This window comes from Phodopus roborovskii, unplaced genomic scaffold (assembly GCF_943737965.1).
Source record: "Phodopus roborovskii unplaced genomic scaffold, PHOROB, whole genome shotgun sequence".
Lineage (NCBI taxonomy): Eukaryota > Metazoa > Chordata > Mammalia > Rodentia > Cricetidae > Phodopus > Phodopus roborovskii.
Window position 1 is genome coordinate 1,650,460 of NW_026126446.1, and position 142,276 is coordinate 1,792,735.

At 49.4% G+C, this 142,276-nt stretch overlaps 1 protein-coding gene across 23 annotated transcripts; it reads left to right on the top strand.

Moving 5' to 3' along the window:
• The first annotated feature begins 2,341 nt into the window (after positions 1 to 2,341).
• Rgs3 (regulator of G protein signaling 3) lies at positions 2,342 to 119,383 on the top strand. 23 transcript variants are annotated; one of them, XM_051187947.1, is made up of 25 exons: positions 2,342 to 2,437; positions 21,799 to 21,849; positions 24,492 to 24,550; positions 25,505 to 25,599; positions 26,578 to 26,646; positions 34,139 to 34,199; positions 35,429 to 35,519; positions 36,013 to 36,068; positions 42,483 to 42,564; positions 43,802 to 43,907; positions 44,451 to 44,802; positions 45,156 to 45,195; positions 49,669 to 49,865; positions 51,940 to 52,023; positions 57,807 to 57,918; positions 63,576 to 63,619; positions 69,297 to 69,419; positions 104,693 to 104,869; positions 104,924 to 105,139; positions 105,194 to 106,039; positions 113,269 to 113,330; positions 116,334 to 116,435; positions 116,686 to 116,747; positions 117,364 to 117,530; positions 118,433 to 119,383. In XM_051187947.1, exons 1-25 carry the CDS (start codon positions 2,359 to 2,361, stop codon positions 118,616 to 118,618), a joined length of 3,519 nt encoding a protein of 1,172 aa, XP_051043904.1. In that variant the 5' UTR covers positions 2,342 to 2,358; the 3' UTR covers positions 118,619 to 119,383. The 23 variants fall into 23 exon arrangements, with proteins under 23 accessions (XP_051043904.1, XP_051043889.1, XP_051043885.1 ...); XM_051187932.1 differs by lacking the exons at positions 2,342 to 2,437; positions 21,799 to 21,849; positions 24,492 to 24,550; positions 25,505 to 25,599; positions 26,578 to 26,646 and having other exon boundaries at positions 34,018 to 34,199; positions 104,924 to 105,005; positions 105,114 to 105,139; XM_051187928.1 differs by lacking the exons at positions 2,342 to 2,437; positions 21,799 to 21,849; positions 24,492 to 24,550; positions 25,505 to 25,599; positions 26,578 to 26,646 and having other exon boundaries at positions 34,018 to 34,199; positions 104,924 to 104,977; positions 105,032 to 105,139.
• Positions 119,384 to 142,276: the final 22,893 nt, after the last annotated feature.

Below are 142,276 nucleotides of genomic sequence, written 5' to 3' on the forward strand. Positions count from 1 at the left end.
GTGCTGCTCACTGTCAGAGTGGATCTCCCTACCTCAGTGAACCCGGTCAAGAAAACCACTCATAGGATAATCCAATCTAGACAGTCCATCGTGGGGACTCCTTTCCCAGCTGATCCCAGTCTGGTCAAATTTACAGCTAAAATTAACCATCATGGCATTCTAAGCATCCTATCCTATTATTTTTTTCAAAAATATTTTGGCTATTGGGCAAGAAGACTTGTTACTCTGTGTTAGTATGTGTGAAATGTTCCCAAATCAGTCTTTCTAGCCCCTCCTTTTTAAACTCAGGTACATCTGATTCTTATGAAGCCAGGCTATAATCGATCTATTCCTATGGATATGGTATGTGTAGGTGGTATATTGAAGTGTGTTTTGCATATGCTTGTATGGTATTTATGTGTGTTCTTGTGTCTGTGCATGAGGAGCATGTGTAATGTCTCTGTGTATATATGTATGCATGTGTGTTCACTTACATGGAGTTGGAATATTTGTATGACATGATGTTACATGATGTAACATATATAGCTCTCACTGGGACTGCACACTCCTTGCAGGGGTCGTATCTAACTTCTGTTTTCCTCTCACTCTTGCAGGTCTGCAGCACTTTGGAACTCAGTTCCCTGTTTGTGCCCTTCTTTTTAAGCTAGAGCTGTCCATTTTCTCTGGCTGCATGGAGTGGCCACAGCAGGATGCTTTCTTGTCCAGAAAAGATGCCTGCACCCAGACCTACCCACCTAGGAGGAGGATCCGGCGTGCCCAGGTCCAGGGTGCAGGTAAGTCTGTCTGCCAGTGGGTTAGGACTAGGAGGATGGACTGTTCCTGCTAAGGGTGGTATTCACGGCTCAGGGGAATGGGGTAGAGGTAAAGAACAGGACAGGGCTTCAGAAAATACCAGGGGTCAAATAATGCACTGGGCTTTATGGCGTGTGGCTCATTTGCACTTGACCATGTATTTGCTGATCTCAGGTAGGCTTCTCTAGTTTCTGCTCAGTTCTCCTCACCCAACTCAACCCCCATGGCCGGCTGAACTTATGATATCCAATTTCTTGTTGTCATAAATGCAGGTCTATTGTCCACACCTGCTCTTGGCTATATAGCATGTGCGGAGGCTATGGAGGAACAAAGGGTAACGGTCTTCGGAGGCAGACAGGCTTGAGTTTAAATTTCAGTTCTGTCTGTTTCTAGCTCTGCAAGTCTTGGGCAAGCTGCCTTCCCTTTCTGCCTGAGGCTCATATTTCTCTTTGACAAATTGGAGCGAATACTTTTTAGGTTAACTGTGAAGTCTAAATGACATGTGCGTGAATTGCTCAGCTCGGTCCCTTGCATGTCCCTGGTCTTGTCTTGAGTGGCTCACAGAGCCACAAATATCCACTGGCAATGAAGTCGGGACCAGAAACAAACTCTTAACACTTCCCATTTTTAGGATTACATGAGACCAACAGCTTTCTTCCCACGGTGGCAGCAGAGATTTGCAGAGCAGATGTCTTGGTGTGAAACTGATCCCTCGAGGTGTCTCATGAATGTTTGCAGACAAATCCATGCAAGGGTTGACCTTCCTTCTATCTGGCTTCCTGTGCCAGGTTGGGAAGATTGAAAGGCCCTACCCTGCACTGTGTCTGCAGATGGCGAGGCTTGTTCTTCTGTCTGATGTCGCTAGGCTGCAGATGGGAAGCCCCGAGGCTGGATGGAGCAAGCTGCTCCTCTTTAGACCTTTGCCAAGTTGCTCTCATGCAAAAGGAGGCTCAAGAGAGTGATCCAGGCTGCAGCCTGGTGTGGGCAGCCTGAATATGTGCAGTTTTATGTTCCCTGATCCCATGCCCTCATGGCCCACTCCGGAGGGCAGGCACTCCTTCCTTTGCTCTAGGTTGGTCTGGCGATTACAGGTCTGAGCTTCAAAGCAGGTTACAAACCTAACTAATTACAGCCTGGGGGAGCTGGGTGAGCAGGCCAAGCTTGCCCAAGTGGGCCAGCCGGGCGGGCGGCAGGGCCATAGTTGGGTTGGCACCTGCAGCTTGGGGTGCGGGTGCTGGGGCTAGGGTTCCTGAGGGATCACCCGGGAAGGAGCCACCTCTGGTGGCTAGTGGCAGTCCTCCGTTCTCCAGGAGCCCACGCCTCCCCCGAGCTGGCCCGCGTCAGCTAGGTCAGGTGGAAAGCTCCCCATTCAAACCAGCGCGGGCCAATCAGGGGCTGGCGCGCCCGGCCGTTCCAACGCGCGGTGCAGCCGGCCCGGGATCCCGCCCGCCGCCGGGGAGACGCCCGCGCGAGGGGGGACGGCTGAGACTGCTGCCTGGGTTACCTGCAGCCACACAGCTATCGCCTGGGGACAGGCCCTCCTGCCCTGGCCGCAGCGGGATCGCCATGGAGCGCTCCCTGCACCGCGTCTCCCTCGGGAGCCGGCGCGCCCACCCGAACTTGTCCTTCTATCTCACCACCTTTGGTAAGTGCCTCTGGGCTGGTCTGCCAATGGACTGGTTTCTTGGCAATCCAAGCCAGAAAGGCAAGAGCCCACCATGACAGGGAGGCTAGGAGCAGGTGCTCTTTTCGTTCGGACACCTTCTCTGACCCCTTCCTCTAGGCTCAGCAGGTCAGTGGACACCACCTGCTGCAGGCCGCCGCCGCCAGCTGCAGTTGGTTCTGCCTCACTTGGCTGGAATAATCATGCCCCAGTTCATCTTTCAGAGGCCTGCCTTGTAACCAGGGATCTCCCCTTTAGCCAGCTCTCAGGTTAAATCAGGGTCTAGTTACTGTGTCAGCTCAGCTCAATCACCTGCTTCCTTTGGATCAGGGACTAGATGGGAAGAGTTCAGTTCAGGTGGCCTTGCTATCTTGTGGGTCCACTTTGGAGCTGTAATCTAACTTCTCCCCATTGGATATCTAACTCACAGTCAATGGAGACAGGAACCAACTCTTCTCCAAGACAGACCTTAGGAGCACATTAGTGCTGAGGTGAACAGAAAGGGACAGTAGGCCCTAGAAATCCCAAAGTTGCAGACTTTCTGTTCCTCCAAATCCCAGCTGGACAGCAGCTGTGCAAACCTGGGCTTCCAAGGAAACACAGTATGGATTACACCCCTTTCCTAGAGTGCAGACCCGCAGAGCTCTTCATTTCCTCCATGCCAGGAAGGGCTTGTTCCTCCTCTGCAAAGTCAGAACAACTGAGAGGAGGGTCTTTCCCTAGTCAGCGGTGGGCTTGATACCTGAGTGCAAGCCTTCCCACCGATGCTCATTTAACCTGCATATAATGTCTTTATGAAGCGGGAGTGGTTACTGCAAAAGAAGCAGACTTTCCCCAGATTTCAAAGGCAGAACACACAACGAATTGGGCCTTCAAGAGGGTTCTTGGCTTCCCTGCTCTCCAGCTTTTCCAGTACAACACATTTGGCTCTTCCAGTTTGCTCCCCTCTCAACCCACTCCAGGGACGCAGAGGGGGAGAATGGAAAATCTGCAGGTTGAACTCCTAGAGATGGGGCTGCAGTCTGCTTGCTTGAACTTCACTGGTCCTGGTGCTGGAGGAGTTTACTAGCCATGCCTTTGTTGTGCACTTACTTGGTGCATGACATATCCCCAGTGTGTCACCTGAATGGTTTCATTTAAAGTTCCCAAACCCTACAAGCCAATCCTACTGATCCCAGTGGGACATATAGCTCTCTGAAACCAGGGAGAGTTCCAGCTCAGAGGGCCAGGGAGCCATAGCCCTTTTCAGGTCCCCATTCAAAAGTTAATATAACCACTTTAGTTTGCATTCTCTAGGTATCCCCACCGGCTCCTTCCTATTTTTACCAAAATTGACATCGTTCTGTGTGTACAGTTTTGAAACACAGTCCCTGTTGCAGCTGGTGTGCTGTGACTACTCTGCATTCACTCTGTGTTCTTTTGTTCAGCTAATCTCTCCTCCAGACTGGGGCAGGAAGGGTCCAGTCCTAGCAGGGTGTGGATCCTCCAACTTGGCCATGGCTTCCGGGTTAGGAATAATGGCTATCAAATGAATAGACTGCCTGGACCTGTGACTGTCACCTGAGTGAGTGTGCAGGAGGCCGGCAGGAACTGGGAAGAAAGGGGATATGCCTACTTGTTTGACGCAGTTTCTTTTTGGGTCCTTTGGACACTTATTTGAATGCTTGGGAAATGTTTCCAGTAATAGTTCTGTTTCCTGGGTGCCATTTGCCATGGTGACCTTATTGTTGGGCTGCTAATTGTGTGGGCACTGAATGATCTTTGCTTATGGGTTCATGGTGATTCTTGTTAGTGGTTACCAAACAAGACCAAGAACAGTTCTGGACTTAATGTTGTGGTGGTTCCAACAGTAGGCAAATGTTCTACCCTACTGGGATATGTCCCACCCCAACACACAGATTCCCAGGATCCTCTCCCCAATAGTAGGCCTTAATAATAATGAGTAACCTTTAAAAAAACCTCCTAGGGGTATTTTGAACATAATCCAGACTTGAAAGCCATGGATTCCAGGTCAGTTTTGGTAGCCAATGTGGTAGCAAAATATTTTTGCTTAGTTTCTTGGCCTATCCCCCAACATACCTGGTAGCTGCTGGCCTTCAGCAGTGGGCATTACCTCGGAGGAACTGCTGCAAACATTTAGAGGAGGTAAAAGCATCTTTGGAAACACAAAGGGAAAAAAATATTTCAGTCAGAATTCCCTACAGGAAGAAGAGTCTCTCTCCCCCCTTCCCCCACACAGAGTGGGTATCATGAGTACTACCCCTGTTTCCCAAGAAGGGGCAGGTTAAGTAACACTCACTGACTGCTTCATTGCTTCTGAGAATTTAGCGGACTTCAAGCGAAGGTGTATACAAGCTGAGGACTGGACCCAGCTAGTCCTTCTTTATTATAATTTGGTGTTGTGTGAAGAAGTCATTGTGGGTGTTCATGGTTGTATCTTCCAGGATCGTTTTGATCTTATTTTGATTAGGGTATTTGTTAATTCTTTGGTAAGAGTTCTGCTGAGACATAACTCATAAGCACACGGTTCACTCGTTGGATGTATGCAACTTCACGGTTCTGAGTATATTTGTAGAGTTATGCAACTATTACTGTAATTAATTTTGAATGTTTCTAATAGAGAATGTGCCCTTTAGCTTATTATCTCCAGTCCCCCATCCCTTCCTCATCCCCAACCCCAAGCAATCACTACTATATTTTCTGCCTTGATACATGTCATGTTGGGGGGATTTTATATAAAATGGATGCTGTGTTTTTCTATGACTGACTCCTTTCACTTGTGTTTTCAAGGTATGTTCATGTTGTAGCACATAGCAGTACTCCATTTAAAAGTATTTTTACATGTATTTATTGTGTGTGTGCACATTGCCATAGCACAAGTGTGGAGGTCTGAGGACAACTTGTAGAAGTTGGTTCCCTTCTTCCATCATGTGTGTCTTAGGCATGACACTATGTGTACCTATAACCCCAGCACCGGGCGATGGGGGTGTGACATGGAGGCAAGAAGATCACCAGGCCTCGCTGGTTGCCAGCTTAGCCACAAAAGATCCTCAACAAAACTGACATTGTCTGCACATCTTTAGTCCCAGCACTCTGGAGGCAGAGTCAGGCAGGTCTCTGACAGTTTGAGGACGGCCAGTCTGGTCTACAGGGTGAGTTCCAAGACAACCAGGACTATACAGAAAGACTCTATCTTAAACACAGCACAACAACACAAAGCAGAACCACAACAAAAATTGGAAGCTCCAGTTCAGTGAGAGACACTCTCTCTCAAGGGAACAAGAGAGGGAGCAATAAAGGAGAGCAGCTTACATCCTCCATTGTCCTTTGCATGTACGCGTACAGGGCACATACAATAAACAAACACTTAAAAATGTTTTGTAAAGCAGGGTTAGTTGTTTTTTTTTTTGTTTTCTATTTTGTTATTTTTGTTTTTCTTGCTATTGTTGCCAAGTACTCTGTGGTTTTATTTTTGGACCTTCTGATTTGTTTTGTTGGCACCATCCACATACCACGCTGACTTGATTACTGTTGCTTTGTAGTAAGTTTTGAAACCTCAAAGCATAAATTCTTTAATTTTCTTCTTCTTCAGTGTTGTTGTGGTTGTTCTGGGTTCATGGGATTTCTGTATGAATTTTAGGCACAGTTATTTTATATAAAAAAAAATCCAATTCATAAAACTGGTGGAAATTTACAGAAAGCCTTCTTGAAAGGATACTACATTTTTATCTTGCCCAATAAGCCACATCATCACTGTCCCTGGGGTTTCTAGCATCCTGGAACTGGCAAGCGGTCAGGAGAGAGCACAGGGTACCTTTCCTCCAGGGTATCTGGGCTGAGAGATGATGGGCAGACAGGAGATGTGTTCTGAAGGCTGAAGGTAGCTATGGGCATGGATGATAGCACCCATAACTCTTTAGAAATGTCATTCGCACTGAACCTGAAAGGTGACAGCTACGAGAACAGTCTCAAGGTAGGCTGGCTCAGCAGAGGGAAACATGCTTCTGAAGGCAGAGAGGACTGAGGGATGGCACACATTTGCTGCCCATTCTCTTTTGCCATGTTTGTTATGGTCGTGGTATTGACCAGGGCTCTGCCTTCCCGTGGTCTGCCTCTCTTTGAAGCCACAGAGAAACTGAATCTGGTTTTGTTCTGAGAATGATGCTCAGGACAGATGCCCACCAGCTGCTCCCTGTGTTGTGCAGAGCAAGGTCAGGGCTCTGAACTGGAGGCCATTGATGCGTCCCTGCCAACTGCCATCAGCCCTTGTTTCTAGTCCTGTTGCCCCGAGCCTGGCAGACTCATTACACTTGGCTCAGGAAACCCATCCATTTCTCCAGAGCTCATAATTTGCTGGGCAGAGTCCTCAGCGACCATTTGTTTTCCTGTCATTTGCAGCCCATCTGCTTGGGAGTACTGAGAAATTCCTCAGTGTTGCTGTCCATTTCTAGCTCCTTGTTCTGTTTCAGTTCTTCCATATATTATTTTCCAGCCTTTTAAAATATGATGTTTGACACTCATGCAGAAAAGCATCCCTGTGTTTATATTAAGTACCTGTATGGACACACACACATGCACAAACACTCACACACACATACATACTCACACACACTCTTACACACACTCACAATACACTTATACACACACATACACACATACACTCACATACACACTCACACACCACACTCACAATACATTTATATATACACTCACATACCACACTCACAATACATTTATATACACACTCACACACATACACTCATACACACATACACACTCAGATACACACTCACACACACTCACACATACACTCACATACACATACACTCACACACAAACACACACTCACACACATACACTCATACACACTCAGATACACACTCACACACACTCATACACACTCACACATACACTCACATACACATACACTCACACACAAACACACACTCACACACATACATACGCATACACACACATACACACTCACCACACATACACACTCACACACATTCTCACACACATACACCTACTCTCTCTCTCTCTCTCTCTCTCTCTCTCTCTCTCTCACACACACACACACACACACATACACACTCAGGCAAGCATATGGCTTTCATGGGGTGCCAGAGATCCAAACCAAACTTTGGTCCTCACACATAACCAGCACTGCTACTGTTTTGAGACTTATCCCAGGTCCTGTTTTTATTAAGACAAGCTGTTGCTGCATTATATATCTCAGGCAGACCTCAAATTTACAAATCTGTCTCTGCCTTCCGGATGCTGGGATTACAGGCAGGTGCCACTGAGCCCAGCTTTGGCAATGTTTTCATTGTTTATTTTGTGTTCTGGTCAGAGACCATCCTCTGAGTCTTTCAGTTCTTTTTAATTCACTGAGATTTGCTTGCTGGCCAGTAGACCATCCTATATTATAAGAGCCTGGGTGTTCTTGAAGAGAATCTTGCAGTTGGTGGGTGCAGTATTCTCCTACTATGTCGCCTCAGGTCAGACTTGCTCATCGTGTTGTTCCAGTATTCTGCATCTTTGTTATTTTCTGTTTATTCTGTCAGTTATCAAGAGAAGGATTCCTACTATAGTTATAAACTTGTCAGTCTGTCATCATTATTGTCAGCCTTTGCTTTATGCATTTTGAAGTTATGTTAAGAACATACAGGTTTATAATTATTCCTTTTCTGGGGAGTGGAAACTTTTATTTATGAAGCCTTTGGTTGTTATAAGTCTTCTCTTAATTTCTAGTAGAGCTTCAGTCCACGTTTCTTGGCATTGACATAGCTCCTCAGGCCCATCCTTTGCTTGGCCCATCCATTCTTTGACTTCCTGTCCTGTGTCTTCATTCTTTAGGTGTCAGTCTGCTGTGAAATGCAGGCATGGAGGTGTTATCTTTTCTCAGCATTCAGAGGTTACAAAAATGTCTCTTCTTTTGCCTCTTAGGTGCTAGACTCACTGGCAGCCCAGGACTGCCTTTCTTTTAATAGACAGTGTCTTGCTATGCTGCCCATGTTGAGTCTCAACTTGCTACACAGCCAAGGTTGAACTTGAACTCACAACAGGGCCATGTCCTGTGCCTGGCTCTTGGCATTCATTTGATTCAATGTCAGGGACTGAGACTACTTGAAATTGAGCTGCCATTCTTTGAGGATTTGTGCCTGGTTGCAGTTTATCCTGTTTTAAAGGCGCAGCCCTTTGGAATGCCAATGGAAAAAGTAGGGATTCAAAGGAGCCTCATGTTTTATCCAGTGACTTCTGGTCTCCAACCCTGTTTCTTGAGCTCTAAAAGCCAGGCAGAAACCCTGTTCACCTCTTCATTACCAGAAATCGGAGACAACTGTAGAAAATTAGCCTTAATGCCAGGCTTCCACAGATCTGTGTTTGCCACTCCACGCTGTGTACTATGGCGTCCGGGCATGTACATGGAGGTCAGAGGGTAACTAACTTGTGGGAGTCAGCTCTCTCCTACCATGTGGGACTCACATGTCAGACTCAGGCCCTCAGCCTCTGCAGCAAATGCCATACCCACGAGCTACCTTTCTAGCTTCAGAGAGTAAAAAAAAAAAAAAAAAGTGTTTATTTGTTTTATGTATGTGTGTGTGCTTGCATGTGTTTATGTGTACCATGTGCATGCATGTGCTTGTGGAGGCCAGACGACCATGTGGGAACCCTTGGAACTAGAGTTACAGAAAGTTGTGAGCTGTTCCTCCAGTCCTCTCCCCCAAGATGTTTTCTGTCTTTTTTCTTTTCCCTCTCTCCCTTGTCATTTCGGTGGTAGTGTCATTGCATACTGGGTACTTTACACATGAATTGGAAGTGTGTTATGGTGGTAATTCCCACTGTAGACTGGTGGAGTTGGAGTATCACTCCAGGTCTTACAGACCCCCAAACCCACGCTTTGTTCACAGTTACACGCTCCTTATCTAGTGTTTTCTGCCCTAAGTGTGTACCCCTGAAAATGTTATTCGGACACTTAAAAAATAATGCCAGTGTAAAACTGCATGAAAATAAATGATGAATTCCCTTGTGTGTCATAAAGCTGTCAGTATGTATATAAGAGATATCCGTTGTTGTAGAATAACTATGGACAAAAAGGTTGTAGTGTGAGACAGATATGGATATGAGTGGTTCACAAACTGTTGTAAATAGACATTTTGAGACTAAAATTATATGCCTTTTATGTATGATTAAGAAGTAATTGTAGTAAAATGAAAGGAAAAAAATCACAAAAGGCAGAATGACATGACTTTTCTACACACAATAACAGTGTGTAGAAATGAGTATGGTAGAAAACCGTTTGCTGTGAGGACGAAATATTGAGCAAATGTGTGGGTTGTCCTGGCTTAGAGTGGACAGTTCTGCATTCTAGTTCAAGCAGGAATAGTTACAATTGATCACTTTGTTTTGCATGTGTACAGTGTGTGTGTGTGCATGTGTGTGTACATATGTGTGTACATGTATGTAGGCCCAAATGTGGCACTGGTTGTCTTCCTCAGTTGCTCTCCACTTTATTGAAGCAAGGTCTTTGGCTGAACCGAGGAATGCTCACAGAGCTTGGCTAGTCTAGCTAGCTAGCTTGCCAGAGATCTTCTGTCTCTGCCTCTCAAATTCTGGGATTATAGGCAGCAACCAAGCCTGCCTGGTTTTTTTTATGTAGGCTCTGGGGATCTGAACTCTGATTTTCATGCTTGGACAACTGGAGCTTTGCCCACAGGGCTGTCTCCTCAGCCCCTCTCTCAGTACTTTTTATTAAGAAAATCAGACCTTAAAATACAAAAAGTCTTCCGTTCTTAGTTATAATAGTATTTAGTATTTTTAACACTTATTTTTTTTTTCTTCTTCAATTCTTACCAAAAAAATTCACTCAGAATTGAGATCAGACTCAATTGCCCTAATTGTGGAGGCAATTCATTCCAGCGTTTGTTAGCTAAACTGAACAACTTGTATGTCGCTGTTGGTATGAGTCGGGAGCTTGGAAGCAGCTGAGAGGAATGGTTTTTCTCAGGGTTTCTCAAAGGGCGGGAAGCCAAGATGTTAGTCTGGGACTCTGTTATCTGAAGGTATTAAGCAGCTGGAGGTCCCTCCCGGAGAGGGTTTATTCACGTGACTCCTGGCAGGAGGCCTCCATTCCCTGCTACCCATTGTTAGGAGACTTCTGTCTTTCATCACTTTGTCCTCTTCACAGGGCTGTTGGGCTTTGCACAGGCCCCTGGCAGCTGGCTTCTTCCTGAGCGAGCCACGCAAATGTGAAAGTGAGAAAGACCCTAGAAAGGACAAAGAACCAATTCAAAATGGACACGGGAGTTTTCGGTGGTTTAAACATTTAAATTTTTTTGTTTATTATTATTATTATTGTGTGTGCATGTATGAACTCTCTCTCTCTCTGTGTATGTGTGTGTGTGTGAGAGAGAGGGAGAAAGAGAATCTGTATGACACAGTGCATATATAGAAGTCAGAGGACATTTTCAGGAGCTGGCTCTCTCCTTTCTTTCACTGTGGGTTCTGGGACCGAACTCAGACTGTCAGTGGGCCTGGCAAGCACTCGAATTGACTGAGTCATGTTTATGGCCATCTGATAGGCATATTTACTATTTATTTACTTACTCATTTGTATGTTTTTCTAAAGTGAGACTTTTGAAGACAATTTTATTTTGTTGACCCTCCCCCCTTCTCCTCCCCATCTCCCTGCTGTCCTGCTCCTTTCCCACGTGCCCTTCCACTCCTAGTCACAGATATTCTATTACCTGCCCACCCTTCATCTTTCTTCCTTCCTCATGGTTCTTGGTCTAGTTTCATGACCTATATCCACACACATGCTCACATATATATTCACATACATGCGTGCCCTCACGTGTTCACGCACACAAGCATGAGTGCGCATGCGCGTGCGCACACGCACGCACGCACGCACGCACACACACACAGAAAGCCAGGATCTGCATAAGAGAAGGAGCGAGTTCCTCTGAATCTTAGTTACAGTACTCTGTAGAATGATTTTTCCGAGCCATCCATTTTCTTGCAATTTTCATAAATTCGTTTTTCTTTCTGTCGAGTACAATTGTATTGTGTACACATACCATGTTTTCATTATCTATTCCTTTCTTGGTGGACATCTAGGCTGATTTCATTTCCTTGCTATTGTGAATCGAGCAACAAAAACAGATATGCAAGTGTCTCTGTGGTAGGAAGTAGAGTCCTCTGGGTGTATGCCAGAAGTGGTATTCTGGGGATCTGGTAAGTCTGTTTTTAATATCAGAAACCTCCATGCTGGTCTCCACAATGGAGGTAGTGCTTTATACTCCCACCAGCAGCGAATAAACCTTCCTCTTTCTTCACATCTCTGCCAGCATTTGCTGTTCCCTTTGTTTTCTTTTCTCTTTTTTATTGATTAATTTTCTTATTGGCCAATTTCATACATGCATTAGTGGATTCTGATTACTCTCTCTTTCGCTCTCCTCCCGGCTATTGTATTTGTTTTGTTTTTCAAGACAGGATTTCTCTGTGGAACAGTCCTGGCAGTCCTGGAACTTAGATCAGGCTGGCCTTGAACTCACAGAGAGCTGCTGCCTGCCTCTGCCTCCCAAGTGCTGGGATTAAAGGTGTGTGTGCCACTGCCATCCAGCTTTTTTTTTTTTTTTTTTTTTTTTTTTTGTTTTGTTTTGTTTTTTTTTTGTTTTTTTTTTTTTTTTTTTTTTTAATCTCCCTTCCACCTATCAATCCCACTCTACCAACCCTGGTCTTCTCCTAGGTTCATAACGTTTGGGTTTGTGACTCATCTAGTTTAACCAGGGCCATCTGTATGACTACTGGATTGGAACTGTCCATTGGAACCTGGTGGGGTCCCCAATGGGCACAACTGAAGGCAATGGCTTCCCCCTCTCCCTGAATCTGTCAGTAACAAATAGCTCTTCAGCGAAGGGTAGGGTCCCCTAAGCCTCACTTCCATTCATGCCTGACGGTATGAATCTGTGTAGATCTGGTGCAGGCATCTACAGATACTGCGAGTTCAGGATTGTAATGATCATGTATGCCCCAGAGGATGGCATCTTCCAACCCTCTTCCCTGTATTCTGGCTCTTATTTTCCTTCTGTCCTTCCCTCTGCAGTGTTCTGTGAGCCTTAGAAATGGTCTTGTTCAAGGCTGGCCTTTTGTTTTCTGGAAAACTATTGTGTCTGGGGTGAGGCAGAATCTCAAAGTAGTTTTAATTTGTATTTCTCTGATGGCTAAGGATGCTGTACAGTTTGAAAAATGTATATGGGCCATTTGTGTTTCTTTTTGAGAGCCCATTAATTGATTGGCAGGGATTTTTTTTTGATATATTTTTAATTCTTTGTATATTCTAGATATTTATTTTTACAAACAAAGGATTTGAATAGGCATTTCCCCCCAAAGCTGATATACTAACAGTGAGTAGCATGAGAAAAAATGTTCAGTGATATTGGCTATTAGAGAAGTGCCAACCAGAGCTGGATCTGGTGGTACATTCCAGCTACTGAGGTGGCAAATTTGGGAGGGTTGCAAGCTCAAGGCCCATCTGAGCTACATAATGAAATCAAACCTAGCAATTTAATGAGACCTTGTTCCCAAATAAAAAGTAAAAGAACTTGGGATGTAGCTTAGTGATAAGCATTTGCCTAGCATGTATGAGTTTCCAGGTTTGATCTCTACTACCAAAAAAATAAATAAATAAAATAAATTTCCAAACCCTAAAGCCAAACAAGTCAAAATAAATAAACAAAAAGCAACAGGACAAAACAAAACAAGGAACAAACAAATGAACACCCCCCCCACAATGAGAGAAGTGATTAAAGAGAGAAATAATAAATGTTGAGACAATGAAGGAAAATTTGAACATTTGTACATGGTTAGTAGGAATATAAACATCTTGGCCACTTAGGAAAAGTTAAAGATGGAGTTAACTTTTGACCTAGCAATTTCGCTCTGAGGTGTATATCTAAGAGGAATGAAAAACATGCTTACAAATATATGTGTAAGCTTGTATGTTGGGCACAAAACAACTAGTATATAAATGCTCACAGAAACGATACAGTAACGTCAAAACAGAAATAACCCAAATACTTGTCATAAAATGAAAGGGTAAAGAAAATGTGGTATATCTATGCAGTGGAATATTATTGGGCCATAAATGGAATAAAGTATTGATACGTATTACAGCATATATAAATCTTGGAAACATTATGGTAAGTGAAAAGAAACCAATCACAAGAGCACATATGTTGTAAGATTCCATTTATATGAACTGTCAGAATAGGCAAATCCATTGAAATAGAAAGAGAATAGTTGTTTGACAGGGCCTTGGGGAAGAGGGTTACTGAGAGTGATTGGTATTGAGTTTGGAATTTCCAGGAGAAGGAAAAATGTTCTAAGTAGATAGTAGTACTTTGCTACACAATCCCATGAAATGTGCTAAAGAATGATGCATTACACATAGAGCTTGGCCACACAATTCCATGAAATAAATTAAAAAACCAACTTAGCTGGGGGTGGGGATGGAGGGGAAAGAAACAAGAAAAAGGAACCATTAATGTCTGGTAGATCCTATTCTTACACTAGTTACCCACTGTCATTCTACCACATTCAGTTACAAGTCACCAAGTCCGCTCCACAGCGGAAAAGATAAACTAGTCTCTACTTGTATATGTGTATGGGCATGTGCATGTGAGAGCAGGTGCCTGTAGAAGCCAGAAGGAGGTGGGGATCCCCTGGGACAGGAGTCACATGTGACTGTGAGCTGTCTCTGGAACACATCCTCTGTAAGAGCAGTATGTACTCTTAACCACCCAGCCATCTCTCCAAATCTAGTCTCCACTTTTAGACAGGAGGGAGCATCAAAGACCTTGTAGACAAACATTAAACCCATCACAGCAGATGCCCTGGGTCTGATTGCCCACATGTCAACCATACTGCTTGTGTAGCCTGTATGTTCAACTTTTAGCCTTTACTTAACTTGCCTCTTAGGGAGGATTCAAAATAGCAACTGTTCCATGGTGTTTCCATGAGGAATAAAAGCAGTGAGAAGCATCCAGTGATGGTCTGAGAACCCTGTGAAGATCCAGACAGTGTTGCCTGCCTTCTCCCCTGCAGCTCTGAGCACTGGGGTGTCATGTTGTGGCTTGTGGGATGTTGGATCTGAGCTCTGCATGACGGATGGCTTTGCTAACAGTGTGGTTCCACCAAGGTTGGATGCTGATGGTGGTAGATCAGAGATTGTAATGCACTGGCTTTCCAAGAAGAACTGAGAATCCCGTCTTAACAACCCATAGGAACTGAACTCATCTGGAGGCCTGAAAGCTAGTTTATGAGTTTGTGCTGAGTAGACTGGAAGACTCCTCTGGTGAGAGCAGTGTTTCCTGAAAGAAAAGCAGCTTGGGACATCACATCAGCGCCAGATTTCACAGGAAGCAGAGAGTCACACAAAGCAATGGCTCAATCACAATTTTTAACTCCACTCAGTAACCCTGCTGCTTGTGGTCTTCAGCGCTCCTGCTGGGGAACAGCCCTCCTCAGAAAGGAATTGGATGAAGCTGAAGGGAACTCAAGATTCCTCTTCTTCAATCCAGCAGACTCTAGAATTCTCTAGGGTTAAGGACTAGGAGCTGTGTGGCTCCCAGGCCCTGACATCTGCTTGCGGTTTATTAGAAAGCAGAGCTGGTTAACATGCTTCTTTTTTTTTCTGATTCTGGACCAGGGCTCCTGTGTAGATAAGGTGGCTGACATAGGCAAGGAACTAGGAGCTGGCAGGGCTCCTTCTAACCATCCTCATGCATAAAGAGTCCTCACAACTGGAGGGCAAATCTGTAAATGTCAGTAGTTGGTTAGGTTCCATGTACACCCTGCCCCTGATGTGCACTGAAATCATCCTCCCTGTGGCCTTTAACATGTAATAGTTCTCTCTCTCTCTCTCTCTCTCTCTCTCTCTCTCTCTCTCTCTCTCTCTCTCTCTCTCTGTATATATGTATGTATATGATGTGGGATGTCCTTTGTCTCCAAAAATGAGTTATGGAGAGAAAGAAGGCAGAATCAGAGAGATGCCATATAGCTGATGAAGGAGTTAGATGCCAGAACATTACCAGTAAGCCACGGCCACATGGCAATACACAGATTGGTTTAAAAAAAAAAAAGGGTTAATTTAGTTGTGAGGGCTAGTCAGTAATATGCCTGAGCCATTGGTCAAACAATTATAATTAACATTAAGCCTTAGAGGGGGTACTTGGGAACTGGCAGGAGGGATGATTATTTAATAAGTGGCTGTGGGGACCAGCAGGCAAGAGAGAAACAGGTCCAGCAGGACCAGACAAACAGGGAAAAACTCCCAACTACATGTGGTGCCCTGCCTTGGTCACCAGATGATGTGAGAGCCCACAAGAGTATAATAACCACAATGAAAAGACACAACTCACAGATACAGAGCAAAGCAGATGCTGCTGCTGATCCTGCTGCCTTCATCCAGCCATTCTGCCCAGGGGTCAAAAGAAACAACCCCACCATCTCTCCACTGCTTGGTCTCCAACCACACCAAGTCCAAGTGAGAGCAAGAGAGAATGTGCGTGTGTGTGAGAGAGAGAGACTTCCCCTAGCTTATTAGTTGTCATATAGCAGAAAAGACCACACCCTAGAGCTGGTACCCCAAGGCTATAGGCAGAATGAGTTCCCACAACATGTAGGTGTGTGTACTCATATATGAGAGTGCATGTATGTGGGGAGACTAGTTCACATCAGGTATCGTCCTCTATTGCTTTCCACATGATTACTATTATTGCTGTTGTTATAGCTGCTGATGTTATTTTGACCTTGTGTCTCCCATTAAACCTGAAGCTCAATGATTTGTCTAGGTTAGCCAGCAAGCACTAGGGATTTACCCGTCTGTCTCTCTCCAGTACTGTGGTTACAGATGCATGCAGCCATGCCCACCTGTTGTGCACCCTCTAAACCCCCCCTCCCCACTTCAGGAGCTGAGGACTGAACCCAGGGCCTATTGCCTCCTGGGAAAGAGTTAACCCCCCCCACCCCAATCCCTGCTTTTTATGTGAGTGTTTGGGATCTAGACTCAGATCCTCAAGCTTGTGTGACAAAGACTTTTACCAACTGACCCACCTCTCCAGCTCTGTATGACAGTTCTTAGGTGAGCAGTGGTTTGAGGGTAAATTGTTTTAGGATGATTTGTAACACGAAAAAGAAAAGAACCAGAGACTGACTGATATGGGAGTTCAAGCATCAAGATGAAGTTCAGAAAAGCAAGTAGTACCTCAGACTGAAAGGCGATCCAGGCTCCACTAAGCCTTAGACTGTTGCCACACCTCAGTGTGGCTGAAGACTCCTGAGACTTCACTGTTTTCTAGTCCTCAGTGTGGCTGGAGAATGAATACTCGATACTGAGACCTTCTCCTGTCTTATATACCTCCCTAATGCTGGGATTAAAGGCATGTGATCCCAGGTGCTGGGATCATCTTTGTGTGAGTTGTTTCTTTTTTAGGACTGGATCCATCTTGTGTAGATCTGGGTGGCCTTGGACTCACAGAAGTCTGTCTACTTCTTAATTCTGAGTCCTAGGATTAAACGTGTATCATTACCTCCTAGCTTCTAGCTTCTGGGATTAAAGGTGTGTGCCTGGCTTCTATGACTTGTGGCTGGCTGCTCTCTGAATCTTTAACAATCATAAATTTCTGAAGCTTTAACAATCATAAATAATATGTCACTACAAAGATTGTTGCTTTATATGAACCTTGTAGATGCATTCTTGACATATCCCAGACTGGCATGGGCCCTCTTGAGGATATGTATCTGCTGACCCTGGAGTCCAGCAAGAGGTTGCAGCCCACATCTTGCTGTTTTCTAAGCCAGTCTCCCTGAACTGTATCCTGAGAGAGTTTGTCTTCCTGTGGTTTTCTGGTGAGCAATGCCTGCAGGGCAGACTTTCTTTGGCTGCTTCCTTTTGGATGTACAGTGAGCCTGTGCCCCTCAGTCCTGTGCCTAGCAGAATTGGGGTTTGTTGCCCTCTCCAAACTTTTTAAGCTTACTCCTTCAGTAGCACCCCTGGCCAATGGGGACTTTGGCTCTGGGCCCTGGGTAACCGGTATACCCTTACGGATTCTTTGAGCACCCATTGCCAGGATCCTTTGAACATAGAAAAGATGCCCAGCTACAGTCCTGTGGAAACAGCCCTTTCCAACCCCCAACTCCTGTGTGTACACACAACCTGAGGTGATGACGATAGGTCCTCAGCGTCAGTACTCCAAAGCACTTGGCACTCTCTCAGGCCACACTCCTGATTGTGGAGGAAGGAAGCAGGACTATTGGAAAGGACAAAATGAAGGTGGGGAGCATGTGCATGTGTTGCTTGTGTTTTTGTTTTTGCTTTGTTGTTTTCAGAGCAGCTGAAGACTCAGGATTCAACCTGTCATCCCTTTCCCCAGTGGCTCATTTCTTTAGATTGGATATTTCTGCCATCTCCTTGGCACTTTTTTTTGTCCCCTTTATTTTAAATTAATTTTTATGTATTATTATTGTTGGTGTGTGTGATGTGTGCATGTGAGTGTGGGTGTGTGGGGGTCATGGCATGGATATGGCAGTCAGAGGACTACGTGTAGCAGTTGGTTCTTTCTTTCTACTGTAGGCTCTGGGTACCAGACTCAGGCTGTCAGGCTTGTGCAGCCAGCTCTTCTGCCTGCTGACCCATTTAGTTAGCATTCTCTTGGCTTTTTTTTTTTTTTTTTGAGACAGGGTCTCTATAGGTACCTGTATGTGTCTTGGAACTCACTTTGTGGACCAGATTAGCTTCAAACTCAGAGACCCACCTACCTCTGCCTCCCAAGTGCTGGGATTAAAAAAACGTACCACCATGCCTGTTCCCTGTCTCTTGGCTTCTTGAATAAAGCTGTGGTACCTTGTCCTGTGATGGAGGAGGAGGTGCCGGCTGGGGGCTGGGGGTTCTAACAGACTGCTGCACAGGAACTGTGTTGGGCCACAGTTTTGTTCTCCAGCCCTGGTTCTGGGGATCCTTTGGGTTCAAGTCACTGTCTACACCAGGTATAGTAGCCACCAGGCAACATGACTTCAGGGTCCTTGAGTGCTGGACATTTGATAGAGGAGGGGAAAACAGAGGAGGCAGTATAAGCCCATTCTTGACCTAATCCTCATTGGTGAGCCTGGGCCCTTAGGCTCTCTTTGAGTAGACACCCTTGGCAGATCTTATGGACTCATCAGAACTCTGAGCCAATCTTTGACCTAAATAGTGATTCTCAACATGTGGGTCACAACCCCCCCCCACAGAAAATCTCTATCTCCAAAAATTTTTATGATTCATAACAGTAGCAGAATTACAGTTATGAAGTAGCAATGAAAATAATTTTATAGTTGGGTCCACCGCAATGCGAGTATTAAAGGGTCATGGTATGAGGAAGGTTGACCTAGGACCATTCTGTATTTCAACTCCAGCTTTGGCCTGGCCCTACTTACCTCTGCTGTATACAGAAATCTGTGCATTTAGATCTGCCCTCTGTCTCTCACATTCACCAATGGGACCAATGGCTGTTTGTGTATGGGGATATGTCTCCATTTCTGGGAAGGGTTATTGTTAGGGATTATATGGTGTAGCAGTTCCAAGGGCTTTGCAAATAGAGCATGTTTGGACCAGAGCTGACTTTGCACTGGCAGTGGTTTCAGAAACAAATAACATTTCATGCTAAACCTAGATGCCACTGGGTTGGTGAGCTCTGACCCATGACTGCTGGCCACATCTGTTTCAAACCTTCCTCTCCCACCCCACTCTGGAGCAGGCACTGGATCTGCAGCAGATTTCTAGGCACTAGGGAGCCCGAGAGTAGCAATTTCAGGGACCTTGAGATAATCGTCCTGTGGGCTCCCATGCATCCTTTCATCCCAGGAACTCATCACTGTCCAGTATCATCTGAGCATAGCTTGAAGTGCATTTTAACCCTATCATTAGTCCTGTCTCCCAGCCACGGGCACTGTGGTTCTGGGAGAGAAGTGGGCAGTTGGTCCTGGAACTAGAATGGCCCTCCTGGGCCTGTAGCCTGGTCAGGAGAGCAGGAAGAATACTGACGGGTAGAAGGCTGCAGTCTGAATAGCTTGTGGATTGTACCAGTGTGAGGACTGAGGGGTTCCAGGTTACTGTGGTTCGGGGCCTCTTGCAGAATTTCGAGACACAGGACTCCCTTCTTTTTGTTATCCACAGTCTGCTCACTTGTCTTCTAGTCAGTAATGAAGCCCAGGCCTCAGGCGCCAGCCTATACAGAGGACACACACAAACACACAGCTGGGACAGTGACAGGATGTCTCGCTGTGCCTGCCGAAGGAGAAGGACTTTGGGCATCGGGTCTAGAGGAGACAGTCCAGAGCTGGCAGGACCAAATCAGGTCAATGAAAGTTACCAACAGCCCATTTAGATGGAGCATCAAATAGTTATTCAAAAGAGAAAGTGCTCTTCTTATAGGAAGTGACCTTCCCTCACTGGAAGTGACAGGGCTAGGCAGGTGAGTACAAGGGCCTGACCCTGCCCTCAGCCTATGTCCCTGGGTGGATGGGCTCTTGTGACTGTCTGAGACTCTAGAGAGACTGCTAGACTCAGAAGTTTCGCTATGTCTGGGAAGTGATGGGTATGGCTGTCTGTGAGGATGACTTGAGGGGTTTTTGTTTGTTTTCTTGGTTGGTTTATAATCTCCCTGCCTCTGTGTGTGTGTGTGTGTGTGTGTTTATGTATACAAGTGTGGGAATAAATGTGTCAAGACACATGTATAGAGGTCTGAAGACAACCTTGGATGCTGGTCCTTGATTGCACTTTGTTTAAAACATGGTCTCTTGTTGTGCTGGCTAGTTTTCTGTCAACTTGACACATCTGAGAGGAGGGAACCTCAATTGAGAAAATGCCTACATCAGATTGGGTTGTAGGCAAGCTTTAGGGCATTTTTTTTAAATTAATGATTGATGGGGAAGGGGCAGGCCGTTGTGGGTGGGTGTTATGAGCAGTTTTCCCACATTAGCCCCAAATAACACACAGAGACACTGTATTAAATATAAAGCTGTTGGCCTGTTACTAGCTCTGTCTAAATATTAATTCATTTCTATGCATACACCAGCCTAGCTGACCCTAGGGCTTCTGGAGATTCTGTTTCCACCTCCTATCTCCTGTAGGAACATGGTGATTACTATTCACTACTGTGCCAGGCTATGGGTTCTGGAGGTCTGAACTCAAGTTCTCACACTTGCACGTAAGTGCTTAATCCAGTGAGCCATTTCTCCATCTTAACCTAAAGTCTCATTTTATTTTTATTTTATTTAAAATAAAAAGAGAGAAACCAGAAACAAGCAGTCACCAACTCAGGTCTCCATTCTTTGCCTGCAATTTTAGTTATAAAAATGTTGCTGTTCATGGAAGCATTTATATTGTTAAAATAACGAGAGTTGGAAAACAACGTAAATTGGAATTCTTAACTACTTCCATCTAATTCCCATTCCCCTTCCTCCAGGAAAGTCTGGTTTTAATTTGGTGTCCTTTTAACACATGCATGCACACACAACAGGTGTTTTGCTCTCCAATTTGTCCCCTTTAAAAACTGGAGCAATGGTTGAGAGCACTTGCTATTCTTCCAGAGGACCTAGGTTCGGTTCTCAGCACCTACATGGTGTCTCGCAACCATCCCTAACTCCAGTTCTAGGAGATCAGATGCCCTTTTTTGACCTCTGAGGCTCCAGACATGCACAAGAAGCACAGATATATATGCAGGCAAAACACTCACATATATAAAGTAATCTGAAAAACAAAAACAAAACCCTTGTCAATAATATCCCAATGCTAGGCCACATAGAACCAGTCCATGCCATCCCCCGGTACAGTTGTAGATGATTTTATAGGCATATTTCCTTTTGTTCAGTAGCCTTGTGTGCATATATGGGTAGCTTGTCTGTTAGGCAGGCACCTGACTAAGAGGATGCACATATAAATTCCAGTGTATATCACCAGCAAAGGCAACCGGCCCTTCTTTTGGCAGAGGATAACAGTGTCTTGTGCCCTACCCCTTTGGCAGTATGTACACTGTCCACTGTCAGCCCTGGCTGCTTCCCTGTGCAGGGGTGAGCTCCCCATCATCAGTATGGCATCCATCAGGCTGAAGCCCCTGCAGAAGGAACTCCTGGTAGGGAGAGGAGGCAGAACCAGCTGGCTCTGGAGGCCCCTTCCAATCAGAGATTATGCATGCCTTTGGATGGCCTCATGTGGGTGCAAGAACTCCTTTTACCACCGTTGCTCAGTGTCCCTGACAAGAAGCTGAGGTAAAGGTGCTTCTTTTATTGTTTCCTAGGTCAGCTGAAGCTGTCCATTGATGCCCAGGATCGGGTTCTGCTGCTACACAGTAAGTATGGCTGTGTGTAGGCTCACCAAGGGAGGAGAGTGATGGTCCCTTCCTGCCTGTAGCTGGACAGGACATGGTGTCACTATGGTGTCTTTCCTTTTCCTATAGCATTCTGCCATTTGTCCACTGGCAAAGTGGGTGCTCACTTGGGACACTTTCTGTAGACCCAGTGTCTGTCCTCACTCTGAAGTCTGGAGTTTGTATTCTCAGCAGGCTGCAGATGTCTGTAGACACCTCAAAGTTACACTTGGGCCAGGCCCAGCAGGGCCTGTGGAAAAGCCTTCCTAGCTTCCCTGCTGTCTTTTTTTTTTTTTTTTTAATCCTCATTATTTTGTTTATTCACACAATGATGGGCAGCACAATGTTATGGTTAAGGTCATAGCCTTTGGAGCCAAGCCACTAGAATCTGAGTCCTGGCTCTGATGCTTTGCTTACTAAGTAAAGCTGAGCAAACTCAGTTTTCCCCTCATACAGTGCTGGAAATAACAACCATCCCACTCATGGGTTGTTTCAAGGATTAAATGAGTTATACTGGTAAAGCACCCAGCACACAGCAGAGGTGTCCTGTAAGATAAAATGGAAAGCCATAAACTGCAAAGTTAGTGTTTGAGCACAGCCCCTGTGCTAGGGGCTGTGGACCCCAAAGAGAAGTACCTCCCCGTGTCTACGTGGTGCTGTGGGTTGCCAGGGAGGACTTGACTTGCCCATTTAATCCTTTTGTCCTTCCTTCCACTCAGCATGTGAGTGTTTCTAAGCTTCTGATGTGGCCCTTGATGTCTGAACTCTTCAGCTTAGCTTGGAAGGCCCCATCTGTCTCTCAAGGCTTCCTGGCTCTTGTGCAAGACACTCTCTATCCTCATTCTATCTACAGGGTGCCCCACTCCCCAGGAGTGCACATAGCTTGTCAGTGCTCTCTGTCTTGGCACAGGAACGACGGTTCCTGTGTCTATAATAACCTTCCTCTTTTGTTGAACTCCCTCCTCAAACGAACCTTTCCTCCCTCTGGTTTTGCCAGAACTGTGCCTACCCAGGACACCAGTGAGCCTCAGGAAGGAAGGTTGTATCTGCTCCACCCCCAGCAGTGACCCCTTGTCCTTACCCAACTCCAGGAGCCCTTGGTTGCTCCCTGTTTTGGGTCCTCATCATAGCCTGGCCACACTGTGCCACTGTGAGTTTGGTCTGTCCTCCATGATAGGAGTGCAGTGAGGGTGTGGTCAGCGCTACCTTACTGCCATCAGGAAGACCCAGGAGGTCACCAGGCCTGGATCCTGCCCAGGAAAGCCACACCCTAGAGGGGAGGAATATACTCTTGGGGAACAGTAGCTAGGATACAGAACAGAGAACAGCAGGCGCCTGAGGTCCATTGCTCCTGGCCTTAAGGGGCCCAATGTGAAGTTCCCAAGGACTAAAAGAGGGGTGTTCCGGGCCTGCCAGGGTCTCTCTCCAGCTGTGCAAACAGTTTTTGCAAAATGCATCTTGGCCCCTGCCACACCATTTGTCCTGTGTAGTTTGCTTTGGCTTCCCCCCAGCCTCAGCTCTTCATCCCTTCCAGCCTGGCTTCCCAGGCCTCATGCCCCAGACTACTGAGGCTCTGTGTGAGCCAAACACAGGGCCAGACCAAACCAAGGACAAAAGAAAACAAGAGATGTGGGTTCAGTTAGACCTATTACCTGATTGCTGAGGACATCAGGCAAAAGAGCCATTCTTACATTTATAGCGAGCATTCCTATCTATCATCTATCTATCTATCTATCTATCTATCTATCTATCATCAATCAATTTATCTATCATCATCATCATTATTTTCTGTTCTGTTGATAGTGCTGGAGATCCATACTAGATAAACACTCTAGGTAAATACTAACTGAGCCACACCCCAGCCCTTATTCATTTTTTTTTTTTAAGTTAGCAAACATTTTGTACAACAGTTTCTTATTGGCCAGACAGTCTATTAAGCATTTTAAAAACATTTTAAAAGGACAAGTATCATATGAGTGAATACCACCAATAATTCTTGGAGAAATGGAGCTCTCAGTCTGAGAAAGCTGGTAACTTCCTCCAGTACACATGGTTAGTGAATGGTGTGGCTGGCTTCATGCATGGCCTGTCTACCTCTGGATTCAGGCTTGTGACCATTCTGTGACACTGTCCATACTTAGCGCTGTGCCCCTTGGGCAGCTTGGGCTCCCATCCTTGGTGACTGTCTTGAAAGATAGAGAGAGCAGTGGGCTATGAGTCAAGAGACATAGGTTCTAATCTAACTGCCATTCCATTGCTCTGTGATTCTAGTGATTCTTATATCTTTGTGTCCTCCTGGTGGCCAAATTTCCCCCACTCAGTGATGGCTTGGACTGAATACATTTTAAGTTCCCCTCTGGCTATAAGACTTGGGGAATGGAATGCACTCCATGCTGTAGCATGGTGCGGGTGCTTCCAGAGCATAAGGGTGGGAGAGTGGCAATACACTAGGCAGAGATGGACTAACAACCTTTAGTTAGCATGTCAACCAAGAGACCAGGGTTAGGGGTCAGAGTCCTACTGCCCACAGATATGTCTTGTATTTCCATACCCTTCCATTAGTGGGTATATGCTTATGCTGTGTATTCCCACTTACTCACCCTAACCTTTCAATTCTCTCTTAGTTATAGAAGGCAAAGGCCTGATGAGCAAAGAGCCTGACAGCTGTGATCCCTATGTGAAGGTATCTGATGGGACTAGAGGCTGGTGTGGGGTCCTGCGGAGCCATGTCCCTGACAGAAGTCTCAAGGTCCAAGTACACATGTGGGTTTGGGGCCTGAGGTAGTGGCTAGAACCTCATCCACTGGGTCCCTGGTCCTTTATGAGGCCCGGTACTGGCCTAGATCCTTGCTTTTTGACTGACTTGTTCCTCAGGGCTTTGGGCAAGAAATCTTAGTGATCCACATGGTGGGTATTGTGACGATGCTGGTGACTGACACACAAGCTTTCTTGCAGCCAGCAGCATCTTCATCCCTTTCCCTACCAAACTGAAGCAGAATCGCCAGGCCTGAGCAGGAGAGTGGAAGGGGTATCTCTGAAGGCTGGAAGATGTTAGACCCTTGCAGTGAATGGAGAGAAACATAAATGGAAAAGATACAGGAAGCCAAAGGCCAGGGACATCCCAGAGTACTGCAGCCAAGATGCTAGGTGCAGGCCTTATGTTCTCTTCCCCTTACTTCCTGAAGTCCTTCCTGCCAAGAGCTGGAGACAGACTTGACAGGAACAGGCTGGATGCCTGAGGCAGAGGAAGGAGGCCCCCTTAGTGAAAGCATGGCCTTGGGGCTTCCCGGGGAGGGAACAGAATGCCCAGGGGCTCCTGGAGACTTAGAAGGGAGGAGGCCTTGGCTTTGGGGAAACCTTCCTAGTTGAAGCAAGAGTAGAGAAGATAGAGTTATACCCTATCTCCAGAGGACCTATTGCTGCCTTCTTGGTACCACCACCATGACTCCCTGTCCTGGTGTCCATTGCACTGGCCCCAGGCTCCTTGCCTGTGATGGGGACTTTGCTCCATCCTCTTCCCAGGCTCTTTGAAGAACCCTGGGAAGCTTTTAGTTTGGAGCCATGCAGAGCTAGCTGCAGGGCTTAGGTGATGATGTGGCTCTGTGATCACCTAATGTTTTCACTTTCTCCACTCAAGATTTCTTTGATCCCAGAAGACGACCAGCAGTGCTGTCAGAAGACACAGACCATTCCGAACTGCAGAGACCCAGCTTTCCATGAGCATTTCTTCTTGTAAGAGTCGGGAGCAGCCCAGCCCACTAGGGGAGAGGCAGGGAGGCTTTGTCTGGGAAGGTCTCAGTTTGCCTGATCTAGACACAGATCTAAGCAGAAAAACAGCGGCTTCTGAAGGATGCCTTTGTTTTTTCATCCCCTGTGTCCTTGCATCCCTGGCCTGGGCCCAGCAGAAAGGCATGCAGCAATAACATCACTTGGCTGGTTCTCCTGACTATGGTCGCCAGGGCTGGCAGCATGCCCACCCCCACCCCCAAGAATAGCCAGTTCCCCACTGTGCCTCTGGCCAAGTTTTCACCTTCAACAGGAGGAATTTTCCGAGCTGAGGGGCGGTATTACCTGCTCATCTCCCCTTTTTTATTTAAACTCATTAACCTCCCTGAGCCCCAGCTTCCTCATTCCTAGAATGGAGTTAATAATAGTTCCCGCCCAGGGAGCTGGGGACTTTTAAGTGTAACACAAGGCAGTGCCCATCAGAGTGGGAGCTGCTCTTGCTATTACTAGTATTTCCCCCCCATCTCTGGGCACTCTGGGGCCAATGGCAAGGTCATGGACATTTAGTCTTTTCCTGGTAGAATTATAATATTTAATATTTTGGTTTTCCCCACACTTCATGACATAAATTTTGCATGTTATACAAATTTGGACAATAGGGGATGAACAAAAAAAAAAAAAAAAATAGAAAATACACAGAGCCCTCCTAGCTACACAGATATGCCCTGTCAGATCCCTTCGTTCATGTGGGCGTGTGTCTGTGTATGTGTTTACAACACAGGATTGTTTCATACTGGTGTGTCCCAGCCTCCTTTTTGTTCCTAACAATGTAATATACACGCGAAATGACTCATCTCCCACACTGTGGCACTGTATTTAGCCATTGTAGATTCCTTCTCAACTGTTGTAATCACGGCCAGCTCTGTGAGCCTGGCCTAGAGCTGGGCCCTTCTAACTCTCTGATGGTTCTGCTTTGCTTCCTAGTCCTGTTCCGGAGGAAGGTGATCAGAAGCGTCTTCTGGTGACAGTGTGGAACAGGGCCAGTGAGACCAGGTGAGCTGGACTGAGAACCTTCTCTGGGTTAGGATTCCAGCATGCAGTAGGGGACAAGTGCCTTTGGGATAAATAACAGACCCTGAATACACGGAGCTCCCTGAAGCCCTATCACATGGAAGTGATGATTTAGGGGAGGTCGAGACAGTGTGGTCGGCGAACATTTGCTGAGCTCTTGGTATCAACAAGGCTGGGTTTAAGCTCCCAGGGTTGCCAACTAGCATACACAGAGACTCTGGCACTGTCTGGGGATAAATTACAGTGACAGCATACACACATAACCCAGTTCCATAGGACACTGCACTGTTTTCACAGGGTCTACTTTGCTCTGAGTCACTGCTGGAGCCAGTACATACACATGCAATGAGTACTAACCTCATAGAATATAAAGGAGATTAAGTGCATGAAGGTGACTGGGAGGGCTTCATGAGAAAAGTAGAATTTTTAACCTGGGCAGAGAGTAAGAGTAAGACATGGAGAGAAGGGAGGGGCGTTCTGGAACAAGCAAGGCATAAGTGATGAGCAGGAATTACTGAGGAAACAGGGGTAGTTATGGTGGCCTCAGGCGATCATGAGGAGGCCTGGATTAGGTGTGCAGCGTGTTGTGGAGGGCATCCAAACAGACTGATCTTACAGGTGGTGGGAGACAAAGGAGGCAGCTGGGGTTGTGAAAATGAGAGGCAGATGTTATGGTGTGGGGTGGGAGGTGCCGTAGGCAAGCATGAGGATTGGCTGCTAAGGAAAGCCCATGCAAGCATTTACCTTCTAAGGCTGACAGGGCAGGAGCAGAGTGGGGCTCACTTCACAAAGGGCAATATATGAAGCTGGGAGACCTGATAGCCAGTAACACTTGTCTAGCCAGGATAGGATAGGACTGAATGGACCGAAAAGGGGCCCCATGTGAATGAAAATCAGCTCGGTTCTCCAGCCTAGACCTAGAAAATGTTTTGGGGGTTGAATGCTTTTTTTTTGTATGTGTACCATGAACCTAGAGATTGAACCTAGAGCCTTGTACACACTAGATAAATATTCTGCCATTGATCCACACCCCTAACTCCTGAATTCTTCTTAGCTATTGTGCTCTTCTGTGGTTCCATTTAACCTGAAGAGTTTTTGTTTTGATGGAGCCTACTTTTCATCATAGAGTGATGCTCAACAAGCGCTGGGCACTCGTGCGGCTCTCTGGAGCGGCAGTGAGAGAGACTTGAGGGTGTAGGTGGGGGAGGGGGCATCTCACCCATAACAGTTGCCTCACTGGAGTGTTGAGATGAGTCCAGGCCAAGAATGCATTATCTCATTTGTGTACTTTGTGCTGAGTTCCCAGGAGAGGTGACCAAGCCTCAGGGAGATTAGGTCTTGCCCAGGGTCACCCAAATAGTGAATAGTAGAGCTGGGAAGATAGACAGTTGGATCTAAGTTCTGTCCTTGTTGTCGTATTGCCCCTTGGCCCAAAAGGACAGAGTGGAGAGGGTGGGTTTGTGAAGTGAGGTGGTGTCTGAGGACTCACTGGTGCTTTGAGAGGACCAGGTGCAAAGTAGGCCTTCAATAGAGCTCAGGTGGAGTTGGTGGAGGCCCAGCCAGGTGGATCCATAGGTCCTCTAGAGAAGGGTGTTCCTCTTTAGTGCCAGTTGTCCTCAGTCCTGGTTGTACATCAGAGAACACAGGTTCCCAGGCACCACTTCCAATGGCTAAACCCACATCTCCATCAGCAGAACCTGGAGGTCTACACTTAAACAAGGCCCCATGGTGAACTGTTGAAGACAGTTTGGTGTCTGGAATGCTGTTTGGCTTCTGGGACACACCTGAAGGATACTCACTGAAAAGAGATTGACAGACACATGCCATAGATCTAAGATTCAGGAATGTGTTTGGAAGGTGAAAGAGAGAATTGACCGGAACATCATTTGAACGTGGTACTTAGCTATGAGAACAGGAGGGAGGGCCAGATATACCTTTTGGATGGTTGGTGGTGCCACTGGCAGTTCGTGAAGGGGAAGGTGAGATCCTGGTGGCTAGAGCCCCAGTGAGAGAGTGGTGTCTGCATGGTATGGATGCCATGGACCTCCCAGGATGCACCGAGTGGCAGACCCTGGCTTTGAAGGGTCAGTAAATTGCATCAGAAGCACTAAAGGAGCCCGGAGGAGTATCAGAGAAGCAGAGGGACACTCTGCAAGCTGCTGGTGGAGGTGAGGGCTGGAGCTGAGCCTTCCCTGGGAAGCAGGCAGGCAGAGCTGCCAGAGGAGCCGGCAATGCGGGTCACATTTTTGGAAGAGAAAATGAAGCTGGGGAAAGTGAGTCAGCCCCCAGCGAGGCTGCCTGATCAGGGCACTGTCTCCACTAGTTGCCTATTTTGGGAAAGTGAGATTCTTTATTAAATAAAACACAGCCAGCCTCGTGGTCAGAGTCCCAGCCCTAAGCTCAAGAGAGCTGGGGCAGGCTCAGGCAGGCCTGCCCGTGGAGCAGATGCTCCACGGAGGCCAAGGCCATCAGCACCATGCTGGCTGTTTTCAGCCTCCCTGTGTTCTCAGCCTGCTCTTCTTTATCGACCAGAGGAGGCCTCTAAACTGGAGCAGACAAACAGCAACTGCAGGAAACACAGGCTCTTACAAATGCTCCCAAATCAAATTGTTTTTCTCTGAAGGACAGACATACTATTTATCTCTGTGAAAGACCACCACGGAAGGTGGGAGGCAAGTTTACTGAATCATTCTCCTTAAAGCATTTCCCATACATCATCTCATTTAACACATGTTTGGAGGGGTAAGAATTATGACTGCCTTTCTCTTCAAAGGCTTATGAAGGTGTAAGACCTCGAGATTATATAACAGCTGGTATTTAACAAGCATTTATTCTATGTGAACTTTAAGCCCATGGCATGCCTTATCTAATTTAATCCCCACTCAGCTCTTTTATGGGTGAGGAAACAGGCACAGAAAGCTTATGTAACTTGTCCAAAGGGGGAAAAAAATCAGCTGCAGATCCAGGCAGTCAGAAAGCAAGTTTGTGCTTGTAGTCATATCCCAGTGTACTGGCCTGCCTCCCGCGGGTGACAAATGACTTCAAAGCCATTCTCCTTCCCTGTCAGTGGCTTGTTCCACCAACCTCAAGATGTTTCAACACATGTAGTGTGTCTTTGTATAAACCACCCAGTCAGATGTGTAGTAGGCACATTCTGAAATCTGTAGGCAACAAGAAGGAAAGATTCTCCCAGTGGTGGCTGTAGATTCCTACTAGAGACAGGATATACCAAGAAGTCCTGCTGGGGCTGGGGTGATGGCTCTGTGAGTGAGAGCACTTGCTGTGTAATCATGAGAACCTGAGTTGGAATCCCCAGCACAGATCTAAGAAGCCAAGCATGGCAGCACACAAGCCTATAATCCCAACACAGTGGTGGTCAGAGACCCAAAGATGATTGGGGTTTCCTAGTTGCCTGTCTAGCTCTAACTTCACTGAGAGACCTTGTCCTGGTGGGTTACAGCAGAGATGGGCAGAGCAGGGCCCCTGACATGGTCCTCTGGTGTGTGTGTGTGTGTGTGTGTGTGTGTGTGTGTGTGTACATACACCGCCGATCACAGATGCTCGGCATCTTGGCATCGAGGAAAAGGAGCTGTTGATTTCAGTGTATGCCAGCATTTTGGTAGGAGCTGAGGAGAACCAGTGAGTGTGTGAAGGAGAGCCAGTCTCACTAGCTGTGATGCTGTGGGCCAGACTTCCCCCAGCTCTGTGCCTCAGTTTCTTTGTCTGTAAAATGCAGTCATCTATAAAGTTTTTTTCTCCCCAATTTCAAAGTTCTGTGAGTATTAAAAATAATAGCTACTTTCATAAAATATCTTGGTAAGCTAAAAACAAATGATATGCAAGGCTAGAAGGCAGATTTCAGCTTCCAGAAACACAGAGCCCCAATTCATCTTCCTTTTCTCTGCCCCACCCACCTGCCTCTCCTCCAGTGGATGGTTTTCTAGCAAACCTCACACATTTTCATGTCTTATCAGTATACTGTGTGTGTTTGTGTGTGTGTGTACATATATGGCAATTTCTAAAGAAACAGACCCATAGGCATAATCACACTCAGATAATAGTAATCCATCTATTTCCTCGGGCACTTTGAACACAGAGCTAAACTGTTTGGAAGTCCCATTGGATGATAAGCAGAAAGGCATAACGAAGCATCTGATATCATTTAAAGTGCTTTCTGAACCTGTAGCCAGAGAATAACCTTGGAGAAAAATGTAATTGTTCCTCTGAAAGACATTTGAAAGACAGTGTGAAAGACTGTTGTAGAAGACTATTAATAGATTTTTTAAAAAAAAATTATATATGTCTAATTAAATAATGGACTCTTCTATGATAACAGTAGCTGCATATATCAAAGGTCTGCTTTGCCGTATGGCAGGCACCACCCTTAGTACTCTAGGGACAGCCTCTCCTCTAGCCCTTTTACAAACAGGATCTTTGTGCCAAGTATAGTGATCTAATATCAGATAGCTTATGACCAGTGATGGGTACTTAGCCCAAAGAAAAAAGTGAATAGAAAAACATGTACTCAATTTAAGGCATCGCACTTGAAATAAAGATTAAATTATATAACCATATGATACAAAATAGTTCAAGGTTCTCAAATGAGCAGATTGATGTGGCTTCCCCAAAATGTAATGCTTCGTCTTGCAGTAAGCTGAGCACTGTCCTGCCATGTGCTCCATAAAGTCACCTCTGAACCTCTGCACTTTTTGGTCCCCTCTCTCAATGCTTTTCCTCTCACTCTTTCTGGCTCTGCTCATTAGAGCTCCTGCAAGCCTCCCAACCCCAACTGCCTCTTGTGCCTTCACAATTTGTTGCCCGCACCGTTCATCTGTCAATCTCACTCCATCTTGTGCCAGGTCCTGTATTGCTCTCTTGAACTGCTATTTAAATTCCTGCCTATTTGTCTTATTTCCTTAATACTGGGGCTCCTTGCCCAGTGCCTGCCAACCACGGGCATGATGGATTCCCCCATTTGTCAAGCCTTCGCTGAGTGCAGAAGCCTGGAGCTGAAAGCCTTGGCAGTCAGCAGTGACCAAGGCGTGGTTCTAGAGCCTCTTCACAGAGGAAAACTGCCAGCCTCTCCTACATGGAATCAAGTTGGTAAGCCAGCTCGTACCTTGCCGTATGCCTAGGCTGCTTATATAAGCAGTTCTTCCTCCAAAGGGTTTTCAAAAAGCAGCCTTCAGAAGTAGCTAATTGAAGAACACTCAGAGAGAGGTTCCTGCTTGTGGACATTAATTGTGACAATTTACTCTGCCTGAATGATCATGAAATCACTGGAGGCCCCTTAGCAGGAAGCAAAGCTCAAGGGAGGCTATTAACCATTTAGCATTCTCTAAGCGCCAGGGAATAAAAATTCCACTCACAGCAGAGTAGGGAGAGGCAGTGTTTATTACAACTAAACCCCCAGCCTGGAGATGTGGAAGACTGCAGTGGTGGCCTGTGTGAGTGTAAACTGTGCATCACCTCACTACCAGCCAAGGGGCTCCCACATGTGCTGATGAGAAAAACAAGCTTGCCAGGGGCGCGCTGGCAGAGCCTCCAAAGGCTGTCCTCATGCTGCAGCTATCTGGGTGATCGCTGCTTGTGGGAGTCTAGCCTTCCTGTGCCACTCTGACCCCTTTCCAGGAGGGAAGGATATTTGTTCAGAACAGTGGGGTAGGAAGGTGAAGGGCTTTTTCATAGGGTGACCGTATTACCTTCCTTGAGTAGTTTATTAATGATAGGAGAGGACAGTGAGGAGGAGAAGCCCATGAACCACAGCTGGAGACGATGCCAACCACTGCCATGAAGAGGAATAGTTGGATGAACTCTGAGGCCCCCGTCTTGTGGCTGTGGTTTATAGCATATAGCCAGGCGGGCTGCCAGTGTTGAGGACCAGTCTGCAGTACTCTGTGTCCTGTCCCTCACTTGACTTGGCCGCCTGAGCGAGGCTAGTTTTGTTGTGCTTATAACTATCAGATGGCAAGCTGCCACCCTTTCCAGAGAATCCAAACAATATGTATTTGTGGAGGCTTCTCGACCTCTGCTTGACCATGGGTGGGCGCCTTGCAGAATCCCTGGAGAGCTTTCCTTGAACCTGCCTTGAACCAACTGGGTTTAGATCTAGGCATGAGTTCTATCTATAACTCAAATTTCAGGCAGGTTTTTGGGCAGCCCTTTGATGCTCTGTTGTTCAGAGTTACCTCCCGGGCCTGGCCCCTATAGACCAGCTTTCTGGGAGGAACAGCTACAGGGAGTTTACTATGTCCATCTTTGCTTTAACACTGTCCCCTCCAGGACAGGCCAAATCCTCCATCTACGTGGGCCCTACAGATAGTAAAAAACTGCCAGTGTTATGCTCCAATCTAAATATGTGTGATGTTTCTAGATAGTAATTAAGCCCATCTACAAAGAAATCTTGAGTTGGGAGCTGTAGAAAGAGAAGACCAAACAAAACAAAAACTCACCTAAATATGTGTGATGTTTCTAGATAGTAATTAAGCCCATCTACAAAGAAATCTTGAGTTGGGAGCTGTAGAAAGAGAAGACCAAAGAAAACCAAAACAAAACCAAAACTCACAAAAGGCTCAAGTATCAGGGTTAAGTGAAAAGCTGTAAAATAATAGATGTACTTAAAAATACATTTATACACTGCACCCCCCACCCCATTGCAAAAGCAGCAACTATTCCTGTGAAGAATTGAAAATCGCTAACAATTCCACCTACCAGACACAGCCATTGTTTTTGTCTTGTAGTTCTGTTTCCCATGAAACTGCAGCTTTCTACAGGTTCTTTCCTGTGACAGTAGCAAGCTTTGGTGTTTCATTAGCATCAATCGATGCTATCATTATTAAAAGCTGTTAATATGTTCCTGATGGTTGGACATGTCTCTAGGCACTTTGAATTCCTGTTACCCGAGAAGTCCAGCTTGAACTTTACCCCTAATCCCAGGTCTGACAATGTGTGAGGCCTGACCTTGGTTCATGCTTGCCTGTCCACTGACAGTTGAGTCAGTGGTATTATTGTGGGTCATTGTGGCTTTTGTGTGTTGGGTATGTCTGGAACTTGGTCTCCAGCCATCTGAGAAATGCTAAGGTCCTGCTCGGATGTGAGGCAAAGCTATGTGAGCTGAAGTCCCAAAGCTTTCTTTCCTCCTACTGCCTGTCCCCAGCTGAGGTGGTGGCTAAGATCAAGCCACAGCACCTACTCAGCGCCAGGACAGCTAAAACACTCATGGTAGTCCTGAGCTCCTGCAGCATCAGAGAGTGCAGCATTTGCCCAGGCCTAGGATGCCCAGGGGAGGGGATCAACCAAGCTTGGTGTCTTCCTCTGGAAACTGAGTAGAACTCTCTGCTCACCTCACTAAGTGGGAAGGACAAAGGGACAGAAGCAGGTGGAAGTGCCCTTGGAATCCACATGTAGACTGTGGAACATTTGACAGAAGACTTCCTTGAACAGACAGCAGGGGACTTACTCTCTGCTCTTCTAGGCAGCGTGCACTCATCGGCTGCATGAGCTTCGGGGTGAGGTCCCTCTTGACTCCAGACAAGGTGAGTTCACAGGAAGCACCTGGAGCAATAGCCCACCTAGGTTGGCTGGTATAGTCACACTGGCCCTGGAAATGCCTGGGTTGAGCTGCTCTCTGATGTTGGTAGCCTCATTTATAGACTTTTACTATCACTGGGCTAGGTAAGGGTTTGGGTCCCCTTCCAGAGTGCAGTTTGGCAGCCCCTAGGCTCCCTGGGAAGTGCCGAATCTGGTAGATTCCAGAATGCCAGGAAATATTTTGGCAAGTCCCATGGGATATGGCTACTTCTAATCTGCTGTGGGTGAGGGGAACAGGCACCCCTGGTTCCCCTCTACAAGGGTGGTCTTTATCTGTCTTCTGGGTACAGGAGAGGGCAGCACTGGAATTGATGATGTCCCTCTCAGGCTGGGTGAGGACATGGGCTCAAAGGAGCCTTCCTTTGGGTCACTGTGACTCACCTGCCCTTAGTAGGCACTGCAGCCCCAAACCGGAAGTTCTGAAATAGGGATGTGTGCGTGTCTCACACATCTTGAGAATGTCCTTGTGGTCTGTTTTGTGTCCCTGCCACTAAGCTTTGTGTCCTGGAATGAAGTCACAAGATGGCTGTGTGGAGGTCCTTTTGACCTCCTGGCTTCAGCCTTGGCTTCCGTCTTTTCCGAGGACCGAGAGAAGGTGCTTCTCATGGAGACTTGCACAGAGGTCTGGAGTATCTACTTTTGCAGCCTCTCTGCTGCTCTTCACTCTTTCATTTTTGTTCTGAAAGCAAATATTTAACACACACCTACTGTTTACCAGGCTCAAAATTAAGTATGTCAAAGAGCCTGGCTGGAGGCAGGAGGCAGGAGGCAGGAGGCAAGAGGCAGGAGGCAGGAGGCAGGAGGCAGGAGGCAGGAGGCAGGAGGCAGGAGGCAGGAGGCAGGAGGCAGGAGGCAGGAGGCAGGAGGCAGGAGGCAGGAGGCAGGAGGCAGGAGGCAGGAGGCAGGAGGCAGGAGGCAGGAGGCAGGAGGCAAGTCCATAGTTCTCCAGCTCTAAGAGGATAAGGGAGGACCATTTCTGTCCAGAGCATCAGGGAAGGCTTCTTGGTATAGGTGGTAGCCTTGGGGCAGGGAGGCTGGACCATCTGCTTCTGAGGAATGATGTCTAGCTGCAGTTTTTGTTGTTTGTTTGTTTTGTTTTTGAGGGGATAGTGGTACCCTGGTCTGTTCCCTCTGCCTCTTTGGTCTAATCATATCAACCCTTCCCTCATGACAGGAGATCAGTGGCTGGTATTATCTGCTAGGGGAGGACCTGGGCAGGACGAAGCACCTCAAGGTGGCTAGGCGGCGGCTCCGGCCCCTGACAGGTGTGTATATGCCCCTTGAAGTTCCTGACCCTTACTGAGTGAGGCATGGGTCTTTGCCTCCCTGGACTTCTTTCCAGTGCTTATAGGACCCCTGCCCAGGACATCATTAGCATATGAGGGACTTTTCTCAGAGTTTATGCCACCTGGCTTCACACAGATCGATCCCCTTCCTCACTCACAGAAACGTCATTACTTCTCAAGTGTCCCCTTCCCAGGCACTATGTCTCATCCTTGCTGACCTTGGGGATCCCACCTCCGCAGATGCGGTTTTAGGGCCTGCCATGAGCTTGAGGCCCAGGGCTTGGATTTCATGCCCCCTCAGTCTTGTTCTTTTCCTTAAAGCCCTGGCTCCTGGGCCTCTGTTTGCTCTGAGCCTTGGCATCCTTCTATCCTGGAAGCCAGGAACGGCCCTGACACTCTGAGCCCTGGCTTGTTTGTGCATGGGCCCTCATGCCAGTAGGAACTTTCTGACTCAGCTTTTATCACCTTCCAGACATGCTGTTGAGAATGCCAGGAGATGGGGACCCTGAGAGTGGGGTGAAACTCCAGGTAGGTGGGGACATTCCTGGTTGTGGGGCTGGTGGAACCTGAGCATGGCTCCAGGCATTTTGTCAGCCTCTTGACCCAAGAAGTGACTGTGAAAGAGGGCAGCATGTGGTGTTTGGAACTTAGCCAGTCATGCATTGTGAAGGAGGATTCTTGACTTTCCTAAGGTGTGTCTTTGGAAAGGCGTGCCATTGTCCTGTATGTAGATACTCACGACCTTTACAAGGGTGGGAGAGAGCCAGCAAACACAGATGACTGGATCTTTCAGAATTTTTGACCTCTGGAAACAGAATCCTCCCTTCCCCCCCCCCCAGGTCCCCAGAACTACTGTTTCTCCTAGAACCATGGTGGTGTCATCTTCACAGGTTAGGACTGCTGGGGCTGGGGAGTAGCCATAACTCTGAATCTGAAAGTTATGGGCTTCAGGCTTCCTACTAGCTTTGAATCTGGAGAACATTATATAGGGATTTGGAAGAATTGTCCAAAAGTTACTCAATCCCTTTGGAGAACCTGTCATGTTGACTTATGGTTTTCTTTAACTAGAAGAAGGAAAATAAAACTCCCAGGGATCAATTATTCCCTTGGGTGCTATTGTGATCTAACTCTCACCACCTCTGTGAGGGGTGGGGGGGTTGTCACCACCCCACCTTACAGATAAGGAGATACGCAGATCAATGGGTGTCATGTCACTGTGGCCATACAGACAGCAAGAGGTCGATAGCCCCTCTCAACAGGGTGTGTACTGTGCCGAACTGTCTCTAGAGTGTGAAGACATCATTGAGTAGATGCTGATGTTGGCATGCTTCTTGAACTCTTGCCTATAGATGCATTGCCATCCAGGAATCCTCGCCGTTGACTGCACTCATCCATTCCCTCATACACTGTGGGGTGGTTACCCCTCTATGGATCCCAGCCTGGTGCTGGGTTCTGGGACAGAGCCTTGGTTCAGCTCTTGTGGGACATACTGTTCAGAACACCACTGCCCAGCATAGTAGCAGCTTTCTGCCTGTGGCTTCGAGAACTTGGCTGTAGCAAGCTGGCCTGAGAAACCCAACCACAACTTCTATTTCACTTCAGGACATTTGCCATGTACAAAGGTCTAGCTCCCATTATAGAGCTAGGGTAACTTGTCAGATGTGCTTTCTATGGCTTTACTAGGATTTAAAAGCTTCCTCTAGCTTTAGGGATCATTTCCAAAGATCTCCTCACTCTCTGAGGGGGTAGTGACAATGGAGCCACTTCTGGGAATTACTTCGACATCGACACTGTTGGTCTCTAGGTAGCTTGTGAAAGACCAACTTTGTGCTAGACTCTGCATTTTGTCTCCTATCACTAAGGATACTGATCTCAAGTGCATTGGATTTGGGGGCTTATGTACCCTGAAGATGTCCATAATGCTTAGCAGAGACAATGATCAGCAGAGGTTTGGGAAAACAGGAGGTCACTTATTCAAATCCTTCATTTGAAAAATTTAGAGATGTTGGTTACCTGCCAACGATCACTTGACAACCAAATCAAGTAACCGCCTCTGTTCTAACATGAGTGAGCAGGTGGACTTATGCAGGGGCTCCTAGGAGGGCAGAGGGGGCTGGCTTCGTTCTTCACCACTCACAAGACCTGATCCTGGGACTACAAAGTACTTGACTGCAGAAACTGGGTTCTAACCTGGCATTCAACTGTAACCTCTCTTGGCCTCTATTTCTTTGTTAAGATGTGGAGGCTGGTGCCCCCATGGCTGGGAACCCACTTGCACATCTGTGTGTCATTAGTCCCTCTACACAGCCCACTTTTGTGAAAGAAGAAGCTGACTTTGCAGTAGCTCCTGAGTGCCCATCACTTTCTGCGTGTTTTGTGTTCCCTGACTTGGGTATAGTGCTTAGGGCATCCCAGATTGTCCCCACTGGGTTCGTCCACTGGATTTGCTCTCGGGGACCCTGAGATTTTCAGGGAGGTGTGCTGTTATAGAACATCTCGTGTTTTCTGCTTGAGTTTCCTTCCCTCCAGCAGGCAGTGAGGGGTGTTTGTGAGAACACTGGACTCACAGAGTGGCCCAGGGCAGAGAATGCAGCCAGAACAAAGGCGCCCTCTCCCAGCCAGGCCCAAGGAATACTAACTAGTTGACAGGAATTTTAATATAAAACTCTCCCTCTTCCTTGTCATTCCGAGATTTCAGGAAGCCTTCGGGCTTATCTGCAGAGGCACACAGCACAGACAGGGCTTGGGGAGGTGAGAGGTGACTTCCTGCCATTCTTCTGTGGGACGGGCTTCCCAGAGCGGTCATGCCAGGCTGACGGGCGGGCGCAGTGAGAGCTCCCGCTGCTGGGGGGAGAGCTGGGTTTTCATGGGTAGGCAGCTGAGGCAGGACCCGCAGCCATGAACCGCTTCAATGGGCTCTGCAAGGTGTGCTCAGAACGCCGCTACCGGCAGGTGGGTGCCTGACTCCCCTGGGGTCCCGTGTGGTTTGTGAAGTCAGGGATGGGGGCTCATCCACATAGACTCTCTCTCTCCAAGCCCTTTTGTGCCTCCTCCTGTCCCCAACATTTTGATGTGGGGGGGAAAATCGAGGCAGGGGCTGGACCCATGGCTCTGACCGCTACCTAACGCCGGGTGTTACAGTCAGCTGAGGCCAGTTCTGTGGTCCTAACCATTGGCTGGCATCCTTAATGAGATGATTTAGCTGATTTTTTGCTTCTATCACCTGGGGAGGAGGTGATTTTTTTTTTATTTTTATTTATTTATTTTAAAAAGGCATCTCAGCTCTGAGATGGTTTTGGGGCTATGGTGTTTTGTGACTCCGGAGAGCTACAGTATTGCTGACTTTCCTGTTTCTGGTGGGCAGTCACACCCATTTTGTCTCTTGTGTGTGTTGGTGTGTTGGTGCTTCTGCGTGAGATAGGCTATTCTGTGTGTGTATATGTTTTCCTCTCTGCTGCCTTGAAATGACTCCACATTCTTGTGGCTTTAGAGTCCAACTTCACTGAGTCTGCCTCTTAGCTTCTGGGCTGGGAGGTGGGCAGAGTCAGAAGTGATGGTAACCGTCACCCCTGAGACTCTTCTAGAACTAGGTTTTTCTTTCTTTCTTCCTTCCTTCTTTTCTCTTTCTTTCTTTTTGTGACAGGGTTTTTCTGTGTATCCCTGACTGTCCTTGAACTCAGAGATCTGCCTGCCTCTGCCTCCTAAATGTTAGGATTAAAGGCACGAGCCACCACCACCCAGCTAGGACTTTCTCTCTTATAAAATAAGAATGGGTTGGGTATAAAAGTAAAAGAAACCCAGATTTGGGTAGTGTCCAAGCTGAAGGGAGCACACAAGCACAGAGAAGGCCCTCATTACAATCTAGGTCCTAACTCCTTAGTGTATAGGTCACAAGGAGATGCCCACAGGGTCCTCTGCACCTGCCTCTGTCACTCAGGTATCCAGATGTTCCTCCCAGCCTTACCCGGCTCTCAGGTCCTGCCCTGCTGTCCCAACCTATGTTCCCTTCTTGGCTGCAGTTAGGTGGTGGGGCAGGGTGAACACCAGAGGGAAGCTAGTGAAATCCCAGGTGCCCTTGGGCCAAGGAGCCAGGAGACTGGGATGTGCTGGTGGTCAGAGTGGGACCTGGTGCACACATGGACTGGACCCACAGCTCGGGACTCAGAGTAAGATGTCCCCTGCATTAGAAGCTAGGGGCAGAATTGAACTCACTAAACTTTGTATGGGACCAGAGCTCTAGTCCAGCTCAGTCCCCTTTAGCTGCCTCTCTTGAGCAGTTCACAGTCCCTCGTCCCTAACATAGGAGTAGTGAAACAGAGACAAGCCTATGGGAGTGTAGGACAACTCCTATGAAGTGCTTGGCTTGTGTTTGCAGCTCACCTCTAGGGAGTGGCCAGTCAACGCTGGCAGCTAGGGACAGGAGTCCAGGTGTGACAGAACTTCAGCAACTAGACAGGTGCTGACATGGCTGAGACACAGGAGCTGCTGAGGTCCCAGAGTCAGGAGGGCACAGTCTCCCTCCTTGAGCCCAAGGTCAGAGAGGCGGGGTGGGGGAGCATTCCCAGCCTTTGGACCTTGGTTACCTTCTCTGTAAAATGGGCTTGCTGACGCTGTAAACTTGGGCTGTAGTGATGGACAGACTGTTTGGATACCACTCTCTTCATTCCTAGAGGTCATGATGGCCAGAGCGAGCGAGGTTCTGCTTCCATTACAGTCCGCTCCTCCCACAAAGCCAGGCGTCGCTCTCCTTTCCTTATATTTCCTCTCCTGCCACTCCTTTGCTTGCCAACAGGGTGGGATTGTTCTCTGGAGTGGCACTCAGAGAGGTAAAGAGGCTCCTGTCCCTGCTTGGACCAGAGCTCCAGAATTTAGAAACACATTCATCTTCAGAAGCTCACCCTCCGGAAAGGAGAGATCATCCTCAGTACCCTGTGGTGTAGGCTTGGGGCAGGGCTGGGAGGGTGCCTGTGTGGCGTGGAGGGTTGGGTGCAAGTCCCCTGTTAGCCCCACACAGTGGTTCCTGCTGTCTTCTCTGGGCCTGCCGTGGCCGGGCCACGAGAGATCTGTCATTCTTCCTCAGTCCACATTCACTCCTGGCTTTGTTTAGCTTTCTTTCTTCCCACTTTTTTCCTTCTCTTCCTGTCTTAGCTGTGTGTTTTCCCAGAATTCTTATGGGAACGGGGTATTTTCCTGCCCTCTCTCCCTCCCCCTTGTCTGTCAGATTTCCTGTTTTACAAACTTGCTTTGAATCCAGGCCCAGGACTGGTGGGAAGCAGAGCGTCGGGGACCTTTGGTCACCCTGGGCTCCTGCCTGCTCCCCTTCACTGTGCCCGGCCTTGGGGTATCATCAGGCGCCCAGCCCTAAGAGACAGCAGGCTCTGTCAAAGGCTGGTGGCACCCTTGACCCAGCCCAGGCTCACTGAACTGTTTTCTTCCTCTTCCTGGCCAGGACACCTCCTCTTGTACCTTGTTGGGAGCCACCCTGTTCTTGCCCTTTCCTGGGGTGTCCTGGGACTCCCTCTGAGATCGTCTTCTGATCTAATCATCTGAATGAGCCAGTGGGCCATGCTGCACACAGGATCGTTCTTTTTGATTTTTGAAGATTTTGTTTTAAAAGTTTTTTTTTTTTTTAATTATGTTTATATGTGTGGATAGGTGTGTGTACATGAAGGTGAGAGTTGTTGGGTCTCCCCTGGAGCTGGTGTTACAGGTGGCTATGAGACTCCTGACATGGATGCTGGGAATAGAACTCATGTGCTAGTATAGCTAAGCCGGCTGTTCTCAACCAGTGGGGTCGAGACCGGTTTAGAAGGTTGAACGACCCTTTCACAGGGTCGCATATCAGACATCCTGCATATCAGATATTCACATTACGATTCATAACAGTAGCAAAATTACAGTTATAAAGTAGCAATGAAGGTAATTTTATGATGGGGGGGGTCACCATAACAAGAGGAACTGTATTAAGGGGTTGTAGCATTCAGAAGGGTGAGAGCCACTACACTAAGCCATTTCCAAAGCCACAGATGTAAACATTCTTTAGGTGGGATGCTTGTCAGCGCCCTAACAGACAAAGCTTTTGCCGAACTCCTGCCGTGCACAAGCATGGTGTCTGGGGTCACACAGGTCTGATTGCTATACAGTTCTATTTTGGCCTCTGTTGCTTGTCATGGCCTACTTTACTTTGGAGAGATTTGTGTGGCCTTGTCCTCTCTCATAGCCAGAGACCAAGTGCCACCCTCCCCGGGTGTACCTCAGCAGTGCATGACATACAGCAGGAGTTGGATTAGAGAGTTGGTCTGCAAAAAAGCATCCAGATGGAAGGGTCCTTGGATGGAACTTCCGTGACCCTCCCATGCACGTAGCCCTGTGCAGGCAGAATGAAGCGTGTGGCTAGTGCTGGTTTATCCAGGAGGCCTTGGCTCTGCCTGTGCCCACCTCCTCTCTTGGGAACTCTCCTCCTGGCTGCTGGGAGGCTCTGCTCAAGCCTGCCTGTGCCCGTGAACCCCAGCACTCTTCCCCTGACACTGGGCCATAGGCTGAGAGAGTATGTCCTGTTTTCCCTCCCTGGTGTTCTGGGAGGACCGCTACCTGCTTGGCTTTAATTGTGGGCCCCTAGCACAAGACAAACTCTGGGCTAAGATTCCCAAGACCTCCATGGGAAAGGAAGCTGAGAGGGAGGCAGGCAGCCGCTGAGGTGTTGGGACCACAAGGGGCAAGGTTTATCCTGTTCCCAGATCCTGTCCATTCTGCCCTCCCCTTGAGCTCTCAGCAGCTTGTTCGGCCCACAAGTCGGTTAAGATGCTGGGTCTCAGATAGGGACAGAGAGTGGCTGCTTGCTCCTCAGGTCTGGTTCCTGTGGAGAGGAAGGTGGTTCTGGGTGGGGCTTAGAGGTTTCCCAGGTTCAAAACTCTGGAGTAATTGGGCAGGGCTGTGTCCTAGATCACTATCCGGAGGGGCAAAGACGGCTTTGGTTTCACCATCTGCTGTGACTCTCCGGTCCGAGTCCAGGCCGTGGATTCTGGTAAGTGAATGGCAAAGGATGCCAGCCCTACCCTCCCATCAGGCAGCTGGTCTTTGCAGATGGTCTGGAGCTGGAAGGGGCCTCACACTGGACCAGGGGCTGGGTTTTCGAAAGGAAAAGAATAATATTTTTAAATGACCCACAGATGAATCTGAAGTTTATGAAAACAGACCCATGATTTATTTTGTTTGTTTTATCAAAATGAAGATAGGTGTTATATTTTGATTCCTGGTGGTTTCTGAAGAGGAACTAAACTTGAATTGTGATGACTAATGAAAGCCATTTATGAATGTTCGTCCTATCTGCCCACTTAACACTTAGAAGTAGACATTCCTAGCTGGGTGTGGTAGCTCATACCTGTAGCCCCTGCACACAGGAGAATTCCAGAATGAGATAATGGAAGTTCAAAGCTAGCCTAGCCTATATCACGGTACTCTGCCCCTTATCAAAACAAAACAAAGCAAAATACTTTCAAGCAAAACAAACAAAAAGCAATAAGAAAATAAGCAGAGGCCAGAAGGTAATTTAGTTGGTACTCACCTTGCAAGAGTGAGAACTCTGCAACACACACACACACACACACACACACACACAGAGCCAGGCACACACACAGAGCCAGGCACACACACAGAGCCAGGCACACACACAGAGCCAGGCACACACACACACACACACACACAGAGCCAGGCACAGTGGCTAATGTTTGTAATTATACTACTGGCAAGGCAGAGAAAGGAAGATGGTTGGAACTTAGTGGAGTAGCTTAGTTAATGGGTCCCAGGCCAATGAGAGTCTCTGTCTTAAAAGAGAGAGACAGCGAGACAGAGAGAGTGCCTGAGGAAAGTCACTTCTTGTATAGAGGTTGTCTGTCCTCTGGCTTCTATATGCATGTGCACATATGTTTCTCCCTCCATCTCCCCCACCCTCTCCCACATTCACACAGACACACAGACAGACAGACACACACACATACACACACACACCCCTTCACCATCACCACCACCAAAAAAGATATCACTTCCTTACTGTTCTAGGAGACCCTTAGAGAGGGATAGCGGTGGCGTGGGGGTGGGGGTGTAGCTAGGGTGAGGGAGAAGGTGGCAAAGGATACCGCCCTGGACAGCCACCTCGTTCTCAGACAGAGCAACAGAGAGAAAGGGGGCAATCCTTGCCCTCGGTCACTAGGGAAGCGAAGGACTCAGGCTTTTTTTTTTTTTTTTTTTTTTTGTCCTTGCAGGGGGCCCAGCAGAGAGGGCAGGCCTGCAGCAGCTGGATACCGTGCTACAACTGAATGAGAGGCCTGTGGAGCACTGGAAATGTGTGGAGCTGGCACACGAGATCCGGTGACGGGGGCTGTGGGCGGCGGATGGCATGTTTCCCCCCACCCAGCCCTGGGCACACTGCCTTGCCCTGTTCAGCTCTTTCTGCTCTCTGTCCAGCTGTGAGTGGTTTACATCGCTCCTCAGGGATGCGTTTCTTGGCCTGGAAACGCAGGCAGGTTCGGGCTCAGATGAATGCTGATCCCACAGCAAACAGCAGGAAAGACTCTAAACAGACCCGGTGATTCCTGCCATGGTTGGGGGGGGAAGGGGGGCTGGTTCCACGTCAGCTAATTATGCTACTGAATGGCCGAACCCTTTGTTTAAGGGTGTGTAGACAGCGTAAATGTTTCAACTGCACGATTTAAAGTTTATTCTGTAAAATATTTGAGCCACTTGACTCTGTGGGGCAACACCCTCACGGTCCCTTTTCCTCTGCTTCCGCAGCAACTCCATGGCATTTGCTTGCTCTCACTTAGCTTTCTTCACTTGCTCTCTGCCCTGCGGGCTTCCTACCCTCACTGGCTCTGGTTTCCCCAAGTCTGAACTCCTCTCTGAAATTTCTAGGAGCTGTCCTAGTGAGATCATCCTGCTCGTGTGGCGTGTGGTCCCCCAGATCAAGCCAGGGCCAGACGGTGGAGTTTTGCGACGGGCGTCCTGCAAGTCCACACATGACCTCTTGTCACCCCCTAACAAAAGAGAGAAGAACTGTACCCATGGGCCTCCGTCCCGTCCTGAGCAGCGCCACAGCTGCCACCTGGTGTGTGACAGCTCTGATGGGCTGCTGCTTGGTGGCTGGGAACGCTACACCGAGGTGGGCAAGCGCAGCGGCCAGCACACCCTGCCTGCACTGTCTCGGGCCACCACCCCCACCGACCCCAACTACATCATCCTGGCCCCGCTGAATCCTGGAAGCCAGGTATGGATCGCTGGATGTGAAAGGGCACTGGGTCCCCCGTGGTAAGCTAAGCATGTCTCCAAAACAGAAAGTTGGGTTGTGAAGACACCTCTGTATGGTAATCTCACCATCCCTGTGGTCCATGGAATGTACTTTAGAACAAGCTGCCAAGAAGGGAGCTGTGGTCTCTCAGAGGGCCGCAGTTTCATGGTGCACGAAGCCTTTTTAACTCTATTCCACCTTAAGGGAACACTGAGTTTCCCCCGTGCCCTATGACACTCCCTCCACTTGCCATTCCCCAGGCCTGTATGCAGCCACCTGCTGGACTGCTCTGCCCATTCTTGTGACTGAAGCTCTTGCTTTTTCCCTTGCAGTTGCTCCGGCCTGTGTATCAGGAGGATGCCATCCCTGAAGGTGAGGTGTCCACTGTGCTAAGCCCTCTCAGTCTGGGGAGACAGCTGAGATCAGCTGAGGTTGGGGGCTCAACTTCCTGCTCTGAGTTCAGAGGCCTTTCTGATGGAATTGGGGTGACCCAGCATATTGATACAGAACCCTTATCCTCCTGGTACCTCCTTCCCCTCACTGAGTGAGTATGTATCTCCTTAAAGTCAGAACTGAGGTGGCAGAGGGGGAATCTAGTGCCTAGTATCATTTGGCTGTTATCCAGTGTTGCTAAGCAACCGTACCTGTTAGGGGCTGTAGATACCATGCTTGAACCTGAATGGAGAGCAGTCCTGGAATGTCGAGCTGTGAGGCCTGAGGTCGCAATCTGCACAGTGAGACTTGAGTCTCCTCACTTCACCTAGAAAGTAGGGTCAGTGATTTCTGCCCAGGGGCCCTTCTGGAGGATTCTGCAGAGAAATGTTGTGTAGTTGCCTGCATGCTGAAACATGGTGGAGGAAAGCCATCGCTGAGCCCTGTAGATGTCCCTGCTATTTAATCCATTCTTCTCCATTGGTGTACATATTCTGGTCAAAAATGGAATCTGGCATAAAGCCGGAGCCCATGAGGGCTGCCCTTAGGCCCTTGTGCACCTGCCACAGAGCCCTAAGCCAAAGTCTGGAAGGTTGAGGCCAGCCTTGCCACGTGGCCTGTGAGCCCACCTTGAGTGTTATTGAACCTTTCTTCAGTGCCTACAGGATACCCTGGACCATTTTCCTTGAGAGTGGCCTTTCCCATCTTCTCTCAGATTTCTTTCTGTGCTGTTTCCCTCCATTAGTGATAAGAAGATGATTCTTAAAGTGAGTACTTGGGCCTTTGAGGGAGAGGGGGCTCCCATCAGGCTCAGGACTGCTGATGAAAGGCACCCCCTTCTTCTCCCTGCTGGGGCCTGTGGGCAGTTGGGCCTTGCCTGCCGGAAAAGAAGCTGTGCTCCTCCTGGGGAGGATCCCGATAGTGATTCAACAGTAAGTGTCTAAAAGCTTTTAGTGGGCACATTAGGGCAGAGGAAATATGTCACTGCTAAATGGCGACTTTATTAGGGGCAGGGCTGGGCTTGGTCTATTTCTGTGGTCCCTGCATCAGACCCAGGGCCCATCAGGCAACAGAAACTTGATGGAACTTTGGCAGAGTGGCTAAGGAGAATGACTCCAGTTGTCTGTAGAGTTTTGAAGGCAAGTCACTGAGGAAGGGACCTGGAGAGATGTGTCACCTGTGTGGGTGTTTGCACGTGGGCTGAGAGCTCTTTGACCCTTTCCCACAAAGCTCCAGAGATGCCCATGTGGTCAGTCCTAAACTGTCTGTGTTTTTACTCTTCTCTAAAAATACAATGCCAAGAAGGGTACAGTCACCTAATCCTCAGGGGAAGGAACAAGCAAGGAAGAGAGGGGATGGTGCCACTAATAACAGTGGCAGTGTTTTGAATTCCTTCTGTCAAGATTGTGTTGTGTGTGTGGGGGGGGCATGTTTGGATGTGTGTGGGTGTGCATGTATGTGGAGACCAGAGATCAAACCCAGGAGCTGTCAACCTTATTTTATCGAGACAGGCTCTGTCACAAGGACCCGGGACTGCTGATTGAGCTGAGCTGGCCAGCCAGTGAGCCCTAGAGATCCTCAGTGCTGGGATTACACACACATGCCCCCTTGCCTAGCCTTTTACCTGGGCAGTGGGAATTAGACTCAGGTCTACCTGGTTAGTGCAGTAAGTACTTTACCAATTGAGCCATCTCCCCAGCTCTGTATCAAGATCTTGACTTTATTTCATTTCTAGTTCAGCACAGTGACCCTTTTAGTATCAAAAGATAATCTTTTCCCATTCTCGTGCCTTAATTCTTTATAGCCCCCAATCCTGAGTTCAGAGGTTAGGACTGTCACCAGGGTGCTGGCCTTTGATTCCTCTCGCCTGCCATGAGGTGGCCTTTCAGGAGGGAGAGCTCAGCCATCCTGCTTCGAATAGCAGGGACAGAGACAACTTAGCCATCTTGCATTGAACAGGGCCTGAGGCCTTTCTGGAGCCTAGAGCACCTATCTGGCTGTAGTCGGCATATGTCCCAGAAAAACTGTCCTATGAAGGCAGAATGACCTCAGATTCGCCACTTCCAGAGCCAGAGGACTGCCAGGGCTCGCCTCTGAAGTTGGGAGCAAAGCCGTGTAATTACTGTGTTTGGTCAATGAAGCAGGTGCTAGAGGAAAAGGAGATGATACCGGGTGTAGGCCAGACAAGAGGTGGCAAGTGGAAGTTTACCTTCGTGGAGCTCAGCAACCGGGCTGCAGTCTGGATTGTTCTAAAAAACAAAAAAGGATAACTTGGGAAATCAGTTCTGGAGAGCCACATCCTTTGCCCAGTATCTCCAGAGGGGAGTGGCAGTGTAGCTTTAGGGAGTAGCTGCCACCTAGATAGGGCTGGTCCTGCCTGGTGTCGGTTACCAACTGAATGGCCTTGGGCAGCTCTCCCACGCACCCCAGGCCTCATTTTTTCTTATCTGGAAAATGGGACTGAGCTGTCCCCTCCTCTCTGGAAGCAGAGAGATGTGTCAGGTGGCTAATTTGTGATTCTTGATGTCTAAGGTGAAGATTCTTTGACAGCCAGCACTGGGCCTAGAAAGAAAACGAAGCTCTTGTAAGTCTCTACTTAGAGCCCAGCACCTGGATTTCTCCACTGTGGACTGTGTCCTTCCTCCCTTCGTTATGGCCTGGTTGGCTTCAGACCCTACTTGTCTGATCCAGGCTGTGCCATGTCAGCTCAGCCTGTCTACTTCCAGACTGTTCTGTGACTTCTCTCATGGCATGCTTCCAGGCCTGGTGGCCTTCTCTGTCGTGCTACCACTGATGGCTGGCATAGTGTCGGAGATCATCCACGCTTCACTAGCATACCAGCCTGGCCCTCCGAGCCCCATTTCTCATGGGGTCTTTTAGCGAGTTTCTACCTGACTGCCCAGACCAGGAGAGGCAGGAAGGTATATGTTCTCTGCTTCAAAGCAGAGAGAACTGTCTCAGATTGGGAAGGAGCTTGCTATGTGTTGCACAGATGCACAGGGTTCCATGCTGCACAATCAGCTTCTGGCTTAGGAAGTCATCGCTCATGTTCAGGGGTGTCTCGTCCAACTCAAGTCTAGCGCGGGTCTCGGGAGACAGGTTGGATTTTTCCAGTGGAAGGCCAGGCTGCTGCACAAACAACCTCTCAAGTCCCAGCGCCAGGTCAGAGGAGAAGCTGGGGTAATTCCTTGCCTCTGTGCCTCCTGTCCCCATCTGGTTACCTGTTCTTTGTACTGTCTAAGCCACCCCAGAATAGGCAGGAAGTGGTTTGAGTTGTAGTGGTTTGAGTGCTGCCACCAGACTGTGATCGCTGGTCACTTGCGGGGGGTGGGAAGGGTTGACATGTTTTTCTCACCTCTCTGTGAGAAGGGGCCTTGCAGGTGGGGGAAGGAAGCAAGTGTGAAACCCTCTGGGCTGTTTCCTCTGTGCTGCGGCCTTGCGTTGGTGGGGAGCTTCCCTGAGATGTTGCTGGGTCACCCAGGTTGCAGAAAGCTAGGGGAAGCCTGGGCTCTGAAACCCAGGCTGAGCACCTCAGTCAGGGAGAACCTGGTGGGTTTCCCCTGGCAGCAGGAACCCTAAGAAGGAGCCTAGGTGTGTATGTGGGAGCCCCATCACTGGGGCTTGTTCCCACTGCCTGCCTCCAGAGCACACACACGTGCCACTTCTTATTCTAGACAAATTGATGGTGGTGGCCAGGTGGGCTCCTGCTACCTTGGCTGACAGAAGGTGTGGACCCTGACATACAAGGGCAAAGCACCCTGTCTGCCACTATTGCTGGGAGCAGAACTTTGTCCACAGGGCCTGGGAGGTGATGAGCAGGAGATCCGGGTTGGGATGGTAATGGGAGGAAGATCTGGTGCCCTGCCACTTGTGAAGCCACCTCTGCTCCCATTCATGTTCCATGTGGGACTGCAGGCTCAGTGGGATCAGACCTGAGGTTTTGGATAGGAGCAATTTCTTGATATCCACTGCACTGTGGTTTTGTTGTTGTTGTTGTTGTTGTTTTGAGATGGGATCACACAGCCTTCTCATGCATCTTGTCATACGGCCTAGGCTGTTCAGCTTTTGAGTTCCTTTGCTTCGGGTTCCTAGATTCTGGGGTTCTTGGCATGTGCCAGCATGCCCGGACAATTTCTTGGTTTTCAAAAGTGCCAAGCTGATAAATGGATAGGTTTGTTTTGGTGCCTGGGTCACTGGGGGTGGGGTGGGGGTAAATCCACTTGTCACAGTTGTAGGCTGGTGACACCTTCCTAGCTGTGGAGTACTCTCTCTCTCTCTCTCTCTCTCTCTCTCTCTCTCTCTGGGTTCCTTAAGGCTGAGACCAGCTGGAGTGGGGTTCACTGACTGGGTCTTGTTCCTTATGGGGAGGGTCCTTTAATGGATGACTCATTGTCCCCTACCTCTGTTCCACAGAACCAGGGACTACCACTAAAGGGAAATCGTACACGGGCCTGGGCAAGAAGTCCCGGCTGATGAAGACAGTGCAGACCATGAAGGGCCACAGCAACTACCAGGATTGCTCAGCCCTGAGACCACACGTCCCACACTCAAGCTACGGCACCTATGTAACCCTGGCCCCCAAAGTCCTGGTGTTCCCTGTTTTTGTGCAGGTGAGCCTGTGGCATGCCCCAGGGTCTCCTCAGGAGGAAGTGAGCACAGGCAGGGATCATCCAGGATCCAGGGCTCCCTTTGGGACAGAAAAGTGGCTTCATATTGTGGAGATTGTCAGGGAAGCAGAAGTTTCCAGAGGCTGTGCAGAAAAACACAGAGCCATGAGAGGATCCTCTCCTTTCCTTCCCAGCTTCCTTACCCTCTGGGGCTGGGAAAGGCGTGGCACAAAGTCCAGCACTGCTGTCAGCCGCCTCATCCACAGGAGTTAATGTTTGAGGGAGAGCTTGCGTGGCTAGCCGCTTTGCGCAGGCGCACACGCCGGCCGGCCAGCAATCACCATGCAGGAGTCACACACCTCTTCCCTTTCTTCTCCCACTTCTTCATTTCCTTCCTTCCTTCTTTCCCTCCTCCTGTCAATGACTTAATCAGCATTCCGTTATGGCATTTTCGAACATAATTTGTTTTTCTTTATCCTTCCCGATCCTCTTCCCCCACACCCCTGCCCCCGGTACTTTTCTGCTGTCGTCATCACCTCTTTCTCACCTTCATGTCGAGTAAGTTCTGTTTCCCCCTTTCCTCATCAACTCTTCCCCCTGCTTGTGGTTCCTGTTCTGGTTAGATGACCCATCCCTCCACCCACATGGGTACATATAATAAAAGCATTTAAAGGTAGATTCTGTATATGAGAAAGCACATACTATATTTGTCTTTCTCAGTTGGGACACCTTACTTAATGTCTTTCCTCGATCTGTCCATTTTTTCCCCCTGCAAACACTGTAATTACATTTTTTTTGTTTGTTTTTTTGTTTTTTGAGAGAGGGTCTCTGACTATTCTGGATCTCACTATGTAGATCAGGCTGACATTAAATTCTTAAAGATCCACTTGTCTCTCCTGACTTCTGGGATTGAAGAAATGTGCCACCATGCCCAGCTTAAATTAGTTTTTAAAATTATAGAAACTGAAAAATTTTTAATTGTGAAGTATTCAAGTTGGGTAGAGGTGGTACACACCTTTAATCCTAGCACTAGGAGGCAGAGGTGGGTGGATCTCTGAGTTGGAGGCCGGCCTGGGTCTACAGAGTGAGTTCTAGGACAGCCAGGACTACACAGAGAAACCGCGTTTCAATAAAATAAAACAAAACAAAATAAAAATAATCAAGATAAAACACATAAGTAAAACAAAGAATTCGAGGATGAATACCTACCAAGGTAAAGGACAGCCAGCAGCTGTCCACACAGAAGTTGCTTTACCTCTTCCTTATTTAGTGCCCCCCTCCCCACTGGAGACCACCGCCACCCCTGCCCCACCAGCCTGGCTTGATGACCAGACTTGCTCTGCTCTCCATCAGTTTTCCTGTCTACTTATGGATACCTAAGAGGTGTCATCATTCAGCCTCCGTTTGAAGCTCCATCCCTGCCAGAGTGCATAGTTGATGTTTGTTTCATTACCTTTCTATAGCCCTTTGATGAGCTCAGGGACTTGGGGGCCATGTGATAAATATGTACATTCCCGAGGACAGGTGCTTTTGGGAGGTCAGCCAGAGTTTGGGTGTGCTCTCTGAGCTGGACTGGACAGGGTGGCAGGATGAGGAGTTTGAGTAGGAACTGGTTGCTGGGGAGACCAGTGAAGTGAGTCAGTTTGCTCAGCCTGGGACCTGAGCAGGGCAGGGACCCACTTGACCTTGAAGAGATGTGAGTGACCAAATCTCTTGGCATAGGACTCTCAGGCTGCCTCCTGGGCCTGTCAGCAGAGACCTTTCAGTGAGGCTCACACAGGACAGAGGAGGGCTGGGAGGGCCTAGGAGCCTGTTGTGGGGGCGGGTACCAGGGGGAGGGCTGCAAAGACTCAGGCTGTGGCTGAACTTCCTGTAGAGAGAGCAGCTCTTTTGGTCAGGCCGGGCTGCGCAGGGCTGGAGCAGAGCCTTTCTGTTTCCACTGTGGGTGTGAGGGGTGCGCAGGGTCAGGGGTAGGAGGGGGGCGGGCAGTCTTGTCTTCTCCCTGTGTAAGAGAGTTCTCTGATCTGGCTTTGGCAAGGGGACCTTTGCACTCCCACTCAGCGTGATTGGTTTTCAGCCCCTAGATCTCTGTAACCCTGCCCGGACACTCCTGCTGTCAGAAGAGCTGCTGCTGTATGAGGGGAGGAACAAGGCTTCCCAGGTAAGGCGTGCCCGGCCCAGCAGGCTTTCCTGCCGGATTTCCTTGCCTGTTCATTAGGCCCCTCACTTTCTCTCTGCAACTTCAGGATGGAGACCTGAAACTCATTCCAAAAGCCTTACCAAGTGCGAACCCAGCTTTTGCTTGCCCACTAGTTACAATAGCAATCTCATTGCCGGTCAAAACATACCTCTAGTCCCTAAAGACATCTCATTGTTTATCCTGAGCCCCTCTAAGGAGGAGAAGATGGCAGCTTACTCCAGCTGAGACAGTACCCGAGACATTTAAAGTTACTGGCCAAAGCACATTGTTAGAGGGATGTTGGAGTCTTTCTGTATGAACCCATCCCCAGACCCTCTTCTGAGATCTCAGTCTATTGGTACCTCTAATAGCCCACCACTTCCCTACCCCCACCCTCCCACCTCCCTACCCCCAACCCTGGCTCTAGCTCTGTCAGCAGGGGTCAGGGAGGGAGGGCTTGTGTCATTCTTCCTGGCTGGGAGAACCTATCTCTGGCTGGGAGAACCTCCTTCACCCACACAATTGGCCGGGTCCCAGCTCAGTCCTGGGATGGAAACAGTTTAAGAGACATTGGAGCCCTGGGATCTGGCTGTGCTACTAGTAGGTCCTGGGGTGAGGGCAGAGTACTTGCTGCAGCTCAGGCCCTGGTGCAGAGCTGGTTCTGCTAGGGTGCATGGCTGTTTGGATCTGTGGAAACATCAGGAAGCTAATGGCAGGAAGTCTAGATCTAGCTCTGTTCCTGGCTTCTGGTGACTGCTGCCTTCTGTATCAGTCTTTCCATCTGAGTAATGGGTTTGTGCATGTCTGAGGCAGAGGGCAAGCTCCGAGGTTGGCCTCTTGCAGCCTCCTTGTCCTGGGCACTCTGTGTGACTAGAGCTACAGAGGAAGTTGGCTTGGCTTTTGTTTTGTTGTAAGCAAGCAAATCAGAACACCTATGTTCCTAATGAGTACTGTCTCTTTTATGGGAGACTGCTTGTTTCTCCGGTGCTGATGATTCTGATGAAGATGGGGCCCTTCACAGGCTTGTTGTGCATGACCCCAGGGCATAAGGTGCTGGAGCAGTCAGTCATCAAAGATTAGCCTGGGACAGTAGCTCCGTGTTTGTTGTCTTAGGCCAAAGAAGGTCAGTGGATGCCAACTCTTCAGAGTATGGGAAGCAGAATGCAAGCTTTACTAAAAAAGGTTACAGACAGTGAAAATTTGAGGGAAACTAAGCAAACCTTCTGAGAGCTTGTGTGTGTGCATGCACGCGTGCACGTGTCCCAGGGAGGAGAAATCCATTGGTTTTCCTTCATTTAGCTTTTATGAAGCAATGGCAGAAACTTGAAGAAAGCTGATGTAGTCTCTGTTGAGGTTGGTTCGTTCTCTGGGCTGTCATGGGACAAGCCGATGGAGAGACCACACACTCTATGCCTGTCCTCTGGATCCGACCAAGGAGATGGGCCGTTCATGGCTCATATACTGGTGCCCAGTTATGCCCAGTTATGGGTGGTTGAAGGCTTGCTCTGTTCATCTCTGACTTTAGCTTTGGTCTTCTCTGGGTTCCTGGTCACTTGACTTGGCCAGCTACCCTCCAACTTTGTGGGTATCTCAAGGGCTGTTAGCTATGCTAAACTTCTCTCGTTTACAGGGTCAGCTTGACCATGGCAGAGGGTGTTAACCCTATCCCACCCACCAAGTCTTTTTTGGTTACCTCCTTGTCTATGGGGTCTCCTAGGAGGAAGTTTCTTGCTAGAAGCCATCCAGGCTTACAATTTGGTCTGTCACAATCAGCTGCATTAGAATCAAGGATGGATGAAAGAACAATGGTCTCTTATATAATTCTCTCAGGGACTCCCAGAGCCAGCCAGCGGCCTGCTATGACTGGCCCAGAGCCCTGTCTCTCCTCTTATCTGGCCAGCTTGGTTATCTCATACCCAACTACAAGCCCTGACTTCTGATTTAACTCTTAACTTTCCTTGCAACCCCAGTCTCTGTGCTCACTGCAGCATATGCGGACACCCTTGCAGCCTTCACCACAACCCTTTCCCCTTACTGCCTGCACAGAGCTTAGCTCCTGCACCACTGGGGTTGCTGACACCACTTCTGGACCTGTCTTTGGAGAGCTTTGTTAGGGGTTTCAGCCAGTCTACCTCCCACCTGCTCTGGTGGGAGAGAAATTTCAATGGGAGATGGATCCAGGTGGCAAGAGTGAGCAGTCCCTTGGGACTGAGTTTCCTGCATACATGTGTGTGGCAGGTAAGGTGTGCATGGTCAGAACTAGAGAGTTGTGACTGTATATCTAGTGTATCCAGAAGAAGCCAGGTAGGGATAGCAGCCACCTGGAATATACTTGCATGTCTAGTATACTGTTTCCTGTCTTGCTCACTATTAAATCCACAAACATTAGGCACTTAGTGTATATTCTCATTGCTCATGTACGCTAGATGCCTGATCCCATGTTACACACTTGATCCCAATTAGCCCTGCAGCATCCTCACCCTGGGAGAGGAGAAGCACAATAAGGAAACTGAGGCTTCCGTGATGTTAACCAGGATCCAAGAGTTTCAAGACTGGCAGGGAATGGAACCAGGATTTGTACTTGGTTCTCTGTCTGGGTAACACTTTTCATGGTGCTTTTGGTATATTTGTTAAAGACAAAGGAAGGAAAGTAAACTATAGAAACATTTCTCTCTCTCTCTCTCTCTCTCTCTCTCTCTCTCTCTCTCACACACACACACACACACACACACACACACACACACACACACACACCTTGCATCCTTGCCTGCTGCATCTTTGGAAGCTGAGAACTAAGATCGAAGGAGGTAGTTTGAGGAAAAGAAAATTAAGTACATCCCTTCTCCTTGAAGTATGATAGCAGCGACATAGAAGGGCTTTGGTATCATCTCATGTGCCTCTAACTGAAAATGGAAAGTAGCAATCATGGGGCCTTGGGAAGCTTCTGAGAGCTTTAGCCCCCTTGAGCCCCAGGGAGTCACAGATTCTAGTTACTTTTGTGTCACTCTCCAGGGAATAACTTTTCCCAAAGCGGTTTCTGGATGAGCATGGCAGCCACTCCACAACAGCAGAGTCATTAACCGGATAGTGCTAAGCAGTTGAGCAGTTGGGCATTTTGCATTCCCTGAATGTGTCCTCTACCCCCTAGCATCTCTTCTCTGAGTAGATTGATATCAGGGAGCAGCTCTAGTCCCACAGCACAAACTGCTCTCTCCCCTCCCATCCAGAAGTCATAAACTTGCTGATTGCACATCCAGATCAAACCGGTATTTTGTGGTGGCCTTCTTGTTTGTTTGTTGTTTTTGTGTTTTCAAGACAAGCTTTCTCTGTGTAGCTCTGGCTGTCTCAGAACTTGCTTTGTAGACCAGGCTGGCCTCGAACTCAATCTGCCTGTCTCTGCCTCCCTAGTACTGGAATTAAAGGCGTGTCAAGTTTATGGCAGCTTCTTATACTCACATTCTGACCACACTTCTGGTCATTGAGGATTCAACCAGGCCTTCTCTAGGTTCCAGGAATAGTATGAGGCCTGAGATGCCACACCCTCACTCTCACTCTCACACTGACTCATCAGGTTTACCATTAACTAAAGCACCAAGGTGTTGTCTATCGACCCAGCCTCATGGCCCAGTTCCCAGGAGAAGGCTTTGGTTAGGGTCACTAGGAAGAAGTTACCCTCCAAGTTATAAGGATTCTGCGACTAAGTCTTGAAACTCTGGGAAATGTGTGTGTCCTAGAAGCGTGTGAGAGGAAGACTCAAGGTCTTAGAACCAGTGGTTGAAGGCAGCAGGTAACTGGACTGTGGAGATGGGGTCACTATGGGATGCTGGGGAGCAGGGTTCACATGCTTTGCTCTGGCATGCTTGCCATCAGCCTTGCCTTCAGCCCTGTGCCAGCCCTGACCTTTGTCTGACCGACCTTTGGGGGAAATTTTCTCTCATGCCTTAATCACTTCCTGTCTAGACCATATTCTCAGCTCTGGGAACCAGGCTGGGATAGAGGCCTGGGGTTTTTCACACCTTGTTGAGGCTCCTCCCACAGACTTCCTCTTCCAATCTTTCTGCCAGCTTCCCTATGGGTCTGGAGGTAACAGCCAGACTTCCCTGATTGGGGGACACGTTTTCGTGGGGACATGAGGGTTTGCCTAGAGCAGCAGCCCCTTGACTTTGTAGACCCCTCCTCAGACAATCTATTACTGTTCTTGATACTCTGTCACTTTCTCCTCTGCTGCAAGTACAAAACCACTTCCCTGTCTAATGTGAGCATTGGGAACAGGCAGACTTGAGGAATGGCCCAGGCTGTGTGGCTATGGAGAAGTCACTTAGTTTGTCTGAGCTGTAAAGGGCAATGGTATTGTTTAAGGAGGATTTTGTAAGGCAAGCGTAAGTATCCAGCGACTGGGATACTGTATGGAGATTGGGTTGGACAGGGTTCACTGTTAAGATTCCTTCTAGCCAAGAATTCTAGAGCTTTTGCGTTTGGGACCTCTTGGAAGGGGACATAACCCTGAGATAGCCTACTTAAGGACATCCCTGAATTGTCTCTGTGGGCCATCATATATATATGTGTGTGTGTATATATATATGTGTGTGTGTGTGTGTGTGTGTGTGTGTGTATGTGTGTGTGTGTATGTGTGTGTGTATATGCATACATGCATGCACACACACATATACATATGTGTGTGTATGTGTGCTTATAAAGAGAGAGACAAGCTCTTACCACATAGCCCAGGGTAGCTTAGAGCTTAGAGCCTAAGCTGGGATAGCCTCTAACTCTCAATTCTCTTGCTCAGCCACCAGACCATCAGGATTGTACATGTATATAACCATGGCCGGCTTTTATTTTTTTCAACTGCAGAGGCGCCTCTGAGAACATCCTTACATGTTCATGTTTATATATTCTTGTACTTCTGTAGGGGAGCCTCAGAGGTGGGACTGTGGGAATCATCTTTAACAGCTTGCTAGCTCAATATCAGCATGCGGGCTTTTTAAGTTTGGTTAACAAATCACACACTGTGTCCTCCAGGGTGTGCCAAGCCCTTCAGGCTGGTTCTCCTTGCTTTAGAAAAGATGGCATGTCAGGTTTGGCCTCTCAAAGAGGAGTCTCCATAGTTAATAATTCTTTATTATTATTGTAATTATAGAATCTGAAATAGGACTGTATGACTTTAAGGAAAGGCTGCTGTAGGGCAGACAAAGGAAAGAACAGGGTAAACCTTAGTGGGCATAGAGAACCAAGTGGGTTTTTTTTTTTTTGCATAAAAATATGCTGAGCACATCTGTCAGTTTACCTATAATGTCTAAAAATAGCCTTTCCTTTGTTTTTGGAGCATAGAGGAGATTAGCGATTATGTACAAGCCTGTACCAGAACATAAATAACCGCTGTTTGCTTGAACCAATTTCTCATTGGTATACTTCAAAAATATCTGTGAGAAATTTGGTAATGTTACTCCATGATGCTTCCCTTCACAACATAGAGGGCTTGTAAAAACAAAACAACAACAACAAAAAAGCTTGAAGGAGTCAGGTGTGGGGTGAGGTATGGGGACACCCCCAGTCCTGAATAAGGCTCTTCTAGAAAACTAAGGGACAAACTGGCTGCCCCCACTGCAAGGCAGGCCTCTGTCATTGGCAGGGTCACACTTGGAGTTCCTTCTGGTTCTGCCTGTCATGGCATGGGCGTGTTTCCTGGACCTCCAGGGGACCTTGTGGCTCCCTGCATCCTGGGGGACAGCAAAGCAGACTGTGTTTGTTCTTCCCCTGAACAGGTGACACTGTTTGCCTACTCAGACCTGCTGCTCTTCACTAAGGAGGACGAGCCAGGCCGCTGTGATGTCCTGAGAAATCCCCTCTACCTCCAGAGTGTGAAGTTACAGGAGGGTAAGAAGGGCCTGGATACCCCAGGGGCAGTGTGATGGCCAGCTAAGGACTTTCTAGAAACTTGTCTGCCAGTTTCAGTGGGACGCTTGAGAATGTGCTGTCATGTCTGCCTGGGGATGGCAAATTTCCAGATGTCACACCCTAAGCTGGCTAGCTTTCCACTATACCTTCATCTCCGCAGGAAGTTTCTATCCTAGGGATCCAAGGAGAAGGGCAGGGAAAGCTTTGGACTCTAAGACCTGTGTCAAGCCTTGGGGAAGTTACTAAAGTCCTCTGAGCTCATTTCCTCTCTGTAAAGCAGGATGATAATAGCACTTCAGAAGCTTGCCGGGGTTAAGTTAGGTCATTTATGTAAAGGGCCTTGCTCCAAGCAGGTTCCCAATAGAGGCTTCTTGACAATGATCTGTGGACACTCCTTTTTAAGCCAGTGTGTGGGCCTGGTCAGAGTCTTAGGAAACTGGAGCATACCTGAACATCAGCACCAAGCTGGGAATTTCTAACCCAAAACTTTCCATGGCTCCCTGGCCCATGGGGGACCAGGGAACGGAAAGCCAGCTGCGGGTATCTGTCCAGCCACAGGGTTTGGCGCCTGAGGTCTCAGCCCAAAGGGGCTCGGTTTCCTCTCCCAGATTATGCAAACAACAACAGACCTGTGTGAGCTCAGGGCAGCAGGGGCACGGGGAGGAAAATATTAGCCTCGAAAGAATTCTGTTTTGGCGGGTTTTGCTCCAGAACTTCCTGACTGCTTGCAAAGCCATCCTGTGTGCTTGGTGCCCTGGCCTCCTTGAGAACTGGCCTCCCCCTGGGAAGTCCTTCACAGTCTTCCCTCTCTAGCTCTGTCCTGCTCAAGGATGAGGGTGGCTACTGATAGGAGAACAAGAGAGGCCACTAAGGGGAGAGCAAGACACCACCCTCAGGGCCAGCCGATGAGGCAATGGGAAGAGCAGACCTCTCAGCATCTTGGGCACTGGCTCTGGTATTCCAGATGGTTCCTCTTTGCCCTCCAGTGACTCTGCACTTGGCTTCTTGCTACTCTCCCACCTTCACACACACACACACACACACAAGCATGCACGCATACACGCACGCACTCACGCACGCACACAGACATGCACTTGTGCGAGCGCTGCTTCCCATAGCCAGCCTGGCTTCCTGCCCTGTCCCCAGCTCAGCTGAGCTGGGACCTGCTTAAACTGAATGGGTACCCAGCAGAGCAGTTCTCAGTACCATGCACTAGACACACCAGGGCCTGAAGCCTGATTGCTGCACACACTGAAGGTCCAGGCCCACAAGCCCAAATCTCTTATTGGCTCGCCCTCCAGGGAGTGGGGGTGTTCTACTTATAACCTCTATCTGAATGCCCCCAGTTCCCATGAGTCACCAGTGGCTTCCTGCCAGCTCCAAGGTGAGAGGACTAGAAGCACCTGCAGATGGAACCCAGGGGGCTTCTGGGAAAAGTTGCCCAGTACTCATATCACCTTGCACCCTGTTGGGGGGAGGGGGTAGAGGCTGGGGGCTGGCTGGGTTTCCCCTCCTGAAGCCCCAGGTCCTGGGCTTGAAGTTTGAGGGGTTTAGACACACTCTCCTACTCCAGGCAGTGATGTTCATGGTGAGTGGGCTGAGACCCTGTCTGCCCGTAGATGGTGGGACAGCTATATGAAAGCTAAGGGTCAACGATGTCAGAGCTAAGGGTGGGTGACCCAGGCAGCCCATCTCAGGCAAAGTGATCATGGACATGAGAGCGTATGGGGTTGGAAAGGGAGATGTGTTCCTGTACTGGATTTCCTGGGTAGACCACAAGTCTGAGAGGGTTTGAGAATGACCTCTGGGGAGCCTGGAGCTGCTGGGATGGAAGGAAAAAGGCTAATTGCCAGGAACACTCAAGGTACATGTCCAGGCACCAAACGGAGCCTTTGTACACACCCTCTCCTGCTTTCCATGGACTACCAAAGTCCAGTGCCCCCTTCTGCAGCTGCCAGAGTCACAGCTGTGGGGCCCAAAGTTCGGAGGCTGGTGCCATTTCCTGGCCCCTCTCACATGCCCCAAAGAGGCTCACTGCTACAACAAGCCAGGCTTTTAGGAGGTCATTTGGGGGTTAGCAGTGTCTGGTGGCAGAATGATCTCTAACTAGACTCCCAGGTTTCTTCCCACCTTCAAGTCAGTATGTCTGCAGATTTTAATTTCGGTGGTCAAAAACTTGTTAAAGAAGGGAGCATCCAGCCTGGCACTCAGTGCTGCTCCCTGGCAGGACAGAATCCAGCCTATGCCTGGGACCAAGGACTCCCTTGTGACTTGTTTGCTAGGGTCTGCTTCAGCTTCTTAACCATATTCCTAGGACTTAGTAAGGAGCATAGCATACATGGGTGACCAATGGATGGCTAAGAGGACACCAGAGTGCTGTCTTAGTCTGGCAGCTGGGGTGTCTCCTCCCGCAGAGCCCCAGACTCAAGGTCACTCCTGCTGTGACTGCCTCCTTCTGTTAGCTTCTCCCAGGGTTCATCAGGATTGAATGGCAATGTGATGGGAACAGGCGGAGAGCTGGTGCTAACAATTGGAACATCTCCAGTCAGCCAGGGCCCATTGTGGTCTCTTCCTGCCACTGCTGCCCGCTGGTTTTGCTACTCTTTGTGTTTCTGCCTCTCTGGCAGGCAGCATCACGCCCACTGTGTGTCTTTCTGGCCTTGCCTGTTCTTAGACATGACCTGGAAATGTCTATCTGACTCATGGCCTCTTCAGGCACACCGGGGAGCCGGGATCTCAGCTTGGAAACTCAGCTGCCTCAGCCCCAGCTGCTGGAATGCTTGCTTGACATTTTCTAAGATGTCCTCCATGTCCACCTCGGTTCTGGCCACTTCAGTGAGAGCTGTGAGGGAGACCTTAGCCAGCTGGAATCACAGATGTATGATATAGGATTAGGAATCCAGGCTTTGTGGGTATCTCCTTGTCTTGGATTCAGGTTTCAGCTCTGCCAATTAATGTCTACGAAGTCTGCTGTCCCTCCCTGACCCTGCCTTTGTGTGTGGAGAACGTAGACAAGAGCTCCCTTGGCCAGCCTCCACTAGTGGAGAAGGTTTGGTGTCTTTCAAACCAGTACAAGATGTTCTCTGGGTAAACGCTCCATAGGCAGACATGGGCTGGGAGGCCTTCTCTGGCTTCCATCTAGCCCATGATTAGGGAACCTCCTGCATGGTCTATGCATTACATACATGGTGGCAAGTAAGGCCCACTGTGGAATTAAAGGCTCCTTGATGAATTCCAAAATGGAAGAGACAGGAAGAGTGGTTCAAAGAAAAGCCCCATGTCTGCTGTGTGGGTGTCCTCTTCCAGCATGGCGGAGGCGCTCTCTGCAGACACCTCCTCCCAGGCACCCTCAGCTCCCTCTGCTTGTTGTGCTTTTATGAGGCTCTGAATCATGCTAAGCTCTGCTCCCCTGCCATCCTACTGTCACACTGCTGCCAGCACAAGGCTGTGATGTGGAACAGACGCCAGGGAGAGTTTGCAGCAATGCAGTGATGCTGGAGGGGGCGGGGCTGGTGTCAAAGCACGGAGTTGCCATGCATCAATGGTTCCTTACATAGGGACTGTCTGACAGTGTGTTTGTCCAGCCTCAGCTCCCATGTCCCCAAGTCTTTCATCTCTTAGCCTTCCTCTGTACTTCTAGAGCCTCCTCTCCCCTTATTACCTGCTCCCCAAGCCCAGGTTTCTATTACTTTCTTACTTGGATTATAGTGACTCTCCTTTAGACTAGGGTCTGCTAGGAAAGGTTTCAGTATGTTTTCTTAAGCAAAAGAAGCTCCTCCCCTTGTCTCCAGCTCACCAATACAAGGAATTCTTAGAGGCACTGGGATCTATTTTCTTAAACACTACAGATTTCTGAGGCAGGGTTCTCTCCCTCTTCAACCTGTCTCCAGGTGGGTAGAAATAGAAAGATTTAGTTCAAGTTCAGAGTGGACCTCCATTTACTTATGGGCTATTTTGTCCTGGCTCTTCATGGCAGCTCCTGCCCCTTGGGGTGTGTCCACTCTCTTGCTTGAGGAGGTCTGGTTTCCCCTGGTTAGGTCTCTACTTCCTGCATTTTTAGAGCTTGGCTTGATATACAATCTGATTTTACTTTGTAGGCTTCTCTTCATGACAGACTCTGTTTGGTTTGATGGGTCCTTTGCCTTAAGCGTGCTTTGAAGGGGTCCTACTGGAGCTTTTGGCATTTGAGAGGCATGCTGTGCTGTGGTTGAGTGTGAACCATGGAACTGGGCTACAGTTCCCACTGCTTGGCTGAGTAACATTATCCCCTAGGTCCTCTGTTCTCACATGAGCCAAGGACGCTAGGGGCCCTGCCTCCTGGTTGTCAGGAGTGAATACAGGAGTAAGTACTCTCTCACAGCTACTCTTAGCCCCTGAGTTGATTGGTAAAAGCATTTGGGGCAGCAGTTGGCTCAAATCATGATGGTACTCCAGGGTCCCTGAGACTTTAAAAAGTGCTTGCTATTACATGTGTTGGGTGGTTGCTTTCTTCAAAAATTGACACCCTGCTTGGTTAGGCTACCAGCTGGAAGTGCAGGGAATTCCCAACCCTCCAAGGCCTGTGTCCAGATGAGTACTTCATGGAGAGTGTGGCCAAGTCCTGAGGAGAGGCTGAAGTGAGCAGGCAGGTGTCCTGGTGGGGTGTTCGTGCTTTTCTGTGCTCACAGGCACATCTCCATCTCCATGCCCATGGCCACACTGTCCCCACTCCCAGCTGTCCCCACCTTCCAGAGTTCCCTTCCTTTCCACCCGGAGTTCTCCCACAGTTAGACTTCCCAAGAAGGGAAGGGAACAACCCACATCCCTCCCTGTTCTTGACAGTTTTGTAACTGGTTGAGTTTGCATTCTTACACCAGCAGCAACACCCTTAGAGAGTGTGGCCATGTCGAAAAGCTGTCTCCCAGTATGCATAGAGATGGGACAAAAGACTGTCCCTCCTTGACCCATGCTTCCCTTTGTGAGGAACAAGGTCAATTCAAGAGTGAAATGACTCCCTAATGAATTTCAAAATAGCAAAGGCAACAGAGTGTTTAAGGCAGAGGTTCTCAACCTGTGGGTCTCGACCCCCTTGGGTGTTGAGTAGCCCTTTTGAGGGAATAACATATCAGATATCCTACATATTAGATACTTACATTATTATTCCTAACAGTAGCAAAATTAGTTATGAAGTAGCAATAAAAATTTATGGTTGGGGGGGTCACCACAACAGGAAGAACTGTATTAAAGGGTTGCAGCATTAGGAAGGTTAAGAACCACCGGTCAAAGAGAAACCTCAGAAATGTGCTGCCTCTATGGCAGAACTCTGGGAATTCTGGGAAGAAGGAGTCCTTCTGGGATACAGATAGCTCCCTATACCTGGCCATTAGAGGTCAGTGGGTTTCCTTCTGGGAATGGGTTCCAGCATTCCCATGTCAGGCTGACCTGTAGGCAAAGCCTTCCAACTGTGTATCACTTGGATGAGTGAGTTAGTGAGCTTTACTCTGGAGACTGCTCTGGTCCCCACACCGCCCTCTCCTTCCTCCTGTTCGGGAAGGCACCACACACAGCCTCCTGGGCGAGATAGTTGGCTGTGCCCAGTGAGGCTTTGACTGTGTAGTCAATTCTAATGTGAATCTTCCTTTGTGTTCTCTTCAAAGGTTCTTCAGAAGACTTGAAATTCTGTGTGCTGTACCTGGCAGAGGTGAGTCCCTCTCTCCAATTTGGAGGAGAGTAGAGTGTGACCCGAGGAAAGAGATGAGATGAGACTTGAGGTTGGCCTCCGTATGATCTTGCAATGACTCAAGACAAAGTCAGGAACAGTTTCTTGCTCTATAGAACACAACCGGCCTGGTTACCTCTCTGTGAAAGGGCAACTAAACAGATGGTAGACGGGATAGTCCTGAGACACCCTGCTTGGGACCTCGGGTGTCCCTGCACCTGTAGGTGTCCTGAGGGCGTGGCCCGACAGCTGTACATTACCCTGTTTATTTATTTACTCCATCTTCTCCTGGAGATGGCCCAGCTCCCACGCTTGCCTCTTTCACCCTCTTTTTCCAGGAAGTGCCACTCACCACCCCTCCTACAAAGGCTTGTCAGTGTTTCAAAGGCCTTGAGGTAATTGTACCTTCACCTGGGCCAGACAGCACACGCTGAAGCAAGCACCACGTGTCTGTGTTTGGCTCAGAGTGATGCCCACGAGAGGGACTGACACGCTTGATCTCTGAGTAGAAGGTCATGTAGGCTCAGACAACTGTACCTTTTCAGGAGCAAAACCAAGCGAACAGTTTTTTGTTTTGTTTTTATTTACATGTATTTATTTATTTTTGCTTCATGTGGTTTGGTAGATAAAGCAGAGCTTTAATCAGAGAGGTCCTTGGTGATGAAAAATCTGAGGGCCACGAAGTCATCCAAATTCTCTTTGGTTTTCAGCATAATTTTCTGTTCCCAGCCTTGTTCTGCTGACACGTGGCATCTGTCCAAGCAAGGCCCTCTGCTGCCTTGTATCTTGCCAACTGTCCTGGGAACCTGTCTATGTGTTTGGGTAACAACCATACGAGAGGAATACACCTTTCTGAGAAGGAAAAATGCCATTTGGGATTGAAAAGCATTCCTAGCTAAGATAATAGGTGTACATCTTTGAACAGACCCCAGGAACAAGAAAGTTTACTGAAAATTTCACTTGAGGGTTGCTAAGAGTTGCCAAGAGGCAGTAGACAGTGTCGTAGTAGAAACCAGGGCTCAGTAGCCTGAAAATAGAGCTGTGGGCAGCGGAGGTTCTGCACAGCCCAGCCCACGCACAAAGGTGGCTGGCAAAATTCCTACAGCACTTGAGGGTGTTCGGTTCCCCAGAGCCAAGTGAGTGGAGTATAGACAGCAGATATACTGTGACAGGGCTGTGCCCACTGGCCCCTCCAGCTTCCCGTATGTTTCACCAGCTTCTAAAAGGAGGTTCCAGGTTTCTCTAACAGCAAGAGAGCTTCCTGCCAGACTGGTGTTTTGCTTTCCTAGAGAAAAGCCTTTCTGCTCGTTGCATCTGAGATCTCTTTTCTAGTTCTCTAAAGATTGGCTATTGATCTGAGTCCTTGAGTTTCCGGAAGGCACCAGGTGACCCTGAGGGACCAGGAGAGTGCAGCTCTTGGGCAGCTGGGTGCTAGGAGCCTCTCACCTTAATGGGCCTGCTACTAATGGAGGGCTAGCCTGTGGTGCAGAGAGGACCACACTGCTTGCTTGCTTGCTCAAAGCCCTGAACATCCCTGACACAGGGGATATTGGGCCCCATGGAGAGCCCAAACAAATCTTAGTTAGAATTTCTACCGAATAGTCTGTTCTCCATTGTCTGATATCCAAGTGGTACCCAAAGAAGAACCCTGGTGAGGATTTGAGGTTTTGAGAGGGGTTTTCTCCCTCTGTATTCAGAAAGACACACTGTCCTAGGAGACAACAGCTTTGTCCTGGGTTACCCTAAGCAGTCTTTTTGTTTTTGTCTTTCTTTTTTTCTTTTTCTTTTTTTGTTTTGGTTTTGGTTTTGATCTTTTTTGTGAGACAGGCTTTCTCTGTGCAGTCCTGGCTGTCCTGGAACCCCATCTGTAGACCAGGGTGGCCTCGAACTTAGAGATCTGCCTGCCTCTGTCTCCGGAGTGCTGGGATTAAAATTGTGTGCCACCACTCCTGGTCTGCTCTAAACAATCTTAAACCCAAGGACAGGTGTCCCTCAGTCTGAGAATCTGTGGGATGCAGCCCACAGCTGGCTTCACAGCAATGTGAAGAAGATAGTTTGGGAATGAGGAGGATCTAGGTTTGCATCTTGGCCCTGCCATTTCTTGAGTGGTCGTCTGGGGCAGGTTACATACTCCTGACATAGGCAGTGAGGTCGTCTTTGCAGGCTTGTAATGTTAAAAGGAGATTCAATAAGACCATGCGTCTAAAGCACTCAGCCCAGAGCCCGGCACTCAGCATGCTTGGCAAGTGGCGGCTAAGTAGTAATTAGATCAGAGAGGGAGGAGAGGCTTTTCATGTTCATTTATCCTCCATTAGAGGTTTCACAGATGATTTAAAAGGACAGCTAGGTGGACTGTCTCACTTCCCAAGTAACACACCTACACGGTTATACAGGCCCGGCAAGATCACAGGTTCTGGATTCCGTCGGGATCTCCTTAAGATTTGGCCTCTCAGAGCCTTAGTCTTCTCATCCCAGCAGTGTCTTTCTTGCCTACCTGCCTCCTTGGTTATCATTATCAGGAGAGAGTGAGATGGAACATGCTTGTCATGGCTTCAGTTGCTGCTGAAGCTGTTTGGAGTTTTACAGAGATTAAAATCAGTTCTGAGCAAGGAGGTTAGGAAAGATGTCGGTTTTAAAGAGGCCAAGAGGAACTGAGAGTCTGGTTGGATTTGAGGTCACAGTTATGTACAGGGGTCCCCTACCTAGTGCTGTGGGATCAGGTTCATGCAATTGAAAAGCCTGTGTTTGGTCATGTACTGCGCTGTCAGAAGGCAGTGCCTCTGAGGGGACGGCATGGGTTCCTTTAGGGTGGCTTACAGCCTTGATCCTGGCATCTGATATTGAAGCCACTGAGTAGGTCAGAATCGAAACCAACTAATTGGGTCATTTGGAGCTCACACGGAATTATGACAGATGGTTCACATGTGGGCCCAGCCAGGCAAGCAATGAGGACTCGCAGTTTGGACAGATTTGAGCAGGTAGGGATTTAGCCTCTCTTCAGGGAGCTGGCTCTCTGGCTTGGCTGAGCCAGTCTTCGAAACTCAGGCTCCTTCCAAAACCATTTGCCCATCTCAGACAGCCCCTCCTGGGGTTAGATCCTGGGTGCTGAGGAGGCCTTCTAAGTTCTCCAGTATTGTAGCAGGGTTAGTTTCAAGCTGTCAGATGCAGTCCTGTCCTTTGCTGCTAAGACTGACAGTAAGATCACTGTCCCTAATCCGGGATGCCACTCTTGGAAGCTCTGGGCTCAGTTGTTGGCTGCAGTGACTTACTGAATCCTAGGTAATCGTTACAGCTGGCCTGGTGGCTGTCCCAGGGCCTTCCTAAGAAGTGTTTTCAAGGATGTCAGTAAAATAGAATGACCACAACAGTTCCCTCACAGTTGTTGGAAGGGATGTCAAAGCATGGCGGGGGAAGCACTTGGTGCTGTGGAAATCAATTCAGGATTAGGAGCCGGGACTCTGGCTGCTTCCAAGAGGCTTTCCTCATGCCTTTATAGGGAGAGAGTAGTAAGCTGCTGTGCAAAAAGCTGCTAGTGACCACGACAGCTAGAGAGCCCCCTGGCCTACATATAGTTCCTTCTGATGGCATGACACTCCTGCTGCCTCCAGACTGTGAGACTTGAGCAGTCCTGCCAGCAAGGGGGGGGGGGATAGAAGCCTCACCAGGAGGTGACATCTTCCAGAGCTTGGAGATGAAATCGCTGCAGGTGGCTCTCCCTAGCTCGGTGTTTCTCTCTGATTCATTGGATTTGAGGCTCAGAGAACCCTTGGCCATTCAGAACATTGGTTTTCCCCTTTCATAAAGGGGAGTAACAATCCACACCCCAGCTAGGCATGGTATTACATGTCTGTAACCCGGAGGTAGCAGAAGGATCACGTGTTCCTGGGCAGCCTGGACTGTGCAGTGAGTTCCAGGACAGCTCGAGCTAAAGGACCATGAGATCCTATCTCAAAAATCAAGGGCTGAGAGTAGAGTGCTTGCCTAGCATGTGCACGAGCTTGGGTTTGATTCCAACACCACAAAAATAAAATAAGAACAAAGGATCCACACCTTCTCTGCTTCGTTAAATTGCCCAGATCAAAATGAAATCACTGATGACAACAGACTACAGTGTAAAGTTGGTAAATTAGATGGTGGGAAGTCAGAAGCCCATAGGATGACGTAAGAGCAGGGCTGGGAGGCTCAGGCTGGGCCATGTTTGTAGAGTGGTGGCCTTTCCAAGCTGGAAAGGACCTTCTCTGTCCCTCCCACCAGGAGAACATACAAGACGGAAGCAGGAGGCCTACTGCTCACTGGGCTTCCCCCTGGGGAATCTGAGCCTTGTTTGGCCTGCAGCAAGTAGGAGTGGTCCGGGAAGTGGAGGGACCTGACTTTAAGTGGAAATGCATGGGCTTGCCATCCTCTCAGCTCCCTCTCCCTCTTGCCCATGAGAGGATGGATGGCAAGCACTCCAGGGACATAGGATGGGAGGTGTCCCTGCCCTGAAGGTTGGATGCTGAGAAATGGCCATACTGCTATGTGCTGAGGTCTGCCAAAGTCCTTATTGCATCTTAGCTCTGGGGTGGAGGCCATGCCAGCGTTTTACAGAAAGCTTCTGACTCTAGAGGTTGGCAGCTGGGAAGTAGCCAAGCTGGCTTTCAAACCAGGCCTGAAAAATGGAGAGGCTGGGCCCATGCATGGTCCTTCTCTCCCAGCTCACGCTCTTGCCTCCTTGGTTGAGTATTATCACCAGTGGGGTGAAGAACTTGTTATCTTCTGGTCCCAGTGCCCAGTGGGTGATGAGGGGCGGGGACAACAGGTCTCTGAAGATCCTGTGGTCTCGGACCTACCCCACCCTGCCCCCTGACTCAGGTGCTGATGTGACTGTCTGGTACTGTGTCAAAGCTTCCCTGGGTCTGTTGACACCATGGAAGTACTTCCAGGCAGCCAGAGCTTGCCAGGGTCAATGCTTACCTGGCATTGTGCTAGGCCCAGATGAAGGTGGCCTTCTAGGTGTTTGTCGTCAGCAAGATTCAAATGGCAGTCAGATTAACATTGCACAGCTGCTGATGTGAGACCCAGCTCAGGTGTTGGATAGTGTTAGAGGGCTCATCCTACACTTTCCGAAGGGACTCCCGTTCTGTTGCTGTGTCCATCCAACCCAACTGACCTTGGCCTGTGATCTGAAGACGGTGCCATGAGAGGAGGATGTTCCGTGGTGGTGTGGTGTGTGTGTGTGTGTGTGTGTGTGTGTGTGTGTGTGTGTGTGTCACAGGGAGGGGGGGGTCCTGTATCCATGGAGCACCCGCTCAAGGGCTTGGTCCTTTGGCTTCCCCACGTGATCCCCAGCTGCTGCCTTGTGCTGCCTGCTTCCAGGGTGACCTCACCCTCTGGCCTGTAGCTCTCCACAGGCTTCCACTGTATAGAGAGCCACTGCCTCCCCCACCCACCTACTCAAACTGTGGCCTCGTGGCTCCCAAATGGCTGCTTCCCTGGTCCTCTGACCACCTACCTCAGTGTCGCCAGGGATTGGCGTGCATTTGTTGTTCTTAGCTGATGCTCTCATCCCTGATGTAGCCTCGCCCTCTGGAGCCCAGGGGATGGGCTTGGGCCCTGGAGCCCCTTGAGTCAGGGAGCAGCCCTGACCACCCATTTCTCTCTCTGTTCTCCCTGACGTCAGAAGGCAGAGTGCTTGTTCACTTTGGAGGCTCACTCACAGGAGCAGAAGAAGAGAGTGTGCTGGTGCCTGTCAGAGAACATCGCCAAGCAGCAACAGCTGGCCTCATCGCCCCTGGAGAGGAAGGTAAGGACTCCGCCAGTGGCCGCAGCCCTGGCTTCCACCTTTCCCCTCTGCCTTTAAGCTTTGGACCTGAGCTGGAAGTCATCCCTAGCTTAGCCCCTGAACTGGGGCAGTGGGCTTGGCAAAGGTCTGTGTTCGAATGTCTCTCCACAGGTTTTTCTGTGGGTCTGTTTAATGGGTTTGATATTGCTTGCAGAAGGAATAACAGCCAAGCTGAGCATGGGCCATCAGTTTTCAGCTCCACTCTCCGGTTTGCTGATGGCAAGGTTTAACTGCCCTTCTTGCTGCTGGATAGGCTGCGCCCAGGGGCAGCACACTGCTGTTAACACTAGCCCAAGGCAGACATAATTGAGGGCATGTTTGTGGTAGTAGAACACCTTGGTTTGATGCTTGCCAGAGCCAGGTGGCACTGACTTTGGATTGCTGAGGCCTGGGACTTGCCAGCTGGAAGGAACATCAGGGACATTAAAGATGGCCAGTGAAGGCTGAGCTGGACCAGTACAGCTTTGTGCTTGGGGAGTAGAGGAGATGGGAGCCGGATAACAGTGTTCTCCTTTGACACTCAAATGTCTGCCACAAGGTCCAGTTGTTTGCCCACTGTGAGTCATACAGGTGCCTTTTTTTAATTATAAGTACTGGCCGTTTGGAATTTGGGGTGGTGGCTGCAAAAGCTGCTGAGGTGGTAGCTCTGTCAGCTCTGGGAGAGAGGAAATGAGAGGGGCCAGAAGCTTGCCAGCCGGTGGGCCTTGTTGCTATTTGATATGTTCGGGCTACCAAGCCGGGGCTGTCAGAGGGGCAGTAAGTGATTGGAAGCGGTGCTGGCAGTCCCTCCTTCCTTTCAGTGGTGGACAGTGCTCTCTAGCACACAGGCAAGGGCGGTGGGGATCGGAGAACTGCACCATGCTGGACTCTGAAAGGTGTTTGAAGGGGAGAGACTGAGTCAAACACTGCTCCTGATGGCCAGTGTAACTGTGGGTGAGCCCCTCTGTTGCCCCATGCTTTGATGGCTCCATCAGAGGGGCCAGGGGTCCCTCCTTTAAGGATTGCTGTGGGCATTAAATGGGAGAGCGTATGCAGTTCATGGCATAGCGCCAAGTATGTAGTAGGTATTCATTCAACAAACACTAAGTGGAGCACACTGTTCCCCCAACCCTATTGCAGGTGGCACTGGCTGGTCCCCACCATCACAGTCCTCCATCACTGTGACTATACACAGACTGCATGGATCTGCACTGGCTGCAGTCACAGTTCAGGCCACTTTTTCCTTCAGCGTTTCAGCACCCCAGTCACCCAAGCCCAACGCGCAGGCTGCTCTTTCCTTTTCCATAGGCTTTCTTCCTCTCACCTGGGGGAAGAATGCTCTGTGCTTGGGCCCCAGAATTTGCTGGCTCTGGAGAGCCACAGCCTCTCAGTACCTTGGAAACTCTCCAATGTAGGCTCACCTGGGAATGCAGGAATACCTGAAGGCATGCTGTCTCAGAGAGCCTCTGGGCCCTGCATGGCAATGGGCTTGGTTGGCTGACCCTGAAAGGGTCCCAGTCCCTGACTCACCCCTAATATGTGGGCGTCCTGGAGAGGCAACAGACAACAGACTGGACATCTTATTGCACCAGCTCTGTAAGTTAGTGTGTTGTTAGAGAGAGGCTGTAGGGGTGCAAAAGAGGAGGGTGTGGTAGCTGGAACAGCTTTGGAGGTATGTTGTGTAGCTGAGACCTAGGCCCCGCCAAGACTTAAGCATCTCCATTCTCCTGGGGAGGTAGTTACTGCACCACTTGGCTTTTGTGAGGCATCCCCCTGGGGCGGCGCGGGGAGGGGGAGCAGTGTTTTGCTACTTGACCCTACCCAGCCACACCTCCACCATACCTACTTGAGGAATTTTAACAATGAATTTCATGAGTCACTTACAGAGTGCTTCTTGAAAGAAGTTCTGGTAAATCTGATCCTCTCTGGCCCTCTCAGTCCAGGCATGCTTCAGCAATTGGCATGACTGGGCCTACCTCTCTTCCACCTGTACTTAGCCTCAGGGTGACTGTAAACATCCTTCCCAAAGGCTGGCCTTCCCCAGGCTGGCCTTGGAGGATACACTCCTCCAGGGGAGGAGCAAGAAAGCTGAGCAGTCTGAGGAAGCTGGCTCTTGCCTCTAGGCATGCAGGTTCTGTTGGACCAGTGCTGGGGCTCCAGCCTTTCCCCTTCTGTTCTCGATGTGAACACTCTGCCTCCTGTGGAACTGAGGACACTGTGCCTAGGCAACCTGTCCCCTTCCAAGGCCTCTACAGGGAAAGAAGGGCTCATAGAGCAACTGTCAGACTCGCCCCTACCCCTTCCTACCCCAGCGCCTGCTCCTCTCCATCCTGTTGCTCACCCTTTAGAATGGTCACAGGCAGTGATAGATGCAGTTTGTCCTGAGAAGGACTGGTGGTGCTTACTGTGGGGACACAGGGGGAAGGAGAAAGTGAGTGTAAAGAGCAGCGGGCAAATGTGTGGCATTACCTGCAGCACAACCCTATGGCAACCACTCCCTGCAGTCGGAAGTCACCTGCTTGGTCCCTTCTGCTTTGTGATCCCCAGAGGCCAGGGACTGGGGCTAGCTACCTCTCTTAGGAAAACACAGGCTGGAGAGTTCTTTCTCTTTCACAGCTTCCTGCGACATATGTGGGAAGGGGAGGAGAAGTTCTCTGGTGTGGCAATGTGTGTGTGTGTGTGGGGGGGGGTCCTAGCACTGTGTGTGTGTGTGTGTGTGTGTGTGTGTAGGTCAGAGGTCTATATCAGGTGTCTTCTCCAGTTGCTTTTCACCTTAGTTTTAGAGATAGCATCTCTCACTGGAACTGGAGCTCACTGTGCTAGGCTGGCTGGGCAGAAGCTCCAGTGATCTGCCTGTTTCAGCCACATCTCCACTGGGACTCCAGGAGTACACTGCCATGCCTGGCGTTTTATGTGGTTGCTGGGTCCCCAAACTCAGAGCCATATGCTTGTGCAGCAAGCACATTGCCCTTGAAGCCTGAAACCATCTTCTCCAGCCTCCACCTCCACCCTTCGGAGACAGGGTTGCCTGTAGCCTAGACTGGCCTCAAACTCCATATGTAGCGGAGGATGACCTTGAACTTTGGGTCTCTCCTGCTTCAACCTCCCAAATTGATTACGCACGTGTACCACTATAGCCAATTTGTAAAGTTCTGGGAATTGCACCCAGGGCTTTTCGCATGACAAGGACATACTCTTATCAACTGATTTCCATCCTCAGCCTTTAATATGTTCTTTCTTTTCTTGGGAATAAATTTTCTGCCTCCTGTCCTGCCCCAGCTTCTCTCTCCTGCTCAGCACCCATGCTACATCTTTAGAACTCTACCCCTCTTGCTTCATTACATGTCCCTGGAGGGCACCCTCCTTTCTTCTGCCTTTGATAACATGCACCAGGCTCCCTCTACTCTACTCCTAGCCCTACTGCGATGCTTCTGATTAGATCTACTCAGAGCTGGTCCATGCTGTGGCCAGTGAGGCTTAAAACTCTCAGGGTCTGGCTGATCTGTACAATTTTGATCAAATATACGTGATGAATGTGTCTTCTGTATCCAGCATTGCTTTAGATTCTTTGGCGGCACAGAGATGAATGTCCCCTCATCTGGGTCCTTATGGACTTCTAATTGGAAAGGGATGATGTGGGCACTGGAGTGGTGGTCCAAGCATGGGAGGCCATGCCTGTAGATCTAAGAGTTGTCCACGGGGGTCCTGACTGTTCATTCATGGTCAACAGTGAACCTCCCACTGGTCACCCATGTAGGTGCTTCTGGACTGGGCTCTAGACCCTTCTGAACAGAGTAGGCTTATTTCAGTCTTCAGGGCCTGAGGATGAGAAGGGTACGTGGATCAACCCTATTCTCAGGTGCATGCTGGGCTCTTTGGAGGAATTTATCATATACTCCCCTTAGCAGTCACAGGCTATGGATGGAGACACAGGCATGGCAACAAATAGTTGAAAATGATTGCATAGACATGTGAGTTTGGGAGAACCACTTATTCTCCCTGAGAAGATTTCTCATCAGCAAAGTGGATGGGGTAGCCAGGGCCATTGTGAGGGTCAATCTGGAGCTGTGTAGGGTTTTGTGGCATGCAGGAGGTCCCCAGTGAACCACCCACTGTGATGCTCATCATTGTCTGTCAGTGTGACTACATTGGACAATTTATTGTTAGTCTTGTTCACAGAGGTTGACACTGGTCCTCTAGCTCATGTGACAACTGTTTTTTTTTTTTTTTTTGACAGTCCCTCATAGCTACCTGCCAGATTCTAGAGCCCTGACAGGAAAACTGAGGCCTCCTGGGCTTTCTCTAGCTGTATGACTTCCTGCCACCTAGCCATCTCCTCTGGGATGGCTGGAGATGGGTCTTGGAGGTGCCAGGGACTGTCTGAGAGCCTTAGAAAGAAGCACAGTCAGGTTGTGGAGTCAGGCAGTCCTGAGCAGAGTGGACAGCGAGCTAATTCCAGTTCTGTCTGGTTCCACAGAAACTTCACCCTTACGGCTCTCTCCAGCAGGAGATGGGGCCAGTCACCTCCATCAATGCCACCCAGGATAGAAGCTTTACCTCATCAGGACAGACTCTGATTGGCTGAGAAAGCCCAAGGGCCGGACTATGCTTCTGGCAACTTAACCCTTTTGGGGCTTCCCCTACCACACAGTAACCTCATCTCAACTGGACCCGAAACGGAAGAGCAAGATGGTGGGCCTAGGGTCATCTGGAGGGAGTGGTTCCAAGGGTGTGTGTGGACTGGCAACAGGAGGAACAGTGGTGTGAGAGACCCTGTGAGCTTGTGCAGAGTGGTACCCAGAAGTCCTGGATGGAGAAGACTCTGAAGCAAGCACCCTTCAAGCAGAAGGAGGCTGAATGGCACGTGGGCACCTTCCTGGGCACAGCAGGAAAGAGGGAGAGGTCACTCTAATGGAGGACAATGCCTGTGACCCATTCCTGCCAGAAGATATGTCACCTTCCCACTCCTGTTTCATCTGGACACATTCACTTCTTCTCAGTGGATACTGGGGGACATCTCCTTTGTGCTAGTGTCTGTGCTAGGGGATACTGTGCTCCCATCAAGATTACAGCCCTCCCAGTTCCGATAGGGAGAGAACATTAAATAAATCAACACCAATCCATGATCACACACTGGGAGAGTCTGTACAGAACAGAACCATCACAGATGTCTTCAGAGAGAGCACTGTGTCTAGTTATCTGTGAGGGGTGATGGGGAAAGACATGCGTGTAAGCCATGTAAGCCGCGGCCTATGGGATGGAAAGCAGCCAGCCAGCCAAAGACTTCGGAGAGAGCATTCCAGGCAGTGGAAACAGCACAAGAAGGGATGAGAAGGGGGTGGGGGCATGATGTGTTGAGGACTAAAGGGAGGCTAGTGTGGCTGCAGATTTGTGAGGAGGAAAATGGAGCCAGGCCACACTACTTGGGACATATATGTTTGTTGATTCCTACATACAGAAGGCATCTATAGAAGGGAGGGTGTCACAGACCCCTCAAGTATGTGTCTACAAAATCAGATTACAGCTGAGAGGGGCTCAGTGGGTGTGGGGCTGGTTAGGGCTCTCTTTCAGGCCTTCAGGTTAGGGATGATGGTGACTTGTTCTAGAGGGTACTGGGATGGTAGGTATTGGAATGCTAGGCTCTGGGATAAGGAGGAGTAACTTGTTCAACCCCACCGGCTCTCAATCTCCACTGGGTCTTTCTGTCTCAGTGATGTGAGGTTTGAGGCCTCTTTCAGTCCAGAGCTAGGGTCAGTGCTGAGCTGAGCTTTTGGGAATGTCCTTGCCACTGTAATAGTAAAGCTTCATTTTTTTTTTCCCAAGATGGGAAAGTTCATAGTTGCCCTGCCCTCAGGCTCCATAGAGATCATCTATATTAGTACTAACTCTCATGTTGAGGGGGTTTACAAGAAAGCCAGGGCCTTACACTCAGAGAGCTTCCTTTTTCTTCTCTTCCCTTATTTCTTTTCTTTTATTTCTTTTGCTTTCTGTGGGACTTCTAAGGGCCAGGGTCAAGGAACCAGGGCTAGATGTAGCTCAGCAACCTCCACAGAGACAAAGTAAAAGGTAGTCTGTCCAGGGCCAGTGATGGGAGCTGGGCCTGCTCCCTGTCCACCTACCTGGGGATCTGGGCTGGTCAGCTCACACAGCCTTCCCTAACCGCAGAGATCCAGCATGCTAGAATACCAAGGCTGTAGATTAGAGGGACATAGGCTACAAGCTAGAGAGTATTTGCACATCTAGGTACTGGGGGCTCAGAGACAGAAAGCTGCAGCGATGGCCAAGGCCAGAGAAGCCTCAACCTTTAGTCGTGTAGATTCTTGGGAAAGATTCCTGTGCTCTTATGAGTTTGCTAAACTGCCAGGGCCACCTGAACCCATAAATGGTAGCCCCTTATTTTCTGTTTCTCTTCCTTCTAACATAGGAAAAATGAGAGCATGCTACTGGGAAATAGGGTGAATCTGTAGGTGTCAGGCTAATACCCAGCCCAGTGTGGAATGATGCTGCTTGGCTTGGTACAGGGATATGTAGCACCACACTGCCAGCCAATGTTTGGCTCACAGTGTCTGTGCAGACAGCAAATGACACTTTGATTTCATTTGATTATCTTACATAATGACCTTAAGGGGACCATGAGGCACAGGAGAATCGTCAGTCTGGGAAATCAGCAATCTTGTCTCTCCTGGGTCTAGGGACCTACCTCTATCCATCAGCTAGAAGACAAGAGCTCTTGGCTCAGAAAAACGGAGGATCGGAACATAACACCCATCCCCAGAGAAGGGCTGTTCTCCCCGATAAGCCCCTGAGTAGGGCAGATTCTCCCATCAAGCTCCCAGGCCTACTTGCTGATGGAGAAGAGAACAGTCACTCACTCAGTGACTATGGTGAGCCATAGCACCATGACTGTCTTGCCTCGTGAATCAATGCGACAATTAATTTGGTGTCACAGGCCCTGAGAAGATGAAATATGACCTGATGGCCACCGCTCTTCAGTCCATCCCAGCTGTTCAAGAGAACGAACAAGCTCTCAACACTGCCTCTGAGAGTCATAATCACGGGAAACATGGCTGGGCTCCTCCCTGCCACATAAATCACACTAAGAAGCACACAATGACCTCTTTCCTGATGGGCCAATTGTCTTGGGTGGTGTCTTTGGTCCCAGAGCTGGGAGGATGGGAGCACAACCGCTTTATTGTTGTAAGGCCATCTGTGAGATTTGAATACAAAGTGCCTCTTTTAGTCTCCTACGTGTTCTTGGATCCCATTTCTGTGTCTTGGGCTCTGAGCCTTTTGAAGCTCATCTCTCATATGAGATGTCATGCCTCAGTCTTTGTGGCCCTTTAGAAGCTGTAACCAATGGACCTTTTGGGGAGGATGATGCTTATTTATACATGTATTGTTATTGTTGTTGCTATAACATTAATTTCCCCTCTGACGTTTGCCATCAAAGCCCTTACTAACCGTAATAAATTCCGAGGTGCCGAAAAGGGTCTCCAAAGTAGAGGCACTGGCAGTTTTGCCATGTGATTGCATACCTACAGTGAGAACCCCACAGTGAGCATGCAGTTTGGACATGGCAGTGGGATCCCTAGCTTTGTCTCTCCTAAACAGACTCATTTTGAGAAGTTAAATGACCTGTATCAGGCAGCTGGTAAGAGACCTAGTCATTTGTCCTTTGAGGAGGCAAAGGTGTTTTGAGGGACAGAATAAGAAAGGTAACTCATGAGCTTCCAGAAGAGGCAGGAGACAGTTATGGGTGTATCAGACATCTTGGCCCATTCCTCTGAGGAAGAGTGCTTTCGGAACCCATTAAATGAGACACATTATTTGCCACCCAATAGAGCATTGCTTTCCCTAAATGATGGCCCAGGCTAAAAAAACAAATCTATTTCCACAGGATTTTGCAAAGGGAGAACTAATCTCCTTAAACGGGAGGCTCCAAAGTGCTGAGTGCCCCCTTTCCCTTCAAAGTCTGGCTTTCAACAGGATCATTGGTCACCATCTTGGGACTTTGCAGTAAAGGAATGATGCCAGAGGCCGGGAGGAGTAGCTTAGGCTCCAGTCTGCTAGTGTGAGCATCAGTGAAGAAGACAGGAGACTTTAACCCAGGCCCAGTGGAGGGCAGGAGAGGGCCTGCCTCTGCCAGAATCTGTGCCTGGGTTTTGCTAATCCTCTGGTTTAAAATGTCAGCCCTAAGTAGCTAGGAATCAAAGGGATCAAATTTCAGCCTCCCGGCTCCCCTTCCCACCCCCTCTCCCCACAGAGCATTCTTTCCTCCAGCTCCACTGTTTTCCAGGCTGCCTCTAGCCCTCCCGCCCTCCCTCCCGCTGCTGGGCTGGCTGTGGGCAGACTGCCTTCTCCACTGCCATGCTCTCCACGTGGCCATCTTTCTTTCCTTCTTCAGCTCTTAAGGAACAGAGAAGACCCTGCCTCTATGCCCTATCTTACCTTTCTTTTTCTTTCAGTCTAGTCTCTGAAGAGGGTCACTTGCCATGCCCTAGCCCCTAGCTGTTCCTAAATCTTTGGTTCAAGTGAGGAATGCACAGCAGTGCTTAGATGCTGAGCACTCACTGTGAGTGGCAGCCAGTGCCTGGCCTAACCTTCCTTGTCTCTTTTGATCCTCGATAGAGTCTGCTGTGGTATGCTACCCTCTTGAGAACCAACTCCCCGCTCTACTCAGTTTATAGATGAAGATGCTGGGTCTTAGAAAAGTTAAACCTGCTTGATATCACACAGCTAATATGGGCAGCCCTGCTCAGAGGATCTGCTATATTATTTTCTTCTACTGTTTTCTTGCAACCACAGACCCTTCCAATTGGGAAGCACTGGCGGGGCTGGGCAGTCACAGTCTTGCCTAAAGGCTATCCCAGGATCTTGAGTGTAAAGCCTGGACCATAGCTTGACTCTCCAGGTTCTCCTGGCTACATGGGTGGGAATGTCCTTTCCTCCCCAAAGACCTTGTGCCTTTCTGTGGGCAGGGTGTTCCTTGACACTGTTGTCTACCTTCAATGTCCCTGATGGATGGCTGCAGTCCCCGGGGAGACCATCATGGCTTAGCATCTCTTTTAAGACACTTTCTGAGGAATGCCTCAGAGGGTGCTACCCCTACCCAAGCTGTATTTGCCAGAGGAGTGTGTTCATCCTTAGCATGGCGCCATAGTTCTACCTCACTTGCAAGCCTACGAGCTCCTTGGGAGCGATGGAGGCCCTAGTCTAGTTCATCTTCTGTTCTGTTGTTGGCTGACCCATAGGAGATGCTCAGTAGATGGTGTTGAACTGAATTCAGCTGTTCAGTGGGACCCTCCTTCTATTCTAGAATGAAGATGAGGAAACAAGATCAAAAAGGGGAAGTGACCTCTGTGTGCAGGGTCATGAGCAAACCAGTGTTAGAGCCCTGGGGCCAGAGCTGAGGCTCTCTGGCTCAGCTTTTGTATTCTTGCTTCACAGCATTGCAGATACCAGCAGGCCCACACCCCACTTTATCTATGATGCAATCTGACCAGGTTTGCATTAGGGCAGAGGGTTAAAACCCTATCCCTGTGCTCACACAGGGATCCCTGGAGGAAAGAAAGCTCCATCAGAACTGCTTCTTGGTTCTCTAAGTCCAAGGGCTCTCCCCTCTCAACAACCCCTTTGCCTTTGGGAAAACCAAAGTAGGATTCAGAAGCCCTGGACCTGAATACTGACTTATCTAGTACTTACTGTGTGACCTTGGACAAATCACATCTCTGATCAGCTGTTTCCTTACAAAACAAAAACAAACAAACAAACAAACAAACAAAGAAGAAAAACAACCAAAAAAAAAAAATATGAGGAAGCTGAATACAGGTGGTCTTCAAGGCCCACCAGAATGCAGACTAACCATATTGATTGCCATAGAGTAGTTATGCCCTTCAAAAAAGCAGGAACCAGTTCAGGTTCCTTATCATAGTCACTGTTGGCTGGCATACAGACCCATACCCAGACACATGACACTGAGATTACAGAGTGAAGGATGGGCAGTAGTGAGCACCTCAGGACTCTGGGAACAAACAGGTTAAAGGAAGAAGGAAGGCAGTTAGTGTCTTAGGCTTCACCTTGAACTAGGAGAGCATGGGTGTGGTTATGTGTGAGCAATGGGCATGGTCAATAATCTTCACTCCCTCCTGGGTGCTGTTCAGGTCATACAAGAAGAGGTTCTAATTGCAGACACCTATGTGAGAAACACTTTCCTACTTCCTCTCCATCCCAATGTTCCTCTCCCAGGCTGCCCTGGATAGCAGTTCCATTTGTCTCCCAACCAGTTTCCTCTGTGGCTCTCTGCCCTTCACTGTGCTCAGCATTCTCTGGACTCATGCTTGACTTCATGTGTGTTTGTGTGCACGTTTCCTTCAGCCAACCCTCCTGCCGCTGAGCCTCAGGATCACTTTCCAGAAAAGCTGTTGGTGATAAACCTGCTCTCTCTCAGTTTCCAGCGTCTTCTACAGACCTTTTCAGAAGCATCTTTCCATTGCAGTTAATATCAGTCATTCACTGCTCAGACAAGGCAATTCAAAACACATTTTTTAACAGAGGACTTTTAAAACCATTATTGCAAGAAAACTCTATTCTAGTGGTCTGCCTGGCTGTAACATTAGGGGTTGTATAGGCTAGCCTAAGATATTGGGAAAATGCATCCTGAGACTCATATTCAACTCTTAGAAGTCTTTGGGAACATAATCCAACATATATATCTTAAAGTGCAGAACATAGTATGTATGCTGAGTAACTGAAATGTTGTTCAAACTGTAGAATGTGGAATTGAAAGTCTCCCTTATCCCCCAGGGAGATCGACAGCTTAACAAGCAGATTTGTAGAGAACAAGACCAGGATAGAGACTAGAACTTGGCCAAGGGTACATAGTTGGTGACTTGAAGGTCTGCCAGAGGGGATACAGATGGTCTTAGAAAGCAGTGTTTTTCTCACTGAGCTGTGATTAGGAAGCCCCCAACCTGGGAAACGGTGGGAACTGTGTAGCCAGCCCCCTCGGTGATGGGCTGACAGCATGGGGCATTATCTGGTCAGCAGGCATGTCTACTGGGCACATTTTGGCTGGAAGGGAATGAATGGGCTGCAGTGTTTTACCTGGAGCTGGGCTGTGTGGAGTGCAGTGGGGGATGGCAGAGACACTCTGCTTCCTGTGGCCTGTTCTAAAAATAGCAGTGGGAACATTGCTGAGGGGAAGAGGAGGGGGCTCCTTGGGAGCTGGGTGGGGATGCCTCGCCCCTTCCTCTTCCTGTCAGGCCTTCTGTGAGGAAGTCCTACAGGTTCAGGTTCACAGAATTCAGATCTGGGAAGGTCCTGGAGGCCTAGAACTGAAAAAGGACTGTTCTGCAGTCACCAAGTCTGGGGACAAGGTTCCAGAAGGTGGGCTCTTTTCCTTCCTGCTCTTTCAGAGGGCCACCTCAGGTCTCATAAGGCCTCTCTTGTGGCCTTGGGTGCTCAGGGCCTGGGAACTCCTGGGACCGGATGTGGTCTGCCTTCCTGAGAGCTGCCTGCCAGGCGAGGAGCCCCCTGGCTGGTCCACCCTGTTCCCTGACCTCAGCCAGCTGGCCTTTAGCACCATACCTTCCCTTTACTGGTGTCCTTTCCTTGCTGTCCCCTCCTGTCACTTCCTGCACTGTCTTGAGGCAGCCAGCCTGGAGGAAAGAGGACCTCATGGCCTTCACACCTTCTCTGCCCTTCCTAGGGACAGGCAAGGGCAGCTGAGGGACCTGCAGAACTGCAGAAATGAGGCAAGATCCCATGCAGCCTGCATCTACTCTATCCTGCGGTGATGGGAGGGGATACGCAGGATATCTCTTACAATGCCTGACAAGAAGTAGGTTCCCAGTAAGAAAAGCAAACATGGAGAAAATTAGTAGCGATCCATGATGGTCTCTCCATGACCCTCTACCACAGCAGAACAGAAAGGTGAAGCCTGCAATATTTGAATCATCTTTAAGAGTTAGGTGCTTGGGTCATTTTGAGTCTGTACTACCTACAAAACCCTGAGATAAAAATCCTTAGGAATGAATCTTGGAATCCCCTAGGATCCATTTCATGTCTTACTTAGTGTATTGTTTGACTCTCAATAAATATGTATTGACAAATATATTTTTTTTTTGGAATTAATTTGGGGCAGTACGATTTCTGGATCAACAGCTGTGTGTCTATAAAGTGGGTTCTCACTCCAATAGCTGGATCACTTTTCAGCATGGCTGTGCCGATTTCTAATGCCATCTTAATTGAACTGATCATCTTGTTTGACCTCAGTTTAGTTTCGGTCTCTCTCTCTCTTTCCCAGTGCTAAGGATAAAACTCAGGGCCCCGTGTATACTAGGCACACTCCAGTGTAAGATTTCCCATTTTTAATACCGGAAGTCCTACTTCCCAGGAAACAGACATCTTAACAAGAGAACTACTATGTCCCTATACCTCCAGTGGCACTATATATTGTTACATTAAACCATCGTTTGTAGATTTATTTATTTTATTTTATGTGTGTGTGTTGCTTGTGTATATGAATATGCACCTACGTGCATGCCCCTGCTTGCAGAGGGCAGATGAGGGTGTCAGGTCTTCTGGAACTAGAGTTACAGATGGTTGTGAGCTGCCATGTGGATACTAGGAAACAAAATCAAGTACTCTGTAATAGCAACAAGTGCTCTTAACTTCTGAGCCATCTCTTCAGACCCTATTAATCCATTAAAACATAAAAATAAAAGGGCTCCCTCTGATGACTGGAGTCCCTGGGCATGTATTTACATGCCCTTCAGTCACTTAATCGCCTTGTTGGGCAGTAGTCTCTTCAAGTCTTTTGTCCATTTTTTTTTCCATTGAGCTGTTTATAGTTGAATTGTCCGTTCACTAAGAGATCTTTATATAATAGGGATATTTGCACAGTAACCTTTCCTTTGAAGTTCTACACCTTGACTTTAGTTGGCTAATATTTTTGCCTCAACTTTCATTCTCATACTTCTTTCTGTACCAGGCACCACACCGGTCCTGTAAGGATATGTCTTCCCCTTGTACAACCCACCCTAAGGCTGTCAGCCAGCCTGGGGCTCCATTTGATTTTCTCTGTAGCTCCTAGAAGCTGTTGAAATCATTTGTAGATGTAGCTTCTGATTGTCACTGTTTTGAAACACTCCATCTATTGAGTTTTAAGTCCCCTCTAACTCTTGATTATGTCATCAGTCAGGAAATCTCCAGACATCCTTGCCACTTTCTAATGATACACCCATCTTATCCTTGACTTCCAGGCTTTCAGTCACTGTGCAGAGAGCTTCCTTGAAGCATTTTACTAGAAGCATCTATGGATGTTTCACTTTCTTGATTCTTGTAAGTCTGGAAATGTTTGGTCCTATGCTAGAGTTGGAGCTTGCTTGAATAAAGGACTCTAGATCAATGGTCCTTTCTTCTAAGAGGCCTGAGTGTGCTCCTTGCTCTCATGTCCTTACTGTTACACAAAGAACATTGTTGACACGGCTTTCTCAAACCCCCTCATGAAACAACCGGGATTTCTCTTCCTCATCTTTGGAATTAAGAAATGTCCCCAGAATCTACTCATTTGTTCTCTCTTGGCAATGGTTTTCCCTAAGCCATTTCAGTCTAGACACCCATCTTTTCCCTCAGCTCAGAGACATTTGCATTAAATGTCTTTGGAATTGTGTTCCATGTTCAATTTCTACTTCCTGAAATAGCTACTGCAAATAATAATTAATAATAATGCTGCTAAGTATGCAGTGTGCCTTCCTTCTGCCATAATATGTAATATGTCCAATACTATTGTTTTTATTCCCACTTTATTACATTTTTGTTCATTCAAAGATTTATTGGTAGTAACCCAAACTTGGGACCAGCTCAGATGTCCTTCAGTGGGTGAAAGGTTAAAGTGACTGTGCTGTACCTATCCCACAGAATGCCACTGGGTTAGGATTGTTGTTGCTGTTCAGATACCGGAGAGGAACAATTTAAGGGACCAAAGATTTGTTTTGCTCACAATTTCAAGGGGTTCAGTCCATCATAGTGGGGAGGATGTGGCAGAGAGAAAGGGGAATGAAGAGAGGGAGGGGGACAGAAGATGGGGAAGAAACAAAGGAACAGGGAGGTTAGTTACCACATTCTAATCCCTGTCCATCAAATTTAACCCCCAGAACCAAGACTGACCAGTACAGTGCTAACTGTGCAAGGGAGCCTAGAATGATGGACTGAGTTACTGGGGGATACTGAGGCCTAGAGAGAGAGGGACACATCTATCAAAGGTTCTCCAGTGGATTTGGAGTTAAGATCATCTATTCTTTTTATGTCAGTCTCCTTTCTCAGGCATCATTTCTGTCCCCAGGACTCCTGCATGGTTTTCTAGCAAATCTCCCACTGTGTACTCCTGCCCCCTTTGACATCTCTCTAAACAGCAGCCAAGATGACTCTTTCTGTTGAACAAATCTCATCCCTTTCTTGTTACTGAATGTTTTTTGAGTGACTGCATGAGTGACCAAACACTTTTAGAGTGCCTTGTGTGCTAAGGACCAGTGATCTATCAGTCAGGAATTCACCCGCTGCAAGAGACCCAAACCTACCCCAATAAGCTACAGCCCTCAGATGGAATCCACTAGATTTTGGAGGGCAGCTTTTTTGTGTTTGTGTGGTTGGTTGGATTCATGACCTTGACCAGTGTCACTAATAACCAGTTTCACCCCCTTCACTGCTTGGTTCTACCTACTTATTGATGGCTTACTCCCTCTGTGATGGTAGTAGATTCTAGGAGAGCCAGGTTATGACCATATGATTTGACTCCCTCATTTTAGCAACGGTGCTGAATCCAACTCCCATTGGCCCATGTAGGATCATATGCTCATCTCAGTCATTGAAGAATGTAGGGTGGGTGATGAGACTGGCTGAGGCCTGGGTCACAGGCCTGTTTCTGGAGTCATGTGACTCGCCAGAGTTGAGTATGAAGGAAGGAGGTGGAGGCCCTCTGATGGCAAAGAAGGGTGAATGGAAGCTGGTTAGGCAGACTCTCAGCCATCCTCAGGCACGGTCCTCATTGCCACAGAGAGCTGTCAGTCTCGTGTGGTACAAAGACAGTTGGGGGAGACACAGACAGCAGCCAGTTCTGAGCAGCATGGGAGGAATCAGCTTTGTCTGGCTGGCCTGGTCAATGATGTTAGGAGAAGGGGCAGGGGTTTGGGGTCTGAGAAGGCTTGTTCTAGATGAGGACCTTAAAACAGGCCAGTGTTGGTGCGGGGAATGAGGAGGATAAAGGGAGCATGAGATAAAGCTGGAGGAGGGTTGGGGTGAGGCCGTGGTGCCGCCCCTACAGCCCTGTGATAAGGACTTTGAACTTGGTTCCAAGGGCAGTGGGAGCTGCTGGGGCTGGGTTTGTGTGGTAGGAAGCTCACAGTGGCCTCCTGAGGAGGGAACAGGGAGTCTTCTGGAGCTATTGCCCTCCCACACTGCTAAGGAGAGATGATGGTGGCTTAGACCAGAACAGAGGCACTGTCTCAGATGGATAGGAGGTGAGACCTACATGCTTTGGTGATTGGTGGATGGAGGGCTTGGGAGAGGGCTAATGCTCCGAAGACTGTGTCAGGCACATAGTTCAATGCTGGTCATACACTGAGCCCAGGGAACAGTGGAGAAGGGAGAGTTTCAGTGACCAGCTTACAAGACCACTGTAGGAGGTAGTGTGAACCCCAGCTAGTGAGTTCTCACAGAACAAGGCTGGTTAAACCAGAGCCTCTAAGCAGAGGAGGCAGGCCCTCTGCAAAATGTTCACTGGGTGTGATTTGTTACAACTGGCCTGACCTAGACTCCATTCTGTTGGATGTGTCCTTTGAGCCCATGCTCAGCTGTGGCAATGAAAGGTTGTTGTGGGAGTTTCCAAGCTCTGTCATTTTACTACTGAGCACATTGCAAACCTGAGATAAGTTAGGTCCCTGTGCCATTCTGCAGACTAAGTTTTGAGGGGACTGGTCTAGATCAAGCCCAGTGCTTATCTTGGAGACAGGACCGCTGAGTCTCAGAGATGGGGTTGTCTTCCCTTCTGAAGGTGGCAGCAAAGTTACTGTGTCCCTGCAATCTCCTCTGCTGACCTTCTGCTTTGATGGCCCGAGCTCAAGCCCAACTGTCCAAGCAGAGGGCAGGCCCCGGGGGGACTGCAGGAATGAACAGCTCCTGGCAGCTAACATCACAGGCCTGGATCTCCCCATGGTTCAGCCTGCTGCTGAACACTTCCCAGGAACTCAAGCTGTCAGGACACAACCCAGCCCTGGAGCTGGGAGAAGCATAGTGGGTCAAGGATTGCTCCCAAAACTTTAAACTCTTGGGCCAGCATGTAGACAATTTGGGTGGAGCCAGGGAGGGAGATGGCACAGTGCCTGGCCATGCTGTGCCATGACAGCTACCCAAGGTCAGGCCAGCAATGTGCATGTGACAGCAAAGCGTGTTCCAGGCAGGATGCAGAAGTTTGTTGGGGTTGCTGGCAGTCCTCTGGGATAGCTCCAGGGGGTGACCTTTGGCTTCCTACTTGCAGCCCATGGCATGGGCTTCATGTTTGTGGCTGGAAGCGTTGTCATTGTGAGTAGGGCAGAGTCTGGTATGGTGCTCGAGGTTGCTGAGGAAGGATGGCAAAGTGGACATTTAGGAAGCATCAGATGGAGCCCGGGCCTCAGAACCATTTCTCCTGGGACCCAACGCAAAACCAGCTTTCAAATCAAAAGGAGTACGAGGTAGTTGATTGTGGAGCCAAATGTGAATGACCAGGGTCTGGGAAAGCAGACCCAAATACAATTTAATGAGGTTTTGTTGTTGTTTCCTCCAGTAAAAGAACAGAGAAAGCCATTAATCAAAGCTCTTTCCAAATTCATGGGTAGAAACATCAGGTGGACAGGGGAAGTCTCTGCCTTAGGCTTCAGATGCTGCTGGGTGCCCTTAGCCTTAGGGTTGGTGGGAGGCAGTGATTTGTTAGTACATTCTGAGAGGCTTCATCTGATAGAAGTGGACAGTGGATGGCTGTTAAGCGGAGGAACAATAGCTCAAGACAATTCGGTTCCAAGAGCTTCAGCGCTCCAAATCTCTGCACGTTGTCAGCCTTGCAGAATCTTTAACACAAGTGATTGGACCCATTGGAAGTGTAAGCTGGTCACAGCCTGCTGTCCATAAATGCTAGTTGTTAGGAATATAGCGGCACCAAATGTTATGATAAAGTGTAGAGGGGACCTTGGCAGATTCCATGGCAGGCGAGGGTGAGCCAAGCGAAGGGACAAACACGCCAGGCAGCCAGAGCTTAGCGAGAAGTTTTATTGGAAAGGGAAAGGGGGAGAAGGAAAGAGAAAAGAGGTAAAGAGACACAGAGAGGACAGACGAGAAGAAGGAGACAGGGAAAGTCCTTTTCTCCCCAGGGGAGCAACAGGAAAGAGAGAGGGAAGGAGTGTTAAATGGGTGGATGGGGGGGTCTGTCTTTTAAAGGGGTCCTTTGCACCTGCATGCAGACTAGTACTCATGGAACCCTGGGCTGACCCAGGGTGCTGCCTGAGTGCATTCTGCCAGGTGACAGGGGCAGGCCAGTGTTAGACCTGAATCCTTACAGTAGTGATGGCCAGCTGTCAGCCCACTCCAGCAACTGTTAGGCCCTCCCATTACCCCTCAACAGATAGGATCACAATGAACTTCCTGTTGACACCAGCTCTCCCAAGGAGGAGGCACAGAGACAACCTGTTCCTCGCAGGCCATGAGCAGTGGGTGTGACAAATGTGAGCACCGATGCTACAGGCAGGGGCTGGCCTGCCATGTGATTGCCTCTAGGGCCCTAACAGCAGAGTAACTCACATCCTCTCCTACTGCTTACAAAGCCATGTACCTGCTCTTCTTAGTAGCACATGCCTTGTTAGGAGGACGCACGCCACAGGCGAAAGGGTGGGAGAAGACAGAGCGTGCACGCTCAGGCTCCTGGTGTAGGGCTCTGGAGAGCAGGGCCTCGGCAGGGTTTGAAACCAGACATTAAAGTTTCTTCACTGACCCCATGGTGGGAAAGGGCCTTTCTTCACTGAATCAGTAGACCCCCAGTGAGTTACAGCCCAGAACTCCATAAATGGGCCAGCACGGTATGGGCATGTTCAAATGTCATTCTCAACCCTCCCCCTCCCCCGAGGTGGAATCTGCAGGGACGAGGGTTTCTATCTTCACGTGGCTCTTGACAGGATCTTGGGACCATGAACTGAGACAAACTGGGCATAACACAGGGGGTGCTGGAAGGGAAGGTATGCACAGTCTTGTGACAGTGAGTGTTGTAGGGAGCAGCCCGTGTCTGGCAGCGTGCTGTATCCTCAGGGCCCTGCTGTACTTCCTTAAGAACCTCTCTGGAGCTTGGGGAGCACCACCTTTCATAAATGGAGGTGGGCCCTTGCTGAGCCTCCCTGGTTCTAGCCCTGGGAGCTCCTGCCTTTGCTTCTCACTGTACTTGTGAATGCAGCTGTTCTCAGGCTCTCAGAGAATGTGCCTGAGGGATGTGATGGGAAACTGAGCTATCACTGCTGTGTTCCTGCTCTCGTTGGACATCAGCTTTGTGAGTGCATAGCCCAACCCACCCTGTCTGTAAAAATGGCCTTGGTTCCTTTTATTCCCCATAAGATGAGCGCTGAGTGCAATTATTAAGTAACTGGTCCCCACAAGGGTGTTCTGCATCATGGACCCTGCTAAGGATCCTCTCATAGTCTTGTGCTTATGTGTGCTGGTGTGCATGAGAGACACGGATGGGCAGGCAGGGTCACAGTCAGAGACACCTGCAGGGAGAGGAAGAGGCAAGACACCTGTGCTCTGTTTTAGGGTGCTGGGGTGGGGTGCCTAGAAGCCAGGAGGGCAGGGCTCCTTCTGCCCAGTTCTCTCTGAGCTGCCATCTTAGGAGCTTTCTTGCTAAAGTGGGAGCAGCACAGGGTGGCTGCCAGCCTTCCTCTGGGAGCAATGTCCACACAAGAGCACAGCCAGGCTTCAGGGTCGAGCTCGGTAAGGACACGACTGTTACTTGAAATACTGGGGAAGCACTGTGGTGAAGAGTAGTTAACTCAGTGTCTTCAACCCTGGTCCTCACAGTTACTGAGACGGTCAACTCTGAAGCCAGGATTATTCCTGTGTGAGGCGTGTAAGAGATCCTACCACCCTAGATACAGGTGAAGCTTAAATGAACGAATACAGGCAAAGTTCCCAGCACTGGGCTTGGACACAGAATCTGTGTTCACAAGAGCAGAGCCTAGAGTCTCTGGACTCTGAAGACGGGCAGCTTTTAGCCCCATTCTCCGGATGAGGAAACCAAGGCTCAGAGAGGCAGGGACTTACTCAGGGAAACCCAACCAACCTGGACTGGAACTAGAATTGGCCAGCTGTCTCTTGTTGAGATCACATTGTCCCCTCTCTTGGTTGCTGTAATGGGCACTTCTTAGCCATGATGCTGTAGGAAGGAAGCTTAAGTCCTCCGTCTACCTCAGATTCCTCAGAGTTTGGTGCACCAGGTGTCTAATAAAAACGTGTGTCCAGCTGTGCTGGAAAATGATGCGAGAAAGACTGAGTTTGCCACTCCCTGACCCTGAGGCAGCTGCCTCCTCAGTCAGCTGCACTGACTGCAAGACCCTGAGTTCAATTGCTGCTGTCCACTGGGACAGAGCAGCATGGGGTGGGGGTGTGACAGGGGAGCCTTGATGATTGGCAGCCTCAGCTTTGCACTGCCCCAACCCTGGGAGACATCAGGATGTGTGTGTGTGTGGCTCAGGGTGGAATCCACTGAGGATCCCAGAGTCACAGGTGCTGCTGGGAAGGATGGGCACTCCTCCCTCCACAGCAGTGCTTTTGGAGACTAGCTGGGGACCTAGGGCATGGGCAGCAAGGGACTCGGGGATGGCAATTTTAGTTGAGTACAAGCCAGACTACAACTAGCGCACACTTTCTGCTAAAGGATTGTCCCGCGGAGGACTCTTTTTCAGACATCCTTGGGGGAAAGTGGTTTAGGAAAATCACAGGCTTTTCTGTTTGATGGAAGCAAAAGAGTCAAGCCTCCCTTCTGAGTGGCGGTGGCTGGCTGAACCGGGTATGTTTGGGAAGGGCGCTCACAGGAGGAGGAGGAGGAGGACAAGTAGGAGGAGGAAGAGGAGGAGGGACGGGTGATGCAAGGGTTTTGAAAAAAAAAAAAAGGAAAGAAAAAAACGCTACCTCCATGTGGGAGGTGGAACCTGGTCATTTGGTTCTGCTTTTCCCAGCAGGTACCGCTCCCCTGGGGAACTTGGGTAAGTCCATAAATAGCTCTACTGACACAAAGGAGCTCTGTCTGGGGAAGGCAGCCGCTTGACACGCCGGCCGGCTGCCCGCCCGCCCTCGGGAGGAGCCGGGTGGAGACCCGGGCGGGTGGCCGGCAGCAGCTGCAGCTACGAGTTGCCTGGGTCCTTGTCGGAGTGCGCTGGGTAGGTGCCTTGATGACAAAGGTGTGTGTGCAGTGGTGGTGGGCAGTGGGAAGGTAGTGCTGTTGGAGACACCCCATGTCCCTGTTTCTATTGTTTCTTCCCCAGGGCAGCCATTGAGAGACATCTTGCAACCAAACTGGCTCTATTCTGTTCTGGTGTGTGTGTGTGTGTGTGTGTGTGTGTGTGTGTGTGTGTCTGTCTGTCTGTCTGTCTTAGGGGGCGGTAGCCCCTCAGGAGTAGGGGGCAGGCTTCCACTGTGCGTTGTTTCTCCTTTTCCGAGCTAGCCAGCTAGCTTTCTTTCTAGGAGAGACAAGGAATGTTTGGTGACCAGTTGGGACACTGCATGGGGAAGGAGTGCATCGCCAGCAGGGTTGGCTATTGTGTCAGGGATGCTGGCCACACATCAGGAGGCACTGGGGATGGCAGTAGATCCCCGGGCTGGGGAAGAGGTGGACTCCTAAGCCTGTCTTGGGGAATTTCGCTAGTCTCCGAGGTCTGCCTTTGGGAAAAAAGCAGGCTTGCTGTGTGCCCCATGAGCTCAGAGCCACCTCCCTACCCTGCCAAGGGAAGAGCCTGCACCTGCTTGCTTGGCTCCAGCTGAGACCCGTTCACTCTCAGAGCCAGTCCCTGTAGGTGAGTAGCAGAGACCAATTCTATTCTCAACTTGGAGAATCAATGTCTTTACTATTGTCTCAAAAGAACCCTAAGTCTTGGGCTAGAATGGGACCTTGAGCCCAGAGAGGCAAAAAGCCTTTGCTAAGTTCAAGAAGCAGGTCTATGACTGAACCAAACCAGGTTGAAGGACCTCTGCCTCCCAGAACAGCGAGGGCAGAACAGGACACATGGGAAGCCATTACCCAGCCCTGAGCTACAGGATCCCACTTGAGTGGCATTATTTGCTCAAGACTCCTGACTTAATGCATAGCCACCAGGCTCCTCGGCAACTCTGGAGAACTGTTTCCCACCCGGATGGTCTCTGGCTTTGTACTGTGGGCACTTCGCTCCCTGTTAGGGTGGCTGGAGTGGTTGCACTTCACCAATGCAAGAGCTGCAGCGGCTTGCTCATCTGACACTGGCAGAGTCCAAGTTTCCACCCAGGCCCTCTGAGTCCTCTGTGCCCAGCCAAGGGCCACCTCCCTGCTTCCTCAGCTCTAGCATGTGGCATGGCTTAGACCAGGGCGGGGAGCCTCTAGGGAGCCAAGTTGCAGAGTGGGGACACACTCAGACCCAGCCTGGCATCCGAGAAACAGAAACACAGTGAGGGTGGAGGCCGTTGAGATAGTGATGACAACCTGTCGGGAAGCCTCCAGGGCTTTGAGCCAGGATGGTCCATTAGGCTCCTGATTATAGGTACCAGTTGTCAATGCAAGTACCGCGCTTCCCAGCTTGCCTGCCTTTCCTCCTGGCTTTTGTACATAGCCAAGAAAGCCCCTCTTCTCTATTCTCTAGGTCTTAATCTCACCTAACTTCCATACCTAGAGTTAATATGTCTGTCTGCTGCTGGTGCCATCTCTAGTGTTTGCTTTTGTCCTATTTATGCAGGATGTGGGTTTTATTCATCCCTTAGTCACTCACAAGCCCAGCTTTCTCCCAGGGTGTGGTTGGAGAGGAGTGTTTAGATCCCCTGTCAAGCTAGGATGTTTTTTGTTTGTTTTTCCCTGAAGACCATGTTCTGATATCCAGGTCAACTCAGACTGTCCATCCTATCTCTTTGACTGGCAAGAGAGTGGGCACTGCCAGGAGAGGCCCTGGCTAGGAGATCCTTAGGAGGAGCCGTAGTCGACACATCAGTGTGATATTAGGTGGACCAAGGAGTTGAAGGCTGGGTCTGGTGGGAAGTGAGGCAGAGAGAAATTTGACTTAAGCCTGCTTAAAGCCATAGAAAGAGCCTACTCAAGGGTCATACTATGCTTGGTGGTGATCATACCATAGTCTGGCCATTGATGGTAGAAGGTACAGCCCTGAATGGATCCATTGCAACATCCATGCACTGTCCTTTGCACAGACTATAGGGGCTTGAAGCTCAACTTCCTGGACCACTTTGGACTGGTCATTGCTTGGACTAGATCTTGAAGACTGGTTATCTGCCAGGGATCTGCCTGGCTCTCTCAGAAGAGGCACATCTGGGGAGGGAGGGCCCATGCCCAGCCAGATCCCTGGGGAGCTTAAATGCTGCCTCCTATTTGGCCTCTGTGCATCTGGAGCTGGTGGTGTCTGTTTCCCTTCTGGATAGAGAAGGGATTGAGACAGAAATGAAATGTTCACCTGAGGTTATATGGAACCCAGGACTCTGGTTGCTCAGTCCATGTCTCTCAGGGTATATGAACTTCATCTTGGAGTACTCTCTTTTAGACTCCCCAATGTCACACTCCTTTTGGATTCTTGGGCTTACTGATTGAGCTTGCTAATCTCTAAAAAAGCAGAGTGTGTGGTAGAGAAAGTCCAGGAGATGCAACTGTTCTCAGACCTGCTCAGTGACTCTTTGGCAGATTTACCTATTTTTCTAGCTCAGTTCCCCCCTTTGGAGCAACCAGGGATTGGATTTGATATTGGTAGGCATGTTCCAGCCATTGGATTCTCTGGTACTCTGTAGACCTAGGTCCAAGAGTCAGGCAAGGCTTAGCTAAGAAGCAGCCTCTGACCTCACTGCATCTCACTCAGGCGCCTCTGGGTAGAAGCTTTCTCATGCAAGCTGCAACCCAGGCCCTGGCTGGGAGGTTTGTTGTTGTTTGTGGAGCCTGTTCGTTTCCAAGATGTCACTGCTCAGGGAAAACCATCATTCCTCCCAGGGATAAACAAGGCTGCTTATGGCTCAGCCCCCTAAGTCCTGGGAGGCTGGAGCCACTCACAGCAGGCCAGCTGGCCTCAGTCCCAGGGAGCTGATGCCCATCTGCCCCCCTCACCTCCTCCCATCCTGCAGAGTTGGGTGAAGGGAGAATGCACCACTAGCCACTTGGGAAATCAGAGGGTCAGGCACTGAGGAATGGAGAGAAAGTCCCTGGTGGCCTCTTCCTTCTGATAGTAGTTTAGGGCACCCACTACCCCAGATGGCCCAGGGTTTCTCCCTTCTGGGCACAATGACCCAAACCCCTGCCAGAGAACTACCCAGGCCCGCAATTTAGGGAAATGGGCTGTGTGGTGATTTACAGGGGATTGGATGGAGCATTCACCATCTGCCCTGACACTTGTTGGTACGTTAGCCTTGGTGTGACAGCAGAACCTAGAGACAGGTGGCAGAGGGTGAGGGGACATAAGGGGTATAAAGAAAGGGCTGTGCAGAGCCTCTGAGGGACAAATGGCTGGTAGGAACCTTGAGACAGGATGGAGGAGGTTAGGGAAGAACCATAGAGTAGAAGCTGCCATGGATGGTAACTGGTGTCTAATCAGGACATGAGACCTTCACTCAAGAGACTAAAACCGATAGAGTTCCCAGTTGGGATAGAAGAGCAACTCAGTTCTGTCTTTGCCGCTCTCCTTCTCTCCTCCCCTTCTCTACCTCCAGCCCCCTCTCTTTTCTCTCATTCCCCTCTCCTTTCCTGTCATACCTGTTAAGTTCCTTTGTGTAGAACCCTTTCTGGGTCTTGGAAGTGTCAACATAAAAGGCTCAATCTGTAATCTCAGACTCAGGCTGGGTAGGTAAGGGACAGTGAGATGGATATGTGGGTGGCCCACTGTCAGTGCCCTGGAGAAGCATCTGTGTGGCCTTGGAACATCAGTGAAGCTTCCCATAAGAGTGAAGCTGTCTGCTCATGTGTGTGCATACCTCTCCAAAGAGCAAGAATCCATCCTGGTTTCTCCACTTCCTTCCTATGGAGCCCTAGCCACGTGTTCCTCCTTATCTCCAGAGGCTGTCTAATTTGTCTTGTAGGGGTGTAGACTCTGGACTTAAGGGCAGTGACCCCATTTCACAGTATGTATCTCTCCTGCCTGTGGTTCCTCTGGCAGTTGTCAACCTCACTGGTCAAATGAGATGCAAATGCAAAACTCTTAGATGAGGAGGACTCATGCCTGTGGATTCCAGGTCATCTCTTGGAGGACCAGATGTCTTGTTTCATAGGTGGCTGTTGCTAAATACAGCCATGTAGGCGAGGTGCTTAGGATGGGGGGACTGACACAGAAGGTGATGGTTGGGAGGGTGCAGGCAACAGCTTTTTGGAGGAGAATAGTTGGAATGTGTTAGAGAGGTATGTAGAAGGTGGAGAGCGGAAAGATCTAAAGATCTACTGTCTCCAGAAGACACTGGCGAGGATTTTACTTTGTCTTTAAAGTGAACTTTTAAATCAAAGCCTAGTGTACTAGAGAAAGATGACAGGGATACAGCTGGTGGCTGGCTTTTCACCAAACAAACACACCCATTCGGGTCCAGAAAGAAAACATTCCATCCAACACACTGGGAATGTTCCAGTTTGCCCTCAGTCTCCGTGGTCCTGGTTTCTCTCACTGATTGTTTGCTTACCATGCACTTTGTATAGATGGGACCCTTGAAGATGTTCTGTCATGCTGACTTCTTCCCTCAAGCATTTTCCTGGTGATTCACCAACATGTTATTTCAAAATTTATTTTGTCCATTCTATTACTATTTAGTGTGTTTCTCTAGATGCATATCTCGGTTTGCCCCTTACTCCACCTTTGACAGATGTTCTTGGGTATTTCTAGTTCCAGTTTGTTGCAGGGATTTCCTTGAACATGTCTTTTGAAGCACATCCATCTTTCTTGGGTATACCTGCTTTGCAATAACTGACTCACAGAGCTGTATATAATTAGCTGGGTAGATGCCATCACAATTTCTCAAAGCGTGATGCCAATGCACCGGCTTTCAAGCCAGGTATGACAGGGCCTGTTGCCCCTTGTGCTCAGCAACACTGTTGCTATAAGATATGGTGATACATACCTAATTGTGTTTTTAATTTACGTTTCCTTGATGACTCATTAGGTTGTGGGCCTTTACATATGCTAATTGCTCATTTGGATAACCGCTGGCAGAGTGCCTGTTCAAGCTCTTTCTCACTTTCCTATTGGAGCATGTCTTTCCCCTCCCCCACAGGTTTGTGAGAACTTGAAAAGATATTCTGGATGTGTGTTCCTTATTGGATAAAGGTACTGAGAATATGCTTCCGAGTCTGGGGCTTATCTTTTTATTCTTGTCAGGGAATATTTGAAGGAAAGAGGTTCTTGACTTTAATACAGTTCAATCTGATAACTTAAAAAAAAAAAGAAAAAGAAAAAGAAATGGGCTCCAAGTTCAGAAAGTGAAGTTCAGAAAGAGACCCTGCGTTGCCAAATCAAGTGAAGAACAATTGAGGAGGGCAATAACAATGTCAGGCTTGGTCCTCCACATGCCCACACACGGATGGTCACCCAAACTCACGTGTGTCTACACACCTGCACACACTCATGCCGTGTGTACGCATTCAAAGTAAAAAAATATGAACAAATAAAACCCAGTACAGTGTAACTCCTGCATCAGTTACCCCATCTGTGTGGACATCAGTCAGTTTGGTTATGAGAATTATTGTTATATGGTGTTGCTCTGGGGATAATGACAAAGAAGAAAAGTCTATGCATTTTCAATACCGATGAAATTAAAACGATTTTTTTTTCAACCTGTGGTTGGCTAACTGCTCAGACATGAAATCTGCAGATATGATGGGCCTTCTGAAGTTTTAATCGCTTTGTGTTACACATTTAGACCTGAAACCCATCTGGAATAGATTTTTCTGCACGGCATGATGGAGAAGTCCAGGTCCATCTTCCCAGTGGAGATATGTAACCCATCAAAAAGACAGCCCTTCCTCACTGTGGGACATTGTGACCCTTGTCAGAGGGCAAAAGGACCAGACACAGACACGTGGCTGTGGGCTGAGCTTTGGAAGGATGGATACAGGAAGGCATTCTGGCATGAGAGCACAGGTGTAGAGTACCCGAGAGATTGTGTGCCTGTGAAACTGTGAATAGATCGGGTTGGCTGGGGTGCTGTGGAGCTGGGGAAGAGGAGATGCGTTAGTGGTGATGTCTGTGGGAGCGAGCACTCCCGTTTCCTACAAAATGCTTGACCATCAGTAGATTTAGCCACCTCTAGGGGTTAGAAGGTTTGGAACTGAAGACTGATTAGCTCAGGTTTGTGTGAGACTGAAGGGGTGAGGGTCCCATGATGGGGACAGTTGGAAGATGGTTTTGGAGCAGACCCAACCAAACCCAGTCCAGCATCACCCCTCCTAGAGATGGTGGATCTGTTGGGACTCAGTGGTATGAGGCAGGCATGTGTCTGAGGGCCTGTCAAGGTGACCTTCAGCTGCGGGGCTGCAGCTGAGTATAGGGTCCAATTGTATACTCTGGGCCTTCTATCGCCTCCAATATTACTCACCAGGGCCCCCCAGAGCCATAGGCCCTGAAGGTAGAGGAGCAATGCAGACAGATAAGGCAGATATCCTGGAAAGAGGGTGGATCTGTTTCTCCATCTTTCAGTCCTCACAGAGGCCTGGCCATGCCTCAGGTCAAGATCTGACCCGTCCGAGCCGGCAGACATTTTGGGAGAGTGATATCCAGCGGAGGAGTGACTCGGCCTAGGTCTCACAGGGAGCCTCAGGGACTGAACCCAGGAGAAGGTTAGGGGTATAGACTGCCTGCCCCCTGTGATTCTGAGGCCTTTGGTACAGGCCTCAGTTTTCTGCCTTGAGCTCAGCAGCTGAAAATACTCCCATTCTAGACTGTTATAAGGATCAGAATGTGCTAAATGCTGTGTCCCAGCACTGAATGCTGGGGCGTGAGCTGGCAAGTGTCAGTGATGGTGATGCTGATAGGTCTAAGGATATGATATGATTACAGGGTTTGTAGGTGCTTACCGAGCACCTGGGCTGAGTCAGGCCCAGGTCTTGTGCTGTATGTGGATTGTCTCCAGGACCTGCTAGGATGTGGAGACTTGGCCTTTGAGTCACTATGTTTTACATAAGAAAGCCCTAGCCTTGAAAGAAGTCAAGCAGGCCACACTGATCTTAGAGGAGGTGAAGATGGGATTTGAACCTCGATTTGCCCCACGTCTTCACCACAATGAACTTCTGTCCCATCATTTCTGGCTTTCAGAGCCCCCCCTGTTCAGTGAGCTCTTGTCTAGTGAAGTGTCGTTTGGGGTTGGCCCATGGCCCCCACCTGTGAGCAGAGGGCACCTCCGCATGCTGCACACACACTGCTGTGCACACTGCCTCCTCCACCCATCGTTCCGTGGCACACTGACTTCAGCACGTGACTAGGAGATGGGTGTCAACCCCAGCTTCCCCACCTACTCTCAGTTGCCAGCCGCATGACCACAGTGTTGTTTGTGCCCTTCCCTGGGGTCTTCTTGGCATGGCTTTTTTTTGTTCCTAGAATAGGAACCTGGAATAGGATGGTGTAGGAAAGCCTTATTTGGAGTGGGTCCTGGGAAGGAGTTGGTTTAGGAGGGTCTCTAGGTATGTCTGTCTCAGATCCCTGCCCTCCCGTGCGTGACCAGTCACTTGGAGCAAGGGCAGGCCCTGCCTGTGGTACTGTTCACTGTTGCCCAGCACAGTGCCTGCCCTGCGGGCACTCAGGAGGAGTCCTTGGAAGGAAGGGAGGAAGAAAGGAAGCAAAAGACAGCAGGCAAGACCATGATGGAGTAACAGAAAGAGAAGACTTTGAAGGGTGTGTGTGTGTGTGTGTGTGTGTGTGTGTGTGTGTGTGTGTGTGTGCACGCATGCCTGTGTGTCTGTGTGTGCACATGTAAGTGCTCTACATGTAATAGCTCTACTGTCTCAGGTCCTCTTCCTGTGTGTCCTTGTGAGCCACATCTGATTGTTCCCTCAGATGCCCTGGCTGAAGGACTCTAGATAACTCTAGGCTCCCTTGCCAAGGCCTCCCCTGTGCTGTCTTTGTGGTCCAGGCAGGCCCTGCTTTGTCTCATGAGGACTGGAGCCCTGGCTCATCTCCTACCCTCACTCCTCAGAGTTACTCAGCAAATGCCTACAGAGCCCAGTCACATGCCAAGGCCTGTGCCAGGCACTAGCGCCAAAGCCCAACGAGACCCATCCCTGCCCTGAAGGGGCTAGGTCTCTGTGGTGGTGGTGGTGGGGTGAACATGGGTGAAGGACCAGGTCATCTCTTCCCTACCCGTCCCTGCCTCAGGGGCTGTGGAAACTCAGAGGTAGGTGAGAGAGGTGGGCAGGACTCTCAGGGAGGGAATGAAAAGCGGTAGGATGGGACAGGAGACTATGCTGCTGCTGGAGACAACTCAGAGCACCAATGGTGGCTCCACAGGGCAGGGCCTGGGGATGTGCGGGAACCAGAGCCTTACCCTGAAAACTGCCTGCGTAGTGCTGGAGGGATCAGGGAAGTGGGTCTAGAGATTGTGGAAATGGAGCAAAAGGATGGTGGTGGGACTGGGGATTGTTAATCGAGCACTGTTGTTCACCTGCTGCAATGACACACCTTTGCTGTATTCACTCACTTTCAGCAACTCTAGGAGGGTCAGGATCACTGGCCGCCTTCCGAAAATAAACAGACTCAGAGCCGAGCTCAAGTGACTTGCCAAAGACCAAAAAGCAAATAAGTAGAGGAAACTCTGAGGGAAGAGGGATGAGTAGGTTCGGGCATGGCCCCATGAGCCGAGTGATGCTTTCAGAGTGAGGTTGGGACTCCCCAGTACACCCAAACCCCTGCCCCATCAAAGCACAGGACCTTCTCCAGCAGTCTATGCTGTCCCAACTGCATCTTGGTGTCCCCGATCCTTGGCCTCCCCCATTTCTTCCTCCATAAACCTCACTGCTTAGCTGCCTTAGCTCCCACAGCCCCGGGACAAGGCTGGGGTAGAGAGAGGTCAGCCTGGGTCTTCATCCCAGTCTCTCCTCCACAGACCTGGCACCTCTAAGGCAGGGTTGTATTTTGCTGCTGGTTGGCTCCGGTACCTGGCACAAGCCTTGGCACGTGTCTGGGCTGTGTAAGCATTTTCTGAGTTACTCTAGGGGATGGGGGTTAGGGAGTGAGCCAGGGCCCATCCTGACAAGTGAAGGAAGGGTCTACCTGATCACTAGGGAATCCTAGAGCCCTCTATCAGGGATCTTCTGGTGGAGATCCAATGGAGGCCCATAGGGTTTTCAGGGCTATAGAGTTGAATTGGGAGAGGTACTGGGGAGTCACATGAGGATTCTAAGTTCAGACTTCCACAAGACAGTTTTCCCACTATAGCACAAAGAATGGCCAGAGGGATCTGAGCTGCCGCTGGGAATGCCACACCATTTGGATGTAGAGAGAATGGATAGATTCTTAAAAAAAAAAAAGCTTTGATTTCTAGCATAGTTTTGAGAATTAAGCAGAAAGCATATTGTGTTCTTCTTTGCCCTCCGTCCCCTGGATTCAGCCTACCACTTCTCTGAGGGTTGCCTAAGGGTTGACGAGGGACCGCCTAGAGGATGTGGGTGCCTGGCCCTGGGTTTGGGGTGAGGTGGTAATGAGAGACACAGATGAGAGAATGACATACAGGACAGCAGAATGACACCAGGAGCAGCTGGTGGTGGCATCATATAGGGACTCAGAGAAGGATGGATTCAGAATACATTCAATCTGGGATACAGGAAGCCAGGGGACTGAATAGATTGAAAGTGGTCTCCAACTCCATCCCTACACTGCATGCCATGTGCTCTCCTGAAGCTTTTTTGAATAAATTGCTCGGTGTGCCTCTTCTGAGTAAGCCTTCCCTGCTCTTTGTGCCATCAGCAAGGGCTCCCAACACCCCATTCCTCCTCACAGTAGGGTGGATTTACATTGCAAGCTGTGGCTGGTGTTGTTGGTTTTGTGCTTTTTGGAGTGACAACGTGGTTGATGACTGTCCTTCCCTTGCAGCCAGAAAGCATAGTTGTATCCATGGAGCCTAGGACAGTGTTTAGCTGTAGAGCCTTGGGTAAAAGCCACCTGTGGACTCTAGCTCTGGAGAGGGAGTGGCCTGAAAATGTAGAGGATGTTCTAGACTGGAAGTGCATGGTATACGAGGGAGGTGCAGAACTAAGATGAGGGATCTGGAACAGATCCTGATGGACAGGCAGAGTAGCCTACGATGAAACAGAGCAGACCTATGGACCAGTCAAAGGACATCTTCAGGCAAGTTCCAAGGGCAGCAGTGTTGGAGGTGGTCATGGCTACCCTTTACTGGCTACCAATGTGGCCACACAGTATTGAATTGTGGACACATGACAGCTCATTTATTTTTCTTAGCAGCACCATGAATAAGTTGTTCTTAATACTGTATTGTAGCAGAGGCAACAGAGGCACAGGACCCCTAAGCCTGAGGTCCCTCAGCCGCAGAGAATGAGGCCACCACTGTGAGGCCTTGTCATTGTCCTCCCAGACTTTGATGAGGCTGATGAGATGAGTTGGGGGCCAGAAGACAATGGTGTGGAAGGCTAAGCTGGCAGCAGAGGTGCAGTTGGGGCTCTAGGCTCTGTGCCCAGAAGGCAGAACTAGAGGAGCTGGATGGAGGGGGCTGGGTGTGGGTCAAGTGTCTAAGCTTTGTGGAAGTCAGTGTGGAACCAGAGACCCGGAAGCTGGAGGCCCATGGACCCGGAAATCCTTGAAGGGACAACCCAGTACAAAAGTCCATAGCCCGGCAGGAGTGCTGAGGGCCTCCCCTAGTCTTAAACAACTTCCTGGCTCCAAGAACACTTCGTGGCTTCTCTGCACCACGGCAGAGAAACACAGGTAGCCGGAGATCCCATAGTTAACATATGCAGAAGAGGACGGCAGCCCCACTCTGCTGGCTTTCCAACCAGTGCTCATTCTGAAACATTCTGACCTTTGTGAGGGGCACCCTGAAACAGAGGCAAACGCCAGCATCCCCATTCCCAGAGCAGGAAGTGGCTTTTGAGGGCATCTGCTGTGCCTGGCATCTGATGGTGGCAATGAGTCATGGGCGTGAGAACCTCAGGCTGCCTGTGGGGTCAGCGGGGATGGCTCCACAGCCAGCGACTGTATGGTACTGGGCAGGTCACCTCCAGCAGCCCACAGCTACCTCCGAAACCCAGTCGCTGGTGGGGGTCTGGGGTCAGAGCCACAGCTGGTATGAACGAGAGCTCCTGGCCATCATTGATGCCACCCTTCCTCGGACTGTTACAAGCTCTGGATCGCATTTGGGAAGGGATTTGATTAGGCCCTGGGCAATGGCTCCATTTAGAGGTCCTGGCTCATTTCCTGTGGCTGCTAGCAGGCCAGGCAAAGGCAGAATTAACCCTGCTCCAGCCTAGCCAAAGAAATGATGGATGAAAGGAAGGATAGAGACCAGGAGGGATACAGACCCTCTCAGGGGGCTGAGGGCAGCAGTAGCCTGTGGAGCTTGGGACCTAATGACTTGACAGATCAGGCTAGTCTCCCCGGGGCACCCTGGCTGGATTCCCATCACCCCAGCTTGTTGCAGCAGCTTTCAAATCAAATGTCTCCAACTACCTGCACTTCCTTTTACCGGAGCGCTCAACACACCCCTCGTCTAGCCTTCATTCTATTTCTTCCTTGAGGTTTCTATGATGACTTATTCCCTGCTGCCCTACTGCCTACGGACAAGTGAATCTGCGTGTCCTGCCCTCATGTCTTCCCAGCACTGCCCAGAGCAGGCTTGACATAGACAGCTCTGCCCATGTCACTCTTCTCTCTGACAGGACGGTGCACACCAGCAGTTTATCCTGAGACCCCTCCCGTCACTCCACACTTCTGGGGTCCTCAGGTCTCCTGTAAGCTTCTCTAGAGGATGCCCTCAAGCCATGGCCACCCTAGCTAGCTCTCCCAGGAACGCTGGCCTGGCCAAACCTGCCCACTGTGGTCTCAGTACACACAGATCTTGCCTGGGAGCTTGGCACAGAATGCAGAGCACTGACTCTGGGTAGATGGGCCTGGGGCATGGGGAGTGCTCCTCAGCCTGGGACAGGAGACAGGAGTTCTAACCCTGTACAAGTCTCCACTCTCTTAGCTGGTTCTCTCACCACCTCTGCTCCGTATCTGTAACAGAGACCATTAGTAGTTGCCATCCTGTCTCCTGGGCTAGACACTGTGAAGAAACTGACAGGGGCATTGAAGCTCACAACAACCAGCTTGGGGAAAGCCCTTCAACCCTGGGTTACTTCCTACTTCCTAGCTGACATGGGGGGGCTGGGGACAGGCACCCTGCTGCCTGTCTCCTCCTGGTTTTGTTTGGTTTGGCCTCAGACTAGGCCTGCCTCTGTCAACTCAGGCAGGCTGACTTGCATTTCTGGTTTGGGGCTTATTGTTGCACTTTCCCTGAGGGGATGAGGCGGGCTCTGTGGACAGGCACCTGTGGGAGAGGAAAGGGGAAATTCACTTGACTCCTGGGTTAGTGTCATTTTGTACCAGGCCCCGAGGGCACCCAGCAGCTATTTCCTCCCATCTTTCCCCAGGACTGAAGAGGCAGGTGGAAGCCAGGTTATGGTGGAAGTTGGGGCGGGGTAAGTGTGGGGGCCCATGATCTTGCTGCAGTAGAATTTGCTTTTTCTGTTGTAGATACTGCCTGGCAGACATGGGTTTGAGACCAAGCTGTGATCAGAAGCAGATATGTGAAGGGTAGAACCAGATTTGGGTCCTGGCCCCAGCCTAGTGTCTGACTTGTACACGGTAGCTCTGGGACAGTCATTGAGGCAGACTGTTCAAGACCCTCAGGTGTCCTATCTATCCCTGGGTGGCCTCTCTTTCTACTTGAGAACAACCTGGAGAGGTAGAAGCTTCGCCCCTGAGTTTTCTGGCATTCTTGGAATAGGAGGCTTGGTACCCCCACCAGAGGCAAACTTTGATTCTGGATATTTGGTTGTGTTTGCTTCTACAGTTTTGTAGGGAAGACATGCTTTGAATTCAGAATTTCCCTCTAGATCTGTCGTTAACACTGTACCCACTGTCACCATACTCTTATATTTCTTTGTAGTGCTTTCTCCTGGTTTGTGACTTGTGTGGCAGACATTCCACTTCAAAAGTGGATACTTGGAAGCCCAGTGACTGCTGAACAATCTTAGGGTCACCTCTGCCCATCTCTGGACTGATCCTTTCTGTCTAAGTCGGTGGTTCTCAGCTTTCCCAATGCTGCGGCCCTTTAGTACAATTCAGGATGCAGGTAGACCTTCCTGGAGAAGGACAGAGGAGTGGTATCTCAGTTCCCAGGAGCATCAAAAATATGTGTTTTCCAATGGCCTTAGGTGACCCCTGTGAAAGGGTCGTTCAACCCCATAGGGGTCGTGACCCACAGGTTGAGAACCGCTGGTCTAAGCTGTGGGGATTTAGGGTAACTGAAGCTTTAGATTCTTAGGGATCTCTGAGTAGTAGCCTCCTGGCTGGCTCCAGGAAGGAAGCTCCAAGAAGTCACTGGTGCCCATCGTTGGCCTGGGAACCACAGCCTTGGGTCATCCCATAGTCCTTTGATGCTTCTGTTTCCTCCCTCTACTTGAGGACACTTTCATTTTCATGCACCTGGATGTGGCTCTTCCCGCCTTGCGCTTTCACATCCCCTCTGATGCTCTGTCCCGCATGTGCAGCATCCTGAAGCTATCCGGAACCACAGATGGCTTTCTTAACTCTAGCGGAGAGGTCTAGCTGGAACTTTATTGTGGTCACCATCTCCAGGCATGGCCTTTTTGTCTCTGGGAAGCTGGACAATAGTGGTTAGGTCATTGCTCTGGGGGGTTTAGCTTCCTTGTCCGTCAAATGGCCATCATGATCTCTATAGCAAGAGATCAGAACTTGTATGCTAGGGTACCTTCTGTTGGAGCTCTCTGTACCAGTATGCTTTGAACATACATTCCCATGCGCTAAAGCTTTCTAGGGCATGTGTGTATGTGTGTGTGTGTCTGTGGTTTCCTCTTCCATTAGTTTGGTGTAGATATGGCTGTTTGAAGAATGAAAACTGGGTTCTAAGTAGATCTAGCTGTTGTATTCCAAGCCTTTGAGTACAGTCAGGCCTCACTCAGGCCTGAGGCCTGCTTCCTGCTGTGACAGTAGAATGGCGTTCTCTGTGTTCTATGGACACTACTTCCTCTGAGACAGCAGCATCTTACACTCTTATTAGAGGACAGTGTCTGTCTTTGCAAATGTAATCTACTGTCAGAACCCAGTAGGAATTCCCAGGGCTCCTTCCATTGTGTATGAGGCAGGAAATGATGCCTTTCTTGTCTTTTTCATTCATTCGTTCGTTCGTTTATTTTTTAAATATCTGGGGTTATCAGGTAGATAGACAATCCCTCAATGAGGTCCCATATATCTGAGACATCCGACCATTCCAGGTATTGGGCAACATTTGAAAGCTTTGGTTTTCGTTCAGTTGACTGGCTTCAAATATATACGTAACATTTAGAGCAAGTTCTTGTTTGGATGATTCACTTAGATCCTTGTTTTAGTTGTTGTTGGTTTTGATGTAGTGACCCTCTGATGAGATTCAAGATTGTTCCTCATGCTAAGAGTTCCAGCTTGGTGGCTTGGGTTTGGTTCTGGTTTCTGAAGGCAGAGACTGCTGGTGTCTCCTTTATACACACAGGCAAATAAGGACAGTGATGCTTCCCATGCAGAAAGAGGACATCTGGGCTGGCATGGTCCCCACAAACCAGCCAAGCTAGATAGAGCTGTCTTCCCTCAGTAACCAGTGTGCTGAACATAGAGCAGGTTTGAAGCTAGAGGATCGTATAGCCCAGTCCTGGGAGTCTTGGGCTTCTGTCTGGCTCTCAGACTGACTGTAGGATTCTGGTATTGGTATCAGCCTGTGTGGTACTGGCTCAAACATAGAGTCTGGCATCTCTGAGCCTCCTTCCTTTTTTTGTGATGCAGATGTTTGAGACAGAGGCAGATGAGAAGGAGATGCCCCTGGACGAGGGGAAGGGGCCAGGTGCTGAGAAACCCACACCCATCAAAGACCTCTCTCCAGGCCAGGAGCTTCCTCTGGGACAAGACCTCCCACCCGGGAAGGACCCCTCTCCAGGCCAGGAGCTTCCTCCGGGACAAGACCTCCCACCTGGGAAGGACCCCTCTCCAGGTCAGGAGCTTCCTCCGGGACAAGACCTCCCACCTGGGAAGGACCCCTCTCCAGGCCAGGAGCTTCCTCCGGGACAAGACCTCCCACCCGGGAAGGACCCCTCTCCAGGTCAGGAGCTTCCTCCGGGACAAGACCTCCCACCCGGGAAGGACCCCTCTCCAGGCCAGGAGCTTCCTCCGGGACAAGACCTCACACCCAGGAAGGACCCCTCTCCAGGCCAGGAGCTTCCTCCGGGACAAGACCTCACACCCAGGAAGGACCCCTCTCCAGGCCAGGAGCTTCCTCCGGGGCAACACCTCATACCCAAGAAGGATTCTTCTTCGGCGCAAGAAGCAGCTCCTGGCCCAGAGTCACCATCCGGTGAAGACACAGCTACCTGCCAAGAGCCCCCTCAAAGTCTAGAAATCCCAACAAGCAAGGACCCCCCACCATGCCAGAGCTGCCCTCCAACCACAGAACTCCCAACTTGCCAGGACCTTCCTGCCGGTCAAGCATCTATTCCTAGCCAGGACCCTCTGCTCAGTCAAGAGCCCTCTGTCATCCTAGAACCTTCTGCCTCAGTCCAGAACCTCCCACCCTCTCAGGAGTCACCTCCCAGCCAGGGATCCCCACCAGAGAAAACCCTTGATGAACAGACCATCAGCTCCCGGGAGCTACCAGGAGCCAGTGCAGCCATACCTCCAGCCTCCAGGCCCAACTTTGTGATCCCTGAGGTGCGGTTGGATAGTGCCTACAGCCAACAGGATGGGGCCCATGGGGGCAGCTCTGGTGAGGAGGAGGATGCAGAAGAGGGAGAGGAGGGGGAAGAAGGGGAGGAAGATGAGGAGGACACCAGCGATGACAACTATGGGGACCGCAGTGAGGCCAAGCGCAGCAGCCTGATTGAGACTGGCCAAGGTGCCGAGGGCGGCCTCTCATTACGTGTGCAGAACTCGCTGCGGCGCCGGACGCACAGCGAGGGCAGCCTGCTGCAGGAAGCCCGTGGGTCCTGCTTTGCCTCTGACACCACCTTACACTGCTCTGATGGCGAGGGCACCACATCCACCTGGGCCATCCCTTCACCCCGCACCCTCAAAAAGGAACTGGGTCGTAATGGAGGCTCCATGCACCACCTTTCCCTGTTCTTCACTGGACACAGGAAGGTAAGATGAGGAATTGGGGGCAGAGGGAGGGTAGATACAAGGGATGGAGAGTGGCTCCATACCACCCACCCCCAACACTCCTTGGCTTCCCAATGAACCTTCTGCCCATTTGATAGAAGAAAAAACCCACTGAGACCTCAAGGTACCAAGATGTTCTGTTCTCCCAGCTCCGTTGTCCAGTGGTCTCTGCTGAAGACAGAGATGTGGTTTGGTCCAGATCATTGTGCATTTCGATCTAAAGGCCCAAGATGGTAACTGGAAAAACAGAGCATTGCAGGGCCGAGGAGATGACTTTGTGGGTAAAGCACTTGATTGAGTCCCCAGAACCCACACAGAGCTAGATAAGCTAATGTACCTCTGCAATCCCTGTGCTCCTAAGGCACGATGGGAAGCAGATGAGAGGATCCCTGGGTTGTCTAGACTGGTACCAGCAGCAGCAAACAATGAAGAAGAACCTTGTCTCAAACAAGGTAGACATGAGGACTGACACCCAGGGTTATCCCCTAACCTCTACACCCACACCCCTTCCACATACACACACATACACACAAATTAATATTACGATTCAGATCTGGCCCAGGCCTAGCCAGAATAGAGATTTATTATCTAACAACAGAGACAGCATAGGCAGTTCACACCAGCACATTAATATGCTCACTCGTTCTGTGCCCATTTTGTATTTTGTACCCATTTTGCAGATGAAAAACCTGAGGCCCAGAGAGGTTGTCTAACTTGACGCAGATCAAGGTATATAGTTTACAAGTGTCTGAGCCAGAAGCAGAGCCTGATTCCAAGACCAGAGCTCTTAAGAACGCTGCTATTTGCCTTGTGTTTATAAACAGGCAAATCAGTGTTTATGGTGTTTCTGCTTTGTGCCAGGCCCTTGCTCAGTGCCTTAGCAGAGGCTGCATAAGCCTCAGGGTGGGGGAGAGGGGGCAGGCTGATGTCAGCTGGGGAGGAGAAAGAAAGAGCTCTCCTCGTGGGCTGGAGACTTGGCCTAACGGAACAAACCACACTGTGGCCTTTAAGTCCAGCAGCCAGTGTAAGCCCAAGTTGTATTCCTTACCTATGGTGTGGTCTTGAGTGAGTCACCAGCTCCTCTGAGACTTTATTTCCTTCTCTGAAAAGTAGGGCTTAATACCTCTCTGTGTCCCTGAGTGGGTGACGATGAACTGGAAGAGCCTGGGGCCTGAGGGCATGATTGACATCACTTTGGAAGAAGCCCTCGGGGAGCTCTGCTTCTGCTCCTTTACTTGGAGTGCATTCTCAATGCTAAAGTGTTGTTATGACAACTGTATGAGGCTAGGTGGGAGCACGGCCGATGCTCAGAGATCTGAAAGTTCAGGAGAGACCCCAGGGCCTGGGACTGTCAAGAAAACCTAGAAAAAAATGCCCTCATCAGGGCCTGGAAGGTCAACTACATTTAGGACAAATTGAACGTAAGACTAGAACAAAGTATTCCTGAAGCACAGACACATGACACCGCCATTCCCTAGCCAAACCCATGGCAGACATCAATAATGGATACCAGCTTACTTTGACACCAAGTCGGGACATGGCCTCCAAAGCCTTCTTAGCCAGCCATGGTGGTGCATGCCTTTGGTATAATCCCAGCACTCAGGAGTCAGGGGCAAGTGGATCTCTGTGAGTTCAAGGCCAGCCTAGTGTACAGAGTAAGTTCTAGAAAACCATACAAAGTGAGTTCTAGGACAGCTGGGGCTGTTACATAGAGAAATCCTGTGTCTAAAATCAAAGCAAAGCAAAACAAAACAAAAAACTAACGAACAAAAATACCTGGACCAAAACCTTCTCATCTTTGTAACCACCTGCATTACTACAGACCTGGCATTTTGAAACCCACTTTCTGCAGAACCGACCTGAGCTTTGGGCCTGGACACTAGGACTGAACCTCCAGGCCTTGGGGTTGCTTCTGTTTCCTCACCTGTAAGTTCCCAGAGAGGGTGTCACCTTGCAACTTTTCATCTCTAGCCCAGCTCTCTGGTATCAAAATGTTCAGGACTGGTACCCAGACCCTGCACTTAAACGAGAGCTCCTGGGATTGTGACACTTGTCTGAGCTTGATGACCACTGTTGCCATTGCCATCTTAGGCGATGGGCACCATTAATTACCGTCTTAGGCCAGTCCTTGGAAGAGAGCCTGGAACCATGTCTCACCGAGATAAGATCTCAGGCACACACAGGCACTGGCTATCCTTTTTAAAAAGGGGCAGCTGAGGCCCAAGGGCCGAACCACCTCCCTTGGGCTTTGCTAGCCTGCCTCTCGCTAACCCCTCCCTTCCTGTTCTGTTTCTTCTACCATCCTTGCTCCAACCCGAATATTTATATACAGGGAACTTAACACGCATTCATGCATGCATTCCAACTTGCCCCTCAGTTCAGGTGACCCCATCCCAAGGACAGATGTCCCCACCTGGGGTCTGTGGCAGCTCCCTCCTGCCTCAACTTAGTGTTGCCCAAGGGTTCCATTGGTATCTTCCCATCTCTAACCCTTCCCCATCCACATCACTTCCTTCCTCAGGCTTGAGTGACTGAGCTGCTAGGGCCCTCAGAGGCCATGCCTAGCCTGTGGGGGATCACTCAGCCCTGTGGCTTCCACTCTAGCTTCTGAGTAATTCATCATTCCTGTCCCTTCCAGCCTCCAGCTTCAGTCAGAAATCCATCCAGGGCAGGGAGATGTGAAGCCCAGACTAAACAAGACCATGGTCAAACAGCATTCCTCACTAGCAGAGGGCCTTGGGCTAGTCCTTGCCGACTCTGAACCTGTTTCCTCATGGAGTAGTTATGGTACTAATATTGCCAAGGGCTGCCGGGAGGCTCAAGTAGCTGGATGCAGGAGCTTAAGGCAGGGCCTGGCACTCTGCTCCTGGCGGACCTCTGGGAATGGTTGTCATGCTGCTGAGGTGGTGGTGGTGTGAGCATGGCAACCAGGTTTTCTTTTCTTTTCTTTTCTTTTCTTTTCTTTTCTTTTCTTTTCTTTTCTTTTCTTTTCTTTTCTTTTTTCTTTTCTTTTCTTTTCTTTTTCTTTTCTTTCTTTCTTTTTTTTTTTTTTGTTTTTGTTTTTGTCTTTTGAGACAGGGTTTCTTTCTTTGTGTAGCTCTGGTTGTCCTAGAACCCACTCTGTAGACCAGGCTGGTCTTGAACTTACAGAAATTTGCCTGCCTCCGCTGTCTGAGTGCTGAGTGTGACACCACCAGGCTCAGCAGCTTTACCCTCACATGCAAAGCACCCCATGAGCCTTTCTGACCTTCATAACTCCACAGCGTTGCTGCTTCTTTATCTGAGGTAGGGTCTCATCCTGCATAAGTCTCTGTGTAATGCAAGCAGACCTTGTACTCAGACCTTGTACAATTCTCCTGCTTCAGCCTCTCAAGTGCAAGGATTGCAGGCCCCGGCCTGCTGTCCCTCCTGCTACTAGAGTTCTTAGTGGGAAGGGCTGAAACTCTTTTGTCCCAAGCCACACACAACCGTGGCTCTGCCCCTGGACCCCACATGCCTCATGCTGATAGGCTGACAGAAGGAGAGGGGCGTGTTCTCTCATGGTCTTTACCCTCCTGGCTTGGGCCTGGCTCTCTGGAGTGAAGTGGGCAGGTGTGGAGACAGATAGACCCTTTCCAGTCTCAGTTCTGCCTCCTCTCTGACTTCGAAACCTTGGGCAAGTCACTGCTTAGAGCATCGGTTTTCTTCCTGTCTTCCCTGGATGCATTCAATTCTAGGTCAGAGAGTTTAAAAGCCCGAGCACGGCACAGTCATCTTGTGGTGACGTGACAGCCAGGAAGGCCAGGTGGAGCTGCTGTGACCTTAGGCTGGCCACACATGTGCTGCTGTGTGGCCAAGCTGTGTGGCTATGAGCACAGGCTACTCAGGGTGGCAGTCACATTGTGGTCTCCACCCACGGCTGCCACCCTGCTCATGTGCCCTGAGCAAATTCTACGGTAAGTTCATGTCCTAGAACCACACACACCTTGCAGACTGCCAGCTTGGACTAGTGGCTTCACAGGTCTAGACCCTCTGAGGTCTAGAGAGTAGGGAAACCATGAGGCTCTCCGGTGGCACATTTACTGGGCCTGTTCTCTGTGTGGAGCCCAGCTGGTTTATGGCGCCCCCTGCTGCCGAACCCTTGGAGGCCTAGCACAGGGATGCGCAGTTGGCCTCTGGTGCTGTTCCCTGCCCTCCAGGTGATTCTGTGTGTGAGCCCAGGATCCACCACTGACTTAGACACTTCAGCCTTGTCTGGCCATTCTTTGACCTTGAGAGAAACACAGGTGGTGGCCCTCCTCTGGCTCCGCTTCCTTCCTGCCTCCTTGCAGGGTCTGTCATGGCTCCTGCCAAGGTCACAGGTCAGACAAAAGAAGACTAAAATGCTCTTTGTCCCCGGAATGGGATAACACTTTCTGAGCTTCTATTTTCAAAAAGCCTAAAGATGTTTCCTATGTCTAAATTCCCCATGTCTACGTAAGTTTAATGCACAGGACCCAGAACACAGCCACACATGAACACACAACCTCAGAGTCAGGCCAGGACCAAGAGGGGGAATCAGCTAGGGTCCTGTTCAGAAAGGAGCCTGCTGGGCTTTGATGCCAGTCCCCAAGTCTCGGCATCTTACCAGCTCAAAGAGCCCAGGCAAGTTATGCTGCTCTGGGCCTGTTTCCTCGGCTGCAAGCTGGGAAAAATAGTAGTAAATGGTACTACAGACTTTATCACAGAGCCTGGTACACAGTACTTGCAATGGTTGATGTGCATCGACCATCCCCCATCTCCACCCCTATGCCTTTGTGGACTCACAGCAGCGCTGTGAGGTGGGTTCAGTTTCGACCCTCATTTTACTAATAAAGGAAGCAGACATGGCAAACAGATGGAACACAGCTAAGGTCAATTAGCTAATAGGTGATTGAGCGAAGACTGAAATCCAGGCTGTTTAGAAGCTACATTCTTAATCATGACTGTAATTATAGTGGTAATGACAATAAGAATTATAGTTATTATTGCAAGAGACTGTGAGCTCTAGGTCCCAGAGGTGGCAGGGTGAGGCCAGGCCGGCCCCGGGGATCCTTGCCAGAGCGCAGGAAGGGCCAGTGACTCCGGGCTCATTTCTGTCACCTTTCTCGGCAGGGCAGGGTCATGGAGGAGGGGTAGGGACAGGTGGAAGGGGCTGCCCTTTGGCAAGCTGGGCCCTGAGCGGCCTAGCTGCAGATGGAGGAAGACGAACTTGGGGGCCATGCTGGCACCTCCAAAGACCCAAGGCTGCTTCCAGTGGGCACATTTAAGAATCACTAGGGCCCGGCAAGTTCCTGCTTTTCTGTCTTAGGTTTTGCTCTCCCTGGTTGCAGCCCTCTCCCATCCCCTTCTCCTTTTAATGTCTAGGTTTCCTAGTTGTCTGAAAGCTGAGTCCAAGGGCCAGAGATTCCCAGCCCACTGCCCTGCTCCTGGGCCTTGACTGGTCCCTACTGAAGATGACCCCACCCCACCTCCAGTAGTGGAAGGAAGAGCCCATTTCCCAGCAGTACAGAGACTGGGGGTGGTGGTTGGCGGGAGTGGTCCCCAGGCCCATTGTGTGGGGCTGATAAAGTGCGGAAGCTGAGGTTAGAATGGGAGGAAACCCAGCTCCCTGGGCCCTTTCCCACGGGTGGGGGCTCCAAGCATTGCTGAGCTAGCCTGGCGCAACTGCAACCACAGCCTGTGTCTCTGTGGGACAGCAGCAGTGAGCTGTTGAGGGCACCATGGGTGCCAAGACTGTCTGGTTGGGAACCCAGACTTCATCCTGGTAAATCTTTTGCCTGTTTTGGCAGGTAGCTCACCCTAGGTCTCTGCTGTCATCTAAACAACCAAAATTTCCTTTTCAAGTTGGTGTAAACAGCACACGTGCTGGAGACTGGCTCCACACCACGTGGTGTGTGCCCCCGGTGCACGTACACACGAGTTTCCCGCTCTGGTGTGGCCACCAACTCAGGAAGGAGGCAGCCTTTCCTGAGTCTTTCCTTGGAAACATTAGCCTTATGCCATCTTGGCACGTGAGTGAATGCGCCCTCTGGTGGACAGGCCTTGACTTACACAGGCTTAGCCTGTCATTTAAAAGCTCCGTGTTCTTTGGGTAATTGACTGGGATCCTCTGTTTACTTGTGGAATTACTAGGAGGATTAATGACATAGAAGCTAGAGGAAAAGCTTGAGGCAAGTAGGAGATGAAGGGTACCAGGAGAGAGGGCCTCTCATGCAGGTACAGTCCAGGCAAGGGCAGAGGGCTGGGGCTGTAGAATCTGCAGGAGGCAATGAGACATGGGGTTGAAATTTCCTGCCCTGGATCCAGCAGTGGGGACTCCCAGATGCATTGTCCCCAGTCTACGTCCCCTTCTCAGATGCTTTCATCTGACAAACTGGACTTCGTGCGCTCCTACCACGCTGGCCATATATGAAGGGGACCAGTCTGACTGAGGCTTCCTCTGGAAAACTTGGATCCAAGCTGAGGAGGGTGTGGACAAGCCATTTTGGGTGTGATGGGGACATTAAAAGAGATAGAGAGAGTACAACAGGCTTCCTGGGGACAGTGGCTTCTGAGCTGCTTGGCTGAGGTCTCTCAATCTAGATCTTACCCTAAGCTGGATCTCAGAGGAGGCAGAGACAGGAGAGTCACCAAAGTATGGGAGATGACAGAGTGACTCTATTGGGCTGGGGCAGAGAGGGAGGCCTCTAAGACAGGTGCTGGACTGGAGATCAACTGACTGTGGCAACTGGTGTTAACCTGAAACTTGTGCCAGGTTCTGTGATGAATACTCTGCTGTGGGATGGAATTTAGATGTATCCCAAGAGCACCAGGGAGCCCTGGAATACTTTAAGACAAGGGGATGGTCTCAGTCTCCGTGAGTGTCCGGAGCTAGCCATTAGGGTCTTGGTTCTGGAAATTAACTAATGGAGGATTAGAAAGTGTCAGTGACAGGCCAAATTACACAGCTACAGCAGAAGCCTGGCTGGATCCCTGTTCACCTGCCAGTCAGGACGCCTGGAGTGGATGCTCTGTTCCCAGTGACAATTGTCACTATACTTCTTCCCAGCAGAACAGGAAGAAGCTGACTGCTCGATCTGCGAGCTCTGCCAGGGCTGAGCCCTGGGGCTCTGCAGGCTGCTCACACGTTGCTGGAGCCTGTGCCTGGATTTGAGCAGAAGCCCCCGCCCCCCTGATACCCAGACAGCATCGTATCTCTGTTTTCTCTGCAGATGAGTGGGGCTGACCTCGGGGATGATGATGAAGCCTCCCGGAAGAGAAAGAGCAAAAACATGTAGGTTGGGAAGATCCTGATCGTCGTCCCCCTGCCCAGGGAGTCTCCTGCCATCCCTTTTCTGCCCCATACTGCTATCCCGGATGGGGGGTGGATGGGGGAAAAGGAAGGTTTGTACCCCCACCCCACCCACTCCCCCAAACAGACACTAAAAAGCAGTGAGATGTTGAAGACCCAGGGTCTTGAATATGTATTTTCTCAGAGATAGACAGGAACCAAGTAGCCCTGTCCTGGCCTAACCTCTGAGCCAAACAGTGATGTAGAAAAGTCCTTGGCACACAAAGAGCTGAACTGACATTTCTCTGAAGTTCCTGAATGCTAACAGTCTCATGCATGACCAGGAGGGGGCACTGTTGGCCCAGCTACACTATACCATCCTCTGTAAAGTCAGTCCAGGCTCCCTACACCCTACAGTTGTGAAGGTTTATTTCTGGTGCCAGTTACAAGGTGTCTGGGTTGTGAGGGATGGTATATGTGGGTGGTGTGTGCTTGTGTGTGTGTGTGTGTGTGTAGGGGGGGTGTAGATGTGCATGTGCATACATAGGTGTGTGTGTGTGTGTGTGTGTTGCTCCTATTAGGTTTCCTCAAATCTTCAGTTTGAGGCCCTGGAGACTGGAGGAGCACAGTTACAGGGAGTAGTCTGTGGGGGTGTGACCCCCAGAGGGAGCACATTGCCCCAGAGGGACGCCACTTTCCCTGCAGGTTCAGTAGCATCCACAGATCAGAAGGAATTAGAACTGGGGAAGAGGACCAGATTCTTCCCAGGCAGGATGCCTTAGTAACCCTCATCTCTAGCACAGACCTTGCCTGGAGCCCACTGCTCCGTGAACCCACTTTCTCCAACTTCCATGCCCTCTCCTGTTTTTAGCAGCAACAGTGGGCTTTCTCTCAGTCTGCTGCTGGAGACAGTAAAATGTATGAACAGCAATGTTCTTCACAGACACTCTCCATTTAGCTGCAGTTTGTGAGGATGAGAGCTGCTGTGGGGATACCTTGGTGGTGGAGGGTGGAATCCCCCTCACTCCAGCTTCCTGTCAAAGTAGGCGTGGTCTTTTGAATGTCTGGAGTTCACATTCCTCAAAGCTTAGACAGGACTCTAAGCGTCTGATATGAACACAATAGCCGGAGTATTCATTGTGCCGGGTTCTGGGTTCTATATGCATTACGTAGGTGATCTAATTTAAGCTTTGCCATTACTTCGCATGTCCTTTTTATTTGCTATACCCTCATTTTACAAAAGGAAGCAGACTTATGAAGAGGTTGGTTACTTGTCCAACCCCATAACAAGAGAATGGGGACCAGAATGGGATGCCAGTCTGCTCTGGAGTTCCCATCCTTACCCAGGAAGCTGCTGGCCTCTGGACTTCTTGGTGTTATCTCACTGGCTTGGAACCTGCATCAGGGTCTCATCTCTGGGCAGCTGCTCCTGAATCCCAGGACAGGTGTGACTGTAGCTTTTTAGGACCTAGCACCTTTGTTCCAGGCTCATACATATGCCACCTTATCTGCAAAACACACACACACACACACACACACACACACACACACACACAGAGAGAGAGAGAGAGAGAGAGAGAGAGAGAGAGAGAGAGAGAGAGAGAGAGAATACCCAGGAGGTGGCAGGAGTATCATCCTTGTTAGATACACAGGGAATTTGACCCCTGGAGCAGTTAGGGGACTGGAGACCTCAGATTGGGGGAGCTTGGCCTTGACCTCAAGGCTGTCGGTCTCCATTGCTGAGCTGCTAACCTCCACCAGGTATAGTGCCACACATGATCCCAGAGGTCCTGGGCATTTAGGATTGGATGGCTTCACAAAGAGAAATTCCATAAACTATCTAGAAAATTAATTATTTAAGTTTCTTGGCTTCGTGACTTTGATAATGTAAACTTTATTTGCATCTTTCATTTTAGCCAACACTTTGCACCTTCAGAATTACGGAGAACAAAAGCCAAAATGAAAAAAAGATTATTCAATCACAAAACTAGATATGCATAGAAATTAAGTAAGCCATCAAATGATTCTCCCCTTTCCCCCCAAGTTTGTAGTATTTACGATTTAGGTTATGCAAGCTTTGAACTACCAAGACTTTTGGGGCCTCTTGTATAGCAGAGAGGATCCTCTCTGATGCCAGTGAGGAGCTTGCAGGAGCTGGCAGAGAACCATGGACTAGTGCTGTGAAGTAGAACAAGGGACCTTTAACCCTTTTTTCACCAGCAGCTTCCCGAAGGCTAAAATCTGCCTCTGGGAGGAGCAGCCTGGCTAAAAATGGTTTTTGGCTAAAAATAGCCGGTTCTGCCACCCTGGTGGGCAGACTCTCCTTCCCTCCCTCCTTCCTGCCCAGCAATTTGCTGAATTGCCCCCCTTGTTGCCACGGTAACAAGGGAGGTGGGTCACAAATAACTGGGTCTGGCTTTCTGCCTGGGGCTGGCCCCAGGGGCTGTCCTTTACAAACACATGCCCCTTTCACGCTGCCTCTCAGGGTTGGCCAGGAGAGCTGTTTTTCTCTGCTCCCCCCTCTGGTCCCTCCCATTTCCTGGCTCCGCCTGTCTGAGTCTCAGCCCGGCTTGTGCCTGGAGTCCAGTCATCCCAGCCAGGATTCCAGAGAGAGAAAGAGAGAGAGAGACAGAGACAGAGAGAGACAGAGTCAGAGACAGAGTCAGAGACAGAGTCAGAGATAGAGTCAGAGAGAGACAGAGAGAGACAGAGACAGAGAGCAAGAGAGTGCAATCCAGCCCTCCGCAGCCTGCAGTTTGCCTGGAAGCCTAGGAACCCTGTGGCAGGCAGGAGCCTGAGGGTGCTCAGTTTATCCCAAGTCGCAAGGTGGGGGACTCTTCAGAGATGCTCAGAGGCATGTACCTCACACGCAATGGGAACCTACAGAGGCGGCACACCATGAAGGAGTAGGTGCCCCTCGCTCCAGTTTGCAGCCTCCTGCACCTCAAGTTAGCAGGGGTGGTGTGGGCCAAACTGATTAACTCTCCTCTCTGCTTCTGCCCCCAGAGCCAAGGACATGAAGAATAAGCTGGCTATCTTCAGGCGGCGGAATGAATCTCCGGGGGCCCAGCCAGCCAGCAAGACAGACAAGACGACAAAATCCTTCAAGTAGGTACCTTCTGCCATCCTGAGACTCTGGTGATCACTGGCTTTTAAAGAGAGTGACTGGGCAGTGGGGTTGGGGGACCCTTTGTTCACTGGATCCTACTACAAGGTGAGGGAAACTTTTGTTTTTGGGGAGCCCAGTATCTAGCAAGCAACTCCTTCCAGAAGGCCAGGCAGGGGTGGTAGGGGCTAGAATTATCTTTGGCTTCCCAGCTGGATGAGGTCCTTATGCATTCCTACCCTCACCCTTTAGGCCTACCTCGGAGGAAGCCCTCAAATGGAGCGAGTCCCTGGAGAAGCTGCTGCTTCACAAATGTGAGTAGGGGCCAGCCACTCTGTCTCACCACCCTACCCATCTTCCCATAACTCAACCTAGAGAGTGTCCACCAGAAGTGCCTTCACAGTTTCCTGGTCCCAGTCAGGTGTCGCTGCTCTTAGAGAACAGAAGGGCACACCAGGGCCCTTAGTTTGGCCTTTGGATTGGCTCCTGCCAGCCCCTCCCTACTCGTGAGAGCTAGCCCTGCCTGCCAGAGGCCGTTGGGACCTGTGTGCTCAGACCATATCCTCAGAATAAGGGCAAACATTTCCACGTATTGAGGGCTCACACTGGGCCAAGTGTGCCTGGTACCTCCAGGGCAGGTTCCCTATGATCTCCTAGGGCTCCAGGAGATGGGTTGGATAATGCTTGTTTTACAGAGGAAGACACTAAGGCATAGATGTGGAGGACACCAGCCAAAGCCCCAAACAAGATACTCACAGGGCTAGGGCCTTGTCCAAGTGCATCGTCAGTCTTTGGGAGCTGAGACTCTTACTGAGTTCTCAGCATGTCCCCTCTCAAGGCTCTTGGAGGGGGTGCAGCATGTGTGTGGGGGTGCTAAAGGCAGGCAAACCTGGCTGCACCTCTCACCCTGGCCTGGTCTTCCCCTCACAGATGGCTTAGAAGTGTTCCAAGCCTTCCTTCGCACTGAGTTCAGTGAGGAGAACCTGGAGTTCTGGCTAGCTTGCGAGGACTTCAAGAAAGTCAAATCACAGTCCAAGATGGCAGCCAAAGCCAAGAAGATCTTCGCCGAATTCATCGCGATCCAGGCTTGCAAGGAGGTAAGACTTTAGGCTAGGATTTTGGGTCCTCAGCCCCTCTGGCTCAAGAAGTTTTCTGTGACTAGAAGGCAGCCAACAGCTCAGGAAGGGTAGAGGCTCCAGTAACTCTTAGCGTTTAGTCTGCCAGGTAAAGCAGAGAACAGGAAAACAGTAGCTCATAGCAAAAATGGTCTGGCTCGGTACTGCCATGTGACAGGCACGTGCTGAGCTCCTATGTTTAGTTCTATTATGACCTCTCAAACAACTCTGAATATTATCCTCATTTTAAAAACCAAGAGTCTGGGCTGGGGCAGTAGCTCAGTTGGTCAAGTGCTTGCCTTGCAAGCATAAAGGCCAAAACTTGATCCCCATGCAACTCAAAAACCAGGCATTGTGGCATGTGCTTGTAATTCCCTCTCAGGAGGCAGACAGGATGGTTCAGTCTGTGAACCCCAGGTCCCCAGAAGGAAAGGTGGACTGCATCTGAGGAATGACAGCCGAGGTTGTCTTTGGCCACCATGTGCAATCATGCACGTGGACACACACAGTCACCCACAAAACAGAGCATCTTAGAGAGCCTGATCAGAGACTTCATTCCCATCGCGTGCCCTCTGTGTGTGGGCACTCCGGCATGGTTCTCATGGCTCTAAGGATAGATAGAACCATCTAGCCCACATATAGAAAAACTGAGGGACAATGTCCCCGAGTGAGTCTCTCAAGGTGCTGGTCCACGAATCTCCACAGTCTGGCCAGCCCTAGGAGTTGCGTTATCAAGCGTCATAAATTCTGCCACCCAGCAGCACGTGACTGACCCAGGTCTTGAGGCCCTTTGTAGTGTCACATGGCTATAGTGGACCCATTGTTTCCTTGGCATTTGGCCTCCAGACAAGCAGACCTGACCATGTCCCTCTGTGACTCCTCAGGTAAACCTGGACTCGTACACACGAGAACACACCAAGGACAACTTGCAGAGTGTCACAAGAGGCTGCTTTGACCTGGCACAAAAACGTATCTTTGGGCTCATGGAAAAGGACTCATACCCTCGCTTCCTCCGCTCTGACCTCTACTTGGACCTCATTAACCAGAAGAAGATGAGTCCCCCGCTCTAGGGACCGCCACTATCCAGCTCAGCATTCACACCAAGCGGAGGGGGCTCCCTGCCCACCCGCCTCCCTCCCCTGTGACGGAGGGGGCAAGCGAGCCCCCAGAGGCTGTGTCTCCAGACAGACAGATGGACATTTGGATTCGCGGCCTGGACTGAGAGAGATCCAGGCCACTCCAGGAGTAGGAGGACAGGCTGCATCAGGTCCTCAATGCCCCGGTACGAGGGGACCAAGGGCCCTGACAGGTCAGGGGCCCCGGTGGAGCCAGATCAGGAGCTGTGGCTCCATGCTTTGGAGATTCGGAGACTTCACACTGACCAAGTTCTTAGAGAACTGGCTGGGGGATCAGGAGGCCCAGGCCTGGGCTCTGGGGCTATCCTGGGGGCTGTTGGGACTCACAGCTCAGATCTTCCCCCATTGAATTTTATTTATTTAAACAGTAGTTGGATGCTTGGCACATGAACTGTAATAGGAAACCCTCGCCCTGTCAGTTTTCTTAACTTACAAGTGCAATATCTTAATCAATGCCTTGTTAAAGCCACCTGTGGAGGTGACCGCCATCCTACAGTTTCAGGGCATTTGCTGGTCCCAGGAACCAGTGGTGGCAGCTGGGTCTTCTAGACTGACAAGGCCTTGGCGGTGGTGGGGGGGATGCTGCAGAAATCTGGCACCCCCTGGGAAGGTGTCCCCCAAGAGATCTGGGAAGGCATAGTGCCCTCCGGCCACACCGTAACGAGCGCTGGAACAAATAAAAGGCCTGTGTTATTCTCATTCTTGGACTTCTCTGTGTGTCCCTAGTCTCTAGCCTTCATGGGTAGCTGGCCTGGGAGGTTCCCTGTCGCCCCAACAGCTACTTCTTTCTTGCTACCCACCGATTGAGCACCCGGAGGGCAGACACGCTGCAGCACTGGGGAGGGTTGCTTCCTCTGCTGGGCCACATGCTGCTGGGGATCTTGGCATTTTCCTCGTTTGTTCAGAAAAGGACAGTGAAGCAAGTTAGGTGACTTGGGTAGGGTCCTTGGGCAGCAGGTGACAGAGACAGTCTAACTGAATGAAGCCTGGTTGGCCATGAAGATTGTGTACTGAGATGGCAGCTCAGTGGGCTGACTAGCTGCCTATGGGACCTAGTCGGTTCTTCCCTTTTACCCTGCTACATCCTGCACTATTAATGGAATATTCAGGTACCCTGGGATGGATGAAAGAGAGATGAATGGGGCCAAAGTCTCGGGTAGCGTGGCAGTAGCTCAGGAAGAGGCACAGGACATAGGACTCCAGAGTTCCTCTGAGGCCTTGGGCCCATCTCTCTCCTTTGTGTCCTGCTTCCCCTCCCATGTAGTAAAGGGTACAAATGTAGAGGGAGCCTGCTATAAAGGAATACTTGAGGGTAGTATACTCTTGCCTAGACAGAGAAGACCCAAAACCGGAGCCAATATGATACCCAGGCAGGCCCTGAAGCCCACACATTCAACCTCATGAGGCATGGTCCAGAGTAACACTAGCTCTTCTGGGAGACTCAGACAATCTCAATAGAGCAAGTACATGAGAGTATAGGTATAATCCCCTAGATCCTTTTTCTTGCCTGGAGACCTGGGCTCAGGTCTGTCCAGCAGGGAGCTGGAGATGCAGAGGACATGGGCCTGGCAGTCACTCTCTTCTCGGCCATGCTATGTCTGCCCCCTGCACAGGGAGAGCTGCCAATACCCATCACAAAGATTGGGGGCTGAGCCATGCAGGATGCCTGGGTAGGGCATGAGTTTGAGGGGGCCCATGGTGGTACTCCCATTGCAGACCCACAATTTCACTTGACAGGAGTGTGTGAGCCAACCACCTGATTTCTGCACCTCTGCAAAGGCTACACCTTGGGCCTGTCTTGGAAAGACCATCTGGACACTAGGCTAGTCTCTCTCTTTACCAGACAAGCGCCATCAGAGTCAGGCGTGGTTATTCTGTCTCTACAGGCTGTGTGGGTACTAGAATGATACAGTCCTGGGTTGAACCCTGCTGTTGCTACCAACCCCTCTCTAATTGGCCTGTCACTGGGGTGGGGGGGCTCTGATTCAAGTAGGGAAGATGCCGTGGATGACTTAGCTCCAGGATGGAGGCCTAGTGAGCCAGTGCATGTGAGGGATTTGCCCTGTACCAGGCATAAAGCAGGGACTCCACCTATGTTGGTAGTCATTTTGCTCCTCCAGGAGAGTGTTGGGCCCTGGAAACCTAGCAGTAGGCCTAGTCAGTTTGGCTTTGTAAGCAGTGAAGGCCTTTCCCACCACAGAGCCTCATTAAGGCTGAACATTTGGGGAGCAGGGCTGTATTTCTAGTGGAGAGCAGAGGTGTTTCTCAGGCTTCTTCCAGCCTGAGTTGGAAGAACTGACACCTGAGCACTGCAAAGCCACTTCTCCTTCCTCCAAACTGTTGAGAGCAGTGCTAGACCGGAGCCTAGCACCCTGATGCCCTGCTTGGCCTGGCTCCTCTGTGGCTTGGAAAAGCCCCTGGCTACACACAGAGCTTCACCATCCTCTTCCATGGGGTTCCAGGGATGCAGCCATGAGCCAGACCCTCCACCTTCCAAACCCAAGTTGCCATGGAAACCAAAGTCCAGGAGAACAAAGTCAGGCAGATGGAATTCCCATTTCGGAAGGCCCATGGCCTGCTTTCCATGACTCATGCACACCCTGGTTCCTCTGGCTGCAGAATGTCTTTGGCAGTGTGCGGAGCAGCTGGAAGCCAGACTGGAAAGGCTCTGGGTTCTCCTGTCCTGGCCCCACCTGGACTCCCTGCTGGGTGTTTATATGTGTTTGGGCAGACTCTCCTATCCTGTCAGACTTTAGCGCCCTCACCTGTAGAGTGTTTAGGACCAGCAGTCTGGGCTAGGCAATGTGAGTCCCATGCTGGAAAGACCTTTTCTGCACATCCTTTCACACAGCCAGGAAGACCAAGGCATGCCCTAGCTCAGCCAGGGCCTGGAGTCAGCCTCTCTCAGTCCCTAGCTCTGCTTCCTCTTAGTCCTGACCTGGGAATTGGTCTCTCTCTTTAGCCTTTCTGCCTTGGGTTGTGTCCCAAGGGTTGGGACTCTAAGCAAAGCTGTACACAGGGTCACTGGTGGGTGGTCGTGGCATGGGTATGAGTCCTAAACATAAGCTGTTATTGGCAGTCATATTTGGGATCTAACCAGCCCTGAGAGAATGGGGAGATTTTCTTCTCAGGCCCCTGATCCTTGTGTAGCTGGAAGACACAACCAATGTGTCCCCAGGACTAAGTCAGAGACGGCCTGTCCCTTGCATAGCTGCGCCTTAGCCTGGCTGGGAGCAGCTGAGGTCAGCTAGAAGGGCAAATGGGGAAAGCTCAGCAGTTGCCACTCTACGGGTGCCTATGCCAACTCAGTTGGGCTCCATGTGGATGAGTCAAAGACCTCTTGCTTGCTTGGTATGTAAGCAACATATTTTCCTGTCCTACCCTGGCCTGGGATATCCAGTATCCCTAAGCTCCTCCAGCCTGCAAGAAACCAGCTGATCCAACCTGCCATCCCATGCTGGGGCCTTTCCTGGGTTTCTGCTTGCATTCCTTCCCTGACAGGGACTTCATTATTTCCTGAGTGTGTGCAGGAGGGTCTGGGAGCTTCTTGAGGTTGCTCAACTTCTGTCCATCTGTCGTCAGGATCCTGAAGCAGGTCATTGGTAGCCTGTAAAGGACTTTACTCATAGACTCTCTGATTCTAAGCCTCTCTGATGAACCTCTCTGTCCCTTATCCAGATCTTAGGCTAGCACCCCAGCCCCAGGCCTGTTTTTGCCTTAGAATTCTGGATGCTTACTTAAGCCACAGACTCTGAGCTCAGAGGCACACCTTGTTTGCTGTTGTTTTGCTTATAGTTGGCAACATCTGCAGAACATCTGGCTTTGCTTGTCCCCTCCATGATTGAGCTAGGCAGGAAGAAGAGGTACCCAAACCCCCTGCCACATTAGTGCCCTGGGGTGATGGGCTTCCTGAAGAAAAGCTGTGGGACTGTTTCAGGTCAGTTCAAAGAGAGGATGTAGTCAGCGAGGGATGGTAGGACAGCTTGCAGATGAGAATAGTTCCTTCTACTCAAGGCACACTCTGAATGTGGTGCGGTCCCCACCTATCCTCACAGCAGCCTGGGGCAGAAGCTAAGGATTATTTTCATCCCATAAAATAGAAAGTGAAGGTACTAGGGAATGTGGGTGAGCATCTTGCTGATGGCAGTACTGGGACCCCAGTTTCCAATCCCCAAACCCTACCTCATACAGAGCAGGAGGCAGAGAAGACCTTAGGGAGGCAGCTTGGTCTGTAGCCCTCGGAGAGACACAGAGAAGATGGAGAGGTGGCTGGGTCACAGAGGAACCAAGCCTCCAGGTCTGGGCTCAGTGTTTGCTTTTCCTCCTAAGTTCTCAAGTACCAGGAGCTGATTCTATCCCTAGAGTTTGGTGCATTCCAGGCCAGGACCAAAGTGGCTAAGAACAGGACCTTTGGAGGACAGTTGACCTGGGTTGAGCCAGGTTCATGTACTATGGTACTGTGACCTTGGAGAAGTCACATCACCTCTTTGAGCCCCTGCTCCCCCACTGATGAAGAGAGAGGGACAATGGATCTCTGCAACATGAGAGCAAGTGTAAGCTTTCTGTGAGGACTGGCTGCCTGCCTCCCATTCCAGATGCGACTTCTGCCCAGGACCTTTGCATACATGGCTTCGCTACCTCAATATGCTCAATCCTTAGTGTTCCAGTGACAACAGATAGCAGGTTAACATGGATGGAGGGCTAGCTTGTCTGACTTTTCTGTCAGCAAAGAGCCACCACTGTAGCTGCTATGGCAAGGTGTCATAAAGCCAGATTCAGAAGCCAGGCCTTGGCAACTCACCCACGTTGATGTCCAGACTTGAACAGGTTGCTTCCCTTTCCTGGCCTCAGTTTACCCTTTAGTATGTGGGAATGGTGCAGAAATAGCATCAAAAGGCAGCCATGGCAGGCCCTACGTGCAGAGTGCACACAGGGGAAGTCTAGCAACTCTAAACTCACGAAATCTCTGACTTCTCGGTAGGGAAAGGGATGCAGAAGTGAGCGTAGTGTGCACATGGCACCTGGGGAGTGGAGGCAGGGAGGCTCAGGAGCTCAAGGTCAGTCTTGGCTACATAGCAACTTCTGGGATAGATTGGAATACATGAAACCTTGTTAAAAAAAAACAAGCAAGTAAAAACAACTCTTAACCCCCAAACCAAACACAACCTGAGGCACAGAGTCTGTCTTGCCCTTGGGGACTCGGGAAAGAGGAATGGGTTGTGATGGCTCCAGGACCATTACAACCTTGAGCTCAAGGCTGTATTCCATCCCTCAACCCTATTTCTGAAGCTTGCTTTAGCTATCCCCTCTTCAGGAAAGCTTTCCCAGACAGTTATATTACCTGCAGGAGGTCTTGCTGTCTATTCAGAATGGCTGGGGTCTTTCCTTCCTTACCTGTCACAGGTTGTAACTGCCTGTCCCCATGAGTTCATTTTTGTTGCTGTCTCTCCTTTTCAACAGTAAAGTTCTTGGGAATGGGTTCCCCTTTCTGTCTTACCCTTCATTGCATCCCCAGTCTTATCACAGGCTTTGACATGTGACCAGTCCTTAGTTGGTGCCTATTTAATGGCTGGGCATGTTACTCAGTATGTGGGCTGAGGACAGGCTCAAACTTAGGAATCTGAGTTTAGAACATATGTAAAAAGCAGAACATAGCATACATGCTTGTCACCCCAGCACGGGTGGTGGGGGGTGGTGGGCTGGGAGTGGGGTGGGAACTGAGGCAGGCAGCTCCCTGGGGTTTGCTGGTCAGTTCCAGATCAGTGAGAGACTATCTCACTGATGCACTATCTCAAAAAACGAGCTGGTGCATGACACCTGAGGCTGACCATGGCTCCCATTTGCCCACACTCTGCAATAGAGCTCGGAGTTCTGCTGTGAGTTATAGGAACACAAGACATAAAGAAGAATCTCCCACACAGAAAGCAAATGGAGGTGCCCACAGCCCAGGGCTGGCATGATATTTCCATGGGCATAACAGACCTGAGTTCCTTCTGTTTGCTGCTTTATCTTCTAAAAATGCAGCATCTGCCCCAAAGCTACCAGCCCTCAGGGTGAGGTGAGGGGGCTAAAGATGGGTAAAAGGTTAATGCCAGTTATTTTTTAGAAGGTGCCCAGATTGTCACATGACACTCCTGGCCTTAGTCACATGGCTACGCTGAGATATAAGGGAGGCTGGAGATTCGGACTTAGTCCAGAAAGCAATGTGGCCAGTTTAAAACAACAACAAAAGCAAACAAAACAAAAACAAACAAACAAACAAACAAAAAAGAGGTTTTTCTGGGATTCTGAAGTAATCCAAGGGGAGAACAGATATTGAAGGACAAGTAGCCATCTATCACTTGACAGTGGCAGCTACCTATTCATTTCAGGCTGTGGAAGTGGACGTTTTCCCGTCAGCTACTTATACAACAGTACTGCAGAAAAGCTGCCTGCTCAGCAGTTTAAGAAGCCATTGCTTCTCCCACAAGCTCTGCATGGAGATGTAGTTGGCTGATCCCGAAGGAGCTGGGTGGCTGGCTTCTCTCTGTGGCTGGACACAGATCCGTGGTTGTGACCCAGCTCTCCAACACAGGAGCCAGCATCCATTGTCCTGGGAAAGTTCCCTGCAGGGAAAGCAATGTTTTATTTTAATTTTTGAGGTAATTATACAGTCACAGGAAATTACAAAAATAGTGTAGAGAAGTCACATGTACGCTTCACCTAGTATTCCCCATAACTACATCCTACATGATTATAGACCAGTATCAAAAATGGAAACTGACATTGTATAGTGTGTGTGTGTAGAGTTGATGTCAGTTTGTCACAAGTGTAGATTTGTGGGACCACTACCACAGTGAAGATACAATGACACAATGACAAAACAATTCTGTCACCACAAACAGCTCCCTCAAGGCCTTTTATAGCCATACACATCCCCCACCATCTCACTAGAAACCGCTAATTTGTGTTCTGTCCGTATAATTTTGTCATTTCAGAAGGTTACATAAATTGGATCATACAGTGTGTAACATTTAAGGTATTCTTTTTCCATTCAATATCACATCTTTGAGATGTACCTAAGCTGTGGCATGTATCAGTCAATTAGGTCTTTTTATCGCTGAGTAGTAGTTCACAGTGTGGATGTGACACAGTTTGTTATTTACCTTTTGAAGGACACTTTGACTGTTCCTAGTGTTCGGTTATTCCATTTAAAGCCACTACAAGAAATCATGTGGAGTTATATGTGGTTGTCACTTCCCAATTCTCTGGGCAGATGACCAGGAATGCAATTTTTGGGTCCTGTGGTCAGTGCAGTTTTAGATTTTAAGAGACTGACAAACTGTTTTCCAGAGTAGCAGCCCCATACCACATGAGATCATTTCTGTGCCCTTGGCAGCAGGTGAGGTTGTCCTGTATCTCTGTTTTGTCTTTGCTGTTCTGGCAGATATGTGGTAATATTGGTATTAGCCTCAGTCCACATTTTCCCAAGGACCAACCAGTGATACTATGCCTTGCTTCAAATACTCACCTGCCCGTTGGCTATTGCCCATTTCTAATTAGATTGCTTACTTTGGGGCTGTTGGATTTTGACTATGCTTTATTATTTTAGTCTTATATTTTAAAGGCAGAGTACAAAATAATGAATTTCATTATGACATCTTCATAAATATGTATCATTGTATGTTTTTCCTATTTCATCTCCCTCTTCCCATGTACCTCATATGTGAGAGTACTTTGCATGTGCTATGCATGTTCTTTGTTGAATATATCACTGGCAAATAATTTCAGTTTATAGTTTGCTGGTTCATTCTCCCAACCCTGTTTTTTGCAAAAGCTGTTAGTTTTGATGGGTCCCAGTTTGTCATTTTAAAAAATGGATTGTGATCCTAGTGCTACATCTAAGAACTTTTCCCTGAGATGCACAGCTTCAAAATTTTCTCTAATGTTTTCTTCTAAAAAGTTTTGTAGTTTAAAAATTGTTATTCTTGATGTATGTGTGTGTCTATGTGAGCATATGTGCAAATTTATGCAGGTGTCTGCAGAAGCCAGAAGAGGGCCTTGGAGCTGGGGTTACAGATGGTTGTGAGACACCTGCTGTCAGTGCTGGGAAACAGAGTCTGGTCCTCTGGAAGAGCAGCAAGAGATCTTAACCCCTGAGTCATCCTTCCAGTCCCCTAAAGGTTTCATAGTTTTGTATTGAAATCTATGATCCGTTTTGAACTAACCACTGGGTGCTAAATATTATATTGAGTTTAAATCTTTTATGCGATCTCTCCAGTACTGTTGATTGAAAAGATTCCATCCTATTGAGTTGGTTAAAGAAACAAAGCCAGCTTTACGGGGGCACCTACAATGGACAATTCAATGATCTTGAGGGGAGGGGGCGTTTGCTTCAGTTTTAGTATTTTCAGAGCTGTGCAGGCACTGTTGCAACTAACTTTAGAACACTTTCATCATGTCCCCCAAACGCCTTCCTACCTGCCATTTCCTTCACTGAGTCTACCCCCTAATCTGTTCTATCTCTGCAATTTGCCTATGCGAACATTTGGTGAGGATGGGATCACGCACTCTGTGGCCTCCTTCACATCCCCTGATGGTTTAAGGCTCAGTGTGTTGTGACATGTCAGCCCTGGGGTTCTTTTTATTACTTAATAGTCTTCCATTGTCTACAATCACACTTTACACACGGCACTGGGTTTTTATGTTCCTTCATGGATGCCTGGGTTGTTTGTATTTTATTTACTTATTTTTTTTTCCAGTTGAGAACAATGCCATGATAAATATTCATGTGCAATTGTGTTGTGTGATCGTGTTTTCCATTCTGTTGAGGACACGCTTAGCTGTGGAATGACTGAGTGAACTGTGCATTTATTTAATCTCCCAGCATCTCCTATTCAGTTTCTCTCCATCTTCACCTACACTTGTTCTAATGTCCTTGTTGCAGCTGCCATCCTCGAGAGTGTGTAGCTGGCCGCTGGGCTGTCTTTGTTTTCTGGCAGGGATTCATGGCTTTCCTCACACTGGTCTACTTCTGAGCTCTGGGTTTTCACCCTTCCACCAACAACACACAGCCTTGACTGATGGGGCACACTTAGGAAGCCTGGGGTAGCGATTCCTTTTTACTTTTTCTTTATTTAGTGTGTTGTATGTGTGTGTTCCTGTTGTTGGTGCTCAAGTGAGCAAGTGCATGTTTTCGAGGCAGAATTTTTCACTAAACCTGGAAATCGCTAACTCAGCTCGACTGACTGGCCAGCAAATCTCAGGGTTCTGCTGTCTCCATCTCCCCAATGCTGAGGTTACAGACACATGCTGCTATGCCTGGCTCATTATATGGGTGCTGGCGATCACACTCACATCCTCTGGCTTGTGTCCTTACCTATTTATTTATTTATTTATTTATTTATTTATTTATTTATTTAGAGACAAGGTCTCATGTAGCTCAGGCTGACCTAGAACTCATTACATAGCTTGAACTTCTGACTTTTGTGCCTCTGTCTCCTGAGTGCTGGGTTTACAAAAATGTACCCATGCCCAGTTTATGCCGTTCTGATGATCAACCTCAGGGTTTTGTGCATACTTGATAACTATACATTTCTTTGGTAAAAACAGTTTTAGCTGCTCTGGTTGCCTTAGTAGTCTGTGAATTGGGAGATACTCTAGTATACAAAACCCTCTTGAGATCTTGATAGTAATTTCTTGGGAACCACATTTTGGTCTGTGTGCTGTGGTAAGCCTTCCAATCTATGAGCATGGAATGTCTCTATCAAGTGAGACTCCTATTTCCAGCATTTGGGACTTTTCTGCACTCAAATTCGGTATATATTTAATTACATTTATACCCATCGCAGTTTTCTTTCTATTGCTGTGAATAAATACCATGACTTAGGGGAGAAAGAGTTTATTTCATCTTACAGTTTGTAATACAACATCCAAGGAAGTCAGGGTGGGAACTCGGGGCAGGAGCCTGGAAGCAGAAACTGAAGCAAAGACCATGGAGGGATGAATGTTGTTTACTGGATGGCTTTCTACATCAGTTTCAGCTCCTTTTTGTACACAGCCCAGGCTCATCTGCCTAGGGATGGCACCACCCATAGTAGGCTGGACCCTCCCTGCTTAGCAATTAGCAATCAAAAAATGCTCCTCAGACCAATCTGACCAAGGCAATCCCCAAGCTAGACTTCCACAGATAACTAGGCTTTGTCAAGTCTAGTTGAAACCAGCTAGAATACATCCGACCCCAAGAGAGAAAAAAAAAACCCACAAAAATATCTTAGCAGTCTCCAACCTCCAGATGCTTTGAGCTTTTCCAAATATTCATGCAATTAGAGACTATTTGGTTTGTTCCTTTCTTCTCTGGTTGTCTTTGTAAACACAGGCTCTATCTAGTCTTTAACTACCAAACAGTGCAACTGTAGCTTTTGTAGATGATCTTTATTTATACAGGAGATTATCTTGTGCTAGGAAGGCATGGACAAAGTGTGTACGTGTGCCTGCCTCTGTGGGTGTGTGTACGAGTACATGCATATTTGCACAGCTGTATGAGTATATAAGTATGTATGTGTGAGTGTGCCTCTGTGTGTGTACGGTGCACAAGTATGTATGTGTGTGTGTGTGTGAGAGAGAGAGAATCTGTGTGTGTTCAGTGTATGTGTGTGTGAGTGCAGGATCACACGGAAATCAAAGGACTGCCCTGGCCTTCCACCTTGGCTGAGGCAAGGTCTCCTATTTGTTACTATACATTTCAGGCTAGCTTGAATTTTCACAGATTCTGTCTCTACCTCCTGTCTCAACATAGAAGCACTGAGATGTTAGATGAACAACACTGTATCTGGCCTCCACTGGAATTCTGGGGTTTCAAATGTGGGTTCTCACACCTTGTGGCAAGTGCTTTGTTCTCTGAGCGATCGCCCTGAATGGTGAATTTTTTTTTTTCTTAACTTTATTTTAGGTGTGTCTACTTACATTTCTATTGCTGTGAAGAGACACAGTGACCAAGGTGTCTTATAAAAGAAGATGTTTGTTGATGGGAGTTCACATTTCCAAAGCATTAGAATCCGTGACTATCATGGTGAGGAGTGAGGCAGCAGGCAGGCAGCATGGAGTGGGAGCAATAGCTGAGAGCTAGCTGACATCCTGACCCACAGGCACAAAGCAGAGCTGACTAGGAAGGGTGTGGGCTTTTGGAATCTTAAAGCACACCTCTTCCAACAAGGCCACACCTCCTAATCCTTCCCAAACAGTTCCACAGGGACCAAGTGTCCAAACATGTGAGCCTATGGAGACCGTTCTATTTCATATCACTGTGAGATGCATGGGTGCTTGCTTGCATGTATGCCTGTGCATGTATGTCTGAAGGGTATTTTTTTTTCTTGTGCTGCTGCCTTTGGCATGCTCACCCCAGAAGTGGACTTTAGCTCCTCCCCTGGCCTGGAAAAACATGCTGTGGGCCATCTGCATCCTCCCCAGCTCTCACCTTCTACATCGAGGATTGGGAGTACTGGCTGGAGAAGAGCGAGGGAAGGCGCCCGTGGTGATGTTTATAAGTCCAGGAGAGCCTTGTTTGGTATTCAGGGTCCTCTAAAGGATCTTCAGCTGTTCCCTAATTCCCTTCTGCCTCTCAGTGCTGTAACTAGCCCCACCCCTCGTTCTGCCGCCCTGCCCCTTGAGATACCTCCCTTTCCTAACTATACCAGCTTGTTTTTGCAGGCCCTTCCTCCCAACCCTTGGCAAGTTGACCTAGCTGACCTTTGAACCCTGAACTCCACCAGGCTCTATCCCTCAGGAGTCAGAGCCAACTTTGGATTTTCCTTTGAGCACTCTGTGATGTGCATTTGGGCTCCCGGGTCAGGCTGACCTGGAAGCTGGCCAAGCTGAGCTTCACCAGAGTGGTGGACAGGAAGAGCACAGGCACCTCTTGACCCCAGAAGCCAGATAAGCTGCTGAACCCAAACACTCCTGGGCTATTTTTATCTCACTGGTTCCCAGCAGGGCAGGCCTGGCCTGTTCAGGGTCTGCGGGGAGAACAATGAGCCTTTGAGGCTTGGCTGGGCCTAGTGAGGCCTGAGAGGAAGGCAGCAACTGTGAGAGCGGAGCTAGGGCTGCACAAGCTGGGCAGAGGCCCCCAGTTCCTGCCCACAGGAAGAACCTCTACTCCAGCTCCTGTCAGGCTTCCTGCAGGGCCAGCTGCTGGCACTGAGTGATACAAGAAGGCTGGGCTGCAGCAGCGGCAGCCCTACTACCATTCCCAGAGTCCTTTCTAGGGTCTGAGCAGAGCCTACAAGTCTTCATGTGTCTATCAACCTGGCACAGATGGTGACACTGAGGTCCTGGCGCAGAGAGATCAGAAACACGCACTATACAACAAGAGGAGGATTCGGGATTTGAACCCAGCCTTCCCTACTCCTGTGAACACCTAAGGGCCTCCTCTCTCAGGCTTCCCTGAGACCCTTGGACCACAGTTGCTCCATTATAGTTCTGACTCCATGAATGACCTCAGACTAGTGGCTTGCTTTTCCTCTGGCTGCAGTGGAATGGGCAGAGCTTTCTGGTATGGCTATGTGTAGCAGCAGGTTAGGTGGGTTGTTGCTCACCAGCTAGAGAGATGCAACCAAGGGGCAGCACCACGCCTGTCATCGCGCCTTTGCCTGCGTGCTTTAAATTTGCTGTGCAGGAGAGCAGCAGCAACCCTCTCACCTACTGGAAGGTGCACACAGTGGGGTCCCAGGCTCCTTGATTCACAGCCAAAACTCTCAACAGCCCTGGGAATGGAGCATGAGAGGGCACCGAGACAGGAGAGGGGTGTTAGTATTCAGGTATCTGTACCGGCCTGCCCTTAGGGGCCTGACAAGATACAATAGATACATCCTCAGCTGCAGCCACTAAGAGCACCCCCTGTGCACGTTTGCTACATTCCTCATAAAAGGTGGGCCTTGTCCACCTCCCAACTCTCTTCCTCTTCCCCCACTCTTGTCCCCAGGAACTGGTCTTTCTCTCTTCCTGCCCCCTTCTCTGCCCCTTCTCTCTCCTCTTCCAATAAACCGTCCATGTGATCTGTTGTAGGGGGCTGACTTCTCTTCTTGCATTTTAAAAAATTATAACAGGGGGAGCTTCCAGAACTTCCTCCAGGTCAGGTTCTCTCCCTCAGCTGCTGAGGAATGGTCTGTGTATGAGAGTGGCCATGCCTGACCTTGGGTCTTGTGGTCAGGGTTGGGGCACTCTGCACTATCTCTCAAACCTCAGGAAACTTTGTCACGGAAATTAAGCCTGTGCTAAGGCCTTTGGGAGTGATGTGGGATGTGGGGTGCCTCTGGAGAACAGCTGTTGGCACCGTGAGCAAGAAGGGCCGAGGAATGGGCACTCGAGGGCACATAAACTGGGGCGGAGCAGAGACCATGCCAGGACAGTGGCTTCACACCCCCCATAGGACAGAGATGACAGAAAGAACTGGAGGCACTAGGCAGTTCCTATGGGAAGAAGGTATCCACACGGACCTGGAGAGACAAGCATCAGGGACGACTTCTTGTAGGAGATGCCAACTGGGGAGGTCTTGAAGGGTGATCACAGATTGCTGGGGATTGGTGGGAGGGGATGGCGTTCCAGAGCCTCTGTAAGAGCAAAGGCCTGATGTTTCTGCAGGTCTCAGGTGACACCATGCTGAGTGTTCACCTCCCTCGGGTGCCGGACACTAATGAAGCTCTTCCTGCAGGGTGTAGCAGGCATGTGGAGTCAGGTGGCGTTCTGAAGACATGCAGTTATAGGAAGCCAATGCTGGCCATGTGGACATGGGATTGGAACATCCAACTGAAGACCAAGGAGTTGACTCCTCTGAGAGGAGCCTGGAGGCTCTGAGAGGAGACATGCTTTCAGGGAATGAGGCCAAATGGTTGGTGTTTGGTGATTTCTCAGGGTGGAGGGCAGGGGTTTACATGCCACTGTGGGCTGGATCACAGTGCCAAGGGTACCAGCGAGGGGGTAGGGAAGGTTGTCGCAGTACTGCTCAGGTCTGACTCCGTGTGGCACTGGCCTCATGGCCTCCTATTCGTGGAAGCATTGGATATCAACTTTCCAAGAACCGCTGTTTGTCTCTCTAAGCCTCTGCTGGGACACAGAGAAGCTTAACCTTTGGTTCAGTCATGCCTAGCTTATAACCCACGGCTACCCAGGGCAGTTGGGGACAGGAACAGGACACCCATCAATCAAGTGCCTCTCTCGTGCCAGGCCCATGTGGCTGATACGCCACATGCTCACCCCAAATCCTCTATCCCTCCCTAGAGGGAGCGGTGGATATCCCCACTTACCAGTGGAGGAAACGGAGGCTCTGGGTGGGAGGAGGGCCAAGGGAGCCTCAAATCTGGATCTCTTTCTTTCCACCCCAAAGCCCAGCTCCCAAGAAGTGCTGGAGGTCTCCAGCTGGGCTGCATCAGTTCCCAGAAGGTTGGAGGTGAATCTGGCAGGAGACGGAAGAGCACCGGAAGGAAGCAGGTGTCTGGCCTGCCGGCTGCCTGGGAAAGATGGAGAGGAGAGAAGCCCCATAGCCTTGTATGATCTGCAACATTACCTCCTACCTCCTCCTCACCCTAATTCCAAAGAAAGCCAGCGCCCTCAGGGGAGCCATGTGGCTACACCCCTGAAGATTGCCCCAATGGCTTTGACTGGATTTCAAAATGAAGACACACCTCTCTTGGCTGCAGTTTGTCCTGGTGGCTTCCAGGGGTCTGCCTTCCTTTCTTCCCTCCAACAAAGCAGAGCATTGATAGCCCCTCGATGGACCAGTAGGAGGGGGAACTAGGCTACATTCATAGAGAGGCCTCCAGAGGCAGCTCTGGGAGCCTTTGCTGGGCTGCAAAGGTGGCTACTGGAACTAGCATGTGTCTCTGCTGTCACAGCATTTCTTACTGTCTGGCTTTTTGGCACTTGGTGCTTTGAAGGCCAATTCAACCACAGGGAGGAAATGACTGTGTTTTCCTGTGGAGACTCTGGACTTCTCTGAGCAGAAGCTGTGTTGCCTGCTGTTGTCTGGACTGAGGGGTTTGGGGGTGGAGTGTCACCAGAGGCCAAGAGCCTTCTGACCTGGGCCAGGGCAGGTGGGAAGCAGGTTTTTGAAATGCTATTCCCTTTTCAACAGCCTCTACCTGTCATGCTATTTAGCTAAGAAAGATATGGGAAATATGAGCTGGGGAGAGGTGAGGACTATGGCTTCAGTTCCAACTGAGCTCTGGCTGGTACCCAGAATGGGCCCTAGTTTCATCCATATGAAGCATGAGCATCTGATCCACACAATACACACTGAAGACATAGCACTGCAAAACACCATACATCTGTAACACCATCTATGCCACACACAGGACCCACAGAAACAAGCCACTGCACATAACACCCAGTGCTCATGCATATTCGCACAGACACATGTATACACAGATGTGTGCACACACGTACACACACTTGCAGACCATCAATGCAATTAGCTCCTTTTAATTGAGCAATTACATTTTAATAGAAACTCTACAGAGTTCAGTGAAGCTTGTAAGGAGCTGGGATTTCATTCATCCCCGTAGCATCTTTGGGTGACTGGGAGCCAGCTGTGCACTCTTGGGATGATGGTGAGCCATCTGTGTATCTTTGATTCCCATCCCAACTTGTGTGAATCTGATGGATTCAGGCACCCAGTGGGAACATGGCATGGCCAGAGTCATAGTTCAGACCTGGAGTGGGGGTACCTATGATGGCTAAAGTTAACTGTCAATTAGGCCTCTGGGCATGATTGTGGGGAATGATCTTGATCGTGTTAAATGATTTGGAAAGGTCTATTTGGGCTGGAGCGATGGCTTCGTGGTTAAGACGGCATACTGCTTTTGCAGAGGAGCCAAGCTCATAGCACTCCCCTGTGTCTGGTGGTTTACAACTGTCTGTGACTCCAGGTCCAGGAGATTTGACACCTTCTGGCTTCTACAGGCACCTCTGCCCAGGCACACAAAGACCCTACATATACTTTAATAAAATATAGAAGTCTTAAAAGGGAAAGACCCACTTTAATTGTGGATGGGACCCTTTCCTAGTGTGCAGGCCAGGGATCCAGGGCTGTATAAAACGCAGAGGAGAACGGTGTACCAGGGTACATTCTGTTCTCTCTGCTTCCTGATTCTGGATGGAGCCAGGTCCTTCATGTTGTCCTGCCTTGACTTCCCTGCCATGGGCTGGGAGCTAAAACAAACAAGTAAACAAGCGTTTCTCCCCGAAGTTGCTTTTGTCAGAGTGTTTTACCCCTATTCAGACACATTTTTTTCTGGTGGCACTTGGGACCCCAATGGCCCCCAGTCCGTTCAGCTCCTCCATCATTAATCTGGCACACAGGCCCCCTTGCCTCCACTGTGCATGTGTGCACGTGTGTCTGTGCTTTGTGGGAGACAGGCATGGTGTCTGCATCCCTGCTCAGCCTGCCCATGAGCTCATCCACTTGGTCCTCTCCTGGAGGAGTCTCCTTTGGAGACTTCCCTGCCAGCTCCGCCCATCAGGGCAAGCAGATGGGTAATTGGAGCAAGTCCTCCTCTTGGGTCAGGAAAGAAAATATTCCTTTTCTCCCCTTCTCTCTAAAAATATGCTCAGGGCTTTTTTGAGTCTCGATGCAATAAAAAACAGCTGTGGCTCCGAACACCCCCGCAGCCTTCGCCTGGGGAGATGGAAAACATAAACAGGCTCTGAAGGCAGATCGGCGCGTGTCCCAGCACTGGCTCGGCTGAGGTGCCTCTGGCCTGGAGTGGCTCCCCAGGGACTCCAAATTGTCCTTGTTTGCTTGTCCTGGTACGGACACTGGGCACAGAAGCTACACATTCCTTCCTCTCTTAACTCCATTATTGATGACGAGGCAGGCATTACTTGAAGGAACGCAACTCTTCTTCCCAGCTGTACACAGAGCTAGTCTGAGAGCAGCGTTCTCTGGTGGCCAGAAGGAGGGAGAGGTTGTGTCTAAGCTGGAGGGGCTTCCTGGAGCAAGTGATATTGGGATGGCCTTTAAGGGAGGAGGCCCAGAGTTGGGGACAGGAAGTACTTCGACGTGACCAAACAGATGTCAAATCAGGGAATATAGAGTTCATCTGGGGAGATAGGATGAGACCTTGCATATTGGGTGAGACGTTCATTAGGTAGGTGATGGGGAGCCATGGAAGGTGCTTGAGCAGTAGAGTGATTTGTGTACAAATAGACTTCTTGGAGAAGGAGGTCTGCTTCATTAGAGGCCCCGGGCTTGGTTGATGAGTTCCTCACAGGAGCCGTGTCTTCCCCATATGTTGTCAACAGGGTCCTCCAACTGGTCTGACTTCCTTCATAAGGAGCCCTCCTGGCTCACAGGAGTGAGCATCAGGGTAGATACTCCAAGGTTGGAGGTAAATGCAGGTAACAGACTGCAATGGCCTCAGACCAGGAAGCCCAGAGAAGGTGATGCTGCTGGAGCTTTCAGGGATTCCTGAGGAGCCCGGAAAAACTACAGTTCCGCATCCCAGCAGCAAGCCAGCCCAAAGCCCTCACGTGAAATGTGTGCTTGTTGACTTCCATGTTGCTTCACAGTTCCTTCCCTGGGCTTGCATGAACCTCTGAGTGTGCCAGCTGCCTGATGGCGGTCCCTGCGGCAAGGGCCCCTTGTCGTTGCAGTAGTCTGTTAACATCCCCTGATCAACCCTCAGGTCCCCAAATCAAGATCTCTGTCTTCACTTGTTTCAGTCATGGTCCCCTCCTCGATGCCTTTGGTCTGAATGCCCCCTGTTGCCTCCCTCTGCTGCCTCTCTAGGCCACAGGACAGCCTGGGGTCCCCAAGGAAAACATTAACAACGGTAATGCTGGTAGCATCTGGAGCACATCTACTGAGCACAGCTACACCAACTGGACAAGATGAGGTCTTTATTTCATGGGGACCAGATTCACACATGTGTCCTGGATGGGTCACCTCCCCTGGCCTGTGTTCTGACTCCACTTAGTGGTTTAATGGGTGTGGCTTGGGTTTGGGGATTTTTAAAAAATAAGATTCCCAGAAAATTCGTTTGGGAACCACTGGTTTTCTGAAGAAAAATTTTCTAAAGGCCTCCCAAACCCCAAACAAAAGCTTTTATTGAGATTTAATTAACATACCACAAGTTGCACACACTCAAAAGATAAAATTTGATAAAGTTGTAAAAAGCCGCCTTAACTATTTTAATACTGAGTTCATTAGTTCTAAGTATAGCCATGCTGTTGTGTAACTGGTTTTCTAGAACTTTCTCATCTTGCAACACTGGGACTGTAGGGCCCTTAGTTGGGCACAGCCTCCAGGAAGCACAGCTCTTCTTTCCGTGATGGTTTCCCTGCTTCCAGTCCTGGAGACTAAGTCCACTGAGCTGAATCCCACTGCCATGTTTCCTTTGTGAGACAGGATCTCTCGATATTGAAGAGGTTGTCCTTAACTGAACTTATACTGCAGTCCAAGCTGGCCTTGAGACTGCAGTTGAGTTTGCAATCCTACCTCAGGCTCTTGAGTAGCTGAGATGACAGGCTTGTGTTACCAGAACCTGCACTCCCCCCCCACCTTTTTTTTTTTTTGAGACAAGGTTTCTCTGTATAGCCCTGTCTGTCCTCGAACTCCTGTATCTATAGATTAGGTTGGCCTTGAACTCAGAGATCTGCTGCCTCTGCCTCCTGAGTGCTGGAATTAAAGGTGTGTGACACACCACTCTGAGCAGTTTCTTTTTTCTTTTTCTTTCATTTCCTTTTCCACTTTTTTTTTTTTTTTTTTTTTTTTTTTTGAGACTGAGTCTCACTGTCCTGGAACTCCTTATGTAGATCAGGCTGGCCTCAAAATCACAGAGATCTGCTTGCCTATGCCTCCCAAGTGCTCTTTTCCATGACTGAATATACTGTATACTTCTTCAGGTAGAACGATTAGAGCATATGCCTTCATGTTTGTCTCAGGATTTCCTTCCCCTTTAAGGCTGAATAAGGTTTTGTGTGAGTGATTGAACTTTCTCTACCCACTCCTGTGTTCCTGTCTGTAGACGTTGCCTACATCCACCTGGGTCATTGCACGCCCAGATGAACACCAGAGCACATGCCTCTCTTCTAGACTGAGCTCTCAGTGCTTTGGGTCTAGACTGGGAAGTGGCTCATTAAATGATACTCCTGGCTTTCTGGGGGAAGTAACTACTGCTTTCCCTAATGGTAGCACCTGTGTAGTTCCACCCACAGTTCCCAAGCAGTCTAGTTTCCCTAGTTCTTTGCCAACAGTTCATAGCTTTCGGGTTGGGTGTGGTACCCCTTCAGGTAAGAGTGAAAAGCTATCTCTATGGTTTTTATTTGCATCTCTGTAATGATTGGCATTCTTTAGTGTCTTCCCTTGTGCTTGCCATTTCTTTGGAGATGTGAAGGGACTTTTATCTTGGTGTAGCTTTGTGGTTCAAGGCTTTCACAGGGTGAAGTACAGACTTCCAATGGCAGGAAGCTATGTCCCCCTCAGACCTGAAGAAACAAGGGAAGAGCATAGGACACTGGGCTCCCTGGTCTCCTGCTGGGTAAGATCAGCTAGGCAGAGGGCTGGGATGAATATAGGGGGCAAAGAGAGACAGAACTCACAAGAGAGGGCTATGCTGCTCGTGTGTGTGTGTGTGTGTGTGTGTGTGTGTGTGTGTGTGTGTGCTGGAGGAGCCTGCAAGTGTGTGTATGGGGATCAGCTGTTGACATCGGGTGTCTTCCTCAATTACTCTCTACCTTGTTTTTTGAGACAGTGTCTCTCATCGAAACTGAAGCTTTCCACCTAGGACTAGATCCCCTATTTCTGCCTCGGCACACTAAGATAGCAGACACCTGCCTCCACCCTGTCTTTTCACATGTGTGCTGAATAGCCAAACTCAGGCTCTCAGACTTACACAATACTTTACTCACTGAGCCATATCCCTGACCCCACCCCTCAGGAAATGGAGAATGAAGCTTGGCTCTGCGGGTTGGTGTTGTGTGGTAGAAAATAAAGGGGGCACGAGAAGGGAGAAGGGCCCTTCTCATTCGTCTGGTTCTGACTTCTGTCTCTCAGTGGCGGGCACCCCCAACTATTTGCTACAACTGACCAGACAGACTGCAAAGTGTGTGTGTGTGTGTGTGGCAGGCGGATGTGGCAGGAGGATCTAGCCAAGTCGTCAAGCTTCAGGTTCCATGGGAGACCCTACGTCAAAAGATAAGACAGAGATGGCTAGTGAACAATGCCTTCTACTCCACTGTCTTGTGACTAAGCTGGAATCCACTGGTGAATGTCCCCCTTCTCCTAGCATCCTCTCCTCCAGTGGCAAGCCAGCACAGCTTAGTTCTAAAAAAGTCTCCTCAAAGACAGGGTTCTGTTGGTAAGAAAAAGCACACCAGCCCATTCTTCTCTGATACCTGAACATAGTTGCAGACTAAAGCTCCTAAATTGTCTCTGTGTGTGTGTGTGTCTACAGAGGTGCTTATGTTGTTTTATTCCTGACACTCTCCCAGAGACTCTTTAAATGTGGCTGGCCTTACTGTTTCATCAATAAACTCACGACTTTGCTTGGCTCTAACTTGTCCTGACATTCTTTTATTTGATGTTAAGTCAGGAACCTAACTGGACCTGAGCTGAGCACCCCGAATCTCTGACGAAGCTCACTGGGTTGCCCTGCTAGCAGTAAGATACATTTCCTGCTTACAAGTGCCAGTTGGGCCTAGATGAGGTTCTTATTTATGGGCTGCCAGCCCAGGGCTTCAACCATGAGAGCAACCTGGGACGAGCAACTAGAATGTCATCGGTGGAGGAATAGAGTGCTTTAGTAGTGACTTCAGTTGGAGCGAGGAACTCTGGGAGCCAGCCAAGAGTTTGAAAGCAGATAATTCTTAGGAGCACTGTCCAGTCCCAGATCCAAAAGCATCTCACCCTCTTGCCTTGGTGAGACTCTCTCATGGGAGGCTGGGGCCTGACACTGTGGGGAATGCATCTGAGGTCCTCAGAAACTCATGTCCCCAAAGTTCAGACCCCCCAAAAAATCACTCATGAATTTTCAAGAGGTCTGGAAGAGCACCCAAGACATGGCTCTGAGATGTACTTAGGGCCCCCAGATTATCCCCACCCCCACTTCACAGATGGGGAAACCAAGGCCTGGAGAGGAGCAGAGCAATGGCTCACAGTCACCAGGCAAGTCAGAGTTGAGCTGGCCTCTGGCTCACTGTCCCCCCCCCCCCATTCTGCCTGCCTCCTTGAGCATTCCAAGGCACCATGTAACAGGAAAGGAAGTGTCAGCAGGCCCAGCTTCACCACACACAGCCCTCATGCTTGCAGCCAAACTCCATGAGCCTGCTTTTTCCAGATCAGGATGGAGACCAAAACCAGCATTTACTTTTATTTCCCAAGACTCCAGTCAGCAGTTTTTCTCTGAGCAAAGTGCTCAGAGGCCCTGGATGTGCTCCTCCTGGGCTGCCTAACATCTTGAAAGAGCATGCCATGGACCCTGAGCCACAGCATCTTTTTCTCCCATCCCCCTCCTTTAACTTCTATTGAGTTGTGGGCATATTGTCCAGGATGCTAGAAGTTCAGATGTGAGTCAAGGTTTTGTCTCTAATATGCTGTGTGAGCTTTAGTACACCCCACCCCGTTTCTGTACCTCTCCCACTATCTGTACCAAGAGAAAGCAGGAGGAGGCATGTCTCTGGGGCCTTTGCAGGCCAGGAGGCCTGAGACAAGCCTGTGCCTTAAGGTGGCTGTTACAGGAGAGAGATCCACTCTCTCCTGTGCCTAAAGGGTGGACAATCAGCTCTCTTGGGTTCCTCCCCCAAGCACAGTATCCTGACTCCTGCTCTACCAGGAATGGAAAAACCTATATCTGCCAATGACCTCACTCTGGAAAACTGCAGAGGGCGGGCCCAAACTTCTTCACTCCAGGGAAGTGGCTGAGGGAAAGGTTCCCAGCTGCTAGCAGGGCTCCAGCACCTCACCAGTCTCAGAGAAACCCCAGCCCATGGGGAAGTTCACAGCTCTGAACATGGGGTCCTCCCTACTCCACAAGAGGTGGATATCTCACTGGATATCCTAACATTCTTGTGGCTTTGCCTGTGGAATTGCAGAGGTTCCCGGGTTCCAGGTTCACCCCGGGAGGCTTTCCGGGCCCTGAGAGCCACAGGTGGGGACTGAGAAAAGAGGAAAGGAGTAATCCTGACTGATGCAGAGGACATTAGACACATGCCTGTTCCTGGAGATTTGTCATGTGGCCTACCCACCAGCCCAGAATCTTCTTGGTCTAGAGTTGGGGAGAGTGCCCTACCCTGTGCAGTGTGCAATAATGACAGGCAGCATCATAGTACCTGCTCTAGTGTGTGTTGCTAGGGATGGAAGCTAGGGCCTTTGCACATGCTACACAAGTGCTGTACATCTGAGCAACATCCTCCCCCGCTCTATTTACTCCACGTAGACTTTAGAGTAAATACTTAACCACGGGGCTGTCACTGCAAGCTGTAACTGTTGTGCATGTGAATAGCTTGAGCAGTTTTCTAACTTTGCAGGTCATTTGTTTAGCCCCTGAGTGTCTCTTACGTGAATAGATCTTTGTGTCTGCTTGTTTAAGCTTGTTCTGCTTTTATTTTTCCACTTTTAAAGATTTCTCACTCACAAAGTATCCACAGTTACATATGTGCATGTACAATGTACACAAGTGTCTGCTTATGTGTATGTAGGTATGTATGGTGCATGGATGTAAGAGTGCAACTGTGTGCATGTGGAGGTCAAAGGCCTCTTGGTGCTTATGGATTGGCAGAGTGGCTAGGCTGGCCGGCCAGCAAGCCCTAGGGATTCTCTTATCTCCATTTCCCTAGCTGGGATAGCAGGAGGCTCACCTGGATTCTTACACAGTTGCTGAGCCATTTCAGAGGCCCCCACAATTAGTTCTCACGGTGTTATCAAGACTTCTGGAGGAATCCAATGAGCAGAGCATCCCCTTGGTAACTGTGTATTTGTAAGCATTAATAAGTGACAAATGAGAAGATTCTCCCAGTCAAAGGCACACACCTGGGTGCTTGTTTGTGCTGTTGGACATTGGTTTTTGTTTTTTGTTTTTTTTTTTTTTGTTTGTTTGTTTTGTTGGAGGATATTTGACCACCCTGTGAATCCTGAGTTGGCATTTGGGTTAATTAAATAAAATCAATCTTGGGTCATGAGGCTGAGTTAAAAGCTAGGTGACCAAAAGTAATCACAGAGCATCAGAGGACATCTGGAAAAGTGAGAGAGACACAGGAAGTAGTAGTGAGGATTCTGAGTAGTGCATCATTTTTTGTTTTGGAGGAGTGGAAGGATGGGCTTTGGGAAACTCCAGCAAGGAGAGAAGGTTAACTTGTTGTTACTAAACCTCTCTGAGCTAGCAGGCTTTCACCACAGACTTTGAATGTCAAGTCTTATTTATAAATAGAACGACTGAGATTTAGGTAAAGCTACCTTTAATAGCAGTGACAGAGCCAGTGCCTGCAGGAACAGAATTCCTGTCAGGCTGCAGCCTAAGCCACATCGCTGCCAGAGAAACAGGCTGGTAACTGCGGAGCTGCAATTAGTAGCTGAAATAGCAGTAGAGTAAGGCGCAGCCACTGTGCCAAAGATAAAACATTTGA

What these genes read in the sequence shown, in the direction of transcription:
- Rgs3 (XM_051187947.1), top strand. Translation starts at nt 2,359, where the DNA reads ATGGAGCGCTCCCTGCACCGCGTCTCCCTCGGGAGCCGGCGCGCCCAC. An exon ending in GGAGGATGCCATCCCTGAAG is followed by an intron (nt 45,196 to 49,668) that starts GTGAGGTGTCCA and finishes TCTGTTCCACAG; the next exon opens with AACCAGGGACTACCACTAAA. An exon ending in TGTTCCCTGTTTTTGTGCAG is followed by an intron (nt 49,866 to 51,939) that starts GTGAGCCTGTGG and finishes ATTGGTTTTCAG; the next exon opens with CCCCTAGATCTCTGTAACCC.